General features: G+C 41.8%; 1 protein-coding gene across 2 annotated transcripts; it reads right to left on the bottom strand.

Annotated features, from left to right (window-relative positions):
* Window positions 1-38,639: 38,639 nt before the first annotated feature.
* On the bottom strand, window positions 38,640-114,417 carry LOC117655362 (sodium- and chloride-dependent betaine transporter-like). 2 transcript variants are annotated; one of them, XM_034402752.3, is made up of 15 exons: window positions 114,207-114,417; window positions 102,836-103,047; window positions 94,457-94,591; window positions 90,816-90,956; window positions 81,853-81,931; window positions 79,952-80,084; window positions 74,710-74,844; window positions 68,716-68,819; window positions 66,234-66,358; window positions 64,675-64,787; window positions 63,210-63,347; window positions 59,771-59,873; window positions 53,846-53,946; window positions 48,723-48,893; window positions 38,640-42,761 (listed from the first exon to the last, which is right to left on the bottom strand). In XM_034402752.3, the coding sequence occupies exons 2-15, from the start codon at window positions 103,041-103,043 to the stop codon at window positions 42,612-42,614; spliced, it is 1,836 nt and encodes a 611-aa protein (XP_034258643.2). In that variant the 5' UTR covers window positions 103,044-103,047; window positions 114,207-114,417; the 3' UTR covers window positions 38,640-42,611. The 2 variants fall into 2 exon arrangements, with proteins under 2 accessions (XP_034258643.2, XP_087729829.1); XM_087873703.1 differs by having other exon boundaries at window positions 94,429-94,591; window positions 114,207-114,325.
* Window positions 114,418-144,179: the final 29,762 nt, after the last annotated feature.

The raw sequence follows: 144,179 nt of genomic DNA, 5'->3' as shown, positions 1-144,179 counted from the left end.
GAGTAGTGCAACTGCATAATACATCCAATTATACGAACCAAGTCTGGGCTACAAATATCCGAACAATGATTGTCAACAAAAAAAGGGGGAAAGAAAATAAAACTACATTTGCTGGTCATCTAAAAATATGTGTTTTTCAACCTTAGCAACTTTAAAATGTGTGGATTTCAATTCCCAGAATTCCCATGATTGCTGTGGAATTCTGGGAATTGAAGTCCACACATTTAAAGTCACCAAGGTTGAGAAACTTCCATCTAGAGTACTGCAGTTCAATCTAATGCAGAACTCTAATCTTTGTTCTGAAGTACGATGATGGGCTGTTCACAGATGTCACTCTTTAGAGTGCTCTTGAATGCATGCAGTGGGACACTTCAGTGTATCAGTCAATTAACAAGCAGCGCTAAGAATAATTAATTTTAGATGTGTCTGAGAGGCTATAGAGAGCTGTCACTTTAAAAATACCTAGCAGCCACCTGGGATGGAGAGAGAAACAGAAGTAAATCATGTAAAATTAAATGTTTTAAAGATGGTATTTAGTGGCACACAGAAGAAGGATGAATGAAAAGTGCTCTTCGATTTATATCAGAATAATACTTACAAGGTCTCTGAACTATGAACAGGATTAAATTCAACCTCCGTTGCAATTCCTATGAAGGCTAACATTAATAAATGAATATTACGGTTATTGTATTATGGATATATAACATAATGTTATGACGTAACATAACACAACACAATACAACACAACATAATCAAAACAAAACATAACATAATATATTATAATATATGATATACCTGTGATGGTGAACCCTTGGCACGTGTGCCACAGCTGGGTGATGTGAGCCATCACCCAGCTCAGCTCCACCGCACATGCATGCGTCTGCCTCCCGCCAGCCAGCTGATTTTCGGGATGTGCGGGGGGCAGGGCGCATGCGGGAGATATGTGCATCTGTGCAGGGGGATTGCACGCACGCATGCATGGGGGGGCAGAAGTCACGTGTGCATGTGCAAGGGGGTGGGGGTGGAGCACATGGGGGGTGCGGTGACCCCTCCAGCCCATTTTTGGGCCCAGGAGGCTGCGGGGAGGCCTGCTAGGCCCAAAATGGGGCATGGGGGGTGCAGCCTACCCCTGCCCTCGCCCTCACTGCCTGGTTTTGGGCCCAGGAGGCTGCAGGCAGGACTGCTAGGCCAAAAACGGGAGGGGGGGTTGCATGCATGCGTGGGGCGGCCGGGGGGAGCGGGGGGGCACGTGCACATGTGTGGGGGGAACATGGGAGGTGTGCATGCATTGCATTATGGGTGCCGGCACGCACACGCCCTGTCGCATGCGGATGCACGCGCTTTTGGCACACAACAAGAAAAGGTTAGCCATCACTGTGATATACTGTATAATATAGGTATTATAATATATTATGGTGTTATGTTGTGTTATGTTATATTGTGATGTATTGTGTTGTGTTATGTTACATTATTATGGTAAAGATTGTATTTTTCATCTTAAAAGGATGGAACGAAAAATAAACTTGAAATCAAATCAATTATTTATTAAGTCAATGTGCTGACCTACAAAACAAAATCACATTGGGTAGAGGTTTTGTTCTCTGGATTCAAGCTAAAACAGACTATCTGAATTATCTGCTCTTTCCTGAAAATGAAAATTTCTAATTTTCTTACTTAAGGAGATTTTACAAGAGACACAAATACCTTATTTTCCAGCCTATTTTTGAATAAATATGGCTTCACTTTATTTTATCTGCTGCGCAGTCTTATATAATTGTACATTTCATATTGAGAACAACTTTGGTGTATTGGTTAAAGGCACCAGATCAGAAACTAGGAGACTATGAGTTCTGGTCTGCCTTAGGCATGAAGACAGCTGGGCGATGTTGGGCCAGTCCCTCTCTCTCAGCCCTAAGAAGGAGGCAATGGCAAACCACTTCTAAAAATCTTGCCAAGAAAACTGCAGTTTAAAATTAATAATATTGAGCACACGATCATTTCAGGCATCTGAAGCAGTGGTGGGATTCAAATAATTTAATTCTCTGCCCTAATGACCGGCTGGGTGGGCGTGGCCATGGTGGACGTGGCCAGCTTGAGGTCACTCATATCAGGGGCACCTGTGGTGGCCCGGGCGGGGCTGGGGGATATATTTTTGCTAGTAGTTTATTTTGGTAACACTCTGCCAGTGAAAACAGAGCTCAGGAGGCCCCTTGCACTCCCCCGGCTTCATTTTCGGCTGTGATGGCCTCCTGTAGCCCTCTGCCAGCGAAAAGGGCCACCGTACGCGGCCCTCCTGAGCTCCATTTTTGCTGGCAGAGGTACCATGGGCCGGTCCTTTGCTGTTTCCTTGGCGGCCCTGCAGGTCAGATCTAAGCACCCCATGGGCCCGATCTGGCCCATGGGCCTTGAGTTTGACACACCTGCTTTAATGAATGCTAGAAGAATCAGAAATAAAGTGGGGAGGGTGTTCTAATTCTCACAAATGAAAGAAAATATATGTGTCCCAGGATAATGTTGCAGGATCCAATCCAGAGGAAGGTTACTGCAAAATCCCCATTTCCTCCCCATCAGCTGGGACTTGGGAGGCAGAGAATAGATGGGGGTGGGGCAAGTCAGAATTTTTACTACCGGTTCTCCAAACTACTCAAAATTTCCGTTACCGGTTCTCCAGAACTGGTCAGAACCTGCTCTGGAGGCAAGTTGTCCTATTGATTAATTGTTCTAATTGTCAGGAAATTTCTCCTTAGTTCTAAGTTGCTTCTCTCCTTGATTAGTTTCCACCCATTGCTTCTTGTTCTACCCTCAGGTGCTTTGGAGAATAGCTTGATTCCCTCTTCCTTGTGGCAGCACCTGAGATATTGGAACACTGCTATCATGTCACCCCTAGTCCTTCTCTTCATCAGACTAGACATACCTAGTTCCAGCAACTGTTCTTTATATGTTTTAGCCTCCAGACCCCTAATCATCTTTGTTGCTTTCCTCTGCACTCTTTCTAGAGTCTCAACATCTTTTTTACATCCAAGGTCCCTTCCAACTCTGTGATTCTGTTAAGTAGATTAATTTCTGTACCCCAGTATTACTAAAGGTGGAAAAATGGATGGAGGAATGTTACGATACACAAATGTGAATAGAAATATAAGGGGGAGCATGTGATCTGTTGTGAAAAATAAATGTTGAAAGAAGCAAACATAGCTGTTTATAACAGCCCGTTCCTGCTTACTTGCTATATGAAAGTGAGAATTGGATGTGACTTGAGAAACATAAAAGCCAGTTGAAAGCTGTAGGAATGGGATACTTAAAAAGCATATGAAGTAAAACAAGAAGAGATAGGGTCAAGAATGAATGACTCATGAACGGATGTGAATTGAATACAAAAATAAGCAGCCTGTACAAAATAAGTACATTTGATGGTTTGGTCACAAAGAGAAAACAAATAAGGATTAAATTGAAAAAGAAAGAAGAAAGAATGGGTGGAGAGGAAGGGAAATATTTGCAGTTGATTGGAATTTTAAAAAAAAATTGAGAAGTTTAAATAACAAAAAGTGTATGAATCGGTGTACAAATCTGATGGAATCAAGTTGCAAGTTATAGAGTGTCTTGGTATAAACTTGGTGCAACTATTTTTTCTTGCTCCCCCATCTCATGCTTTGAATTTTTATTTCCTGCTACTTTCTGGAGGTTTGTCTAACAAATTAACAGCAGCTAATGTACTTATATACGTATATTTTCAATATTTTATTCTATTTGTCTGAATGGGGAAAATGACTCAATGTCCATGATATTTTAAATGATCACAGGTCCCTTATCCTAATGCAATATTCATTGACAGCGATTCAAAGTCACACATAAAGCATGAAAATAAGCAGTAACACCAAAGAAGCATGTTTTTTAAAAACAAAAGCAAAATATCCCCAAAGTTTGAGTTTAAATCTCACCTTAGCTATAAAAGCCCGCTGGGTGAGTTTTAACCAGTCATTGTCTCCCAGCCCAGCCCAACACACCTGATAGGGATGTTTATTTTTTTATTTTTTTATTTTATTTCGAATTTATATACCGCACCTTCTCTCGAGGGACTCAGGGTGGTGTACAGCCAGATAAAAACATACAGTACAAACATTAAAAAACAATTAAAAGGATATATATTAATTTGGCCCCAATTTAAGATAACAGACTAATTAAAAATTAAAAATATGTTAAAAAAATATGTTAAACCAGCTCGGCTTGCTGAAAAAAGAAGGTTTTAAGGGCACGGCGGAAGGCACCGAGGTCTTGGATTCTCCTTATCTCTGGGGGCAGCTGATTCCAGAGGATAGGTGCCCCCACAGAGAAGGCCCTCCCCCTGGGGGTTGCCAGCCTACATTGTTTGGCTGATGGCACCCCAAGGGGGCCCTCTCTGTGGGAGCACACAGGTCAGTGGGAGGCCATCGGTAGCAGCAGGCGGTCTCGAAGATAACTAGATCCTATGCCATGTTGTGGGAAAAACAGAAGGAGAAAGATGTGTTGGATATCTTCCTCACCTTGAGTTATTTTAAAAAAATAATCAAGGTGGAACACAAATAAAAATAACTATTTTTTTCAGACTTGAAATGTATTCAATCTTTTAAGTAGAGTTCATCATTATATTAACAGAGTGGTTGGGTGGAGTGGGCTTAGAGGTGAAGACACTCACCTCCCACTCGGAAGGTTGAGAGTTCAATCCTCGGCAGCGACAGATGTTTCTCAATCAGTGCTAAAAGAGAAAATATGTGCTGCGAACTCCAAGTAGGCGTCAGGAAGGGCATCCGGTCAGTAAATACTCAACTCCGTTCGGTCGCCTCAATTTCACCTGAAATTTATTTATTTTATTTATTTATTTATTTATTTTATTAGATTTCTATACCGCCCTACTCCCGAAGGACTCAGGGTGGTGCACAGCCAAACAATAAAAACACATACAATACAAAATTTAAAAATAGAATAAAATCAAATTAAATAATTTTGGCCCTGACAAATTTAAAACCCCAAACTTTTAAAACCAATTTAAAATTGAATATATAAAATACTAAAAGATATTTAAAATTTTAAAAATCTTTTATAAAAGAGGGGGAAAATTAGGCCAGGCTGGCCTGGTGAAATAGTAAGGTCTTTAAGGCGCGGCGTAAGGTGCGCAGATCCGGGATCCTCCGTATCTCTGGGGGGAGCTCGTTCCAGATAGTAGGTGCCCCCACAGAGAAGGCTCTCCCCCTGGGGGCCGCCAGTCGGCATTGTTTGGCTGACGGCACCCGGAGGAGCCCCTCTCTATGGGAGCGTACCGGCCGGTGGGAGGCTATTGGTGGTAGTAGGCGGTCCCGCAAGTACCCGGGTCCTAAGCCATGGGAAATAAAGGGAATACAGGTCATAAAAAAAATAATTACATTAACAGTTTTTATCCTATCTTTGGTTTGAATCATTCTATTGTATTTGCAATTTTTCCTCAATAATTAGGCAAAAAATGTCCATTTTGCCAAAAGGAAATCAGGTTTTCTCCACTTAATAAATTTCCCATGTTAAAAGGGCATTTCTATCCACTTCATGAAAACAAAAAGAGACAGAGAATGTTGCAGCTTCCAAGAATTGCATTTAAGTAAAGATACTGTATTTTTCCAATAAATGGATTAAACATCTGGCTATTTTCTGGGAGGAAAAGTGTCACCACACTTATGAAACGGGAAAATTTTTCATTCCGTACCATAGATAATTCTATTTAAAGAGTGGTACATACACATATATGTACACACTAATAAATATGTAAAAATATTTGGCTGGTGGAGTGTTTTTCACGAACATCTTCATGCAGCAGTTCAAAACTAACTGTAGGCTTCTATGAACACACAAAATGGGCTGTATATTTTATATGAAGCTGTTTTTTTAAACTCCACAGTAGCTTATTTGAAAGCTGAGGATAAATGTTTCTTTTGCAGTGCCTAAGCTTTCCAAAGCTTGTGGGTTACCTGTTTTCCGATCTGTGAGCATTTATAATTTACTCAATTCTTGGCTTCCCAACCTCATTCTACTGCCATGGTAGCATTTCATCTTTGCAGGTTGTAAATATAGCAAGGACTGGCTTGGAAATCCCAAAGGTGCTTTTTCAGGAGGCAATTGGACTTACTTGTTTTTTCTTTTGAAGACGTTTCGCTTCTCATCCAAGAAGCTTCTTCAGCTCTGACAGCAGTGGTGGGATTCAAATAATTTTACAACTGGTCCTCTGCCCTAGTGACTGGCTGGGTGGGCATGACCAGGGGGTATGACAGACAGCACTTGGCCTCCTGCACCCCCCTGGGAGCAAAAATGGGCCACAGCGGGGGGGGGACAGACATGCCACCCACCGTGCCCCATTTTGGGCCTAGGAGGCCTCCCTGAAGCCTCCTGGGAGCCAAAACAGGCTGGGGCAGGGGCACACCACACACTCCTGCACCCCATTTTGGGCTTAGGAGGCCTTCCTGCACTTACCTGGGAGCCAAAATGGGGCACGTGGGGACTCCTAGAAGGGGCGGGGTGGGAAGGGGTGGGGCGGGGCAGGGCCAGCCAGCAATTTAACTATCAGTTCTCCCAAACCGGCTGAATCCCACCATTGTCTGACAGGATAGTGGGAATGGAAGCATTTATATTCCTTGCAGACAGCTGGTCATTTACATCCTTTTAGAGAGTCCTTGAAACACTTGGAGGTTTATCTGTCTCCTCAGGGTCACCCGAGTAGAGCTCCTGGTTCCTGTAATCTGCAATTTTTTTTCCCTCTGGAAATCCATTCCTACTCCCACACCATTCGAAGGGTGTTCATCCCAAATTGTATAGCTAAAAGTCTGTAAAGATTCTCAGTCACCCAGGTCACGGCTATCCCAAAGGTGCTTTTTTCAGGAGGCAACTGGACTTTCTTGTTTTTTTCTTTTGAAGACATTTCGCTTCTCATCCAAGAAGCTTCCTCAGTTCAGAATATAAATCCTTCCACTCCCCACTATCCTGTAAGGGCTGAAGGAGCTTCTTGGATGAGAAGCGAAACGTCTTCAAAAGAAAAAACGAGAAAGTCCAGTTACCTCCTGAAAAAAGCACCTTTGGGATAGCCGTGACCTGGGTGACTGAGAATCTTTACAGACTGGCTTGGAACCTTCCCTAGCATAGCTTCCCATCATAGTGACAGAGGTGGGATAGGGAAGAGAGAGGAGAGGGCTAGGAAATTGTTTTATTAGCATGGAAGAGAAACCTTAACCCTAACCCTCAAAACGAGGCTATAGAGCCTTGGTGGTGCAGCGGACTAAAGTGCTGTTAAGTAGCACTTAGCTGCCAGCTGCCTGCAATTACTGGGAGTTCAAATCTCACCAGGCTCAAGGTTGACTCAGCTTTCCATCCTTTCAAGGTAGGTAAAATGAGGACCCGGATTGTGGGGGCAATAAGCTGACTTTGTATAAAAAAGAACACCACTTAGGGGCTCCCGAAAGCCCTACTAAGCAGGTATATACAAAAGTATGAAGGCTATTGCTTAACGCATTGTAAGCTGCCCTGAGTCTCCGGAGAAGGACGGCATATAAATCGAACAAATAAATAAATAAAATAAATAAATAGAGCACTGCACATCAAAACAACTAGACTCAAGAACAGTTTTTTCCCCGAATGCCATCACTCTGCTAAACAAATAATTCTCTCAATACTGTCAAACTATTCACTAAGGTTGCATTACTATTAATCTTCTCATCGTTCCCATCACCCATCTCCTTCCACTTACGACTGTATGACTGTAACCTTATTTATTTATTTATTTATTAGTCCAATTTATATGCCGCCCTTCTCCGTAGACTCAGGGCGGCTTACAATGCATTATAGCAATAGCCTGCATACTTTTTTGTATATACCTGCTTATTAGGGCTTTCGCCCCCCCCCCAACAGTGTTGTTCTATACAAAGTTGGCTTATTGCCCCCACAATCCGGGTCCTCAATTTACCTACCTCGAAAGGATGGAAGGCTGAGTCAACCTTGAGCCTGGTGAGATTCGAACTTGCACTAATTGCAGGCAGCTGGCAGCTAAGTGCTAGCACTTAACAGCACTTTAGTCCGCTGCACCACCGAGGCTCTTGTTGCTTGTATCCTTACAATTTATATTGATATTGTTCCCTAATATGTTCCCTAATATGATTTGATTGCTTATTTGTACCCTATGACTATTACTAAGTGTTGTACCTTATGATTCTTGATGAAGTGTCTTTTCTTTTTATGAACACTGAGAGCATATGCACAAAGACAAATTCCTTGTGTGTCCAATCACACTTGGCCAATAAAGAATCCTATTCTAAAAAAATAAAATAAAAATGAGAAGACCTTTGGTCAAAGCCTGATCTTTGCATTTTTTTCCCCTCTATTGGCCACTGAAAGGAACTTCTGGTGATCTCTGCCTATTTTCAGCTTATCATTATTAACTGAAATGAAGCTTCTTACAGCTCACTTTCAAAGTGCCTTGTGAAGGATTAGGGACAAGAGATGTTGACACTGGGGAAGCTATAAATAGTTGCATAAAAGATGGAAGATCACTAGATCTTGCATTTATCTGTCAATGCACCATTCTCAATCCATTTTTTTCCACTGAATGGGAAAAAGAGTGTTATTATCCCCGAGAGAGTAGCAAGCAAGAGCAAGGAATTCTAGCTGCAGTCACACGTAGTGGGTTGTTATCTTGGAAGCAGCTTTGGGAAATGCCACAGCCAACTTCTTTCACTTGCAATTAAATCAGAGATATTCTAAGGAGGAAGTAGGTTGACAGCTGTCAAATGTTTGAAAGGCAATAGAAATAATTGTTCTCTTAACTGTTATTTGCTTGATACACCAAGGACAAGATTTTTAAGGTTTAAATTACTGGCATGTAGGTGTAAGCCAAATGTTAGGAAAATTTGCCAGCTATCAAAGCAATTATGTGGTGGATTGCAATTTAAGGAAGAGCTGGAAGAATGCAAATAAGGTCATGCAAACACACACCCACACACCCACACACACCCACACACAAACCAAAGGAATGGAGCAATTTGTCTAGGACACAGGTGTCAAACTCAAGGCCCGTGGGCCATATCTGGACTGCCAGGGTGTTTAGTTCTGACCTACGGGCAGTGGTGGGATTCAGCCAGTTCAGACTGGTTTGGTCGAACCGGTAGTTAAATTGCTGGCTGGCCCTGCCCCACCCCGCCCCTTCCAGAAGTCCTCACGTGCCCCATTTTGGCTGCCAGGTAAGCGCACAGAGGCCTCCTAGGCCCAAAATGGGGCGTGGGAAGAGTGCGGCACAGTCCCCGGTGGCCCATTTTTCTCCCAGGAGGCTGCAGGGAAGCCTACTAGGCCCAAAATAGGGCATGGGGGACGGCACTTCCCCCCCCATGGCCCATTTTTGCTCCCAGGGAGGGTGCAGGAGGTGGAGTGCTGCCTGTCACACCCCCTGGCCACACCCACCATGCCCACGCCCACCCAGCTGGTCATTAGGGCAGAGAACCAGTTGTTAAATTGTTTGAATCCCACTAATGCCTGTTGGGCTGCCCTGGGAACAATGAAGGACCAGCCCGTGGTGCCTCTGCTAGCAAAAATGGAGCTCGGGAGAGCCACACACAGCCCTGCTGACCTCTGTTTTCACTGGCAGAGCATTCCGGTCACCACAGGCTCCCCCAACACCAGTGATGTCGAGCTAGCCATGACCCCTGCCCTCCCCCCCCGCCCCCCGAGGTCAAACACAACCCTGATGTGGCTCTCAATGAAACCTCCTGGTCTAGGAGAAATGAGCAGGTATATAGCAACATGAGCCCAACAGTGTAACTATTACACCACTCTAGCTCTCAATTTATCAACTCATAATTTCTATGTGTGGAAGACATACTATTCTGAAACAAACCAAAAGGGACATCCTGATTCTTGGATAAACTATAACTGGATTCCCACAACATTCTGAATGACCTACTATCCAAGTCTCCCTTCCCCCATTATGTGTATGTGTGCTCACGCACGTGTGCCATCAAGTTGTTGACTCCTGGTGACCATTTGGATAAATCCTTGGAAAGATTTTCTAAGGTGGTTGGTCGTTGCCTCCTTCCTAGAGCTGAAAGATAGTAACTGGCCCAAAGGCAGCCAGCTGGTTTCAAACCTCAGGCAGAACTAGAACTCCCAGTCTCCTGGTCTCCAGCCTGTTGTCTTAAACCACTCAACCAAACTCGTTTTCAAGCCCATTTTAGCTAGTCTAAAATACAAAGGTAATTCTACATTGAATTATACTGCTAAAATATGGAATTAGACCAATGGTGAAATGCAGCCAGTTCTATCTGGCTCAGGCGAAGCAGTAGCGCCGGGGGTGGGAGGTTCTGCCTACCTGCCCAGGGATTATCACGTCCCATTTTTGACACTCTGCACATGCACAGAAGGTCCTGTGCATGCACAGAGGTGTCGCATGCAAGCGAAGCGAGTGAGTGCGCACGCTCTCATTTGCAAACCAGTAGTGAAGGTAAGTAGATTTCACCCCTGAAATTAGACAGTTTTATGAAGGACTCTGGCTCTATTGAAAAAAATTGCTCATGTTAAATGAAAACACTCCTAATGTTAAGAGTAGATTCCAGAAATGAGTCCTGTATTGATCTTTGAGTCATCCTTATATTAAAAAAAACATGGAGCATATGGTCCCAATATCATATTAATTCCTTTTATTCTTCAGTTTTAATTCACTTTAATCAATGTTGCATATAACATTTATTTTTACTGGATTATCATTACATTATTCTTTCTTCTGTTTATTATATTTTGATGGTTATATTTTTGTTCTCTGCGTGTATTGTACGAAGATAGTAATTGTTTAACAGCTCAGCAATATCCAATGAATTCGAATGTAAGGAATTCAGGAAAAAGACAAAGAACTACTAGTTCACAAAACACACAGTTGTGCTGCAGAATGGCTGCCTAAAAATTTCATGACATCCAGTAATTTAGAAATGGCCACCTGAACTTCATCCCATTTTAAAAAGAAGTTAAACGTGGGGGAAAGGCAGGGGTGAAATGTTACCAATTCAGGGCGGTTCGCTCGAACCGGTAGTGAAAATGTTACTGGTTCGCCCAAACCGGTGATAGTTGGTTTTCCTGGTCACATGATCACCAAGCCACACCCACCAAGCCACGCCCATAGAACCGATAGAGAAAATTTTTGAATTTCCCCACTGAGGAAAGGGCTAATAATAACTGAAAGTGTGACAGCTACATTTTTTTCCAGCTTAAAAGGAAGTAAACCTCTTCCTACTGATTGTTATAAAACATGAATGTGAGGTTATTATTATTGTAGGAGTCCTTGTAGCCATCTTAAAAGAATCTAGTTGCCCAATATAAAATAGAATGATATGTAGGCCTCATTAGATTTGGTCCATTCCAACACCCCATTTCTTCTGTTCTTACTGCTTAAGAATTTTCCAAAGTGACCCCTTTCTTATGAATTGCATATAATATGGGATTCAGGGGTGTGTAATAATTTTTTTCATAGTATTAGCCAAACATGCTGTTTGATGTAGAGGAATAAAGAAATATTTTTAACTTGGGGAAAACCTCTATTTTCTATTTAACATAATTAAAGTGGGGAAGCTACCAGTGGTATAGTTGGCTTGCTGTCAGGGTTCTGATGGATGCCCAAATTAAATCATGAGCCTCGAGCCAAGCTTAAAAAGAAATCCAGTTATTTATTAGGAGCTCTATGTCGGCACATACCCAAATGAAGCCAACTCGGACCCCACGTCATTTACAGCCCTAATCATGACCCTCTTTCCCCCCTCCCCCGTCCCCTCAGGGTGTGTTATCAATCGCATTTGCCAACGGAGCAATTTCACAGGTTGTAGAGAGCACGCCCCTCCGGCTGCTGTCGGTAACCCTGGGAGACAGCCTTGAGAAAGATATGTCTGGAATGTGCTCCTATCTGTGGCTGCCGTGTTGTTTCATTGGTTTCCCATCCCCCTTGCCTATGGCAACTCAAGAGCAGGCCAGGGATGCTTTGCGAGTTGACAATAATACTATGGAAATCTGCTGTGGAAAATCTCTGTGTAAATGCCTTATTCCTTTCTTAAATAAGAATCAAAAATTAAGAACTGCCTTGTACACTTTTCCAGAGTTACAGGCCATCGTTCTCCACCATCTTTTCCTCAACTTCAGTTAGGTGAGCTGCTTAAGCCATAACAAACTTCCATTCCCTGCTTCATGGCTCTGGGTGGAAAATCCAAGTAATAGCCTTTCATCTTGTGGGAAGAAATATCCACCTGGTTCAGTTCCAAGCCAGGAGAAAGACACTGGAAACATGGAGGCTCATTGGAAAGATGGTTTAATGATGAAGCAGAACCACATGGGTTCTGGGCAGCTGACTACATGGAGTTGAGAGGGGGGGGGTCTTTTATACCTTCTCTTGGGCTTTGCACTTGAGCTTCCTGTTCCTGTGCAAGAGCATGTCCTTTAATATTCTGTTGGCTGTTGTTAGATTCCTATGGGGGTCATGTAAGGGTTATGTAGGGGTCATCGGTGGCTCTATAGGCAAAGTACAAATTTTAGGTGTTTGACTGAGCTAAGTTTGGTTGAAGATTCTGAGGGTGATGCAATGAAGGGGCGTTGGGCAATTCCTCTTGTGGCTGAGGGCTAATCCTACCTTGCTGCAGGGAATTTCAAAATATCCTGTCTTGAATGGATTTCTGCCTGCAGTATTTGCTTTGCCTATGAATAGAGCTACCTAGACACTTGGCTTCTTTCAATAAACTCTATCTCTTCAGTGCTGACATCTGCTGAGGGCTATTAAGAGAGTTGGGGGCTGCTTTCTCCTTCTAAAAAACATATTTCTCCATTTCTCATCCAGAGAAATATAATATTCTGCCTTTTTAATATTTCTCAAAAGATTTCATTCTTCTAGGAGAGGGGTGGGTGCTAACTTTCTACAATCTGAGATGTGCTTTGGCCACTCACCAACCTATCATACCTAGGATATATCTCTTCTCTGTTCTTATTGCTCTAGTTGGGAAATAGGCAACTCAAGTACCCTAAAAATCTGGGACCTTAAAAAAAGATCCTGTTGGCCCATAGGCTAATACTGTTTTGAAAAAAAAATTAATTCAGTGAATTAAAAATTAAAATTTTTTTTAAAAAAATTAAAAAGTGACAACCACCCCATCTCTGCCCCCAAACAAAATCCCACTTGATTGATGGATAAACATACACCCACTCCAAATTCCCTATGACTGGTGGCTTTTACTCAGCCTAGACGCAAAAGTGCTTCTTACCATTCTTTGGGTTGCTGTCTGTGCTCTTAAGATGCATGTGGTCAGTATTAACCGTCAGGGTCATGGGGAGTTTCAGATTCAAAGGGGAAAAATTGTTCCAGAATATCTGCTGGCAATTCCTTACATTAAATGTGACTTTTTTTTCTGTTTGTGGAGCAGCCATAACAAGCTTAGAAAAAGGCAGCTCAGTGGTGGGTTCCTGGTTCAGCCCGGTTCGCGCGAGCCGGTAGCAGTGACGCTATTACGTCACCGAACCGGTTCTCTTTCTTCGGGAGTTGGGCCCTCCTGCCCACCCCTGCGTTATTCTGATCTTGTATTTCTGCTGTTTTCGCCCAGCTGAGAGGTGCGGCAGAGTGGATTGCCGCACCTCAGCTGGGCAGATTTGCAATGTGCTTGCACAAAGCACTCATTTGGTGTGCCTGCGAGCGAACTGAGCATGTGCGTGGCAATTGCGCGCAAAGTGCGTGACCGAAGAGGCGATCGCGCGCAAAACACGCACACAAAAAGAACCGGTAGTAAAGCTGGTTAGAACCCACCCCTGAGGCAGCTGCTTTAAAAAGATGCTTGATAGGTGGCAATAGCTCATAGACTTATATACCACTTCACAGTGCTTTACAGCCCTCTCTAAGTGGTTTACTGAGTCAGCATATTGTCCCCAACAATCTGGGTCCTCATTTTACTGATCTCAGAAGGATGGAAGGCTGAGTCAATCTTGAGCTGGTGAGAATCGAACTGCCAAACTGCCGCCAGTCAGCAGAAGTATCTTGCAGTACTGCATTCTAACCACTGCGCCACCAGATGATACTTGAGCAACCCTACCTGGCCCCAAAAGTCTCTCCCCCTTCAAATCCAAAGATTCAATCTAGAGTGGAATGCAACTTGATCGAACAATTGAATTCCTTTTTCCAATAAAAATGATTTCCCAAAATCATTTGAATCACTGAATCAAATCCTATTTTTAATCCAAAAATTGATGCAACGATTTGAATAGGACTGGAGTCATTCTGCACATCGGGATGGGTTGCTATCGGTTCGCCCCAGTTTGGGCAAACCGGTAGCGGTGGCAGCGGGAGGCTCCGCCCACCCCCAGACGTCATCAAAAATGCTCTGCGCATGCGCAAAACCTTCTACACATGCGCAGAATTGCTGCGTGCTCACGAAGCAAGCCTGCATGCTTCCAATAGCAAACCGGTAGCACCATGATTTGAATTCCACTACTGCTGCACATCCTTAATTACTATTGTGATTAAGAGAAAGAAAGAAACTGCTGATCTTCGGATCAAACAATCTCACTGGGGAAACTGGCACATATGATTTAGAGCAGGAACCGTAGGTCTGGAGCCCTGAAACCATTTACCACGGCTGTAAATTTAATTTAAACCTACACCCAAGGTAATGACTCAGTAAATCTCTCAATAAGTGTCTTCTGTAGCTGTCTGAGTGGCCTAAAATAAGACTGCCTTTTTCTGGGTTAATGAAGACATTGTGATAAATGGCCAAATATACTATCACCTTCTGTACTGTAGGATCAGCAAACAATGTCCATCAAGTCTTAGAAATATCTTTTTCTCTATGGATCCAGACAAATAATGTATGTTTCTCTTATTAACACAGAGCTAGCTCACATATTCAGATTGATCTGAGCCTCAAGTCAAGCTGAACCAAGAATATGTTGAAGCCAGCAGATTCAACCCTCCTTTGCTGAATCATCAGCAAATGTCCTTGCGTTGGGCTAATAAAATGTGCTTTACATTATGAACAGGAATGTGAATTTTGCCTTATCATGCATCAACTGCAATTCCCCTCTATTCCCAAACATCCAGTTTAGTTTTTGGAGCTTCCTTCACAAGATTGATGTTGTTGGAAATGTCTATAAAAGATCAAGTTGGCTAATTCTCAACTCTGGGAACTATGATTGTAACACATCCAGGGAGCACCAAATTAGAGAAGGCAGCTCAACGCTAAAAATGTTATTGGTTCACATTTTCATTTGAGTCAAGCAAATATAGGTAGTCCTCAACTTACAGCCATAACCAAGCCCCAAATTTCTGTTGCTAAGCGAGACAGGGGTGAAATGAATTTTGCCCCATTTTATGACCTTCCTTGCCATGGTTGTTAAGTGAGTCACTGCAATTGTTAAGTTAATAACATGGATGTTAAGTGAATCTGGCTTCCGCATTGACTTTGCTTGTCAGAAGGTTGCAGACGGTGATCGCATGACCTTGGGATATTGCAATCTCGATAAATATGGATCAGTTGCCAAGAATCTCAGTTTTGATCACATGACTATAGGGATGCTGCAAGGCTTGAAAAAAATGGAATGAAAAAAGGCCATAAGTCCCTTTTTTCGTTGCAGTTGTAACTTTGAATGGTCACTAAATGAACTGTTGCTAAATCAAGGATTACCTGTACATCCTTCTTAAGAATAGCAAAATAACATAGTTGGAAGAGACCTTGGAAGTCTTCTAGTCGAACCCCTGCTCAAACAGGAGACTCTCGATTTCATTGAGTGCCACATCAGGGTTGTGTTTGACCTCAGGGGATTGGGTGAGTGTGGCCATGGTGGGCATGGACAGCTTGATATCACTTGTGTTGGGGCACCTGTGGTGGCCCAAGTGCTTTGCCAGCAAAAATGGAGCTCGAGAGGGCCACATATGGTGCTTCCGAGCTCTGTTTTCACTGGCAGAGGCACCCCAAGCCTGTCCTTCACTGTTTCCAGGGAGGCCCCGTGGGCCAGATCTAAGCACCCTGTGGGCCAGATCCGGCCTGTGGGCCTTGAGTTTGACACCCTTCCTCTAGACTATTTCAGACAAATGGTTGTCCAATCTCTTCTTAAAAACTTCCAGTGTTGGAGCACCTACAACTTCTGAAGACAAGTTGTTTGACTGATTTATTCTTCTGTCAGGAAATTTCTCCTTAGTTCTAAGCTGGTTCTCTCCTTGATTAGTTTCCATGCATTGTTTCTTGTCCTACCTTCAGGTCAGTGGTGAAATTCAAAAATTTTCCCTACCGGTTCTGTGGGCGTGGCTTGGTGGGCGTGGCTTGGTGGTCATGTGACCGGGCAGGTGTGGCTTGGTGGTCATGTGACCGGGTGGGCGTGGCTGCACAACTGACTCACACACAATGCAAAAGCAGCTGGATTTCACGCAAAATGGCCCATGCAACAAGCAGGAACCTCACAGACAATCAGGCACAGCTGATTGTCTCACATCTGATTGGTAGTAAAAAAATACTAAAAAAAAAAGTAAAAAAAAAAGTTCTGACATTGCCCAACACAGCTGATTGTTGCATAGCTGATCTTCGGAACTTTTTTTTTTTTTTTTTTTACTTTTTTACCATTTTTTTACTAAGGTTTGGGCAAATAGGTAGTAAAAAGATGCTAAGAAAAAGTAAAAAAAAGTTCCAACAATCGTGTGGCACAGCTGATTGTCGTATTTTTTAAAGCATTTTTTTACTACCGGTTTGGGGAGTGGTAGCAATTATTACTACCGGTTCGGGCGAATCGGCCCAAACCGGTAGCATTTCACCCCTGCTTCAGGTGCTTTGGAGAATAGATTGACCCCTTCTTCTTTGTGGCAGCTCCTTAGATATAGGAAAACTGCCATTATGTCACCCCTAGTCATTCTTTTCATTAAACTAGACCATTGATGGCTAACCTTTTTGCCATCGCGTGCCAAAAGCGGGGGAGCACAGGGGGGTCGCGCATGCGTGCCCATAGCCATACTTATATGCACCCTGTCCCCCACGCATGTGCGCGTGCCCTCCCTGCTCCCCCTACTTCTGGCACACGATGGCACGATGGGCCTGGTAGGCTCGTTTTTTGCTCTCCCCAGGCTCCAGAGCTTCTCTAGGAAACTGGGGAGGGCAAAAACGGCCTTCCCCACCCACCTGGAGGCCCTCCGGAGGCCAGAAACAGTCTGTTTCCCTACTTCTGGTGGGCCCAGAAAGCCCGAAAATCAGCTGGCTGGCACGCGCATGCCCGCCGGAGGTGAACTCACGTGCCCACCGATATGGCTCTGTGTGCCAACTGTGGCACGCGTGCCATAGGTTCGCCATCACAGAACTAGACATATCTAAAGCCTTCATGTTTATGATATTTTTACAGTGAAACTTTCCACACTGAAAATGCACACATGAGGAAGCACTGTTTTTTGTGAATGGGAAGCATTCCCATCCCAAGAGGTTCAACTACTGAAAACAACCGGATTAACCAGGCAACATCACTGTCAAAAGAGCCAAAGTGCAAAGTTGACTGCACACCTCTCAAATAACTGTTGTTGGGAAATCCCATGAATAAATACAAGTGGCTGCCAGTTACCCACCAAAGGTGACTGTAGAGAAGGCAAATGATGAAATGTCCATCATGACACAAATTCTGCAATTTACATACTTGCGTCAAGGTGTGTAACGGAATGATTTGCATCATGTTATCACTGTGGAACATTATCATTTTTGCATCATCAGATTTGGCTGAGGCTGCTGCTGCTGTACTCTCTTCTCATAGCAATAGCAATAGCAACAATTTGGGTCCTCATTTTACCCACCTTGGAAAGATGGAAAGCTGAGTCCACCTTGAGCCTGGTGAGATTTGAACTGCCAAATTGCAGTCAGCCGGCAGTCAGCAGAATTAGTGCAGTACTGCACTCTAACCACTGCGCCACCGTGGCTCCCCATACTTCATGAAGACTTGTTTCTTCATTCATCATTCTTCTTCATTCTTCATTATTACTGTGATTTTGTTTAAATTTTTATTTTAAAGCATTATAATAGGAAAAATGGCTCTTTCAGCCATTATTGTCTTTATGACTTCAGTGATGGTCAAAATAATAAAACTGGTATTTTTGACTTACCTTTGTTTATCTGAACAAATAAGGTAGCTAATGTTTTCTGTTTCAACAACTTGTATTGTATGGGATTATGGGATTTGGTTATACAAGTATTATACATGGTCAGGATTCAGGGTCTGAAATAAAAGATTAGTAAGCTATACAACATATGAAAATTTAGATGTATTTATATAATAGAAATACCATTATAGAGCAGTGGTGAAATGTAAAATTTGTTACTACCGGTTCTGTGGGCATGGCTTGGTGGTGGTGGGGTAATGTGACTGGGTGGGCATGGCCAACTTTTTTTTTTTAACTTTTAATAGCATTTTTTCTACAACTTCTTCGGCTGAAGAGGTTGTAAAAAAAATGCTTTTAAAAGGGTCTGACAATCAGGCAACTCAGCTGGGATCGTCAGAACTTTTTAAAAACATTTTTTCTTTTTTCGGCCGAAGAAAAAAGTAAAAAAAAAAAAGCCTCTGATGATCGCGCAGCTCAGGATGGGCAGGGATTTTTGCTACCGGTTCTCCGAACCACCCACCGTCATCGCTACCGGATTGGGAGATCCGGTCCAAACCAGCAGCATTTCACTGCTGTTATAGAGAGACCCATTTTGGTATCTTGTTAAAGGCACCGGTCTACAAAGTGAATAACTGAACTGTAATTCTGCTTGAGACATGAAGTTGGCTGGGTGACTTTGAACCAGATACTCTCTCTCCGTATCCAAAAATGGTGCCAAGAAAACTTCAGGGACATGTCCAGGAAACCGCCAGGAGTCAAAATGGACTTGAAGGCCATAAACAAACAAATATGCAGAAGCAGCACCACCATCATAAATGCAGATGCCAGGGAACTTAACTGGGAACAGAGACCAGAAGGTAGAGACAGTTTTACATTTTTTTTAAAAAAATGGAATGTCTCATGGTCAAAATATTTTAAGGGAAGAAGAAACACATGTGTATAATCAGCGGATGCATGAATGAATATTCAAGCTGAATCTGGTATCTGGTTTCCAGTGGTCTCCCATCTGGTGAGCTAATAAAAACAAATATATTTATCTTGAGCAGTGGTGACACAGTGGTTAGAGTGTAGTATTGCAGGCTACTTCTGCTGACTGCCAGCTGACTGAAGTTTGGCAGTTCAAATCTCACCAGGCTCAAGGTGGACTCAGCCTTCCATCCTTCCAAGGTAGGTAAAATAAGGACCAAAATTGTTGGGGGCAATACGCTGACTCTGTAAACTGCTTTAAAAGGGCTGTAAAGCACTGTAAAGTGGTACCCAAGTCTAAGTGCTATTGCTATTGCTATCTTCAGCAATCGATTTGTTATCTCTTTCATGGCCAGTGACCAATAATCTGCAAAGAATGATGCACCAAACCCTTTCTTTGGGACTCCCCCAAACCTTGAAAACCATATCAGCAAAATATAGTTGCAAACAGGGAGATATTAAGGCTTTGGGTAGAATCGACTCCCTGAAAATAATTTAACATGTTCCCATGAATTCTAATTCTTTTTACTAACATAATTTCATTTTCATACATCCCTTGCACCCTCTGCCCTGTGTATACTGACTTTTTGTTTCAAAGGAGGTGTAATGGGGGCGCGGTGACTCAATGGCTAAGATGCTGGGCTTGTCGATCAGAAAGGTTGGCAGTTCGAATTGCTTAGTGCCATGTAACAGAGTGAGCTCCCGTTACGTGCCCCAACTTCTGCCGAACTAGCAGTTCGAGAGCATGTAAAAATGCAAGTAGAAAAATAGGGACCACCTTTGGTGGGAAGGTAATAGTGTTCCATGCACCTTCGGCATTTAATCATGCCGGCCACATGACCACGGAATTGTCATCAGACAGACATCAAACACTTCAGCTTTGAAACGGAGATGAGCACCATCCCCTAGAGTCAGGAACGCCTAGCACATATGTGCAAGGGGAACTTCTACCTTTACCTTAATGAATGAAGTTGACTATTCTAGATGTAAACTATTCCCTATCTATTCTATAGCTATCTCTGAAACCATTCTTTCTTAATCTTGGTAACTTTAAGATGTCTGGATTTCGATTCCCAGAATTCCCCAGCCAGCATTGACATAGACTAAAATAATTTTGTGCATTTCTCAATGGTTCAGGAAGTTTGAGAGCCTAGCCAGTTAATAACATCAACGCTCTCCAGAGAGAAGAGATCTGATTGTGCTTTTTTGTAAAAAAAAAAAAAAAAAAGGCAAAACCAGCACAATTGCGTCAATGCCTTATGAAGTGGTGATATTTCTAAATAGTCACAGCCTCAAAACAAGCTGGCTCTCATTAAAACTGTGGGCAGAAGCAGATGTCAAATTGGGTGAATGACAACCCTTTCTCTCTAATTAATTTAATTGTAGTGTACCTGTTTGGATTTAAAAAATATATATATCTGGAGAACTATTGCAACTTCCAGAAAGGCAGTCTTTTTATGTGTGTATATCTACATAGAAGTGGTGTATATATAAACATATTTTCCACAGCTTTTTTGGAGCATTTCCCCCACTCTTTTTTTTTTGTTTGCTCTATTGAAAGTCATTTTCAATTTTATTTCCTGCATGATATGAAGAATTAATGGCTCTTTCCTCCACAAGCTGAAGCTTGTTTTGAATTGTCATCCTTCACAAGTTTAGGTCTTCTAATTTTCAGGTAGAAATAATACATTTAAAACACATGTACCATAACAACAGCCATTACCACCAACCACCAGAAGATATAAGGAAAGCCATTCCAAAATTAAGTCAAAACTCTTGAAAATAGAATTAATGGCAAAAAAGCTGGAGCAACTAAAACTTAAACTTTGAGGCACAGCATGGAGATTTTGGTCTAGTACGGAAGATAGAGGTTAATTACTGGGAAAGGCAGAATTAAAATTCCCTTGAAGAAATAAACTTGAAGACAATATTTTATATATAAAATTTATTGGCCATCCATCTTACCACAGGGTAATTCTGGGTAACTTACAATATTAAATATACCATATATACACACACACACATACACACACACATACAATTTGTATTTTTTTTAAACAATAAGATTAAAAACTAGCCCAAACAAGTGAACTTTTCTTCCGAAATGGCTCCTTTCAAAAAACTGAGCCTATGATTCTATGAATAACCTTGTCTGGATTGTACATCATGTTTTTTTTCATTTGGCTTACCATACCGAGTAAATCTTTTTGATATAAAGACTACAGTTATAGCTTAATATGATGTTGCAGTGTAGCTATTGTGGCACATTCAACAGAGCATATCAAACCAAACCATGTTTTGGGAATAATGTGTGAATTAGGGTGGAAATAAATTCTACTGAAGGTTAGCTGACAGAGATGCTTCGTGTTGGATGCAAAACATCCAGATTTTCTCTTCCTCTGACTAGTAAACAAAACTAGAAACTCACCTACAAATCCCTGTATTACTTCATAGAATAAGTAGAAGCAACACAGAGAGATTCTATATAAAAGGCATATATGATTGGGGCCAGTGGTGGGATTCAAGTAATTTAACAACCGATTCTCTGTCATAATGATTTCTTCCAACAACCAGTTTGCCAAACTACTCAGAAAGTTAACAACTGGTTCTCCTGAAGTGGTGCGAACTGGCTGAATCCCATCACTGATTGGGGCAAATACATTCTGATGTGTAGCTGAGATGAAGAGAGGACGTATAGGTTTCTGTGTGAAAAGAAACCCTACAACAGGGATAAAACTGATTGAAAAAGAAGTCAATGGATTGGGTTTACAAATCATTTTAGGCCAGTGACTGGTTTGTTTGCATTGTTCAATTGACTATTTTAAAATCCACCCTTAGTGTTAGGTATAGGTGTGGAAAATAAGCTTCAGTGGAGTATAAGGCTAGCAGGAGAAGGGAGTCAACTTTTTTCCCCAAAGCACCAGAAGGCAAGAAAAGAAACAATGGATGGAAACCAATCAAGAAGACATGCAACCTAGAACTAAGGAGAAATTTCCCAACAGTGAATGAGAACAATTAACCAGTGAAACAGCTTGCCTTCAGAAGTCTTGGGTGGTCCATCACTGGCGGCTTTTAAGAAGAGACTGGACAGCCACTTGTCTGGATTGGTATAGATCCAAGGGGGGTTGGACTAGAAGACCTCCAAGGTCCCTTCCAACTCTGTTATTCTGTTATTCGAAACCATGATAGCTAGATATTAATTCTAATCCTGAGCACCATATGCCTTTTGCTGAAGAACATGGGTAGCAGGTAGCACTTATTTCAATGACCTACTTATGGGCTGCCCACTCATTGTAAGAGAAGGCTGAACTTGTTTGATCTAGCAAGGTTTCCTCATGCTCTTTTAGATTTTACAAATAGACAGTTTCTGGGATACTAACAGTCTCTAGGGATCTTTTACTGTAGTGTCTATGGATTTAGGACTGCTCAATAAATGCTTTCAAGGGACGTGATGGCTTAGTGGCTAAAATGCTGAGCCTGTCGATCGAAAGGTCGGCAGTTCAGTGGTTCGAATCCCTAGTGCCATGTAACAGGGTGAGCTCCCGTTACTTGTCCCAGCTTCTGCCAACCTAGCAGTTCGAAAGCACGTAAAAAATGCAAGTAGAAAAATAGGGACCACCTTTGATGGGAAGGTAACAGCGTTCCGTGCGCCTTTGGCGTTTAGTCATGCTGGCCACATGACTATGGAGAAATCTTCAGATAGTGCTGGCTCTTTGGCTTTGAAACGGAGATGAGCACTGCCCCCTAGAGTCAGGAGCACATATGTGCGAAGGGAACTTTTATCTTTTAATGAATGCTTATGATAAATTTCCATTATGCTTCTACCCATCTATTTATGATTGCAAATAGGCTTTGAAAGCAATTGGAAAATGCATATTTTGAAATGAAGTTGGTTGGTGGGGCGAAGCTAACCAACAACAGAGGGTGGGAATCTTATTTATTCTATCACAGCCTATTTTCAACTCCACTAGAGGGCAAAATTCTGGTGTAACAAGCACAATCTATTTTCATTTGCTCAGTTTAATGCAAACCCCGGCAAGGATTTTCTTAACATGAATTTAAAAAAAATAAAAATAAAACACAACTCCTTTACTATTTCAAACTTGGTAAACGGTTAAAAAAAAGTATTTTTAATAGCATAGCATCAATAACAAAATATTTTTCTGTTATAAGTGCTGTAATATGAATGCCAAATAAAACTGTGAAATGAAATGGCTTTCATTATTCCCCTCTGTCTTCCTTATTTCTGATGTCTTCGGGCATTGCTAATTATCTTGCCATTCCCCCAAATCCAGCTCAGTTCCCAAAGGTTTTTGTTTTTCACCTTCTCTGCTATCGCTTTCTCTTAATAAGCTTTCCTTTTTTTTATTCTTGCCACTTCGCTTTTTTTTTTTTTAAAGTTATTTAAAAGCCTGGCTTTTGGTGGCAATTTTGATTCTGCTATCAAATCAAACTGGACAGACTGAATATCTGGTAATAGAAGTTAATTAAAGTGTCAGGATTTTTTAGCATCAAGAAATGGTTTGTTCTGGCATGAATCTCAAGGTCTTTTGACAAGTGCATATAAAGTATACTCTCGTGTTTAGAAAAATAAAAGGACCTCATAAAGAATAGAGGTGGAGCAGAGGTGAAATCCAGCAGGTTCTGACAGGTTCTGGAGAACCGGTAGCGGAAATTTTGAGTAGTTCGGAGAACCGGCAAATACCACTTCTGGCTGGCCCCAGAGTGGGGTGGTAATGGAGATTTTGCAATATCCTTCCCCCAGGAGTGGGGAGAGAATGGGGATTTTGCAGTATCCTTCCCCTGCCACGCACACCAAGGCACACCACGCCCACCAAGCCATGCCCACAGAACCGGTAGTAAAAAAATTTGAATTTCACCACTGGGGTGGAGAAGCATAGAGGAATAGGATTAGGAACTGGAACAAGAGTGATTTTTATTTTTTATTTTTTTGGTAATAGAGAGAAACAGAATAATTTCCCATGATGCCTTTCATGAAGGATAGTCAATGGAGTAAACTCAATTCATGGAGTTAAAAGGGCTAACATGGTCAACATGATATACACCAGAGTTTTTCAAACTTGGTTACTTTAAGATGTGTGGGTTTGAACTCTTAGAATTCCCCAGCCTGCAGACTGGGGAATTGTAGTAGTTGAAGTCCAAACATCTTAAAATTGCCAAGTTTGCACAAAAATGGAAAAACACTTTAATAACTACTGTAGGAAGTTAGCACCCACCCCTTTCCTAGAAGAATGAAATATTTTAGGAAATATTAAAAAGGCAGAATGTTATGTTTCCCTATATGAGAAATGGAGAAGCATGTTTTAAAGACAAAGCAGCTCCCACCTTCCTGCCCACCCCCCCTTTGTCAATGGACCATCATCTGCAACAGTAGGACCCATCTAGCAACAGAAACTAACACAGTAGGACCCATCTAGCAACAGAAACTAACACAATAGGACCCATCTAGCAACAGAAACTCACCACATGGCACCTGGGAAGATTACATCAGCCAGCAAGGCTAGCTAAGACCCCCACCCCCTGAGAGTCTGACAACCAATCAGGATACTCTTTCGGGGGCCCAGGAAGTTCAAAGCCAGAGAGGGCATAAAACTCGGGGACTCACTGCATCTCAGCCCCTTTTCTGTTCAGGAACTCAAACCATGTGATCCTGTCCACCATTAAACCATCTTTCCAAGCAGTCTCCATGTTTCCAGTGTCTTTTTCCCCACTTGGAGCTGAACCCAGAAGGATATTTCTTCCTACACTACCATGGAAGAATGGATGCAGAAGTTGATGGAGTTGGCTGAAATGGCAAACCTGACGACTCTGGTTTGAAGAAAAGAACATAAGTACAGCGGGAAGAATAATATATGAACAAAATTGGAACAATAATAATACACCAACGGAAGAAAATTTGATTAGAAAAGTTTTGGACAAGTTCACAAAAGAAATACAAGAAAAGGAGGAAACAGAATATTACATGGTATGGGAGAAAGGGCATGAATGGTTAGAGGAGAGGTATAAAGGGCAAGGAAAGAGTAAATGAGGAAGATATAGGAGTTGAAATGTAGTAACAAACTAGTGGAAATGGAACCGACACAGAATGTATGATTGAAATTGAGTACATTGTTATCTTTATGTATATAAATCAATATTAGAATTATATGTATAAATGGTAAATTGAAGTAAGGGAGAAAAATGGATATGTAAGAAATGTTTACTGATGCGAAAATGTTGAAAAGAAGAAAATTGTAAAAATTTCTTTTTTTGTTTTAAAAAAAACCTGTTTAATAAAAATTATTTAAAAAAGGAAAGGAAAGAACATAAGTACTTTTGTTTCCACATGGAAACCGCTTTGGAATTTCGTGGTTGATGTGGAAAAGAATGTAACTTTTGACTTTGCCACAGAGTCTGGTAGTGTATTCCAGGCATTAACTACTCTGTTACTGAAGTCATATTTTCTGCAATCGAGTCTGGAGCAGTTCAGTTTAAGTTTGTATCTATTGTGTGCTCGTGTATTGTTGTGGTTGAAGCTGAAGTAGTCACTGACATGTAGGGCATCGTAGCAGATGATTTTATGAGCTATGCTTAGGTCATACTGAAGGCAGCGTAGTTCTAAATTTTTTAAACCCAGAATTTCAAGTCTGGTGGCATAAGGTATTTTGTTACGAGCGGAGGAGTAGAGGACTCTTCTTGTGAAATATTTCTGGACGCGCTCAGTTGTATTAATGTCTGATATGCAGTGCAGGCTCTTACAGGTGCCAGATGTTTGCCCTTGAAATTTATAGGCAGCTAATTCTCCTTCCTTCTTTCAGCTCACAACTGCCACCCCATTTCCATACCTGTCAGACAGTTTTTGGGCTTTTTTTTTTTTTTAAATTAAAGGATTAGCATTATTTTAAAATAGCACCATTTCTGAAATAATGCCATTCTGGAAGAGCAGTAAACCCATTCTCAAAAGGGGTCTGATCATCAATCTCCCTATGGATGCCCCCCATAACAACACACTTGTGCAAAAGCAGAGGAGAGCTTTGGCTGCTGGCTGTACCTGTTGCTCCAGTTACCTTTCAAATCATGCCTCCATCTGCAGCTCCCATTACAGAAAGCAATTTGTAGATGCTTTTCCAATTAGCTGGTGCTGTTTGGTGAGAATGCAAATGAAGCCAGGGGAATCCACCAAATGACTTCTTTAATTTGTCTTTCGTTAAAACTTGGAAGGACAATGTTGGTCTCCTGCCTCATTCCTGCAGCAGAATATTGCTAAGCGAGGGAGGCAGTGCAAAGAATGCCAACTTTTTTTTTTTTTTTTTTTTTTTTTGCAGCCTCAAGAATGGGAGGAAAGTCATGCATAATGAATCTAGGACAGGTTTGTCAACCTCAGCAAGTTTAAAGTGTGGATTTCAACGCCCAGAATTCCCCAGCCAGCTCTCAGGAATGCTAGGAGTCAGTGGTGGAATTCAAATTATTTTTACTACCGGTTCTGTGGGTGTGGCTTGGTGGGCGAGATACCAACCAGAGGTGGTATTTGCCGGTTCTCCGAACTACTCAAAATGTCCCTACCGGTTCTCCAGAACCTGTCAGAACCTGCTGAATAGCACCCCTGCTAGGAGTTGAAGTCCACACTTTTTAAGAAGGCCAGAAAATGTGGAAACTTTAGAAAGGAATTAAAATGAAGCTTCTTGGGAACAGTTGTTGGAGGACATAACAGAGGATTATTATGCTCAGGGACTTTGGTTTGGTTTTTTGAAAACAAAAAAAAAGCTGTCATCGATCCTGTTGAGAAATTCCTTCTATTAAGATAAAGGGTTGTCCCACTGAAAAAAAAAAGTTCTCCTTCAAAGTCATCCAGCTCTTAAAAGCACCGGAGCAATGGGACTGTGGGAAACTACCCACCCCTCTCCTAGAAGAATGAAGTATTTTGAGAAATATTAAAAAGGCAGAATTTTATATTTCCCTGGATGAAAAATTGAGAAGCATGCTCTTGGAGACAGAAAGCAGCCCTCATCTTTCTTGATGGCCCTCAGCAGATGTCAGCACTTAAGAGGTAAAGAGCTTATTGAGATCTAGGCAGCTCTATTCATAAGCAAATTCCCTGCAGCAAGGTCTGAACAAAGGTAGGATTAGCCCTCAGCCACAGTAGGAATTGCCCATCAAGCCTCTTCATTGCATTAGCAGACCAAGCTTCAACCAAGCTTGGCGCAGAGAACCTACAGAATCAGCTATAATCCCTACAACAGCCAATAGAATGCATATTCTTGCACAGGAACAGGAAGCTCAAGTTCAAAGCCCAAGAGAAGGTATAAATACTGCACCCCTCTCAACTCCATGTGGTCAGCTACCCAGAATCACATGTGCTTGGTGGTTCTTTTTATCATTAAACCCGCTTTCCAATCAGCCTCCATGTTTCCAGTGTCTCCTGTGTCACTTAAAATCCAGTGTTTAATCTCCTGGCTTGGAACTGAACCAGATGGATATTTCTTCCAAAAGGACATTAAAAAATATCTTGGAGATCAAATTTGGAGAATATGTAGCAAAATGTATAGTATAGAGACACAACGGAAGTTTAACTAAACAAGAATTATTTCTATACATACATCATGCAGCATGGTACATGTAATCATGTACAGATTGATTTTTAAGAGGCCTTAAATGCTTGTAAATATTGCAAATTAGTAGATATATAAAAGCAGGGAAGTCAGGAATTCAACAGCTTCTTTTTTCCTTTTCTATTTTTATTCTGCTTTTGCCTTATTTTATATTTTTTAGTATTTCAAATTTGCTAAACTTTTTCTATTTGTTTGTTTTTCTCATTAACCTATTCAAAAACATACAGTACATCCATATTTATACAGAGAGAGAGAGAGAGAGAGAGAGAGAGAGAGAGAGAGAGAGAGAGAGAGAGAGAGAGGGATGTATGCCCTGCACCATGCAACAACACAATGGAGATTTTAATATCAAGTATTTTATTTTAAGATTAAACATTTATTATAAAAGAAATTCCTTGATGTATGTTCTTCCTTCACTTTCTCATTTCATTTCCAATGTTATATTTAATTTTGAAGAAAAGTCAAATAATTATAAAGCTTGTAATATCCGCTCCCTCCCCCTTTAGCTGCAGTCTAAATCTTAAACTCTAAGTTGCCTAAATAAAAGAATATTAAGATTCGAAGTCTGTTATATAAATATCATTGTACTGAAGTAACATATAATACCAAAACTAAGATGGAACAAGAGATGGTCTAGAAGGCTAGATTTAATAATATGTGAAAGATTTTGAGCTAGTTCTATATGAATATTTTATGGATATATTTCTAGCTTCTACAAATGTCACTGTTCAGTATATTCTTTTCTGATTTTATTAGCGCTCTTATATTTTTGATTGTACTTCATCATATCCTCTGGTTATTATTCTGGCCAGTAATATTCTAGTAGGATATGATCTTCTGGAAATCACGCCTCCTTCTGTAGCTCCCATTACAGAAAGCAATTTGTCGATGCTACAAATTACAGGTAATCCTTGATGTACAACCGCAACGGAGCCCAAAATTTATGTTGTTAAGTTGTTAAGTGAGATTTGTACTTAACACTTTTCTCACCACCATTGTTAAGTGAATTACTGCAGTTGTTAAATTATAACATGGTTGTTAAGTGAATCTGGCTTCCCCATTGACTTTGCTTGTCAGAAGGTCGCAAAAGGGGATCTCAGGACCCCGGCACAATGCAATCGTCATAAATATGAGTCGGTTGCCAAGCATCTGAATTTTGATCATGTAACCTTGGGAATGCTGCATAAGTGTGAAAAATGTTTATAAGTTCCTTTTTTCAGTGCCGTTGTAACTTTGAATGTTCACTAAATGAACTGTTGTAAGTTGAGGACCACTGTACCCAAATTATCCATTCTTACCCAAGTAAGAATGATGTTCTGGAAATTATTAAAAAATCAGCCTTTTTCTCTCAAGTCATCAGATTGTATGGTTATGGAGCCATCATTGGTTGCTTCATATGATGTTTATTGGCATGTATAGCTCCTTCTTGTTGCTTTTCGTTATGAACTTTTAAGTGTAGGCCATCCAAAGTCATTCTGCAACTGGGCAGCTTCTAAGTCAACTAATAAAAAAGGAGCAGTCCAAGGGCCACTTAATTTCAATCAAAATAGAGGTGGAAGCAGTGATGAAATCCAATTTTTTTTACTACCGATTCTGTGGGCATAGCTTGGTGGGTGTAGTGTGGCTTGGTGGGTGTGGCTTGGTGGGCGTGACGGGGAAGGATACTGCAAAATCTCCATTCCCATCCCACTCCTGGGGGAAGGATATTGCAAAATCTCCATTCCCACCCCACTCTGGGGCCAGCCAGAGGTGGTATTTGCCAGTTCTCTAAACTACTCAAAATTTCTGCTGCCGTTTCTCCAGAACCTGCTGGATTTCACCCCTGGGTGGAAGGGACCTTGGAGGACTTCTAGTCAAACCTATGCTATTTCAGACAGGTGGAAGAGTTTTTAAGAAGAGTCCAGTCTCTTCTTAAAAACCTCCAGTAATGAAGCACCCACAACTTCTGAAGGCAAACTGTTCCAATGGTTAATTGTTCTCATTGTTAGGAAGTTTCTCTTTAATTCCAGGTTGCTTCTCATCTTGATTAATTTCCATCCATTGTTTCTTATCTTGCCTTCTGGTGATTTGGAAAACAGGTTGACTCCCTCTTCCTTATGGCAGCCTCTCAAATACGGGGATACTGCTGTCATGTCACCCCTAGTCCTTCTTTTCTTTAGAAAAAGAAGCCATACCCAATTCCTTCAACCGTTCTTCATATGTTTTTGTCTCCAGACTTTTAATCATCTTAGTTGCTCTACTTTGCCCTTTTCCCAAAGTCTCAACATCTTTTTTGTCATGGGGTGACCAAAACTTAATGAAGGAGATATGGATTTTGAACACTGGAAAAAGGAAAGGAAAACCAAGAATCAATCCACAGGTTTTGCGTATTGTGGGTGGTACAATCAGTCAAAACAAATCCTTGCAAAGACATCAATTAGACACTAATTAATCTTGCACTCAGCTTTCTGGCAATGGATTTGTTTGGATACAGTCAGATTCCCCTGCGATGAGTTTCCCCAAAAATTCATGCTTACAGATTTAAAGGAGCTCCTAACAAGGTTTTGCATAAGTTCTTTCTGTGACAGCTGTAGGAAGCATCTGGAGGAGAGAACACACACTCCTGTGCTAGGGGAGAAGTGAGCCCCATGCCATCATGTGCATTCTGCTTTCTGTTCTTCCCCACACACTGTGTAATTACAGGTATCGACAAGCTGCTCATGAGGTTTGAGCTTGTTTCTGATCAAATCAAGGGACGGAACTTGGAGGATGGGTGCAGGAGAAGACATTTTTGGAGCCTCGGAGTGGATGGTAGATTATTCAAGGCAGGGGTGAAATGCTCCCGGTTCGGACCGGATCACCCGATCCGGTAACGATGGAGGCGGGTGGTTCAGAGAACCGGTAGCAAAAATCCCTGCCCACGCCTCCATGCCCAGCTCAGCCGCACAATCATCAGAGGCTTTTTTTTTTACTTTTAAAAGCATTTTTTCTATAACCTCTTTGGCCAAAAAAATGCTTTTAAAACTAAAAAAAAAAGCCTCTGATGATCGCGCGGCTCAGCTGGGATCATCAAAGGCTTTTAAAAGAAAAAAAACCCTTTTTTTCTTTTAAATGCCTCTGACGATCCCAGCTGAGCCGCACGATCATCAGAGATTTTTTAAAAAGCCTCTGATGTTGAGGCAACTCAGCTGGGATCGTCAGAGCCTTTTGAAAGCATTTTTTTTACAACCTCTTCGCCGAAGAGGTTGCAGAAAAAATGGTTTTAAAAGTTAAAAAAAATTGGCCACGCCCACCCAGTCACATGACCTCCCTCCCACCAAGCTACGCCCACAGAACCGGTAGTAACAAATTTTAGATTTCACCACTGATTCAAGGGCAAGGATAAGAAAGATGGGGGAGGCATTATTGCCAAAAGTGGAAAGTGGAACTCTTGAATAATTTAAGATTGGTGATCTGATCACACATTATATCTAAAGTAGGCTAGTCTTGCAAGTTGATGACCCTAAGTCGCTATCTGTCTATGTCTAAATTCTCAATCATCTGGGCCATGCAGTGCGGCCATGGAACCCGCACTGCATATCGGACATTAATACAATTGAACACGTCCAGAAATATTTCACAAGAAGAGTCTGCCACTCCTCTGCTTGTAACAAAATACCTTATGCCACCAGACTTGAAATTCTGGGCTTAGAAAATTTAGAACTACGCTGCCTTCGGTATGAACTAAGCGTAGCTCATAAAATCATCTGCTACAATGTCCTACCTGTCAATGACTACTTCAGCTTCAACCACAACAATACACAAGCACACAATAGATACAAACTTAAGGTAAACCGCACCAAACTCGATTGTAGAAAATATGACTTATTTATTTATTTATTTATTTATTTATTTATTTATTTATTTATTTATTTATTTATTTAAAATTTATATGCCGCCCTTCTCCCTGAGGACTCAGGGCGGTGTACAGCCAGAATTAAAAAACATAAAATACAAATATTAAAAAACAATTAAAATATATATAAATTTGGCCCAAAATTAAAAATACAAACCAATTAAAACATTTAAAATTTCTTCTTAAGCCAGCCCGGCTTGCTGGAAAAAGTGGGTTTTAAGGGCACGGCGGAAGGCACTAAGGTCTTGGATTCTCCTTATCTCTGGGGGCAACTGATTCCAGAGGGTAGGTGCCCCCACAGAGAAGGCCCTCCCCCTGGGGGTCACCAGCCTACATTGATTGGCTGATGGCACCCTGAGGAGGCCCTCTCTGTGGGAGCGCACGGGACGATGGGACTTCAGCAACAGAGTGGTCAATGCCTGGAATGCACTACCTGACTCTGTGGTTTCATCCCAAAACCCCCAAAATTTTAACCTAAGACTGTCTACTGTTGACCTCACCCCATTCCTAAGTGGTCTGTAAGGGGCGTGCATAAGAGCACCAGCGTGCCTACCGTCCCTGTTTCTTCTGTTTGTATCTATTTTATGTATCCAATCCATGCTTATACTTATTATCAAATACATGCTTGATAAAAATAAATAAATAAAAATAAAAATAAATAAATAAATGGTTGTCCCAAAGGTGCTTTTTCAAGAGGCAACTAGACTTTCTTTGTTTTTCCTTGAAGACGTTTCGCTTCTCATCCAAGAAACTCCTTCAGTTCTTCAGAACTGAACAACTGGACTGAAGAAGCTTCTTGGATGAGAAGCAAAATGACTTCAAGGAAAAAGAAAGGAAGTCCAGTTGCCTCTTGAAAAAGCTTCTTTAGGACTAAGTGGCTATCAAACAGAGCAGAGCACGATAACGGACAGCATTCTTCCCAAAACTTTCCCTGTGCTTTGACAATGTTAGCTTTCTGCATCTTCGTCACAGATATACATCATGCCACCTTCAGATACATGTGCAGCCATGCAGTTATAGCTGCTTCCTGGCCAATACAGTTCCATGCAGCCTTCATATGGCTTTCTAAGCTAGGCTAAGGATTATCTAGACCCAGTTTGCCTTCTGTTCCATGAAGTCAGTTGACCAAATTACTTTCTAATCACAATTCACAGTTCACTAACTCACATTGCTGTGAAATTCAGATGAATTGGCTCTGTAGCCTAGTCAAAAATGGCCAGCTATTCTAAAAGTTGTGGCTAATGCAGAGCAAAATCCGTAGCACCATATAGTTATGTTACATTAGGAAATAAATGAATCCTGAGAAAGGGGGGAAAAAAACGAATTCTTAAATAAAGAAGAAACAAATAACATTTACATTCTGCTTTTTGCTTTTTGCTTAAACTAGACAATGCAGTCTTTTATTCATTTATGACATGCTTCTCTATTTTGTGGTTTATGAGCAGAATCCTCTACAAAAATATGGGAAATACAGGGGCAAAACCCTCTAATTAATTAATAAATCAATTAACCACACATAGCACACATCATGAATACTCAAATCTCCTACAGAGACTTAAAGCAAATACTCAAAGTCATAGAACTTGTGACCTTAGGTAGTGTTGTAAGCAAAGAATTCAGAAGTATGAGTGGAGCAAGAAGGGACATTTTTGGACCTACACTCCATATTTCATACACAGAACCTCAGCAAGTTTCCTTGTGTGAATGTCAGATTGTGTTATCAATATCCAGGAGCCAAGTCATGTCATGTTTTAATGGTAATATAAACTTATAAAAATAGGGAGGCGTACATTTCTGTGATTTTGTTTTTTTTAATACTTACTTGATCTACTTGATCACCTTGAGAGAAAGACCAGATCAAGAAACTGACTCCATAGGAAGACTAGAACTATAAATTATTGACCTAGGCTAATAGCAGAATCCTGCAAGCCTGAAAGGTAAAATATTTTACTTTCCTCCCTTTTATAACCTTCTGAGTCAAGGACTGCCTCCTGCAGTACTCCGGAAGCCCTGTTTTGGGCCTGGACAGCCTCCTGGACCACTCCAGAGGCCCTGTTTTGGGCCTGGACGGCCTCCTGGACCACTCTGGAAGCCCCATTTTGGACCTGGATGGCCTCCTAGACCACTTTGGAGGCCAAAAGCGGTTGCGGGGGGCACGTGCCCCACCCGTGCCCCATTTTTGCTAGCAGAGGTACTGAGGGCTGGTCCTTTGCTATTTCCAGACCAACCCCATAGGTCAGATCTAAGCACCCCGCGGGCCGGATCCAGCACTTGTCAAACTCAAAGGCCTTGAGTTTAACATCCCTGCCATGGACGCTTCCACTATGTAATGCTTGCATTTTTTTAAGCATGTGTTACGTTTACATTATAGTTCCACAGGCATATGAAAAGCTTTAAGCAAACATCAGGTTGGCCTTAATTCATAGACTGCAGCAAAATGAAGGAAAGGAGAAAAAAGGGGGAAAGAACTGCTGTAGTAAAGAAGGAACAAGGGCTAGGAACTTGACACTATTGGGAAGTGTGTTAAGAAATCAGAGCAGGGTAACACATGATGGAAAACGTTTCAGCTGAAAACGGCTCATGGGCCAGCTGGCAGGAAATGAGCATTAGTTTCTAGAATCATGATTTCATCTCCCTCGGGAGTTATTGCTGCCAATGGAATTGGACACTTGGACATCACTTTGCCGTCACTTTATGAGCCATGCGTCAATCCTTTGGCAGGATGGCTGCTCAAATGACCTGTAGGTGCATCTGATACCTCTGCCTGGAGTAACAGAACCCTTGCTTCCTCCCTCCCTCCCTCCCTTCTGTTCTATTCTTATTTCTTCCAAAACGGGAGGGAGACTTTTAAACATTTTATTCCCATTGCAAAGTAATCTCTATTTATAGTGCCAGACCAGTCACACATGCTTGTAATGCCAACAGTGATATATTTCAATCAACTGAATCCTGTCCTAACATGTCCATGATAGTGGAGTAATTAAGAAAGTGAAAATGCAGGGACATCTTACTTTCTTACAATGCTTCTATCTGAGAGCATTATGCTGAAGAACAGAACAAAGAAACTGCACACACAGAGCGGTATCCTGACCTGGGTCATAAATCAATATTTTAGTGAAAATGACTGAAAATATTCCTGCATCCCTACTGCCAGAAAAGTGGATAGGAAGAATTCTGGATTTTGTAATCCTTGGTAATGTGTGAGCTTGGTTGTTTGCAGATGTTTTATTACCTGACTAGGTTACATCATCAATCCACCCATTCTGGACTTGGAAGATAATGCCATACCTTAAATTGTATACTGCTCCCTTCTCCAACCCAAAGAATACAAGATTCTAATGTGTGACCCACATCTGTTAGATAGAGAGATGAGAGATAGAGAGATAGAGATAGAGACAGAAATAAAGACAGAGACACAGAGTTAGAGATAGAGAGAGAGAGAGAGAGAGAGAGAGAGTCAGACAGACAGAGACAAAGAGAGAGAGAGATGATAGAGATAGATATATCTATCATCTATCTATCTATCTATCTATCTATCTATCTATCCATCCATCCATCCATCCATCCATCCATCCATCCATCCATCTATCATCTATCATCATCTATCGTCTATCGTCTATCGTCTATCGTCTATCGTCTATCGTCTATCGTCTATCGTCTATCGTCTATCGTCTATCGTCTATCGTCTATCATCCATCTATAGATCTTAGGCAACAAAGCAACTATGGCTCTTTTCTTGTTAAAGAAAATTATCAGTGCTTCTTAAAAAATATAGATTTTGCTAGTGAGAACATTGTTGGATGGTCCAATCTTGTAAATTGGGTTAGGCCCATGGGACTATGATTTCCCATTCTTCATTAAAAAAAAAAAAACCTGAGTCACCTTCTTCTTTCTTCTTCAATTTACCTCTAGAGACTTTGTTGTGATGAGGATATTTTGAATGAAGTCAAAGTGTTGATAAAAAAAGATAGGCATAAAAGATTAATTTCAGCAAAAATGAGGCCACCTTTTGTAAGTACTTTTCCCGGCCTCCCTTTTTTGGATTCTGTAGATAGGAAGAGAACATGGCATAGCACTTAGTAGTGGTGGGACTGAAGCTTGCTACAGCTGATTTTTAGCAAGGGCAAAAATATATGGTTTAGTTCTCCCGAGACAGTACATCCTCCTAGATTGCAAATGAGCAAAGCCCAATGTCTGCTAAGTCTAGATTCATATTTTCTCCCCTAAAGCCAAAGATGTAGTCCAAGAAACAGTTGTAAGTAACTTTAAAGTGAGATATTGCTAACCTCCTGCTGCTCCAAAGCAGGGATCTCCAACCTTGGCAAATTTAAGACTTGTGGACTTCAGCTCCTAGAATTCCTCAGCCAGAGGAAGTCCACAAGTCTTAAAGTTGCCAAGGCTGGAGACCCCTGCTCCAAAGGACTCAACATTAGATTCATTATTTAGGTGAGTGCTAGCTGGCTAGAATGACTGGCTATATACATGCAGTCAGGAGGCTATTTGTTTAACTGGCCAAATAATGAATTGCTAGTCATTTTATTAATTCTACATCTTCATTTTAGTGGACTCTCATTTATATCTCCATGGGATGAAAAAAAAAAAAGAGTTCACCTGAAAAGATCTCAAAACTTGGCAAGATGCGTAATTCTCTATCCCATTATTAACAGTTTCTCAGAACTAACCCAACCAGCTTCTTCTTTGCTGAGCTACAGAAAAGTTTCTTTTTCATCTCCACTGCAGATGGTTAGATGGGTATGTGGTATTTTTTTTAAGCAGGTAGCCCATGAGGTCCCATCCGATAGTTGTTTCTCTAGACCAGGGTGTCAAACTCAATTTCATTGAGGGCTGCGTTAGGGTTGTGTTTGACCTCGAGGAGCTGGGGTGGGTGTGGCCATCTTGACATCACTTGTGTCAGGGGTGCCTGTGGTGTTCCAAACACTCTGCCAGTGAAAACGGGCTCCCGAGCTCTGTTTCTGGCTGTGACCAACTCCTGCAACCTTCTGCCAGTGAAAACAGAGCTCGGGAGGTCTGCACGTGGCCGTCCCGAGCTCCATTTTCGCTGGCAGAGGCATTGTGGGCCAGTCCTTCAATGTTTCCAGGGCAGCCACACAGGCCAGATCGAAGCACCCCGGGGGCCAGATCCAGCCCATGGGCCTTGAGTTTGACACCCCTGCTCTAGACTGATATACTTTCTGGAAAATCTGTAACAGTAACAGAGTTGGAAGGTACCTTGGAGGTCATCTAGTCCAACCCCCTGCTCACGCAGGAAACCCATACTAGGGATTTGAACAGCTGAACTGCCAACCTTTCTGATCTACAAGCTCAGTGTCTTAGCCACTTGAGCCACCTAGTCAGGCTATTTCTTCTTGACTCTAGATCAGTGTTTCCCAAACTTGGCTATTTTAAGATGCATGGACTTCAATTCCCAGAATTCCCCAACCAGTATGCCTGGTTGAGGAATTCTGGGAGTTGAAGTCCATACATCTTCAAAGGGTCAAGTTTTGGAAACACTGCTCTAGATTAACATCCCTAGATAGCCCTGGAACATTTCATGATGAACTTTCACAAGCCAGCAGACTTCCGTAAGCCTTTGACACTGTGCCATATTTAATTTAGTGATCCCTAAGAGCTAGTTTGGAGCAGCGGTTAAGGCATCAGCTAGAAACCAGAAGACCCGTGTGAATTTTAGTCACACTTTAGACATGAAAGTCACTTGTGTGACCTTAGGTCATTTGGTCTCCCAGACCTAGAAAGCTGATAATGGCAACCACTTCCAAAAATTTTGGTAAGGATACTGATGACTTGTCTAGACAGTCATCAGGAGTCAAAAATTGACTCAAAAGTAGAGAAAAAAACACTACTCAGGTATTACTCTTCAGCTAACAAATAGGAGAACAACAATGACAGATTGACAGGAACCAGAGGTGTCAATCCAAAATGAACTGGTCTATCAAGGATGGATTTTATTTTATTATTTATTTATTTGTTCAACTTGTATGCCGCCTTTCTCCGAAGACTCAAGGCGGCTTACAATGCATTTAAAAACCATATATAAAAACATTAAAAACAATTAAAACCCATTCACACCATTCATGGCAGGATCTCGCCAGATCGCAACAACGAGACCAACGGCCCCAGGCCTGCCAGAAAAGCCAGGTCTTCACCGCTTTTCGGGAGGCCAATAGGGTGGGGATGGAGTGTGAGAACGGAATGCAAAACTCCACCAAAGAGGCACTAAACCTCAAAGCCGTTCCCAAAACATCAAAAACAAATGCTATTGGACACCGATGGACTGGTCAAGGGGGAAGGGCCAGGGAGATGGGGAAAATGCAGGTTTTGTGGGAATATTCTGATCCAGCTTTGCTTATGCTGTAACTGCTTGAACTTAGTAAAAGGTAGCCTTTCACTTCACCAATGGAGTGAATTCTGAGTTCCTAAGAATCCCAAGTTTTGTGGATTCCTGACACACTACTTTATGTGGCTTTCCACATGTGATGAGCTAGAAAAAAGCCTCTACAAGTATAAAAATAAACCCTCTCTCCTTTATGAAGACCGAGATTGACAATAGGAGACACCGATCAATGCCTATGTTCCCCAACCCAGTAAGGAGGAGTTGATGCTATTTTCCTTTAAAGTGCTTTTAAGATTCAGTTGTGTTGTGCCCTGGTTCCCCAGGCTGAGTCCCTGCTTCTTTGATAATTGCTGTGGTGAGCAATGAAGCATAAAGCAAGATAAACATTCACTGCAGATGGGGAAAAGCAATAACACACACACACACAAAAAAGAAGAAGAAGAAGAGCCCTTTCTGTGGGTCATCATAATTTGATGGATTCTGGATAAAATGCAATGTGATCTGCATTCTGATCCAATACTTTACCACCCAGAAAGGAGAATGTGAATTCTAATTTACCTCAGAGTTGACTAGCAAAATTCTCCCATTTTGCAATGCTGGGCTTCTGGGATAGAAACTAGGAATTTCCCATGCTTTCCCTGCCTCACCTTTCTGAACGTTTTTATAAAGATGATGCTAACATTAAAATATATATATATATAAATGGGAATCTGGAACATGACGAAACAGTTTTCTGTGAATTATCTTTATTTTCACAATTGCTTCTGGTCTCCACATCAGCATTCTTTGAAAATAAACACGATTGAGAGATACAGCCTAGCTTTCTGTTTGGAACAAGGCTGGACAGTGAAAAGCGTTTTCATCAGTTTCCCCCCATCCCTTCCACAAAAATACATGTTGTGTGAATTTTCATACATACAGATTTTGGCCCATATTTGTTACATGAAGTTTCAGATTTTTATGATTAGCATGACTTTCATAACAGATTTTAAACAGATCATAGGCACTAAAATATTTCTCATAACTTTCATTTATGTCTTTCATATCAGTGTGGTTATCTTGTTGACACAGTGTTATTTATCTAAGCTGTAGCACATAATAATGGCCAAGGAGCATGTACCTCTAGTTTATTTCTAGTGTAAGCAGAATGCCCTCACTTTAAAATTTATTAGCCCATTTCCGGCTCTACCAGCATCTGTGCAGAGGTTGAAGGCCAATTATAGATCTGCTCTATCAATAATTTTAGCTGCCCCCAACAAATCATAGCAAAGTGACCAATTTTGATGAGGCAACAAATCAGCTGCGGATTTCACCTAACCTTCTGTAATTGATGTATGAGCCAAAAGGTTCTCAAGTTGTAAAAATGAGACACATTCAATATGCAAGTTTATGGCTCAAAAGCTTCAGTGCCATCAGCTACTAATTAATTACCACATTTACTGCATTTCTTTCTTAGATACAGATCACAGTTTCTGACTTCCCGAAGAACCTAAACTAAAAGAAATTTCAACCATTGCCTTCATAAAGTAAGGAAATGGGACTGTATCTTATGTACAAAGAATTATCACATATACATAGATGTGCACTCATGAAATATAGCTCAAGATACTTAGAAGGGAGGAAACTAACATTGTTTCCATGTAGGGTACCTTGGAGAAATTTCTCAATCGTTATCATCTCCCATTTAAATACAGAGGCAATATTAATAGAAGAGAGGCATTCACATTGAAGTGAGCATCATAAATTATACAGAGGTTCTCTTTGGATGCAGTGAATTGACCAATTGGAATGGATTGGAAAATAATTACAGATGGAAGGTTGGTTGACTTCCAGACCTGGACCAAACTGGAATAGAAGCCATTCACATGCTAAATATCTGCAAGTCAGAATATTGTGGCAGGCCAGAAGTAGGGATAATAAAAAAACAAATTAGTAAATTGGCAACTTTACATGGATCATCTTATTTGCATGAAGATGATGAAGACAAGAATGTTTCTTATGCTTTTGCTTCATAGTGGACAATTAGGAATGTATAAGTTAGACATATAGTACATATGTGATATGTTCTTAGTTCATATTTTCATACAGACAAATCTGTTTTTTCTTTCCAGTCAATATGCCGAATGAAACTGCTACCCTTTGGCATTTACAGTTTTTTATATTCAACAATGCAATTCTTTTTTTTTTTAAAAAAAGGCATAGAAAATGCACATAGCATGATACAGTGCCTACAAAAATGCTTATCTTGGTGAAAGTGCATGGCAAATATAAAGATTTTTTTTAGAAATAAAATATGTGCTTATTAGACAAAATTTGTAAAATGCATTACATTAGAATACAAAAGATGTATCATTTTCATGGATTTTTTTTTAAAAAAAAATCAAAGGATCAGAAACACAATATAGCATTACATCAGAAAAATTAAAAATTGGAAGAAACCAAAATGTATTAATTTGGTCTGACAGGAGGAACCCTCTACATGAAAAATGTCTGCGAAGGGAATGTTGATGGGAAAGAGTTCCCATCCCAATCATAAAATTTCTATTGAATGAATGTATGAATGAATGATTGAATCAATGAATGACAGTCATAAAGTCACCATGCACCTATACTCATTAAAATCCCTTTCCTCCTTCCAAGTAAACTAAACATGTAGTTTACAAAGCACTTTGATCAAGGATTATAGATAATGGAGATTGATACAGAATACAGAATACCCAAGTTATTCTGCAGGTCTTCTAGTTCAATCACCTGCTCAAGCAGGAGACTCTCTCTCTCACTGATAAGTGATTCACTTATCAACTGGGGCAAGAAAAGATGTAAAATGGGGCAAAACTTACTTAACAAATGTTTCACTTAGCAACAGAAACTTTGCGCTCAATGGTGGTTGTAAGTCAAGGACTACCTTTACCACGGGTGTCAAACTCTCCACGTCACATTGCCACCATGTGACATTTCGTGACGTTTTCCCCCTTCGCGGAGCTGTGGTGGGCATGGTCTGTGCAGGATGCATCCAGCCCACGGGCTGCCAGTTTGACACCCCTGACCGGTACTATGTACTTACACTCAGATAATGAATATAATATTTACTTTCATGTCAAATAAACCTTAAAGGGAAATCTTAGTTCCATTTTTCTCCTACAGTCTGAAATAGCATCGTGCAACCTGGTAACAATAGAAAATTTCCTGCTTTGGACTATATTATTTAAAGGTAGGCTGGAAGCAGGACTGTCAGTGGCAATCCAAATGGGGACTACAAGCACACTAATGAAGCCCCACCCCTTTTTTTGCACGCATCACTTGTGCAACACATGTAAAATGGGGGGCAAGGCTTTAATTTTACAATTATGGTCATCGTTTTGACTTTTTTATACCTCTGCTGAAAAGTCAAATTCACCAGCACTATTACAGCAAGGGACAATGACTTCAATTGTATATACAGTTCCTTGGAAGCTGCCTTGCTTGGGACAGAGGGCATTTCTGAAAACAGATGCAAAGAAACAAAGAATTCTGTCAATTTGTAGGAGTACTAAATGCCATGGGAGAAATTCTGAGTACATTCATGCTGCATAAGAGCATATTAAATTGTCCTTTTTAAAAAAAAAATAAAATAGAGCAGTTACATAAGAAATAAAGGCAGGCAAACCAGCTCGCTCTGCACAACTCTCGTTCTTCTGGCTGATTGTAAGTTGCATTTCTTATTTTTTACTTTTGCGTTATAAATCATATGCAAGTTTTTGCATCGCTGTGCCAAGATACGTGTCCAGGAGTGGGTCATTCTCAAGTTGATTATTTCTTATGTGTTTCCCACACACACTAAGGCAATTTTGGCATTTCCATTTTTTTGTTCTAGTTTTCCAACAATTCAAGGATGCCACAAGGAGCAGTGTCAGATGAGGTATATTCAAACTGAAAGACTGTCAGCCTTTCAGTGCCAATCTTTTCTCCAAAAGATGAAGGAGAGAATGTGAAGGCAGTATCTCACAAAATTATTTTGCTTCCAATTTGCCACTTTTCTCTCCCCTGGGCTGTCACCAGTGGGAGAGACTGTTCAATCAACTTTAATTTAGAAAGTCCAAATAGATGGGTATGATGTTTGTTGAAAGAAACCCTCACCTGTAGCAGATTTATGTAAACCATTGAGAACAATAGAGAAAAAAAAGTAATCCATCAAACTTGTCCAAGACGCATTCATCCTGCTGTCACAGAGTACACATTTGGCTAATCTCAGAGGTTCCTGGATTAGGGTTTTTTTCACAGAATTGTTAACCATTTGTATCAAAGAGTGGAGGTAGCAGTGGAAGAATGATTAAAGAAACGATGAGTCAGGTTGACCAGCTTCAACAGATAATTTTCAGGTAACCTGATCATGCTGCGTACTTAATTCTTGCAAACAGAACACAACACCATTCAAGGATAGAGAGTGCATATGCAGCATTCACAAAGTGATAGCTCCTTCTCCAACAATGTCAAGGAGAAGGGTTTCATGGAGATCTTGAGCCGTGATCCTCACCATGATGGTTTTACAGCTCTTCTTGTGCAGATGGAAAAACAAGGGTTGGTTCTTTTCCATCCAGTGGTCCGTTCTTAGAAATTGCTGACATCTTAAGAGAATAAGGAAGATCTCAGAGGAAACTCAACCTGGATATAAGCAGAAGTCTTCAGAAATATGAAGAGACTCTTCCAGAATGTCAGAAAGCTCTAGAAGTTGGTTTCCTTCCCCGTCTTGCCAAGCACTTCCTTGACTGGATGCTGGGATCCCACTTCAGAACATTCCCTTCCAGAAGTGCCCATCAGATGCTTTTTTGGCTGGGGCAAGTCTTCTGCTGGAGCAGTGAGCTGGCGTAAGCGCTGTGGAAAGACAAGGAAAATGACAGGCAGTATCTCTGTTAATTAAACGATCAAGCAAATCGACATCCAAATTAACCTGCCTCAGTTGGGGTGGACAAAGGCAGTCCAAAAACCCATCCACGAAATTTTCATAAGGCAAGTTTATTGGCACATACATTTAAAAGAGCAGATGGGAAATGGTTTAATACTTTGTGTTATTTCGCTTTTAGGTTCACTGCTTGTTGACGTATGATAGCACACAATAAAAATCCCAACAATGCTTACAGTAGGGATGTTTTTAATAGATTGCATACTTACAAAAGCATGAGATTAGGAAGAAAAAAACACTCATTTGTTGTGGCAATTAGAGATGAGAATTTTGCTTCCATTAAGGCGTTCGGGTTTTTATTTTCCAATCTTAAATTTGTTTTGTCCTATTCCTATAAGAATTTGCTTCTTTGTTTTTACTTCTCATGAGAATATGTACATTGTCACTGTCATTTCTCCACTATATGCACGTTCATGCAATTATGGCTAACTAGATAGCTTTATATTCAATTTTTAATCAGAAAAATACATTATAAAGCTTGCAATATCGTTGTTTTTGGTTCATATATTGATTTGAGATGTGTAAATTAGATAAACGTGCATTTAAATGCACAGCAAACTAGCTATTCTTTCATACCCATGAGGGGAAAGGTTTCATAAGTCAGACTCCTATGTGAATAGTTCTGTCTCTAATAGCTTTGTAACACTCAACAACTTCAGCTTTTCTTTCGTAATGGTCTCATGAATAAACTAAACATAGTTTCACAACCTGGAGACCCACACAGGCCATAGATAGGACTTCAATGGCCTTCAACTTCACTTTGAAAGCCCTCTGCAAAAAATGAGCTAAGACGCCTGAAAAATGCTGTAGATTTATCCCCTGCTGGCCTCACTCTTTCAGAACTTCCACTATCTGTTTCTCTAGTTCACCCAACGCTAGTCATTTGAGAAATGAGTGTATGAAGATTCTCATACAGTGTTGATTCTCAGTTTTTTCCTGAGAACCATCTGTTCTTAAGGCTCTAATACAACTGTGGTACTACAAGAATAGAATCTCCTCAGAAGGTTCATCATGAAGATGGAAGGGGTGACACTGTTTCTATCATGGAAACTGGTATAAATAGTAAATAAAATTAATGAAACCGTTTTTTTTCAATGAGTTGCTCAACTATCAAGACACCTCCACTCAATTTAAGAGGTCCTTGTGCAACTCTGGCTTGCTCATTTAGATTGCTACCCATCCAGTTTTCTCTACGTAGAAGAACAAAATATTGTCCCCTCCTTACTAAGGTTAATGTAAGAGCTCTTAGTTTTCACAACTCCTGATGTTTTCTAAGATATTCTCCTTACATTCAGATGGAGGTTTTATCATGTGAGAAGTTGCCAAATGGATGTGATTAGGCCACCTCCGACGCAAATTGCTGTACTCCAGGAGTTGTATGTACTGAACAGTATGGCTGCTCTCTAGAGTGTTTCAATATCATTTTTGTAAAATGATTATGTTCTCTTGAATGGTTGCGCAAATGGAAATATTAGTAGTTATAGTACTTATATTATTTGTTTATAGCACCCAACAGGAGCCCTATAATCAAATCCATTGGCGGGGTGACTAGTATGTTTTTTAAGGTACTTGGATAGTACAACGCTCATAAACCAAATGTTAGTTTGAAGAGCAAAACTGGAGCTGACTGTGCTTTTCTCTGTGGAACTAATTTTAAAAGTTTCTACTTCTGGTACTATTAATTAACAGATTTTCTCACTATATTGTTCCGCATCTCTACTTTTCTATTAAATGATGTGCAAAATTTACTCTAGGTCAAATGGTTTTGTTTTTTTTTTTGTTCTAATTATTATGTAATAACTGATGTTTTTAACATTTGCTCCAGCTGTTTGTGTTAATTATATTCTGTGTTGTTTGTTTTGGCCTTTGGCAATAACAATAAGCTGAATTGCAAAAAGCAACCCCAATGTAAATTATGTTTTGCCCTCACCTTCTTCATTTAAGTCTTGTTACAGTCTATTTCATCAAGCAAAATTCAGACTAAAGCCATACTGTTCCACATTCAGATTGAAAGGATTCTACCCTAGATTTAATGCAATGTGGTTTCCCCCATTCCAATCCATAATATACATTTGCAGAGCAAAATGGGATGGAGAATGCCTCTCCCTAGCACTTAGATTTATATACCGCTTTACAGTGCTTTACAGGCCTCTCTAAGCGATCAGCATATTTCCCCCAAAAAATTGTGTCCTCATTTTACCCACCTTGGAAGGATAGAAGGCTGAGTCAACCTTGAGCCTGGTGGGATTTGAACTGCCAAATTGCAGGCAGCCAGCAGTCAGCAGAAGTAGCCTGCAGTACTGCACTCTAACCACTGCGCCACCGAGGCTCTCTCTGACAGACAACCTAAGGTAAACTCCACATGCTGGATTGATCCTATTTTTTTTTTAAAGAAGAGCACAATTTTTTTCTAGATTACACTTCCTCAATTGGAATATTGTCGATGAAGAATTTGAAATACTCAAAATTCATGACCTGATGTAACAGTTGCTGAGATTTTGAGAGATGAAGTCCACATGGCGGAAGGATTGCCCAGGTTGGCAGTTAAAAAGTAACTTAAAAATGACTCCCAATACTAAGGTGCTACCTCAGAGGAATATCTGCAATCTATCATCATCTTTTAATGACCCCATAATCCCTTGCAGGGTGGAGTCTGGACAACTGATTGGAGCTAGCAGAGTGTTTAATGGCCAGATGCCCTTCCTGTCACCAATGCGGAGTTTTGTTTAGCAGATATATTATCATTTTCATAGAGAGAGAAATATCAGCCTCTACCTAGGATCGAACTCACTGCCTCCTGATTGTGAGGCAAGAGTTCCACCTCTAGGCCACTGCACCACTCCTAGGAATATCTGCAATCTATGTAACATGTAAACAAACAAATGAAGGTGATTTCAGAGGAAATGGCTAGTAATTACATCCTGGTAACTCTAGTATTTCTTTCAAGCTTACATTCCAAATGATGGAAGTGTACAAAGGTTCATAATGTAGGAACTACAACAGGAGTAACTCTGGAATACACACACATGCACACAAATTATTTGTGTCAAATGAGTGGACAGAAGTGAGAACTAATGGACCTTAGAGCAGGGTGTCCAACCTTAGCAACTTTAAGACTTGTAGACTTTAAGTCCCAGAATTCCCCCAGCCAGCAAGACTGGCTGCAGAATTCTGGGGGTTGAAGTCCACATATCTTAAAGCTGTCAAGGCTGGAACACTTGGAGGGAAAGATTTGAGTTAAATTGGCAAGAGCTGGTTTTCCAATTATTTAACAATAAAAGCAACAACCCAGGTAGCCTTGTATAAATCAAACTGCTGAAAAGAAGATTATTTTAAATATCCATAAGTGATATGTGAGCTGTCACTTCAGAACAAATTTCTAATCTACAAACACATGAATTATATATTCTGGTTGACCTTCAGTTTCTGACAAAAAATGTCAGGTAGAACTTTCAAACTCAAAGAAATTAATTCTTGGTTTAAGATGGACTCATACACATATTCAGCATAAATCCCACTCAATTTCATGGGATTTCAGTTTGTGCAATCTTCTTGCAGCAGCTAACTAAGTGTTCCACTATTTCTTCAGCTTCTTTGCGAAGATGGCATTTGCTGTCTGCTTATCATTATTGCCTTTTTAATATTTTAATTAAAAACATAAAAAGATTAAAAAACTAGCAAGAACTAATACAAAGTAAGAAAAAAAAGAAAAAAATTAGGAAAGAAGCCAAAAGTATATTTAAAAAAAGAATGAAAATAGAAAAAGATTATTTCTGATTTCCTTTGCAGTAGTTATAACTACAAATACAAAATTACCTCTTACTTTATGCTTACAAAAAAACCTATTCTTTTCCATACACTCTGTAATCTACAGTATCTATGGTTTTTCCTCAAAACCACAAATCATAAGATCAACTGTTTCTGTTTCATGCAAAAAGTCTATACTATAAGAGGAAATCCTGTAAGAGGTTTCCAGTCAGCAGTATATGTAGATACTGTCTTTTCTCTAACCAAGGAAGTCAATTTAGCCACCTCTGCAAATTCCATCCTCTTCAGCAATTGTTAGTCTTGGCTGCTTTTGATCTTACCATATTTTGTTTCTCTTGCTCTCTGGGTCTTTGTCTCATGTTATCCACCTGAGGTGGCTATTAAATCAGGGCTGACTTATAATGTCATTTGTTATTACATCAATATCGTTAATCAGTAAATAAGGTCTTCTGGGGACATGGCATCATCTTTCTAAACTCTTGGGGATGGCATTGCTGCAAAGTTTATTTTAGGACTTGTGTGGGATTTCCCAGCCTTTTGAACTGGATTACAATTCAAATTATTCCACTAAGATAAATGTTCATGTCCATGAAAGTATTGAGTTCTATTGTTCTCCTCTATTGTCATTCCATAATCTACATGCATCAGTGAAGAATCATCTATCAATGAGAAGAAATGGCTGGGTTTACACATTGGCTTCTGCCGTGACTTATTTTAATCATGGTTTGTGGAAACACAAATCTAGGACTTTTTCAATGGTTAGATAAATCATAGTAGTTGAACATGTAAAATTAAACTGTCACGAACGCATTATTTATAATGCTAAAATCAAGCAATTCACATTATGGATCAGTGTGATTTGTGAATTCAACCAATGATTACCTGTAATTATTACAGGTATGTTGCGATAACCTGATAGTTATTGCAACATACTATTTTAACCATAATTATAACCCGAAGCAAGTTTTGAATTTTATAGGCACTTCTTAGTTTGGATCCCATTTGCTCAGTGCCTCAATTTTCTGAGGTAGAGCAACAATTATAACTATGAGTGTCAATTAGACAGCATAACAATCTATGATTGGCAGTGACTGATTCTGATTTGTTAACATTTGCACAGTGTTAAGTTTCGAAGTTAGAAGACAAAAAACGCATAGCTAGAAGAAATAAAAATTGCATTTGTCAGTTTGAAAAAGGATTGGGGTGTGAAACATTTCTTAAGGGTTTGGGGATTATTTCTCCATTCTGTCTTTCATTATTTGCACATATTTTCCACTTGATTTGATCAGTATAATAGCAGTAAGAATTCAGAACAAGAGGCAGACAAACTAGATATGTTTAAAATACACAAACAGCCTTTCTGAAGAAGACTTCGAAGCACTTAGGCAGGGGTATCAAACTTGCATCGTCACGGCGGTGTCACATGACGTATCGCAAACTTTTTTCCTCTTTGCTAAACTGGGCGTGGGCGTGGCTAGTGCATGATGCATCCGGGCCGCGGGCCACGAGTTTGACACACCTGCACTAAGGGTTTAGTCTTCTACAATTACCAGTAACCAAATTTGCTTTTGTTAGTTAGTTGTTTCATGTATCAGAAGGCTTTCTTCCATTATAAAGAGCCACCAACCCAGCTTCCATGGTGTGGATTTACTTTAGGCAGAGGTGGATTTCAGCAGGTTCTGACCAGTTCTGGAGAACCAGTAGCGGAAATGTTGAGTCGTTCAGAGACCTGGTAGTAAAAATTCTGACTGGCCCCACCCCCATCTATTCTCTGCCTCCCAAGTCCCAGCTGATTGGGAGGAAATGGGGATTTTGCAGTAACCTTCCCGTGGATTGGGGAGGGAATGGAGATTTTACAGTATCCTTCCTCTGCCACACCCACCAAGCCACGCCCACCAAGCCACACCCACAGAACCGGTAGTAAAAAATGTTGAAACCAATCACTGACTTTAGGGCTTATGTTATCATGGAAAAACAATTATCCTAGGATACAGAATATATTTTTTTTGGTAATACACATTGGAAAAACCTGTCAGTTCTATCTCTTATGAATGATCATGTAAAATAACAAAACGAAGACTTCAGAGAAGTTCTGTTCTTATTACCTCTTTGACAGATCCTTTGGTTTTCAGGAAGCTGAATATAATGTAGGACGGTATGCAGATCATAGAGGATAAGGCCAACACCCAACCCACTGCAATCCCCCATGGAGGATACTCATAAACATTGTTGTATTTGAGGGGTTGGTATCTAATGAGTGAAAACAGGAAGGTAGCCTGAGGATGACAAGAACAGACAGCATGACAGCTATGCAGTAGTAAATTAGAAGCATCTGTAAGAGATAATTAAGGAGAAGAAAAAGTGCATTTAATCAAGGTGACCTTTTTCAGCCGTGAGCAAACAGAGCCTATAGTGAACTCCGATCACATCGGCAAAAATTGAGATGTTTATTAGGATCTACTAACTGACTGCTGGCTTCAGCTCAGACTTGGGCTTTAGCTTTCCATTTTTATTTTTATTTTTGCTTTTCGTCCCCGAGTATAGGAAGTCCTTGACTTATGACCACAATTGAGCCCAACATTTCTGTTGTTAGGTGAGACATTTGCTAAGCGAGTTTTGCCTCCTTTTACAACCTTTCTTGCCAATGATTAAGTGAATCACCATAGTTGATAAATTAAGTGAATCTGGCTTCCTCATTGACTAGCACTGATGATGTTACGTGGTTTGGGTAATGAAACATCTGTAAGAAAATAAGCAAGCTGAGAAAGCACCAAGTCCCCCCCCTTCATTGACTTTGCCTGTCAGATGACCTTGGTACACAGCTACAGTCATTAGCCAGTTGCCAAGCATCTGAATTTTGATCACATGACCATGGGGATGCTACAATGGTCGTAAGAGTGAAAGATGGCCATACATAACTTTTTTCAGTGCTGTTGTAAATGGTCACTAAATGAATGGCTGTAAATCAAGGAGTCTTTATAACTGGAATGGTTATATTAATCCAGAGTGCCATGTATGATTTCTTGGGCAGCTCAGCAGAACATATTTATTTTGACTCCACAACACTTTCCATACAGGGCAGTGGTGGGTTTGTATCAGTTCACCCTGGTTCGGGCGAACCTATAGCGGCAGTGGCAGGAGGCTCAGCCCATCCGCCCGGACGTCATCACGGATGTTCTGCACATGCGCAGAAGGTTCTGTGTATGCACAGAAACGCTGCGCGCAAGCGCTCACAGTTCCAAACCAATAGCGAAGGTAAGTGAAACCCACTACTGATACAGGGATGGGTTTGATTGAGAAAGGGAAGGTTGCTGTATTTTCCCTTCAAAACCCCTGATGGCCTGACATTAAACCTGGCAAGAATGAAGGCTGTATTGTGAAGGAAAGGGAGAATTTTGTATAAATACTTAAGAACAGATAAAGGTTACAAAGGTCAGTGTTGAAGTAGTAAAAAATTCTGCTCCTGTGTTCCTTCTGTAAATCTAGATCACTTGTAAGGCTCTCTCAGACTGACCTAAGAATCCACAAGAGGTCAAGTTTGAAGCGATGGTATATGTCCGTGAGGAATCATACTTGTTGACAAGGAATAACTCCATGCAATAGGCAGCTTTTTTCCCCCAAATTAATTTTAGAAAATATATCAACTGGAAAATCCTGGTGCAGGGCTATTTTGATACACAACCTTGGTCCAGCTTCAAGCTGGTGTTTTGAAATGCAGTGAGGGACATGGCGCACCGCTCTTAAGCACCTGGATTGAATTACCTCCAATTTTTTGATATCTTTATAGGCATAATTTCCATGCCATCAAGTATTAGCTCAGCATTTTTGCTCTACAGTATAAAGTGAGATTGCAGTGGAAACATAATTATTTCCCTGGTGGCTGGCAAATTTAATTATTACATCAGAATTTTTTTTTTCTGCATGAGATGAAATATATTTTTTCATACCTTTTCTCCAGGTATTAGAAGATTGAAACACAATTCCTGAGCCATTACATGTTATGATGTTTAAAGATCTTAATTTCCTCAATCAAATTGCCAGTAGCTTTCCATTCATGGATGACCTTAATTCATTGCTTCGTGGATACAATCATTTTTAATTTACTACAATTAATTCCTAATTTTTGGTTCCCCACAATAAGCATCTGAAGCTTGTAAACTCTGATGAATATCAACTTCAAGGTCTTCAAGAAGTTGATCACATCATCTGTGTATATGAAAACACTTTTGCTAGCGCTAAGGCAGGGGTGTCAAACTCACGTCGTCACGGCAGCATCACGTGACATATTAGGACTTTTCCCCCCTTTTGCTAAACTGGGCATGGGTATGGCTGGCACGTGATGCATCCAGCCCATGGGCCAGGAGTTTGACAGCCCTGCACTAACGGGTGAAATTCAGTTTTGTTTAGGATCTGAGTTAAGGAGTGGATTAAATAAAGATTAACTAAAAAGCGGACCAGAATACAACCTTGTTTAATTAGTAATAGCACTTAGACTTATATACCACTTTACAGTGCTTTCCAGCACTCTCTAAGCGGTTTACAAGTCAGCATATTGCCTAGTGGTGGGATTCTACCGGTTTGGACCGGTTCGGGCGAACCGTTAGCTCAGACTTTCAGCCGTGAGCGAAATGGTTCTCTCTTTCTTTGAAATGGGCTCACCTGCCCGCACCTGCGTTATACTCACCTTTATTTCTGCTTCTGAAGCCCAGCTGATCGGGGAAGCAGAGTGGATTGCCGCTTCTGAGCTGTTTTCCTTGCTCTCAGCAACGCGGAAGTTCAGTTTTCAGCAAACTGGGCACGTGCGCACAGCGCGCGTCTGACACGCGCACTCAGCAAACCAGTTGTTAAACCGGTAGGATCCCACCACCGATATTGCCCCCAACAACCTGGGTCCTCATTTTACTGACCTCGGAAGGCTGGAAGGCTGAGTCAATGCCTGAGTCAATGGTGAGATTTGAACTGCCAAATTGCAGGCAGCTGGCAGTCAGCAGAAATAGCCTGCAATACTGCACTCTAACCTCTGCGCCATCACGGCTCTTCCTCTTATAATGAGAATTGGGACTGAAACAACTCCGCTTACTGTACAATCGACCTATAAATATCTTGTAGCGCATCATAATTAATCTAGTAAGACAGAAATCCATAGATGTCTTTAATAATTTCTACCACAATCCTCCCCTAGAGATCAAACTTTCAAATCTATAAAGGCAGCAACAAGGAAGCCTCAAGATGAAGAGTAATATTTTTCTGTTGGATGGTTTACAAAAATAAGTATTCAATAGTTGCTTGTTCTCTCTTGAAACGTATTTCTTAGTCAGTCGAAACTTGCTCTTTTTCTAAACAATCACTGAGTTTCTCACATGGACATTTGGCACCTGGTTTATTAAAACATTTCAGAGGTTGATCAGATGGAACTTAGCAGGATTAGATTTATTGCCTTTCTTAATGATTGTAACAATCATTATCAGCATAATCGGTATTATCGGCAATAATTATCGGCATAATCGGTATTATCGGCAATAATACCGATGTTTAGGCATCTGGAAACAGCACTCAATATGTGTGAAGAGGGAAGCCGACACAGAGGACTGCCATTCTGCATTAGCTTTTCTAAGTTCTGCAAGAATCAGATCTCCTCAACTGCTCTTCCATTTTTTTAGATGGGATATGAGGTTATAAGTTTCCAGTGTTGAAACTGGAGGCCTGCCAAGAAGGGACTTTATGCACTAAAAAAGACTGCTAAAATATTCAACCTATTTAATAACAACAGTTTAACAGAGATATTGGGTTTATGCCTGGGCAATGGTTTAGGTCAGGGGTCTCCAACCTTGGCAACTTGAAGACTTGTGGGCTTCAGCTCCCAGAATTCCTCAGCCAGCAAAGCAAAGCTGGCTGAGGAATTCTGGGAGTTGAAGTCCACAAGTCTTCAAGTTGCCAAAGTTGGAGACCCCTGGTTTAGGGTGTTGAACTGGCAATCAACAGTCAGAAGGCAGTTTTTAATTGCCTGTAAGAATTTTCTCCACTTTTCTGTTTGTTCTTTCTTTGGAGACATACAGAACCTGATCTTGGGTCCATCTATGTACCCTTGCTTCTCCTACGTGACTTACTTCCTGGAAGCTTGAAGGGTCATTTCCTCAAAGTTGAACCTGTAATTCATTCAGATAATCAAAAAGAGAGCATTCTAAACACCCTGTCATTATTAATGGTTCCCAGGTCATGATGTTGTAGAATATATATTCTACAACAAATATATGTTTTCTCAGGTTTTCGCGGGTGTTTGTATGTAGGTCTTTGGTTATTCCACGTAAAATTGGAAGTGTTTTGGCGACGTTTCGACGAAGTCTCATTTGTCATCTTCAGGCTGGTGTTCCAGGCTGGTGTTCTCGGCTTCGTGCTTCCAGGAGCAATGTGAGATCGCAGCTTTCTCTTCCTTTTAACTGCTAGTGGGGGTGTGAAACGTCGCCAAGACACTTCCAATTTTACGTGGGAGAAGACCCGAATAACCAAAGACCTACACACACACACACACACACACACACACACACACACACACACACACACACACATATATATATATATATATATATATATATATATATATATATATATATATATATATATTTGCATTGCATTGCATTGCACTTCATGTTTTCTGGAACTCCCTAACTACAGTCTTCTTATTTAATAGGACCATGTCTTGATGACATTTTATCTACCTGTAAATCACTTTCATTTTGTGTTATGCCATCTATTGATGTAAGTACCAATAGAAGAGTATAACTGTAGCTCAGGTTTAACTGTGGGCTCCTTGGTGCTGTCTGAGCTTGGTGATTTTCTTGCAGGTATTTCATTACCAAACTGATGATGTTACCTAGTTTGGTAATGAAATGCCTGAAAGAAAACCACTAAATTCAGAGAGCACCAAGGACCCCTTTGATGTATTTGCAAGGTATAGCTGGATCTCTATCTCTCTCTTTCTGTAGATTCCTACCTTTGGCATCTCATTGTAAGCCACTTGAGTAGCTCATGACGTGTAAAAGTATTTAAACTAAATTAAAAATAGCTAACAAGGACTACTACGGCAAACAATGCTAATAGAAAGAATTATACAACAATTAATAGTAACATTTCTGTATTGTCAGGCAAGGGACATTAAAGAAGGATTTTTTTCCCTACACCATCACCACCCTTGCCATATATGTGTAAAAGACACAGTCAATGTACTTACCAGACAAAGACCAGGTGTGAGGTAGAGCCAGCAGTATTTAATCAGGGGCCAGGGTTTGCGGCCAATCATATCTTCGATATTGTCATAAAAACGATCAGCTCCTTGACCATTACAAAAAGAGAACTTTATATAAACCTCATGCTGTCAAAAACCAGTCAGATAAAGAAAAAAGCCAACCCTCTGGCCTGGAATTCAATTGTATATCTTCCCTAGGAGATCAAAGCCATCTAAAACTCTCCATAGGAATCTGCTAGCTTAAACCAATTTTCTCTAACCCTCCAATCGTTCAATATTTCTCACGATTCTGGATTAGAATTCTTACCATTCTTTTAGAAAGTGTTATCTTCGTGGTAAATTGGATTATGGCTGCTCTAATCTTTAGCCATCATGGGCAATAGAAGAGACACTTGTATTATTAGACATTAGGCAAATGTGAGGTCGTCTGAATGATGGGAACTGTAGTCTAACATATTAGCAGGCTGAGAAAGGCTGGTCCAAGGGATAAAGAGGCAATTTTGTCACCTTCATGAGTGATTAGAGTTTTAAACCAGGCTTCTCAGACCTCTGTACAATATGCTATCATTATTAATATTGATCATGTATGAAGAAGCAAATAAAAGGGATTTTATCCAAATTGTTAGATATAGTCAAATGATAACAGAAAAAAGTCAGTACTGATGAATTTATAGCAAATTTGTAGAAACCTTTCATATTTATTTACCTCAACATCTGTATGAAGACTTCTAGAACTAATCCTTTCAAGATGACAGACATACTAAAATGCATATTTATAAAACTGAAATGAAAGGTGAACATTACAGTTTTTATTGAAACATTAGACTAATAACAATGGAATCAACTTAGTAGTAAATGCCTACTAAATTCAAGGAGACATATGGCCATAAAAAGCCTTTATTACTGAGTCCCAGATAAATTGGACTTTAACTCTTATAATCCTTTAGCATAAAGGCAGGCAATCCCATTGCACTAGTGGACATTTCTAATTTGTATTTGTCAAGAGGTATATATGGAAGAGCCTGATTTAGCAACAAAATGGTGGCCACTGCATCCTCTGACAAATGCTACCAATGGAGGCAATTGCATAATTCAGGGAAGAAAAGAGCTTAAGAGGTCTTCTTGTTCCATCTGAGCCTTTCTAAACAACATACCATAGGAGGACAGTCGTGTAGTTTACGATGGCAAAAAACCCTCAAAGAATCTGGTAGGATCTTCTCTGAGTTGTATTGTATTAAAAGGCAATAAATTGTCATAAACTGAAGCTCACGAGATGCCTACAGTACAGTAGTGGGTTGCAAATCCCGTCGCTACCAGTTTGCTCGTAGGTGCATGCGCACTTGTGCATGCGCTATGCTTCTGCGCATGCCCAGAAGCATCCGGGTGGGTGGGCGGAGCCTCCTGCCGCCGCTGCTACCGCTTCGCCCAATCTGGGGCAAACCGGTAGCAACCCACCACTGCTACAGTAGCTAAAGTGATGTAGGATTGAAACTGAAGTGGGAAGAGCGACTGGAAAGATAGATCAGTTACACAGAACCAGGTTACATGTGAGGCAAATTCCAAGCACCTTATCAATTAACAATGGTGATGTAGGAAATGAGGCTGAGGGAGGCTGAGCCCGAGGGAGGGGTCAAACATGTCATCAATCATGAGTTCCTTTGTGTCCACAAGAGATCTTAGTCCAGCCCTCCATGAATTCCTTATTTACTTCCAAACTGCTTTGACCACTAGTAGTTCCAGATTCATGTAGACAGTTTAAGCTTACAATAAATCTAGCTACCCATTCAAATTGCCTGGCTCTCCTAATTTCCCTGGTACTTGACAGACGATGTATTAAAAACCTCTGACGTATTACTATAATCTTAATTGTTTTTTTGGGAACCAATTCCTCTCCTGCTTATTCATCATGCTATCTGATTTGCCTTTCGGTTCTGAATTATTTCTGGCCATGTCAGAGCAGCCTTTGACGTTTCTTTATATGACACAAAGGCAGCGCTCTCTTCCCGCCATTCTGCAAAGAAGTTCACTTCGTTGAGATTTGATACTTGTGACTCTCCAGAACTGTGTGTCTCAATTTTTAATAACTTTTAAGATGTGTGGACTTCAACTCCCAGAATTCCCCAGCCAGCTGGCTGGGGAATTCTGGGAATTGAAGTCCAGGCATCATAAAGTTGCTAAGGTTGAAAAACACTACTCCAGAGGCTCCTGCACTGCAGCTTCCCACATCCATCACTATCGCCTGTGCTCTCTAAGTCTTCTACAATAATCTCAATGGATCTGATCTACCCCTGATCTTGGCAGCATAAAGAGAGAGAGAGAGAGAGAGAGGGAGGGAGGGAGGGAGGGAGGAAGAGAGAAAGAGAGATCTGTTCTTTTGCTCTTCTGTAACCTAATCAGCAAAAGAAGATAGCATGAGCCTTCACATCGCTGGTAAGTGCCAGAAGGGAATGAGTTGTGCCCAGTTGTTAAGGCAACATGAGGACGCTTGCTTAGCTTCCAAAACAATGCTACCGTTGAGAATGAATATTCCCTGGTTGCTAAGCAACTGAGTTCCAAGGCTGTAGGACCATCCTGGAAGTTATACAATCGTCCCTGCGCTAACAGTAAAATGAATGTGCAAAACTGGAGATAGCCACAGTCTAAACTATACCGACATCCCTACTACTGGTTTCCTTCTTTAATTTCCTTTCCCAATAATAAGCGATAGCAAAGAGATGCGGTTTTAGATCCTGGCTTCTAATTTATGACAATTCCCAAAAATGTGTTAGGTTTTGTAAAAAGCAGGATTCCTTCCACTTTTTTGCAGTCCTCGCAGGCTGTCCCCTTTGGCAGTTGCAACAACAGCAACAACAATAAGCTGGCTGGAAACTAGAAGTTCTTTCAAAGGAATAAATCAGAATGTAGTAAATCCTCACTTTTTAGCAACAACCATCTGCTTGACAGGCGGGGATGGGGGGGAATCCTGCCAAGCTGTGGGCGGTATTTCCGAGGCTGACAACAGACAAGCCTAGAAACATGTGTCTTTATTCGCAACATTTGCTATTACGCTTCGTGGTGTAAACAAAGAGGATCCAGCCTGCCAAATCAGACACCCTGGCCATGGGTTTTTCATACCAAAACTGGGGGAGGATGAGGGAGAAGGAGTGAAAGATAAAGAAATCAGGGAATTCTTGATCATTTCCAGATGCACTATTTTGATACGAAAATAGGGATGAATGTTTTGCCTTGCAATAATCTAAAACAGCAACAGTTATTCTGGGTAAATGAGGAGAATGTTCTTTTACCCAGTTATGCATAGGGTTGAACTAGATCTTCCCCTTCGGTTATGTTGTAGGAAAATCTAAACCCAATCAATTGACCCATGTCTCTGGCCCCCTCCTCCTCTTCCTCTAAGTAAAAGAAGGAGTGAGAAAAGCTGAAAAAATTTCCTCAGTTACAAAACTAATTTAACAACCCAGAACACAACTCTCAAACAATGATTGACTAAGACAGGCCAGTCCCTTTGCTAATGGGAAAGATTTTTTTTTTCATTTGATTATTGGTATCCTGCTTTTATTATTTTTACAAATTTTTACAATGACTTTACAAATAGTAGGGAGACATATCCAACACACTTTTTTCCTTCTATTTTCCCCAAAACAACAACCCTGTGAGGTAGGTTGGGCTGAGAGAAAGTAACTGGCCCAAGGTCATCCAGCTGGATTTCATGGCTAAGGTGGGGTTTGAATTTAGGATTTCTTGATTGCTTGCCTGGTGCCTTAACCACTAGACCAAAGGGACTAGTGATGCAATGAAAAATAGTCTCCTGAGGTACTTTCCAGAAATGAGAATGGGTAGCATGATTTTACGTTACCAGAGACACAGGTAAAAATGGATTGTATTAGTGGCTAACTGGTCTGAACAGGGTGTAGGGAGTGGATTATTCGGATCCTTTAAAATTAGGTTATAGCGGAGGGACGTTTTAGCCCAATTGCAAAAATGTCCTACATAAAGTAACTAAATAATGAACCTGTCCTGACCTTGAATAATATTGTCATCATCTCGCTAGTGGAAAAAGAAACCCTTCAAATTCAAATCTAGCATCACAACAAAATAAGTGCAGCCTATTCAGCTAGAAAAAAATAAATAAAAATAGGAAATGAGGTTTTCATCCTAGTTCTAAGTATTATGAAGCATTTAAGAGCCTGCAGATAGCATCTATTTAAGATGCTTAAAAATGTTACATAAGAAGTGCGCTGGATCAAATCAAAGCCCTGTCAGGTTCAGCATTTGATTCCCACAATAGCTACCAGATGCTAAAGGGAAACCCTCAGCTGGATTCAGTAATTCCTCTTGCTTTCTTCCTTAGCAACTGAGATTCAACATCAGTTCCCTCTAATGCTTTAGAAATGCAGAATCATCAGGACCAGAAATCTTGGCAGCTTGAGCCAGCAATAAGTGGGGAAAACGTGTGTGCTACTTGTCTTTTGTGTTTCCTGCTGTAAAAGGAGATATTTCTAAGGCTCAATACTTTCAATATTCATTTTTTGCATTGTTTTCCTTGGTATTATGTAATTATATGATAAGTCAGGTTGTGGTGGCTGTATTTAAAAGGGGGGGGGGGAAACCTGCAGTATTCAATTCAGATCAAAATATGAACCCTTGAACTGCATATATACCCAGTTTAATCTAGTGGTTAAGACACCAAGTTAGAAACTGGGAGACTGTGAATTCTAGTACCACCTTAAGCATGAAAGCTGGCTGGGTAATTTTTGGGCTAGTCACTCTCTCTCAGCCCAATCTAGCTCGCAAGTTGTTTCTTTGGAAAAAAAGGAGAAGGAAGGGGTAGTATGTATGTTCACCTTGAGCTATTTGTAAAAACAATAGAGGTGGTGGGATATAAATAAATAAAATAATAACAATAACAGTAACAGTAACAGTAACAGTAACAGTAATAGTAACAACAACAACAACAACAACAACAACAATATGTAGCCCATCAGACTCCATGCTGCGACTCTTGAGTAGACGGAGTCAAAAATCTGACTCCCCCCTCTTTTTTATTTTATTTTTTTCTTTTCTTTTCTTTTTTGGGGAAGGGAGAGTGAGTAGTTTAGGGTTTGGAACAGTTTTGTCCAAATGTCTGCCTTAACCCTTGCCATTGTTTAAAGCGTGATGAAAAACTATGCAGAAGCAGACAGGAGTTGTGTTTGTCTAATGCAGAGGTGCCAAACTCGATTTCATTGAGGGCTGCATCAGGGTTGTGTTTGATCTTGGGGGGCCAGGCTGGGCATGGCCAGCTCAACGTCATTTGTGTCGGGGGCACCTGTGGTGGCCCGAATGCTCTGCCAGCAAAAACAGGCTCCGGAGCTCCATTTCCGGCTGCGATGGCCTCCTGCAACCCTCTGCCAGTGAAAAAGGAGCTCGGGAGGGCTGCATGCGGCTGTCGTGAACTCCGTTTTCGGCTGTAACCCATGTGGCCCTCCTGAGCTCTGTTTTTGCTAGCAGAGGCACTGTGGGCCGGTCCTTCACTGTTTCCAAGACAGCCCTGAGGGCCAGATCTAAGCACCCCGTAGGCCAGATCCGCCCTGAGGGCCTTGAGTTTGACACCCCTGGCCTAATGTATGAATTGAAAAATGAGTGCACCAGCAGGTTCATCCAGTTAAAAGAATTGGAATAGGCATAGCTAAATGAGAGATAAAAGGTGAGATGCAAAAAGGCTGACCAAAAGAGAAAGAAATAGCATCTGCTTGGACCTGCTGCCTTGCAGGTATGTTGGATTACGATTCTCAGAATCCCCCAGGCATGCAATTGAGCAATGCAGCCTTGACATATCTAGAGAGCTGTTCTATTGTGTCGAACACGTCTTCATTCTTAAAGGGAGCCCTGTGCATCAAACGTTGCCTGCATGTAATTGGAGGCCTTACGTACCGTAAACCCACGCAATGCAGATGACTTCAAAGATGGCAAGAAAGAGAAGGCACGTGCCGCTGGCTGCATAATAATCAAACAGCTGGAAGATGTACATCCCACCCTGCAAGAACCACAAAGCAAAAGGGTCAGAACCCAAAGCAACAAACATTAAAACCATTTAATTTAATGACGACCACTTTAAGTTATGGCAGCACTGGGGAAAAAAAACATTTTTCACACTTAGAACCGTTGCAGTATCTCCGTGGTCAACATGATTGTTAGGAAATGGGTATTGCCTAATTGGTTGGCCAGGAAATATATAAGCCAACATTGTATGTTTGTATTATGTGAATGTATTATGTAGCTTTAAGAATTGTGCTGAGTCATTCTGCATCCTGATTGGCTGAGCTCTGTAGCCAATGTATTTAAGGAGAGCTAAATTATGGTTAGCCGGAACACTACACCATTTTTATCTGCTGCTACGCTGTAACTCTTTTTGATCTCTCTATGGTCAACTGTTTGATCATGATTACTGCTTTCTGATATTTATTGAACTGTTTTTATATTGTTCCTGATTGTTCCTTGTATTTTTCTACAAACTGGTAAGAAGATTTTATATCCCTGGATTGATCTTATATTGCACTTTATATGGCTAAGACTTGGATTGTTAAAGGACTATGATTTTGCTTTTCCCTAAAAGTAAAATACTATCAAGCCCAGTTTGTCTGTATGTTATTCACAATTACTCTCAAACTGTTTCTGTGCGTAAAATTCCAAATGTACTCTGCTTTATAAGCCACAACTTTGGGTGTAACTCAATAATATCCTTAACAATGATCAAAATCCGGACACTTAGCAATGAAGTCGCAGTGTTTCAGGGGTCATGTGATCCTCTTTTGCGACTCTCTGACAAGCAAAATCAAGTGGGAAGCCAGATTCACTTAACAACTGTGTTACTAGCTTAACAACTGCAGTGATTCACTTAACAGCTGTGGTAAGAAAAGTTGTAAAATGGGGCAAAATTCACTTAACACTTAGCTGTCTTGTTTAACAATGGAAATTTTGGCCTCAATTATGGTTGTACATTGAGGACTACCTGTACATATTGTTTCTCATGCTGTGCTATAGAAATCAAAGCATGAGCAAAAAAAAAAAATCTCTTCCTTTAGCTTTAAAACAAAAGGCTAATGCCAAAATCTGAACTTATCAACCTTGGGTGGGGGGGAATCCTACTGCCCCAGGAATGTTTTCATAAATTTGCAGTCTTGTCACTTGTCTGACATCTACTCCTCTTCTCCCAATCAGTAATAAACTTCAAGCATTTTATAAATGGCTTTTTATCCTACATCCAGTCTTGATTTCCAAAAATCACAGGTGGATATTATAGCTGCCGTACGCTATCCATTCAGAGGCCCTGAACATACTGTAGTGCGCTGTCCTGGGAAATATTGTTTCACTATGACCAATATATTAATGTTATGGATGAACAAGATTCAAATTCCTGCCTTCCCCCGCCCAAATTAACATTTAGGAAACTGTAGCCAGATTTGGAGGACACAAATGGCAAAGCTTCGTGGTTACTATTCTGATTGTCTCCATTTCTATAGCCCTGAGTTGGAATTTGAGCTGAGGGACCAGCAACAAGAAAACAAAGCATTCTGGGTAGAAATGCAATTGGCATACAGCATACAGAAGAAAACCAGCTGCCAAAAAACCCTTCCAGAGATGCTGATGGCTGAGCAAATATTTCGGAGGAAACTACGGATTAGCTGTCCAGGAAAAAAAAAAGTGGGTGTCGTAACTTTTGATTTAAGGTGACCAAATCCCAAGAGAAAGCTGTACTGGTTCAAGATTATTTTTCAAATGCAGTCTTTGAAAACCTGTCATTTCCACCCCTTTCAAGATTCTGAGGGAATCTTCGGGTCCTACTCTCAGGTCAGAGGGTTAAGTTGTAACCAGTGGCAGCAAGGAGTCAAAGGCCTTTTGGAGCTGTCCAAGGTTCAAAAGCTCTCTCAATCTTCTTGCCTTCTTCTCCATGCAACTTGGCTTTCTCCTGTGGATAAGTGGTGCCCCTTCCTTGCTCTCTCACAAATTCAGTAAGCATTCTTGGTATTTTTGAAGCTTAATTGGTTGGTGCAGTTGTGTGATAGAAAGCTGAAGGTAATTATTTAGCTTATTGAAATATTACTGATTGCTTCCTTAGGACTAATGTTAGGTTTCTGTTGATTCTTTAACATATTCTATCTGCATCCATTTATACACTTAAAACTTATGTGGCTCCTCTCCTCTCTCCTCTCCTCTCCTCTCCTCTCCCTTTTGACATCTTCTCCTGTTATCATGGCTTTATGCCATCCCCTTTAGCTCTTTCTCCTATATAACCCAGAATAAGAGTAAGAAATAAGGATAATAGATCTTATATCTTTGTAGTTGTCTCCATATCCACTATTACTCCTTCATTAAAACATTTCTTCATGTCCAGGATAATGAATCTCATTACCTGCACTAGGCTTTTCTCTATTTGGTTATGACCAATTGATCATTAAAGTTCCATTTTCAAGTTTCAATTAAAAAAATAATACCGCAATGACTATACTAATTATAGACATTCTGCACCTTAAACCCACTATGCCATCTTCAGTAAGTACCTTTGAAGGAAGCAAAGTAGCACACTTGTTACTTGAGTAGCAATCAGAAAGGAATTAACCATTCAGTCTGGTTAATTGAGGGGATTAACTGGGGAGACAAGAATGCCATAATTTTTTTAAAAAATCCTGTTCATGTGTTGAATTGTCAACTGTGCACAAATTGTCAAATTGTCACTGTGCACATGTGATGCTTCCATACACTGTATGCATATCATTAGCAAGAGTATATCCTTCCTTCCTTCCTTCCTTCCTTCCTTCCTTCCTTCCTTCCTTCCTTCCTTCCTTCCTTCCTTCCTCTTTCTTTCTCTTTCTTTCTTTCTTTCTTTTCTTTCTTTCTTTCTCAATCAAATTTTGAAACAGTTCATCTCCTTCAGAGAGGGACAGAATGGACTCAATCTATTTCCAGAAATTTCATTTTTAGAACTTGGAGGAAAGGTGACAAAAGAAAGATGGTACATTATGTGTGACATTCTAGACATTGGACTACAAGAATCAGTATTTCTAAATACTGACTATGTTGCATTGGGCTGATGACAATTACAACCCAAGAACATCTGAAGCAGCACCACTTTTAAAAGAAAGCACAACATGGGATAGTGATTTCTTGGAATAGCTGCCTGAAAATAGGGAAGAATGCTGGGGGAAGGAAAGAGAAGAGAACATATGTAAATAGAATGCATTTTGTGACCTCTTGATGATTTGGGTAACTTAATCATAGGGGCTGAAGTGTTGGAGAATAGTTGCTAATTTCACAGTAGTAGCATGTCGTTTGCAGTTGTCTTTTTTCCTCCCCACTGACCTCCACTTCTCACCTCCGTGACCAGCAGCAAGCCAATGAGATAGCAGATCACAGCAATGCCCAGGATCAGCAGCTCCCTACGTCCTTTCTTACGGAAGACTTCTGGGAACAAGTCAACGATGGCAGTCACTAAGCTCTCGACACAGACAAACTAGGGAAGAAAGTATGTCAGAAGACAAATTCCAAAGTTGCTAGCTCTCAATCTGTTTAGCTTTCTCCCTCTCGTTCCTTTCCTTTCTTTGCTAGCTATCAGCTTCCTGTAGCAATTTTAGCACATGTGCATTTCTCAACACATCCTGCATTAGGCTTGTGATATATTGCTACATGTCAAGAGATTTTCCCATCGTTCACAACACATACCCCCAGATGAGTTTTAAGAATTCTTCCTACATGCACATGAGTCCTGAATGGTTTGTATGAACTCTATGGTAGAAGAAACCATAAGTTTTGCCTATGGAGGGCTTCTAATTCTTAGGATTTTTCTGTAAAAATCTATTCAAATCCAGAGTCTGAATAAAGAACTCTGCTGGACAATCCAAGAGCTGCAAGAACAACATTTAGCTAAAAGGATCAATGGTCTGCAAAAGAAACCATCCACTGGCATTAAGCAACTGGTGGCCATGTGCATCATATGTGAATATATGAGTAAATCCTTTGCCAACTTCTTACTTCTTTCTTAAGAGCTACTTGAGGAAAAAAAAAACCAGCTCATTTCAAAGAAGAAAAGGCGAAAGAATCCATCACAAGAGACTTTACATCTGCATTTGTATTGCAAACAATCTGCATTTTAGCTGCATCAGATCAAAATTCTGCTCTCCCAATTTATATAAGTAATTAATGCTGAGCATCACTTATTCATGGGGCTCCTTTCTTTGCAAAAAAACAAAAACAAAACTGTGTTTCTTCTGCAAGATGTATTACATACAAAGATATAAAAATATTCTATATTCTTCAAATTAATGGAGTTAAGAATACATTAGAGCAGGGGTGTCAAACTCAAGGCCCAAGGCCTGGATCCGGCCCATGAGTTGCTTAGACATGGCCCACGGATCTGCCCTGGAAACAGCAAAGGACTGGCCTGCGGTGCCTCTGCCAGCGAAAATAGAGTTCAGGGAGGCCGCACATCGAGCCAGCCGGGCTCCATTTTCAGCGGCGAAGGCCTCCTGCAGCCCTCTGCCAGTGAAAATGGAGCCCAGGCGGGCCATGCATGGCCTCCCTGAGCTCCATTTTTGCTGGCAAAGGGCTGTAAGAGGCTGTCACGGCCAAAAATGGATCCTTGATGAGTGACATGAAGCTGGCCTCGCCCACCCTGACCACACGTCCAGCCACACACGCGCGCACACACACACACACACACACACACACACACACACACACCGCCCCCCCGAGTTCAAACACAACCCTGATGCAGCCCTCAATGAAATTGATGTTTGCATTAGAGGGTCTAGTTGTTTTTTTTAAAAAAAAAATCATCATACTTGACTGTCCAGCCCCAAGAAGATCAACATAAGGAAGAACAAACAGGCCCACAGCTGAGATATAGGCATCATGGTTACTGCTTTGGGGTAAGCAATAAATGCTAGGCCAGGACCTGTCAATCAAATAAAAAGAAGCAAAGCAATGTTCTATTAGCTTAAGGTGAGGCACCGGCATCCTTTCAACAGTTATCAGATCACCCTTCCTGTTAAAACTTTATCCCACTGGATATGATGATTGGAGTTGAATGGGAATTCATGCAGAGAATACCGGTTTTCAGCTTCTGCTTTATCAAACATGCTTACTGGGTTAAGATAGACAAATACACAGTTATCAGAGACTACCTATGTTTTCCAATCTAGTGCCTTCTGGGTATGGGAGACAAAACCAGATAAGCATGGAGAACATCAACAAAATCAGACATATGTGAGTTTCTCTATCCATCTTGTAGAGCAGGGATCTCCAACCTTGGCAACTTTAAGGCTGGAGGATTTCAACTCCCAGAATTCCCTAGCCAGCTGTTCCAAGTAAAGCTGCCTTTCACAATTGACTGATGGTGATGTTGTCAATGCCAATGGTGTTCAAGTGGTGCTCCAGTTGCTTTGGGATTACTTCCAAGGCATCTAGAACTATTGGTACTACCTTTGCATTCCCCTAGCCAGCTGGCTGGGGAATTCTGGGAGTTGAAGTCCTCCAGCCTTAAAGTTGACAAGGTTGGAGACCCTGACAACTTGTATGGATATTCTTTAAGGAAGGACTCCCCCAATTTAGCACAGGTTACAACTCACAGAATTCAAACCAGCATGGCCTAAACAGAAAACCAGATTGGGAAAGAGAGTCCTATGTTTATGTTATAGCTCCTATTCCTAAAATATAGACCCAGTGGGCACGCCAGCTTAGCTCTGGCGCGCATGTGCATGCCAGACAGCTGATTTTCGGGCCTTCTGGGCCCACCAGAAGTAGGGAAACAGGCTGTTTCCTGCCTCCGGAGGGCCTGGGTGGAGGGGGGAAGGCCCATTTTTCTTTCTTACCTGGTTCCAGATCCTCTCTGTGTATCTACGGAGGGTGAAAACAGCCTTTCTCACTCCCTCAGAGGCCCTCCGGAGGCCTGAAAGGGCCCATTTCCCAACTTCCGGTGGGACAGGAAGTGATGTTTTTTGCTGTCCCCAGGCTCCAGAGACTCCTAGAGAGGCTCTGAAGGCTGGGGACAGCAAAAAACGTCACTTCCTGTCTCACCGGAAGTTTGGAAATGGGCCATTTCAGGCCTCAGGAGGACCTCCGAGGGAGTGGGAAAGGCTGTTTCTGCCCTTCCCAGATGCATAGAGAGGATCTGGAGCCAGGTAAGAAAGAAAAATGGGCCTACTGTGCCATCACGTGCCAGGAGCGGGGGGGGAGGGGGTTGCGCATGCAGGGCAGAGCACATAGAATTATGGATGTGGGCACGCACGCACGTGAACCTCCCCCGCCCCCCCTCTCCTGGCACACAATGGCAAAAAGCCATCACTGATATAGACCATAATTTATATTTAGCTATCTCCTTCTGCAGCCAACAGCTCCTTACCCGATTCAGCTACTTTTGAAATGGGGACACCTTGTTCCTGCGCCATGAAGCCCAAGACAGAGAAGATGGCAAAGCCTGCCGCAAAGCTTGTGGCACTGTTCAGGAAACAGAGCATGAAGGAATCTCTGTGGAAAATTCCAGAAAGAGAGAGAGAGAGATTGTTGTCATTGGATGGTGTTAAAGATATTGTCAGAGTATGCAAGCTGTTCCAAGTAAAGCTGCCTTTCGCAATTGACTGATGGTGATGTTGTCAATGCCAATGGTGTTCAAGTGGTGCTCCACTTGTTTTGGGATTACTCCCAAGGCACTTTAGGACTATTGGTACTACCTTTGCTTTCTTTTGTCACCGTTGTTGTCAGCTTTGGAAGCCATATTAGGCCGGAAGCTTCAATGCTGCCACCTTATTTATTTTTATTTTATTTTAATCAAATTTCTATACCGCCCTACTCCCGAAGGACTCAGGGCGGTGAACAGCCAAGATAAAATACAGATAATACAAATATTAAAAATCCCTTAAAATTATTAAATATTTTGGCCGAAACACAGATTAAAACACCCAATTTATAAAATCAGGAATTAAAAAATTTAAAAATTTAAAAGAGGGGAGTTAGGCCAGGCCAGCTTGCTGAAATAGAAAAGTTTTGAGAGCACGGCGAAACGTGCGCAGGTCCGGGATCCTCCGTCTCTCTGGGGGGAGCTTGTTCCAGATGGTAGGTGCCCCCACAGAGAAGGCTCTCCCCCTGGGGGCCGCCAGTCGACACTGTTTGGCTGACGGCACCCTGAGGAGCCCCTCTCTATGGGAGCGTACTGGTCGGTGAGAGGCTATTGGTAGCAGAAGGCGGTCTCGTAGATACCCCGGTCCGATGCCATGGAGCGCTCTAAAGGTGGTAACCAAAACCTTGAAGCGCACCCGGAAGACCACCAGGAGCCAGTGCAGCTCGCGCAGGAGGGGGGTCACATGGGAGCGCCACATCGCTCCCATAACCACCCGCGTGGCCGCATTCTGGACCAGCTGGAGCCTCCAGGTGCTCCTCAAGGGGAGTCCCATGTAGAGAGCATTGCAGTAGTCCTTCTCATGTGTCGGAAAATAGGCAGGGGGATTAAGGAGAGGGGTTAGTAGACATAATAGCATTCTTCCTGTTGGTCAAGGTCAGGGCGATCCAGCACCTGGAGAAGGAGTGGTCAGGGAGCTGGATTGAGATGGAATGGACATTGATTGGAGCATGTGATTGACTGAGGGGAAAGGGGATGGTTTTGGAAGCTTTGACTTACTGAAGGAAAACCCGGGTTTTTCAGATTCGGGTTTTCCCAGATGTGCCAGTTTGCCTATTCTAGTAAAGACAACTTTGGAAAAATGTTTGCTTCCATGTCTTTACTTGGAGTTGGGGTTTTTCTGGAACGCTGACAGTTGGTTTACTTCTATTTCCATGTTTATTTGTTCGCTCTTAATTATTTTTTTTGCTTTACTCCCCTTTAACTATTGTTTTTGGAAAGTATTATCTGGGTAAGTTGTTATGCCATTATTTGGACAAAAAAGCCTACATGTCAAATAGCTTGCTGGCCTTCACTGTAAAGTATTGTAACAATAAAGACACCAATTTAGCCCACAGTATCTCCACAAAAAAAAACTTGAATCTGGGGAACTGATTCCAATTAGATTAAAGTAGATATTTTACGCAAATGGAAAAAAAATATGATTCAATATAAAGAGGTTTCGTGAGTGTGTGTTTGTATGTAAACCAGGGGTGAAATCCAGCAGGTTTTGACAGGTTCTGGAGAACCGGTAGTGGAAATTTTGAGTAGTTCAGAGAACCGGCAAATGCCACCTCTGGCTGGCCCCAAAGTGGGGAGGGAATGGGGATTTTGCAGTATCCTTCCCCTGGAGTGGGGAGGAAATGGGGATTTTGCAGTATCCTTCCCCTGCCATGCCCACCAAGCCACACCCACAGAACCGGTAGTAAAAAAAAATTGGATTTCACCACTGATGTAAGCATATGAGAGGCAGGAAAAGTCCGTAGACACACAGATACATATGTGTACTTAAAGTATATTTTCTTAGATATTTTGATCATTGAAGTAGAAGAAATCCATGCAAAGAACGCAAACATAAAATCATGTCTTGTTGTTAGAATGTCTTTACAGAACATATAAAATATATTAAAGGATATTATACACATAGACTAGAGATAAATATTGAAGTATCTCTCTCTTTGTGTGTGTCTACATGTTTGTGTGTCTATATCTATATATTTACAGAAATGAGTAAATAGTTGTTATATGAAGCAGGCAGCAGGATAGAAGATAAACTGCAATGATTTCAACCATGATGAAAGATCCTGCGTTCCAGAAGAATTGTCAGACTACAGGGAAATATATATTAAAGAATCCAGTGGATCACGAACACAGGTGGTCAATACACAATGACTGATACTACAAAACTCTAAAAGTCTGCAGAAATTAAAACTGGTGTTTTTACTTCTACCTGTAACAATTGTTGTTATATTTGTTGTAGCTGCCAAGAGCCGTCAAGCATCCTTGGCAAATGGCATATGAAAAGAAGATCTGAGTACCTGCATCCATCCATACCTGAAACAAGAAAAGGACAATAATTCTACAGTCAGGAGGTACAGTAGATCATCAAGAAGAACATGTTAACAGGTAAATGCCATCCCTAGAAAAAAGAAGAGAAGACGTTGAAGTGGTAACAGATGTCCTTGGTTGAAAAATTCACAAATATGTTAGCTGGATCCACCAAATAGAGAGGAATTTCCTACACAGGAAAAAGATCAGGGCAGATCTATTTAAATATTAAAGTATAGGTATATCACACTGAAAAAAAATGCATATTGCTGAATTCATGTGCTTTTCTAGTAGTAACATATGGCTGTGAAAGTGGAACCATAAGAAAGACTTAATGAAGGAAAATGGATGCCTTTGAATCCTGGTGCTGGAAAATCTGTTGAGAATACTTTGGACTGTCTTTGAAGAGGAACAAATAATTCAATATTAGATGAAATAAAACCAGACTGCTCACTAGAAGCATTAATAATGAAGCGAAAGCTTAAAAATTGTGCATACGCAATGCAAAGGCAAGAGTAACTACTGTAGTGAAGATTCCCAAGGCTTAGAAAAATTGAAGTCAATGGAAAAAGAAGTCAACAGAAGATAAGGGGGCTGCTACTGTCACTGATGATACAAGCAGGAACTTACAAGAACTCAAAGATGCAGTTACATTGGACCATGAAGAGTTGGAAGTGATGGAACAAGTGATCAAATCAAAGGGTGCATCACTGAAAAATTCACAAATGATACATGTATAAATTGAAAGCTAAAATCTTTTATATCAATGTGAAAATTGTTCTGACCTAGTCTCCCTTAAAAAGCAGGAAGCAGAATCTTGCTCCTGGCAAAACCCCTTTTATATACACGACTATGAATTCCTTTCATTCACAGTCAGCAAGGCCTGGCAAACAATCTTTTCAGAAGAATATTTATCAACACAAACCTTATCTCACTTGGAAAGCTGCCAGGTAACTAGTTTCCAAACGCAATGTAAGGCAAAACTTGGCACAGTCTCTGGGAGTCAGGGACAGATCTTCCCACTCTTGAAACAACCAAACAAACAAATTGTTTCCTACAAAAGCCCACTCCCCATTCACTCCTCTTTTGTTTCCTATGGGAGGGGCCAATCACCTCCAAGATGTGGCTTTACTCCTAAGTCGACCCTGCTTTCTTAGTTCTTCTTGTCTTCTGGCAGCTCTGCGCATGCGCACACTGGGAACAGGCTCCAGCTGTTCCTCTGCCTCACTGCTGTCTAGCTCCCTCGTTGCCTCCGATGCAAAGCCCTCGTCCGAGCTTTCCCCAGCCCCCAGGACTGGCTCACGTTCCTCCCCAAACTCCTCACTGCCAGACTCTTCTACCAGCTCTGCTGGCCACCGGCGGGCCACCACAAAAATAACTTACTTTGCAAATCTCCACAAAAGATTCTGAATAAATTTCTCTCACTCAGATCCTTTTGTCTAATAAAATAGTTTTTATCCTTTGTACTCCTTATAGTAGTACAAAGTCCAAAGATGGGGCACGAGACAAGACAAAAGCAACAACCTTTTCCAAACTGGTGGGCTGAAAAGCTGCAGGACTTCCATAATTGAAGTAGTCATTGTCTACGTTGTCCAGAAAATATGGGAGCTGAAGTCCAACACATGTCATGTGGAAAATATTGAGTTGCAGAAGAAATAAACAATTGTATTTTCATGAACACACACATTCTTGAAATACCCGATAGAGCCTCTAAATAGTCTGAAACTAGACTAGCCAAAAAGGCTGCCTCTCTAATGTAAACTTTCCTATATACTCAATCAATATTACATTTTCTAGGTTTAGCTATGTCATTTCAGGGTCAGAAGTCCAGCAAGCGAATGTGTGAGATGATAAAATACCCAACAATAACAAAAATAAAACCAGCAAAAATAGCACTTTTGTTATTGTTTTAATATTTACAAATATTAATTTGTATTCATATTAAAAATATTGATTCTGTAAACTGCCTTGTGATATCTCTAAGAATTAAATATAAATTTAACAAGTAATAATAATATTTGGCAGATTGATGCCATACCAAAAAGCCTTGGATGGCACTTAGAAAATCTGAGCATTGACAAAATTTCTATCTGTCGATTGCAAAAGGACACATTGCTTGGATCCGCACATATACTACACTGATACATCACAACATCCTAAGTTCTAGGGAAAAACTCGATACATATGAAGGGCAATACCAGCTAAAGAACTGACAGCAATGATTTCACACTGTTGTATATATAATAATAACAAGCAACCATTTATATATTTGAGGACTACTTCATTTGAATGTGTGTACTGGTTTTTGGCTGGTTGGTTTCATTTTTGTTTTGTTTTTTAATTTTAGTTTGATTTAGATTTATAAGTATTTTATTGTTATTTTATTTGTTTTAATATTTATTGATTTAATAAATGTATATGCTGCTCATCTCTCCAATAGGTTAACTCTAGGGAGATGGGAGCAGTGGTGGGATTCAAATAATTTAACAACCGCTTCTCTGCCCTAATGACCGGTTGGGTGGGCATGGACATGGTGGGCGTGGCCAGGGGGTGTGACTGACAGCACTTGACCTTGTGCACCCCCTGGGAGCAAAAATGGGCCATGGGGGAATGTGCCACTCACTCACTCACCCCCGTGCCCCATTTGGGGGGTAGTAAGCCACCCTGAAGCCTCCTGGGGACAAAAACAGGTCATGGGGGGCACACCATACCCTGAGCCCCTGTGCCCCATTTTGGGCCTAGGAGACCTCCCTGCACTTACCTGAGAGCCAAAATGGGGCATGTGGGGACTCCTGGAAGGGGCAGGGTGGGAAGGGGCGGGGCCAGCCAGCAATTTAACTACCAGTTCGCCTGAACTGGCCCGAACCCGCTGAATCCCACCACTGGATGGAAGGGATCTTTTGCTTGAGGTGAATTATCTTTTGGCGTGAGTCAAACTCATTATTTGACTCAAAAAGAAAGTAAAAATTTTCTCAATAATAGGGGTGTCAGCGTTCTTCAAATCCTTCAAAGGGATTTAGTAGGCAAAAGTTCAAGCTTCTCCTCTCTTTATATATGTCAGTGCTGGGACGCTGACAAAGGGATTAAAAACATGATCAGCTGAACCTTCCTCAATTCAAAATGAGCAGTGAAACACAAATTGCATCCAGTTTAAAGTAAATTGTAGTAAAGAAAATTTAAAGACACAAAATTCTATCTGAACCCTAAGAAATCTTTTTGCTGGGTTTCTCTTGCTAGGAACACCAGTCCCTTGGGGAAAATTTGGATATTAGACATGAGAAACCTGAACCAGTTCCCAGTCAATTGGAAGAGACATTATCTTTCTCTTGCCAAATCATTTTCAATTAGGACATAGCGAAACCATCTGTCAGATGTTGAAAATTTAATAGAAGAAATGGCAGTGCTGTGCCTTAACTGGTAGTGACCAGGTATATCCGTACCTGTGTGCATCCTTCAGTGAAGCTGGAGCTGCTTTTTAGGAAAAGTCCTTTGTCTTTACAATGGCATGCTTGGACCTGCCTTTCAAAGATTAGGTTTTCGCTAAGTCATGGGTGTCCAACTCACCACACCACGTTGCCGTCATGTGATGTTTCACAATGTTTTTCCCCTTCACGGAGCTGGGGTGGGCGTGGTCTGTGCATGACACATCCAGCCCATGGGCTGCCAGTTTGATGGAATGGGACTTTTCGGCTCCTACCATTGGCCGCACCTGCTTCTCCGCCAGGTCCCACCTCCACTCATTAACCTCTGGCTTTTCTCCTCAGCTGGCCCACCCTCACCATTTGCCAAGGATAGGAGCCATTTGCCAAGGATAGAAGCCATTCGCCAAGGGTAGAAGCCACACCCCCACCCATTCACGGCCAAGGGTAGAAACCAAAAAGTCCTAGATCCCCAGTTGATATCCCTGCCCTAAGTGACTAAAACAGCTTTGTCTAGGGCCGTGATGGTGAACCTATGGCACACATGCCAGAGGTGGCACACAGAGCCCTCTCTGTGGTCATCAGATTTCTGAGGTGTGCATGTGCCAGCCTGCTGGTCGTCAGATTTCTGAGGTATGATGTGCACCAGCCAGCTGGTTGTTGGATTTCTGGCACTTTGGTGCATACATGCACATGCGTGCGCCTTCCGGTTTGGGCACTCTGTCACATCACTAGTCTAGGATCTAGCAACACACAGCACAGATGAATAATGACAAGCACAGTAGTCCAACATGATATGTACATCCAGGTTGGAGAAGTCCTCTAAAATACAGCACTTGGGAACACTGTTCACGCTAGCTGGGTTTGCTAGAAATTCGAATTCAGCCCTACCTCCAGGACCGCAAGTTTTCTGCCTCTAGTATTAAGCCCTGTTCAGAGATTCCTACTTCCATCCCTCACTCCTTATTATAGCACAGTCTCTCTGAAAGATTCTCCAGGCTAGCTCTCTTCTGTTTTATATGGGCTGTTAGGTTGGGCAAATATGGTGGTGGCTTTGAAATAACTTTTCTGTGATGATGTGCCTAGTAACCTCATTTATTTGTTTGGATTTTTTCATTAGAGTTCCATGGTACGCTGTGACTGTTGGATGGTTTCAAAGATTACAAAACATATTGAAGAATTGCTAGCGCCCAGGTTGAATGTTTCCAAGTTATTCAGAGTGCTACCATGGGAGAGCTCTTAATGTATGTGTTGCAATTTTCCCCAACGTAGCAATTTCCAGATGCATCAGACCATAACGCTCATCATCCCCAGCTACCAGCACAACAGTGGCTAGGGACAACAGGTGTTTAAGCCAATGCACCTGGAGAGGACCCAAAAGGGAAAGTGATAGATGGTATTTTATGCTTTCATGTGCATTTTGTTTGACTGGATTTATTAGGTCACGCTTAAGATGTTATATTACTGATAATCCCTCAGGTAAGCAGTTAAGAGTAAGCATGTCAGATAAATCTTTCAAAGAGTTCTTTTCAAGCAAATGGTGCAATCATCCAGGAAGGAATTTGTTGCAACAGGAATGAGCATGCAATCATCCACAGGGTCTGCTAGAATTCTCTTGAAAGATTCTTCTGCTTAAACATAGGCTTTTAAAAGTGAATACTTGGAAAAATTGTATGCAAAACTAAGGAAAAGATGTATATAGGATAGGCACAAAATACACATATAGCAGGCAAAAATCAATACAAATTATCCTATGTGAAGGTTTGCATAAATTTGTAGATGATGCAAAACTTTGAGAGAAAGGAGTAACACTGAATAAATGACAATAACTTAATGTAGACTAGTTTATGCTTCTTATATTAGTTAGGAAGGAGTTCTGATCTTATGAAATTCAGCTGCCCCTATTTTATAAAACTCTAAGGACATCAAAAATCAATTTGACCTGGCCAATAGGTCATCATTTATTTATTAGTCCAATTTATATGCTGCCCTTCTCCGTAGACTCAGGGCGGCTTACAATGCATTATAGCAATAGCCTGCATACTTTTTTGTATATACCTGCTTATTAGTGGTGTTGTTCTATACAAAGTTGACTTACTGCCCCCACAATCCGGGTCCTCAATTTACCTACCTCGAAAGGATGAAAGGCTGAGTCAACCTTGAGCCTGGTGAGATTCGAACTTGCACTAATTGCAGGCAGCTGGCAGCTAAGTGCTAGCACTTAACAGCACTTTCGTCCATTTAGTCATTTCTTTAAAGCAGCCACATCTTTTTCCCTGGTCGTTGTACAAGCCTGAAAATTGCCTCTGCTTTAAAAGTCACTTAGCTTTAATGACTTGTGCTTTAGTAAAGCTGCAATGACTCTTTCAGGTTTGTGCAGGAGTATTGTGTCCATGAAAAGCTAGAAGCACATCTGCCAAATCCATTTGAAACATGTATGATCTGCCTATTGAAATGCAATAGAAGTTACAACTCACCTGAGGATCAGCCAATCTGGAAATGTCTGGGTTTAAGTAGAATATAATTCCATCTAAAGCCCCAGGGAGAGTGACTCCTCGAATTAGCAGCACGATCAACATTAGGTAAGGGAAAGTGGCAGTGAAGTAGACTACCTGGGAATAAAACAAAAATCATTAAAACTAGCCATGACAGGGGTAAAATCCAGCAGGTTCTGACAGGTTCTGGAGAACCGGTTGTGGAAATTTTGAGTAGTTCAGAGAACCGGCAAATACCACCTCTGGCTGGCCCCAGAGTGGGGTGGGAATAGAGATTTTGCATTATCCTTCCCCCAGGAGTGGGGACGGAATGGAGATTTTGCAGTATCCTTCCCCTGGAGTGGGGTGGGAATGGAGATTTTGTAGTATCCTTCCCCTGCCAGTAGTAAAAAAAAATGGATTTCACCACTGAGCCAAAACCCCTGGCCTTCAGAGCTATTAACAGACACCAGAAGAAGAACAGGGCAGACAACCTCTGGCCCCAAAAACTTTCAACCCATTGCTACAATTCAAGTGTCTTGACCACAACTTCAGAAAAATCAAAATAATCTTTAAAAAATCCCAACCAACCACTCCATCATGCACACATTTGCCAGTTGGATGCAAAAAATGTGTAGGGAACAACCTAAAATACGCATAGCATCAATTAAAAACGAAAACTCTTTCCCCTTGAAATGGGTAAAAAAATCCTAGCCCCAAGTAATAATAATAATAATAACTTTATTGTCATTGTACGTGTATACACAGTATACCCATACAACAAAATTCACTTAACACCCAAAGACCAGGTCCAACACACATAACAATCTCTAAACACACCCCCACCCTCCACAAATTCCCTGTCCCTAAACCACCCAAATATCCACACAACAGACCAAGTAATACTGTCCAACAGCTCACTGATGGTGGCCCTTTAGTTCATTGTTGAGTGCAATTATAACTCTGGGATAAAAACTATTCAGAAAACATGTGGTCTGAGTTTTAATTGTTCTGTATCTTCTGCCAGAAGGCAACAGTCCAAAAAGATTGTAAGCAGGATGGGGAAGAGTCTCTGAGAATGTTATGCAACTTCCTCAAACAGCGAGATTTGAAGATGTCGTCCAGGGCTGGTAGCTGGAGCCCGATGATATTCTGGGCAGTTTTAATGATTCTCTGTAGAGCCTTTTTGTCCGCTACAGAGCTGCTCCCGTACCATGCAAGAATGCATAATGCGTATGATTTGGCTTCAATTAACTTGCACTATCACATCATCCTCAGCAGGTTAATACTAAAAGGCAGATATTATTCACCACTTTAATATCTTCATTGTCAGTTCTGAGGCTGGTTATTCTATCTGTTGTCAATAGTTTAGTCTCCTTTGTGTGCTTAATTTTAGTCCCTTTTTTCATTGTGCTGCTTTACTTTTATTACCAGTGGGTGCAGGACATTTGCATTTTAGGCTATATAGGTTTCTCATGAGGACAATGAGATGTTCTGATTTTTTTAAAAGCACAGTCTACAGCTGAATGTGATCCATGCAATCAATTGCCTTTTTATAATCAATGAAGCACATAATGACTTTTTTTCGTATTCTTTGGCTTTCTCATTTATCCAGTTGCATTAGAAATGACATGCCACATTATTCTGTCTTTTCTAAAGCCACTTTGAACATCTGTCATCTCTTTTTCCATGCAAGGCTTGAATCTGTTTTGGATTATCCTATTATTTTCTAATATGTGAAATTAAGAATACTGTTAACACCCTGTTAAGTCTCCCTTTTTTTGATATTGGAATGTAGATTGACCTCTTTCAATCTGTTAGCCAATATGTCATCTTCCAAATTTGTTGGCATAGCTTTTTAGAACATTTACTATTCCTTCTTCTATTGCTTGCCAGGTTTCTACGGGCAGAATGGGACAACTTGCTGAGGCCAACTCATTGCGGCCAACTCGCCACAGCCAACTCGCCATGTCCAACTCACCACAGCCAGCTTGCCGCAGCCAACTCGGCACTGTCAACTTGCTGAGGGATAACTCACCATGGCCAATTCGTTGTGAGACGACTTCCCGTGGGACAATTTAACAATTCAATTTAATTATTTAAAATAAATAAATAAAAATATTTTAATTTTTGTCATCCACATTTCATTTTGTGCCTCCTTTTGCATCCTTTCTTTTAATGATACTAGCCCACCATTTCTTTGATATTAGTGTAACTCTTCTCTTGCAGCAAGTTATACTGTGGTGAGTTGGCTATGCATAGTTGTCCCGTGGCAAGTTGGCCGCAGCTTGTGTGAGCAGCGTGGTGGCCTAGAGATGAAGACCCTCGCCTCCCACTCAGAAGGTTCAGAGTTCAATCCTAGGCAGTGGTGAATGTTTCTCTATTAGGGCGCAAAGAAAAAATATCTGCTGTGAACTCTACATAGACGTCAGGAACAGCATTCGGCCAATAAACTCTCAGCTCCATTCAGTTGCCCCAACTCCACCTTTAATCCACAAAGGGATTAAAGCAGTGTTTCTCAACCTTGGCAACTTGAAGATGAGTGGACTTCAACTCCCAGAATTCCCCAGCCAGCATAGCATAGCATAGCTGGCTGGGGAATTCTGGGAGTTGAAGTCCACTCATCTTCAAGTTGCCAAGGTTGAGAAACACTGGATTAAAGGGTCGTTAAAAGAAAAAAAAATAAGACACTGTCAATGTGCTTCATCACCCTCCACCGAATTTGATTCTGGTCAGATTTGAGTAAGAAGGAAGGAAGGAATAAAAGGAATTAATAACAGTATTTCAGTGCATATGGCACAGTTCAAATAATAAATGTATGAAATGAATGAATGAAATGAATGAATGAACGTTGCCATGTGAAGGTCTCTGTCCTTCCAAAAGAAATAGCACAACCTATTTTAAATTATGGTAGTGCAGCAGCTTTCCAGCCTACAACAAGAGTATGATGGAACTGACAGAATGGTGAAATGTCCAGTGTTGTAACAGCCGTACATGATGCAAGTACATTTTGAAATCCATATAATGATCTCTGTGTTCTCTTGGAATCAATAAAAGCATGTTCTTTTCCCTGAATAGTATTCACTTGCATTTTCTTAATTCAATGTAACTTTAATGCAATGCTAATTTAATCAAACCGATGCTTTCTATTACCACTGGATCCTATAATGTAAGTAGCCAAGTGGGAATATATTTATATTCCACACTATGTGTTTTGGCTTTCAATTAAGGAATATCAGTTAAGATCTTGAATTTGCCTTGTCTGATTTATATTCCTCATTTCTATCCTGGCAAATACCAAATGTGTCTTAACAAAAAATGTTAAATGAAATTGAATATTAAAAATTTAAAAACACAGATTAATATGAATAATTCGCAGGGTGTTTTTTTTTTTTTTAATTGGGAAAGTGGAGACCCAATACAACTTCCATGAAATGTGTGTCATAATCTGGGGGGCAAATGCAAGAGAAGACAACTGTATTTCCTGCTTGCCAAAATGATGGGCCTCTAGCGATGATGGGAGTACTGTCTTTTAATAATCAGACACTTCCTAACTGCAAATGTGCTCCTAACCATTCATAGCTTTAAAAATTAACACCGTCAACTTTAATTCTGCTTAGTAGGAATTGGCAACCAATGCCACTTAGGGATTGGTTAGCAGTGTAGCTGTGCATTTTACAGCAACTGCAACTTCCTCATACTTTTCAAGAAGAGACCCAGTTGATCTATTTGCAGTAGTCAAGTTGGGATACAATCAAAGCATGAACAAATATTGCCCAAGCCAAAAAGTTCAGATCCAGTTTCCTCTTTATCTACAACACCTCTCTCTTATCCAGAGATAACGTCAGCCTGTTTTCCTCATCTAGCCCATTATTAACTTAGGCAACGTTCAAAAGTATGAAGGCTTCCCTGAAATTGAGTGGAATGTTGTAATATTCCAGGTGACCTCCTCCAGCCTAGACTATTAACCTATGATGTTCCGTAGAACATCAGAGGTTAACAATCTAAAGATTAAACAATAGTTTCCCAATGTTACCTCTAAAAAGGGCCCCAACAGGAAGGTAAGGAATTATTGTTAACAATGTTCCTTAAACCCATTATCTCACAAATGGACTAGATGTACCCTGTTTCCCCCAAAATAAGACCTCCCCTAATAATAAGCCCAATCGGGCTTTTGAGTGCATTGCAATAAGGCCAAGCGCTTATTTCAGGGTTCAAAAAAAATATAAGACAGGGTCTTATTTTTGGGGAAACACAGTATTATCAATAATAGTAAGTTTCTAATAGTGGCTACTTCAATGGTTCTGGGAAATACAGAAGCAGGAGGATTCTTCTGCCTCTGATTTCTAACAGCTAGTAAAACCTAGAATAAGTTGGTTCTACAGGAAGTTTACAGAAGTTGAACAAGACTATTGATACCTCAAATGCTGGTATACCTGCACTCCATGAACTTTCCTATGTAGTAACTATTGTCGCCTCCTACTGAAAAAATTCTCACAAGTGAATGCTATTCTTGAAATTAATGTAGGTCCAAGCTACAGTTTTTGATCAAGGAATGTGACCCAAGTATGGACTAGATCAATTTTCCCAACCTGGAGTCTTTTGCATATGTTGGATTACAGTTCCTATCACTCTGTACTACGCTATTGGCTGTCATGGGATTTGTAATCTGAAATATCTGAAGGTACAAAATTGAAGTTTGATTGTGATTTATTTATTTATTTATTTGGTTCAATTTATATGCCGCCCTTCTCCGGAGACTCAGGGCGGCTTACAATGCGTTAAGCAATAGCCTTCATACTTTTGTATATACCTGCTTAGTAGGGCTTTCGGGGGCCCCCCAAGCGGTGTTCTTTTTTATACAAAGTCAGCTTATTGCCCCCACAATCCGGGTCCTCATTTTACCTACCTCGAAAGGATGGAAGGCTGAGTCAACCTTGAGACTGGTGAGATTCGAACTTGCAGTAATTGCAGGCAGCTGGTACTACTTAACAGCACCTTAGTCTGCTGTGCCACCAAGGCAGTTATTGCTATAAGAATTACGGAAAGGGCTCTAATTTGACCTTTTTCTCAGGTCTTAATACCCACTAAAATGGATCAAATTGTTTCCAATATTCCTCCTCCACATAGACATGCATATATTCCATGCATACTTTCATCCTGCTACTCTCTGATGCAAAAAGACTGACAGGACAGAGCAAAGCAAAGCAATTTAAGCATTAACCAAGCAAAGAGTAACTCCTACTTTGCCAGTGGACTTGACTCCTTTCCAGATGCAGAAATAGCAGATGATCCAGGCCAGCAAGAGGCAGAGAGCCAACTCCCAGCGCACAGTGCCCAGATCGTGAAGACCTTCTGTTATTTTCAGTGTTCGCCTCCTGAGAGGACAGATGAAAAGATGGGGGAGGTGAGGCATCTTTCTGCCAGCTCCTATTAACCCTTCATACCTGCTTCCTTGATAGCTTTTCCTCACTAAACGTCTTGAGTTTAACTTGGCCATTGCAGGTTAGACACAACAGTATCTGTCAGCCCAGGGGTGTCAAACTCGATTTCACGGAGGGCCGCATTGGGGTCGTGTTTGACCTTGGGGGGGGGTTGTGGCCAGCTCGACATCACTTGTGTCGGGGGTACCTGTGGTGGCCTGAGTGCTCTGCCAGTGAAAACAGGCTCCCGAGCTCCATTTTTGGCTGCAATGGCTGCCTGCAATCTTCTGCCAGTGAAAACAGAACTCGGGAAGGCTGCATGCAGGCCTCCCAAGCTCCGTTTTTGCTGGCAGAGGCACCGCGGGCCAGTCCTTCGCTATTTCCAGGACAGCCCCATGGGCAAGATTTAAGCACCTTGTGGGCTAGATCCAGCCCCCGGGCCATTAGTTTGACACCCCTATGTTAGCCCTTCAAAGTCCTCAAGCCCAAAAGCACAAACCATTATTAACACTTATTGTAAGCTAACAGAATCTTGCAAGTTTGAAAGTACTTTTCCTTCTTTTACTTTTCAGAAAAGGGTCCCTTATGAGATGTCCCCATTCCAACTATCCTTGTGTGGGCTGAGATACCTTATGCATGATTATTGTCAAGGCTGTGGCTCTTCCTCTTGTCTCCCAAGGTCATTCTCATAAACCATTCCTCGATCTTACCAGAATAATGATTGTGCTGGTTATCCTTGCTATCCAGACTAAAGGCTACAAACTGTACAGTCTTTATTGGTGACAGAGTGTTGAGGGAGAGAGAAAATGTGTTGACGATACTGATAAGCTTATGGATAGACAATGGCGTGTATTTCCCACTTGCCTTCATAAAATTTAGCCACTTTCCCCAGAAATTAATCAATGACTTAATTAGGTTTGAGTTGATGACATGTACATTCCTCCTCGAAAGAGACAGTGAGGGTGGGAAAAAGCAGCATAATATTTATACAGTATAGTTTGGCACTATGATTCAACAGGAAAAACTGGTCAATTTTTGCAATATAGATACTTTTTGCAATAAAAACTGCAAGTGCAGAAAACCCTAATCCTATGAAGTATTTCATTTAGAGCCTACTGCTATTATCATGTCACCATCAGGTTGCTTTCCTGCTGATTGTTTACCTTCTCTTATTAACCTAAATATTTGGATTTCTCTCTCTGCTGTTCTCAAAATAGCCTCCTTGCCCAGCCATCATACTGCAACTGCAGTGATATCTGAGTTCGGGATGAAACATAAGATAAAAATGTGACAAATAAATATATAAGAAAGTCTACCAACAATTTACAGTACATGCCTCACATTATTTTAGAGACTATGTTTTTGAGAAGATGCTGTCTGGATGTTTAGGACGGTAAAGAAATTTGGTAGGAAGAGGGAATAAGCAACCATCAATTGCAGATGATGTGGAATGCAGTGCTGCCATCTTGATATTTTTTTTAACCATCCCCGCAGACACCCCTGGGATGGTGGATATGCTGTAGATGTATGCAATGCCTGCTTTTTCTGTAGGCCTCACTACTTCAAAAACCTGAGGATGAACCCCATGTTTTCTCCACCTGCAGCCTATGAATTTCCTTCCCTTTGGACTTCAGCAAGGCCAGATCTACATATATTCCCTCTAAATCCTAGGGAAGGGATTTAAGGAAAGGAAATAAATAACCCAAATAATTGAAATACGTACTCCCAAAACTCGATAACTGGAGAAGTGGCGTTAGTATTATTCACAGAATCGGAGATATTCAGAACGTCCACACAGTATTCTGCCAGGAGAAAAAGAGACATGTGTAAGAGTAGGAAGAGATCTTGAAGGTCAACTGCTCCAACCCCATAATCAGTACAAATTCCCCACACGCTTAGAACATCCATTCAGAATCCAAACTATCTGGTGTGGTACAGCAACCAAATAGGACAGGTACAGACACCAACGGATAGTTAAGACCAGGGGTGAAATGCAGCAGGTTCTGACAGGTTCTGGAGAATGGGTAGCGGACATTTTGAGTAGTTCAGAGAACCAGCAAATACCACTTCTGGCTGGTCCCAGAGTGGGGTGGGAATGGAGATTTTGCAATATCCTTCCCCCAGGAGTGGGGAGGGAATGGGGATTTTGCAGTATCCTTCCCCTACCACACCCACCAAGCCACGCCCACCAAGCCACACCATACCCACCAAGCCATGCCCACAGAACCTGTAGTAAAACAAAATTGAAATTCACAACTGGTTAAGATTGCAGAAAAAACAATTGCAACCAGCTTGTTTTCCATAGAAGACCTCTTATATTGTGTGGGCCAGAGGAAGGACTGAGAAGATATCTGCAGACCTCTCACATCCTGGACATAAACTGTTTCAACTCCTTCCCTCAGGATGGCACTGTAAGGGATTGCAAGCCAAAACAACTAAACACAGGCAAGAGTTTTTTCCCCTCGTGCCATCACTCTAAAAGTAAAGGTTCCCCTGCACATCTGTGCTAGTCGTTTCCAGCTCTAGGGGGCAGTGCTCATCTCCGTTTCTAAGCCAAAGAGCCAGCGTTGTCCGAAGACGCTCTCCGTGATCATGTGGCCGGCATGACTCAATGCCGAAGGTGCAGGGAGCGCTATTACCTTCCCACCAAAGTAGTCCCTATTTTTCTACTTGCATTTTTACATGCTTTCAAACTGCTAGGCTGGCAGAAGCTGGGACAAGTACCGAGAGCTCACTCTGTTACGCGACGCTAGGGATTCGAACCGCTGAACTGACGACCTTCTGATCAACAAGCTCAGTGTCTTAGCCACTGAGCCACTGCGTCCTAACTGTACTGGCCATCACTCTACTGAACACCTAATTTGCTGCTTAATGTCTATTAACCCATATACAGTAGTGACCAAAATTGTGGAAACTTTTTGGGAAAAGTGTATTATTGAGGTTTGATGGCTAATAACACCACTTTTTTTGGAGTTTCAAGATAATCATATTCCACTGCTGGAATGGGCTAGGAATAGCCCAGACCTTAACCCAGTGGTGAAATGTAAAATTTGTTACTACTGGTTCTGTGGGCATGGCTTGGTGGTGGTGGTGGGGTAATGTGACTGGGTGGGCGTGGCCAATTTTTTTTTCACTTTTAAAACCATTTTTTCTACAACCTCTTTGGCCGAAGAGGTTGTAGAAAAAATGCTTTTAAAAGCCTCTGACGATCCCAGCTGAGTTGCCTGATTGTCAGAGACTTTTTTTTCTTTTAAAAGCTCTGACGATCCGAGCTGAGCTGCGCGATCATCAGAGGCTGATTTTTTTACTTTTAAAAGCATTTTTTCAGCCGAAGAGGTTGTAGAAAAAATGCTTTAAAAAAAAAAAGCCTCTGATGATTGCGCGGCTTAGCTGGGCATGGGGGAGGTAGGGATTTTTGCTACTGGTTCTCCGAACCACCCGCTGCCATCGCTACCAGATTGGGCAATCTGGTCCGAACCGGGAGCATTTCACCCCTGCCTTAACCCAGTTGAAAATCTATGGAGCCGACTAAAGAAACTTGCTAGTCAGAAGTGACCCAGCAATAAAACCCAGTTAATAGAAGCAATCATTCTTGGTTTCACATTATAACAGCTGCAGAACTAAAAGACTTCGTTCACTCCATGGGAAGATGTTGTAAGGTTGTAATTCATGCTAAAGGTTACCCAACTAATGATTAACTGATGTGATAATTTTTGTATATCTCGTTCTTTCTACGGGTTTCACTTTTATTCTTTATACTGTAACTGCTATTCTAATAGCAAATCCTTCATAAAAGTTATTGCATTACATTCTTGATTAAATTATCTTTCCATTGATATAAAATTTTATGGTACTACTCCAAAAAAAAAAAAGGTGGTGTTATTAGCTAGTTTTAGAAAATACACTTTTCCCAAATGTTTCCACAATTTTGGCCACTACTGTACTGTGGCTGTAATATTATTACTTATACTTATTATCTTCTTTACTCCCCCTTTTATTGGCTGTATTATTATTTATTTATTTATTTATTTATTTATTTCACATTTCTATGCCGCCCACTCTCCGAGGACTGTGGGCGGCTTACACCAAAGACAGTATACTAAATAGCATATTGCGCCCAACAATCTGGGTCCTCATTTTACCCACCTCGGAAGGATGTAAGGCTGAGTCAACCTTGAGCCGGTGAGATTTGATCCTCTGATCTGCTGAACTAGCAGTCAGCTGAAGTAGCTGCAGTACTGCACTCTAACCACTGCGTCACCTTGGCTCTTTATTATTATTATTATTATCATCATCATCATCATCATCATCATCATCATCATTACTATTCTGTTGCTTTGCATATACACTAAGTGCTTTTGTACCGGAGATAAATTCCTTGTGTGTCTAATCACACTTGGCTAAATAAAGTACTCAATTCAATTCAACTTTGCTGAGAGGCTTTTAGCAATATAAATGTTTCTGCTCCAAGAAAACTGACTCTGAGAGAAACCCTGAGGCTTTATTAAAACATCCATCCTTCCTTTTATTGGATTCCTCCTGTCTGGGGCTCCTGAACGACATGGCAGTTCCTCAAACATATATGAAATCCAGATGTCTCTGGAATGCAGATTGTTATCAAGTCATGCTGACTGTCGTAATTTAGGATTGCAGACCCAAACCCCTTCCTTCCTCTTCACATTTGTCTCTCTGTGTACATTCTGTCCCCCCACACCCTTTTTCATATATGCAGCTGCCCCAGAAAAAGCTGTTTGTAAAAATCATCTAGAGACAGAGGACACCACCAAAGCATCTAGGAGTGTTAGATAAATAAGAGGATGAGAGGATATTATGGAAAAAGTGTGACTAATGTAGAGAAGAAAAAGTAGGAGAAAGGTCGCGAAGCACAGAATGGGTGGCTGTCGAATACTCTGCGTACCTTGCCTTTAAGGGGCTTGGAAGTGTAAACCGGGAGGAAGGACTGAGTAGCCAAAGGTTTAGTTTGGATGTCAATATGCTGCTGTTGCAAGAAAGTTGCTTCTAATAAACAAGCTGTAGTAATCCATTTAATCAGGCAAATGCATGTTGCCACAGAACCAAATGTTACTATTTTTATGAAAGAATAATACTGGTTTTATTTCTCTTGGAAAGAAAATGATGCACTGCAGAAGAGATGGAACTGACATCGGATAAATGTTCTATAGTACCAGAGTCTGCCTATGGTTCAAAATGTTGACAGTTTGGCACTTATTTTTTATTTTATTTTATTTGTTTATTATATTTTCATCCAACCTTTATTATTTAGTAAGTAACTCAAGGCAACAGATATACATCATACTCCTTCCTCCTGTTATTTACCTCACAACAACCACACTATGAGGTGTGCTCAGCAGTGAAATCCAGACGGATCTATCTGGCTCGCACAAACCGGTAGTGCCGGCGGTGGGAAGCTGCGCCCACCCGCCGGGACATCATTACGTCCTGTTTTTTATCCTCTGCGCATGCGCAAAAGGCTCTGTACATGGGCAGAAGAGGCGTACGCGCTCCCATTCCCAAACCAGTAGCAAAGGGAAATGGATTTCACCGCTGGGTGTGCTGGGCTGAGGGAGTGTAAAAGCTTTCACGACTAGAATTCACTTTCTAGGACTAGAATTCACAGTCTGCCTGGTTTTTAGTCTGGTGCCTTAATCACTAGATCAATCTGGCTCTTTTCAAGCCCAATGACTTGTCAAACTAAAATTCAAGTATGTTTACCTGTAAAGGTAACTTTTGGTTATGTAGTTCAGCAGCAGTTTTTACGGTCATGGGTAGGAGAGGTTTGCAGCATGAGACCTGAGGAAATTGAATGGAGGGGTTACACCATTACATCTAAGCTACTTCCAGGTCCTTCTTCAGAGAATGTAGTGATTGACATTGTAGGACCCTTTGATAGGATTCCAGTGGGTTACCATTGTGCTATAATGTTGCTTGACTATTATAAGTGGCCAGAAGTAGCTTCACTTCAGCAGGAAAGACTGAATATTGAAGAGCCGTGGTAGCGCAGTGGTTACAGTGCAGTACTGCAGGCTACTTCTGCTGACTGCTGATTGCCAGCAGTTCAGCAGTTCAAGTCCCACTGGCACAAGGTTGACTCAGCCTCCCATCCTTCCGAGGTGGGAAAAATGAGGACCCAGATTGTTGGGAGCAATATGCTGGCTCTATAAACTGCTTAGAGAGGGCTGTAAAGCACTGTAAAGCGGTATATAAGTCTAAATGCTATTGCTATTGCTATATTGTTCTGTTGCTTTTAGTAGGGAAGGAGGCAATGGGAGGCAATTTACTGATGAAAATGTTTAGCAAAGAATAAAATTACAGAGGAGGGCATCAAAGTTACAGAGGAATGCATCAATCATTATCAAGCAAATGGGAGATTAACATGTTTGAGAGATTCAACAGAATCTGAAAGATAGACTATTTACAGCAAAGTTATAAGGAAAAAGTTAGGAAAAGTTGATTATGGAACATTAGCAATTATATGCCATTGAATAACACAGAGAAGTATTGCATGGAAGCTCTGGTATTGAGAAGACAAAATGGTGGAATGGTCATGATGCAAGCCTTCCTTGTATCATAATCATCATCAACAACAACAATACACACACACACACACACACACACACACACACACACAGAGTGGATGCCAATACATGGAAGAGAGAGACCAGATGAATGTGGCTGGCTCGGAAGATCAAAGCCAGATGCTGATTTAGGAGAGCATATGAGGAAAAGAGTGGAAAAGACATGAGATAAATTTTAAAAGGCCAGGTACTAGAGGTATAGGTACTAGAGATAAAAGAGATACAGTAGTAGATTTATACCTTTTGTAAATGTTTTAAAAGAAATGGGTTTCATATGTACAAATGTTTGATGGAGAGGGGGGAGGAGCTTCCCACTTTCCTATGAGATAGGAATGTCCACAGAGAAAAACAATCATGGTTGCTATCTTGACTTTTGACACACATCTCCTTATTTATTATTTAATTAAACTTATTATTTAATTAAGTAGGAAGTACGGGAAACCTTTGACGGTGCTGTATGAGCCCCAGGTTGACCAGTCAAATCAGAAAAGCTTCACAGGAGGTAAAGTTGAACAAAACCAGTGACAAGCTGAAGCTGAAAGATGGCCAGTCCAAACAAGACATCTGCCAAATTGGACAAAACATTAGGTTATGTAAAAGCTGAATCATGCGATGTTCTGAGGGAGAGAAATATACCCTCTGTCTTTAAGGAACTTGGGAGAATAAGCCAGCAGGAAGACAGGAATAGCCAAAAAGGAGGTTTGGATGTTGAAGTAGTACACTGTGAGGAAATTGCACCTGATAAACATTGTGTGAGGTTTTATTACTGCCTAGGGGACACAACAGAAACATGGGGGAATACATAATGTTGCACACCATCCTGTAAATTTCTTTCTTTGCTAGGACTCAGCTTCATTTCTAGTGGTGCCATCAATGGAGGACTTAGAAGTTTTAGATTCCCTTTGGTAAAACTAGCTAAAGGATTCCCAAATACAGCAAGATTGGGTCGTTATTTTTCAAAGGAAGTGAAGTGTCCATTGCTACCATCTCTTGGAGGGTCTATGACAATTTGCTGAGGCCAACTCGCCACGGCTAACTTGACATGGCCAACTCACCATGGCCAACTTACTACGGCCAACTTGCTGTGGGACAACTCACCATGGCCAACTTGCCACAAGACAACTTGCTATGGGACAAGAAATACTAATATCAAAGAAATGGTGGAATAGAATCATTACAGAAAGGATGCAAAAGGAGGGACAGAATGAAATGCGAAGGGCAAAAATTAAAATAACTTTTTATTTACTTTAAATAATTAAATAGAATTGTTAAATTGCCTCACAGTGAGTTGTCCTGTGGTGAGTTGGCCGTGGTGAGTTGGCCACAGCAAATTGGCTGTGGCAAGTTGTCCCATTCTCCTCTGGGAAGGCAACCCCCTCTTTTACAACACTAAATCTGGGGTTTAAAGTTGTCTAATTGCCCTGCTGTCTCCTAGAGATGTGTAGAGAAAAGGTTGACTATAGAACAGAAGTAGACGGTGTGTCTACAGTGGGACATAAACATCTGGTTATAGGGAGATATAGAGGGTAAGGGAATGGCCTTGAGAGACAGAAGGCAAAGACAATGGTCAGAGAAAAGAGTTCTGTGTTCAGGGTAAGAATGTAATGTGAGTAAATGTCTTACATAAAGATGAGGTGATGGGAATGCATTCAATCTTCTAGGATTCCATTAGTGTAGATTAACGATAAACATATTACAGACATACATGACATTGATTTAGTCTGATCTACCTTGAAGGGCTGAATGACGGAGGATGGAGAATAACACTCATATTCTACATCCCCCCACCCCACCCCCAGAGAAAGGAGGTAAAATGAACATGCAAAGCAGAGTATATCAGAACTTTAAAAATGTTCAGAGGTCAACCTGAATCATTATTGGGTTGCCCTGCTTTTCCAGAGTTTATCCATTTCCATGAAATAAAACAAATAGAATTCTGCCTAAATAAAGACATGGGTAGCCACTGGCATGTAAGAGGTAGGCAAGGAATTATGCTGCATCTGATTACTATGGGGCAGACTCAGTTTATGCCATCATTCTTGAGGCCAGAGGTTGAGACCAACTTTTTAAAAATGGTCTGCATCCCAAAGAATCAGAGAGGTGTGCTAAGATTGTAGAGAAGAGTTTGAATTTATTGATGGGAGAATGGTTTTCAGCCATCTCCACTAAAGGAGCCTGGTGGCTCGAGTGGTTGGAATGATGAGCAGGAGGTTAGCAAGCCCATGTTCGAGACCCAACAGCTGCCATGGGGCAGGGTTGAGTTCTCGTCCTTCACTCCAACTCCTGCCAGGGACATGAAAGGAGCTCCCAACTGGGCATGCCCAAGACAACAGTGATGTCACTGGCTAATCCTTTCAACCTAGAAGCGCTTCAGTGCTTTTGACAAAAGTGCAAAAACCACCTCCACTAACCTACCGTCCAGATATGCCGAGATCAGAAGTGTTAAAATGATAGAAGTACGACCATACCATTGTGACATACGTTTCATCACTTTCATATGAGTATATCATAATGCATGTACAAAGAAGTAGAGCAAGGGTGTCAAACTTGATTTCATTGAGGGCCTCATCAGGGTTGTGTTTGACCTCAGGGCCAGGGTGGGCATGGCCAAGGTGGGCATGGCGAGCTCGACGTCACTCGTGTCGGTGGCGCCTGTGGTGGCCCAAGTGCTCTGCCAGCAAAAATGGCCTCCGAGCTCCATTTTCAACTGCAACGGCTTCCTGCAACCCTCTGCCAGAAAAAACAGAGCTCGGGGGGGGGAGAGCTGCCCGCGGCCTTTGTGAGCTCCGTTTTCAGCTGCGACAGCCTCCTGCAACCCTCTGGCAGCAAAATAGCCTCCCACCAGCCAATTCACTCCCACAGAGAGGGGCTCCTCCGGGTGCCGTCAGCCAAGCAATGTTGGCTGGCAACCCCCAGGGGGAGAGCCTTCTCTGTGGGGGCTCCTGCCCTCTGGAACGAATTTCCCCCCAAGATGCGGAGGATTCCCGACTTACACACCTTCCGTGGGGCCCTCAAGACACTTTTATTTTTTTAAAATTTTTAATTGTCAATTCTTAATTTTTTTAAAACATTTAAATCGGGTAGTTTTATTTTAATTTGATATGGGCCAAACTATTTAATATTTTTAAATTGTTTTTAAATTTTATATTTGTGTGTTTTATGCTGGCTGTACACCGCCCTGAGTCCCTTTGGGAGAAGGACAGTATATAAATTAAATAAATAAATAATGAAAATGGAATTCAGGGGGGCCATGTGCGGCCCTCCCATGCTCCATTTTCGCTAGCAGAGGCACCGCGGGCCGATCCTTCACTGTTTTCAGGGTGGCCCCATCGGCCACATCCGGTCCGCGGGCCTTGAGTTTGACACCCCTTAAGTAGAGCTTACATGATGTTGGCATGACAATCCTTTCATCATCTGCTCCCTCTTGAGCCTTAGCCTACCCAAAGCTACTTCTGCCATCATTTTTAATGGGATGGGATTTTTATTCCAATTCATTGGAGGTGTGAAAAGTTGGCTGGGTAAGTAGGAAAGAAAAGATGGAGATGAAGCCTCTCTGCTTCCTATCCAAACAACACAAACACAAATCTGGTGGTTGCAATCTACTTATAATTTTGCAACCTTCCCTTAATGAGGAGCTGCATCAGCCCCCCCCACACACACACAAATACAACCAAAACAAAAAGTTCTACAATTTTAAAAGGTCTTCTTTACATAAGGAATTTGTTTTCTAAGTGAAAGAATGCCAAGGTTTTTCAATTTCAAGAAGTTCACACCCCACATATGTAACACATTTACTGAGTCAGAGAAAGAAAACGTAACATGCCATTCACCTAAAGCAGTGCTTCCTAAACTTGACAACCTTAAGATGTGTGGACTTTAGCTCCCAGAATTTCCCAGCCAGCCTTGCTGACTGAGGAATTCTGGGAGTTGAAGTCCACACATTTTAAAGCTGCCAAAGTTGAGAATCACTGATCTAAAGGTACTGGTGCACATATCATAAGTCCATGTTGTTTTGTCACTCAAAGCCAATAGTAGATGTACTGTTATTACTGTTGTTATATGCTGCAGATAGTTGCAGGTATGTACCTACCTGAGTTCCAGTAATTGTTGCAATTGGACCAGGGTAATACAGCTGAGAAGGAGTTAAAGAGGTAAAATAGGGCCCAAGACAGAATGACAATGTAATAAATATTCAGATAAGATTCAATCACTTGTGAAGCATATCCAATTCCTGAAAGAAGAGAAAAGATAGGTAAGAGTTCAATCAGGAAATGGGAAGCGGGCAACTGCCTTTGATTCAGGGGTGCTATTCAGAAGATTCTGACAGGTTCTGGAGAACCGGTAGCGGAAATTTTGAGTAGTTCAGAGAACCGGCAAATACCACCTCTGGCTGGCCCCAGAGTGGGGTGGGAATCAGGGGTGGGTTCTACTTACCTTTATTACCGGTTCGCAGCGGGGCCGCGCATGCACACTCGCTTCACTCGTGCGTGCGCGCTCTCTTCTGCGCATGCACAGAAGCATTTTGGTGATGTAGGGGTCGGTGGGCGGGGCCTCCCACCAGTTTTACTACTGGTTCTATAGAACCGGTGCGAACCGGGGGCAACCCACCACTGGTGGGAGTGGAGATTTTGCAATATCCTTCCCCCAGGAATGGGGAGGGAATGGGGATTTTGCAGTATCCTTCCTCTGGAGTGGGGTGGGAATGGAGATTTTTCAATATCCTTCCCCTGCCATGCCCACCAAGCCACACCCACCAAGTCACGCCCACAGAACCGGTAGTAAAAAAAATTGAATTCCACCACTGCTTTGATTCAATGAGTGTTGATTAGAGAGTAAATGGAGTCTCCATCATTTTTAATGCTAGGACTGCATAGAAGGTGTGTTTACATAAAACACCAATCCATGGGTAATCAAAGTGTGGTTTGTTCAATTAACACTTTTCTGGGTTTACGTGTTCACACTGAACTAACTATTTACAGGGGTGTCAAACCCGATCACATTGTGGGCCATATCGTGACATATTACGATGTGTCTTTCCTTTGTGGAGCCGAGGTGGGTGTGGCCTGCGCGGGTCAGTTTGACAGGCCTGAACTATTAGCAATATTAGCTAGTTTTTCAATAATATGCTAGCTAAAATTGATATCCTTTGGACATCATCCAAGAGACAATAAGATTCTTCCCACTTCCCCTCCAAGGTCAGGCATAGAAGTTGAAGGAGGAGGAAGAAGAGGAAAAATCCAATATTGGTTTTGACAGCTTCTTTGTTGTGAATTTTTTGGGAGCAAAACTCAGCGCAGAGTTTTATTTTGAAAACGGTGCAGTGCCCTTGATCTACATCTCAAATGAAATTGTTAGATTGAGCATTGTTGATGAAATATGTATTTATCATCACATGCAATTTGGCCTTTAGATTGGTCATGCATCATAGCCCAAACATAGCTCTTGTTTGAAATATGTACAATGGAAAGCCTGTGGGATGATTGAACTCTTCTTTGCTGATGTTTCTGGATGCTAACAATATACATGAGACAAAATGGAAAACTCTGGGGAAAAAACAGTAGATTCAGTCTATGCAATGTAAGCTATAGGATACTGGTAAGAACTGTACTTTCACACTGTTTCATTGTACTATCAACTTAACCCACCTTAACTTTAGGTCTGCAGTTTAGGGTGCAGGGGTTAGGGATCTTGTATGCTTATTCTTTGCCCCCACCCTAATTTATAAGATGCTTTATTGGTTCTTCTTTTGACACCACTCCAAATGTTGACGCTGGCCCAGCTTGGTTTAAAAATAATCTGCAATGACGCAGCAACGTTTCCATCAGGACATTTTTCAATGACCATAGTCAGAAATACCACTTTCAGTTTGGCACTATAGATTTGGGGGGGGATAACTGTCATAATCTGTGCTTTGTTTGCACCAACATGCATTATATAAATAAAATATTTTTTTAAAAAACCCTATCAATATACATTTGAAAAAAACCCTTGCTTTTCAATTTTTTTTGTAAAGTTGTTTGTAGAGCAAAGCATCTAAACTAATGTACAATTTATAAATTTTGTTCTTATTCTGTTGGCCGACTTCCTTACAGTTGCTCTCATTAGACACATTCTAACGCGGATGGCGTCTTTTGTATTTCTGCCAACCCTTCTCATTTTGCTGCCTGAGATAGACCCAATGAGCACCCTCCCATTCTATTTCCAGCAGCCAATTGGGATTGGCCTTTGAATTGTATTCAGCACTGGTTGTAATCCATCACATCTGGAAAACTGCAGAAGACTTAAGGAATGCTGAACTCTCTGAGTAGCATAAATAGGAGAATGGAGAAGGAACAGCTAAGAAGCTCTACCTGATCCAGGAAGAATAATTTGGGGGACAGAGTGGAGGAGGAGCCCAGTACTCAGCTGTGTGTCCTAGCAGTACAAATGGCTGGCTGTATGATGTGTGGTGTACTATCAGTTACTACAACATCACCAATAGTGGGATTTAAATCCTGGCAGTACCGGTTCGCTATTGGTAGCGTGCGGTGCTTCTGCACATGCACAGAGTGTTTTTGATGATGTCTGGGTGGGTGGGCGGAGCCTCCCGCCACCACCGCTAGCGGTACGCCCACTGAACATCACCCATAATGAGTGGACACCTCTAACTATGCAATCCATCTCTCTTCCACTTCTCTGTACACAAGAATGGCCCTTGATCTTCAAACCTCTCTTTATAACATGGTTGAAAATGTCCTCCTGTATTAGATCTGAAGACAAAGAACTTGGGGCTGGGGAATTCCGGGAGATGAAGCCCACAAATTTTAAAGTTGCCAAATTTGGAGACCTCTGCTTTAGTACATCCAATGTTATTCCTATTTTCCTCAGCCTATCTCCCAAGCTGTTTCATTGTTGGAAACTGGGGTCCGCCACATCTGCAAAGCCCCATGCATGAAACTTTTGCTCATGAGAAATGATTAAAATCGACATTTCCCATCTGCAGGTTGAAATTATGTAAGTTGGTTGTTTTTGAACAACCCACTAACACAATTGATTGAGGTTGACTGAGACACTGATTTGCAAACTGACTATATACTTTGGAGTGGGGGCAACCCACTATGCTAAAATGTGTTAAGCTAGTCCATGATCTGAATGGAGCCAAGAGTCTTCTCTACTGGGCAGGACGCAGACTCTGATTTGCTGGCTGGCCAGAAGAAAAAGAACTGAGTGCATATTTAACATAAATAAAATCTAACTCTTGCAAGAGAGGATTAACCTCTACTCAAAAAGTTTTCGATATCCAGCTGCTTCTTGAAAGAGATGCCTTCACAAATCTATCCCAGTCCATAATTTGCTTTGCTGCTACTTTCATCTAAATCCCATCACATGTTTAAAAGTAACCACTGGCATGTCTTTTTGTTTTGATTCCAGATTCCATTTCCAAGTATCTGCCCTTTGCTTTCTCCAGCATCCTGGATGCGTTCCAACTCTAGGCATGCCTTGTCCCAGTCCCCCCCAATCTGGTCGTTTCTTTACCTCTCTCTTTGTTACGCAACACTAATTCTACCTCCAACAGAGAATCTCTGGATGACTCACACTTTTATCTTTGAGGATAGGATGAAACAGGTGCACTGTCAGCCTTTGGCCCTCAGCCATGCCCTGTGGCTAGGAAACTCAGAGGGAATCAAATCAAAAAGTACACCAAGTTCTTGATGGAAAGTTACCAGGATTTCTGATGTACCACCAATGTACCTTCAAAGATAGGACAGATCTTTCTCCAGGCAGTGATTCCTCCTTGACTGGTGTATTGTCCCAAAGCTGTCTCCAAGAGGAAGAGTGGAATTCCACAGATAAAGAGAAAGATGGCATATGGAATTAAGAAGGCCCCTGTTGGTAACAGAAAGGGAGGAAATGTTGGTGGAACAAATGTCATTTGTTAAATGTGCTTTCAAGAAGAAGAAGAAAAAAGAACATTTCACACTAGGGCCGTGATGGTGAACCTATGGCACCACGTGCCACAGGTGGCACGTGGAGCCATATCGGTGGGCACGTGAGCTCAGTTTGCCGACTTCTGGAAGTTGGGAAATGGGCTGTTTCTGGCCTCCGGAGGGCCTCTGGAGTAGGGTAATTATGCATATTTTCCACCGAAGTGTTGCAGCACTTGTAATTTCTTACCCAAAAGGTATTTAAGAGCAGGTGAACTACAAATGTCCCAAAGGTGCTTTTGAAAAGATAAGTTTCAAAAGGCAACTGCCCTTGGGACAACCATGACCTGGATGATTGAGAATCTCCATAGACATGTGGACCAAAAATCTAGCACTTCTTTGCAGCTTTTTTTAAGCACCCTGCTTTTTTCCAGAATGATGCAACTAAGACATGTTCTGCAAGATTCTTTCCAAATCCCTTTTTGGGAATTGCATCTGAAGCACTTCACACCCTTGTTTATTAATTAAATCTATATATTGCCCATTGTCACTGTTTGAGGCAACTCTAGGTGGCCAAAATGTGACCCAAATTCTTGTATCAAGCCAAGAGTAAGGCTTGATACAAGATATTGCTGACTTGCAATACTGTTCTTCTTTCCAAGCAGGTCATGCTTCCTAGGAATATTGGTAGTTACTGTTCATCAACTTCTCGAGTATCACTTGCTGTTTATCATTAAATCCGATCCTAATGAAAACTGCTTGAGAAAGAAGACAATGGTGAGAACATAGAAACAGTAAGGAAAGTTAAAGGCCTGGGGTTATACAGATTGTAATCCAACCAGCTAAGGAAGGCTGTGTTATAGAATCAAAAAGACACTGAATGGTTATCATGTATGACTAACATATCCGGCCTTGTAAAAGCTAATGGTTTCTCCATCTCTTTGCTACTGTTCAGTGGCATCTGGATTTCAGCAGCCCAGAAATGGTGGTCCTAATATTAAGATTTCTCCAAATAGGGAAAATTCCAAAGCTGCAAGCATTTTAGCCAAAGTGTGATTGTCCTGGGAACCAGGCCAGATGACTCTTAAGAATGTCTTTTGTAATACATGGTTTATTTAGCTATAAACCACAAGCTAAACAAAAGTAGAAATCAGCCTCATTAATATACTAGCAGATTCTTTGAGATGATTGGTGATTTATTTATTTGTTTGCTTGTTTGCTTGCTTGCTTGCTTATTTATTTTATTTTATTTTATTTTATTTTATTTTATTTTATTTTATTATTTTATTTTATTTTATTTTATTTTATTTTATTTTATTTTATTTTATTTTATTTTATTTTATTTTATTTTATTTTTCTATGACCACCCATCTCCACAAATGACTCTGGGCAGCTCACGATATTCGAAAATATATGTATTACAATTAAAATCTTAAAAACATTCCAAAAGAATAAAAAGAATAAAAACCTTTAAAATGCAAAAAAAAAAACATTAAAACATCTGAGCACAGGTAGTCCTCAACTTACGACCACAATTGAGCCCAAACTTTCTGTTGTTAAGTGAGATATTTCTTGCCACGGTTGTGAAGCGAATCACTGCAGATGCTACGTCCTTAACACGGTTGTTAAGGGCATTAGGCTTCCCCATTGACTTTGCTCGTCAGAAGGTCGCAAAAGCAAAAGACATCACATGACCCTGGGGCACTGCAACCGTCATAAACATGAGTCGCTTGCCGAATGTCCGAATTTTGATCACCTGACCATGGGGATGCTGCAAGGATTGTAAATGCGAAAACTGTCCTAAATCATATTTTCAGTGCTGCTGTAACTACAAGAACTGTTGTAGATTGAGGACTATCTGTACCATTCAAGGTATGTAAAATGCAAATGAACTCGATGGATCTTTGGACTTGAGAATGCTGAAACAACCCTTTTTGTCTTTGCCAAACTTACTCTTTTCATTTGTTATCTTATCAGCACAACCTCTGTGCAAATTGCTTCCCGAGTCTATAAAAGTTGGTTGAAAATAGAATCATAGAAGCCAAAGATAGTTCATCAGCAATGGCTTTTTAATAGAGTAGACATTCATTGATTTAAGAATTTCCCACTTTCTTCCTTAATTGAAATACAAAAGCAGCACCATTAAAGTGCTGGTTTTTTTTTTTAAAAAAAAAATGATATTTCACAACTTGATTCCGCACTTTTGGCCAAGGCGGAGATCTGTGAATCAAAACCAGCAAGTATATTTTCAGGATGTTTCATAATTCTAATCTCTCCATAGACCAGGAGTCCTCAAACTTTTTAAACAGGGGGCCAGTTCACGGTCCCTCAGACTGTTGGGGGGGGCCGGACCGGCTGGGTGGCGGTGGCTAGGTGGTCATGTGACTGGGTGGGCGTGGCCAATTTAGCAGTCCATTAAACAATACACACAAATTAAACTTTAATTTGTTTTGCTCCTGGGGGTGGAAAGCAGGTTAGTGAAGGGATGCGGCTGCCTTGGGGACAGGTGAGGGACTTCTGTTTGCGTGTGTGTGTGTGTGTGTGTGTGTGTGTGTGTGTGTCTCCCTCCCTCCCCCCGTGTGTTTCTCTCTCTCCCTCTTTCCCTCCCTCCTTCCCTCTTTGGAGGCTGGGGAGGATAACAGTACCACTCCAGTACCACTTTGCCGCCCACTTTGGCCTCCTGAGGCCTCCACGTGTCCTGTTTTTGGCCTTGGCCTCCAGAAGGCGGGTGCGGGCCAGCAGGTAGGTGGGGTGATGTGGACGGGGCAGCCTCATTGTCCCACACGGGCCAGATTAATGGCTTCGGCGGGCCGTATCCGGCCCTGGGCCATAGTTTAAGGACCCCTGCCATAGACTATGTGCAAATCCGCGTACATTAGATATAAAGATAAAAACGGGCCTTCTTTCGCACTTGAATTTGGTACTTTTCACTCTTATTAAATCACTCTGTCAACGTCTGAGACTGCGACATCAAGGCCACAAGTGAGGAGAATGGAGGGGATTGCACGGGGCGCACAGATGGGTGTGAGGGATGTAGTCGTGAGGGACTCACGGGCGGTGGGACGAAGGAGCGAGGAATAGGAGCAGCGGTGTTTGAGGCTGGCGAAGACACCCAATACCTCACACCCATCTGTGCACCCTGTGCAATCCCCTCCCCCCTCCTTGCTTGTGGCAACTCCGAAATGGCACGCAGGGGGCATGGCCTCAATGTCGCCATCTCGGACATTGACACATTCACTTGATGTAGAAAATCTGGAAAAACAACTGATTTAAGCCCTGATTATGTATCAGAGCCTACAGGACTATCAGAACTGAATTAGCAAGGAAGGCAGTAATAAGAAACTAAAGTCCAGTTTTTGTTCTGAACATAAGATTAAACTCTTAAGAATTTGTGGGCATGGTAAATGAATAAAAGAGATGGAGGGAATAGGCAACACCACAATAGCGCTTAATTTACTAAATAATCTGAGACTGGGGCCTTTAAGTGAATAGGAACTTTGAAACCTCAGACTTTTCCAAGAGTTTTCGGGTATTTGTGGAGCTTGGAGTTGTGGAATGCAAGAATTTTCTCCCTTGGACTTTTTAAATTTATTTATTTATTTTCAAAAAAGTTTTTATTTTTATTTCTCATAAACACATTTACATTTACAGTCATTTATCCATCATTTTTCATTCATCTTATCTTTTAACTTTCATTTTTAATTTTTACTTTTTGGGGGCTGCTCTTTTACCATTTACCTTTATCACAACCTTTCTTCTTCTCCTCCCCTTCTCTTCCTTCCTCTTTCTCCTCCTACTTTCATTGTTCCTCCTCTCCTTCTCTTTCCTACTTCCCTTTCCCTTCCCCCACTGCTATCGAGCAGGGGTGAAATGTAAAATGTGTTACTACCAGTTCTGTGGGTGTGGCTTGGTGTGGGGGGGTTAATGTGACTGGGTGGGCGTAGCCAACTTTTTTTTTTTTTAACTTTTCAAAGCATTTTTTCTAATGCTTTGAAAAGCCTCTGGCGATCAGGCAACTCAGCTGGGATCATCAGAGACTTTTCAAAGCATTTTTTTTACCACCTCTTCGGCCAAGAGGTTGAAGAAAAAAATGCTTTGAAAAGCTTCTGAGGATCCCAGCTGAGCCGCGCGATCATCATAGGCTTTTTTTTTTACTTTTAAAAACATTTTTTCGTCGGAAGAGGTTGTAGAAAAAATGCTTTTAAAAATTAAAAAAAAAGCCTCTGATGATTGTGTGGCTCAGCTGGGCATTGGGGGGTGGGGGGAGCAGGGATTTTTGCTACCAGTTCTCCGAACCATCCGCCGCCATCACTACCGGATCGGGCGATCCGGTCCGAACCGGGAGCATTTCACCCCTGCTATCGAGGTCTAAAATGTCAAGGCTGGTGATATTGGGAATTTTATTTCGAGCAGAGGATTTGAGGACTATTCTAATAAAATATCTCTGGACCCTCTAATGTATTGATGTCTGAAATACAGTGAGGGTTCCAGGCAGGTGAGCAGTATTCAAGTATAGGTCTGGGAAAAGTTTTGTATGCCCTAGTTTGAAGTATAGACTTTGTGTCTTGCAAGCTATCCTTCCTAATTTGCTCAAATGAATTGTCTCGGTGGCCAACCCATAAAGTATAAGCTCCATCACTTTGGGGGGGAAAAGGAAAAAAAAGGAAAAGGAAACACATGCTTTGTGACCCATGTTTTCTGGACTGTTGCAATAGTCCATCTGTTTGCAATACTCACATTCTGTTTCCTAGAAAAAAAAACCCTGATTTTGTTTTCTACGGTTGTTTGTCTAGTCCCGGCAACAATAACTCTGAGTGAGATGCATTCCCATGATGGACAATTAACTACAAGGCCTCAGCAAGGAGCATTTCCCTCTGGCCTGAATGCTGGTCATAGTTAAAAACATTAGACCTCTGACATCCTCAACTATTTTCTCAGTACCAATTTAAATCCGGATAACTGGAACTTGAGGCCGAAAATAACGATAACAGAGTTGGAAGGGGCCTTGGAGGTCATCTAGTCCAACCCCCTGCTCACACAGGAGACCTATACTAGGGATTCGAACCGCCGACCTTTCTGATTGACAAGCTCAGCGTCTTAGCCACTGAGCCACCTAGCCAGGTATGTTAAAGGCATGTTAATTTGCATCCATACTGAACCCAATGAGATACATGGAATAATGCATCGTCAGCTGTATTTTACACAAATGTGGGTCATTCCCACATGTACAGTTTCTTTTTTTTTTTTTATTGAAAAGTTTTATGAAAAATGCAAACATTTTCACCCCCCCACCCTTCCCCCCTCAACCCCCCCTCCCCTTCCCTCCCTCCCTTCCCCTCCCTCCCCCCACCCCCCTCCCTAGACTTCCCAGAACGAGCACAGGGTATAGCATTCACAAACCAAGAACTAAAATGTGCTAACAAATTATTACATTTCATATTCTCCCTAGGTCCTTAACTCCTTGTAACTCAGAAAAAAACAAACATAAACTACTTAATATTATTTCATTCATAAGCTATATGAATCTTCTTATTCGGATACTTCTTCTGTATGTAATCAATCCATTTTCTCCATTCCGATATATCTCTCTCATTTGAATGGTCTTTAAGGTATGATGAAATTTTTGCCATTTCCGCCAGATGCACAACTTTTAATGTCCATTCCTTAATAGTAGGTGGATCTTCCTTCTTCCAGTACTGTGCCACCAGTAATCTGGCAGCTGTTATTAAGTTCAAAACCAGCTTAGTCTCTATTACAGTACAATCCGTAACTATTCCCAACAGAAAAAACTGTGTACACATGTACAGTTTCAAGTACATCCAATGTGCAATATTTAGTTAGCCTTTGGTTACCAGAACTTCGTCAAGCTCTTCTGCTGAAGGATAGCATCTTCCCAGTTTCTCAAGCACAATACGTTGTCTCTGGGGAAATGTGATTTCCTGTCCCATTATTTAGTCAACAATCTACACTGAGACCGCAGGTGGAATGTAGCTATAGAAATGTGAGGAATCCCTATTAAACAAGATCTGTCGTGCTATTAAAGATCCTGATGACTCTACCACTCTCTGTAGGTTCTCCCCAGGAATATCTGTATTTTAAATTAATTCTCTGGGGGCAGTGTGCTCATTTATCATATTCATTCACTTTGGTATTTGCAATGGAACTTAGGGGATCAAAAGATGAAGCAACACAATATTGTAATGCAAGTCCCACCTCTTTTCTATATGCACTATGAAGTAGTGGCGAAATGTAAAATTTGTTACTACCGGTTCTGTGGGCGTGGCTTGGTGGTGGTTATGGGTAATGTGACCGGGTGGGCGTGGACAACTTTTTTTTTTTTAACTTTTAAAACCATTTTTTCTACAACCTCTTCGGCCGAAGAGGTTGTAGAAAAAATGCTTTTAAAAGCCTCTGACGATCCCAACTGAGCCGTACGATCATCAGAGGCTTTTTTTTTCTTTTAAAAGCATTTTTTCAGCCAAAGAGGTTGTAGAAAAAATGCTTTTAAAAATAAAAACAAAAAGCCTCTGATGATTGTGCGGCTCAGCTGGGCAATGGGGGGGGGCAGGGATTTTTGCTACTGGTTCTCTGAACCACTCGCCATCTTTGCTACCGGATTGGGTGATCCGGTCCGAACCAGAAGCATTTCACCCCTGCTATGAAGTATAATACACATATACAGGTAGTCCTCGACTTACAACAGTTCATTTAGTGACCATTCAAAGTTACAATGGCGTTGAAAAAAAGTGACTGATTTTCACAATTGCAACCTTTGCAGCATCCCCATGATCAAAATTCAGATGCTCGGCAACTGATTCAGATTTATGACCATTGATGTGTCCCAAGGTCACGTAATCCCCTTTTGTGACCTTCTGACGAGCAAAGTCAATGGGGAAGCCGGATTCACTGAACAACCAGATTACTAACTTCTCATCCACAGTGATTCACTTAACAACTGAAGGAAGAAAGGTCATAAAATGGGGCAAAATTCACTTAACAAATGTCTCCCTTAACAACAGAAATGTTGGGCTCAATTGTGGTCGTAAATCAAGGACAACCTGTATAAAGGGAAGTCCCTGTATTGTGACAATGTGCCATAACAACCACAAAGGCTATTTAGGTTTGTTAGACTTATACGTCCTATTGTTCTCCAGAAGATCAAGAACCATACCTAGCACTTCCTCTTCCAAATTCTTCCACAAGTTAGATTGGAATGGAAGAGACGGGCTAGGACAGGGGTCTGCAACCTTAAACACTCAAAGAGCCATTTGGATCTGTTTCCCACAGAAAAGAAAACACTGGGAGCCACAAAACCCTTCCCGTACCTGACTATTTCTTGAGCGGCCACAAAACTTGCATATGTAGTTGAATTAAACATTCTGTTTTCTTCTGAAACTTTTCTTGGATTTATCTATGGTTGGCCTACCAGGGTTTGAAAAGCTCAATAAATTGGGTGCCGGCAGGTGTCGCACATTGGCAGTTGTGACACATATTTTGAGTGACAGGGAGCCGCAGCAGAGGGGTGAAAGAGCCACATGTGGCTCCAGAGCCGCAGATTGCTGATTCCTGGGGTAGGGGTAAGTTCACCCTTATTCATTGACATTTCATGGCTTGCATTCTCCCTATATCTGTTCATTTCTTTAAATACGACACCAGTGCTACACCAGTCATATAGACTCTTGCCAAGTATAGTAGATATGTAAAACTCCAGACAACAGCTGCTACTATCAAATAGTCATAAATATAAATAGGAATATTTATGATCATTTGACATGGTCATTATCCATTCTCATTCCTTGTCCGTTCTACTTCTTCCCTAGATCAAGGATTTTGGCACAATTTTAAAACAGAAAGTCTAACATATGGAAGGCTGTGCAGATTTGTGATTTTCCTACTGATAAGGACAAATATGCGGCTCGTAATATTTTGCATTGCCAGCACAAACAATGTGCAAACAATCTGTCACGCCAGATACGATGATGAGATGTTATCTGATGATTCACAGGTTGGTCCATCACCCGATGGCTTTATTGTGAGTTGTTCATTTTACATTGTAAATGTTTATAGCCAGTTTTATGCTTTAATCTCTCTATTGCACATGGTTTGCTAATTTGCAACTTCACATTTGTTTCAAAGCTCTTGCATAATAAGCAACGATCCCAAGCAATTACATGACACTGACAAGTTATGAATATTGGATACTTACCACCTCCGTTCTTGTAGCAGAGATAAGGAAATCGCCAAACGTTTCCCAGACCGATGATCTCTCCAGCCACAGAAAGCACATACTCTACTTTGTTAGTCCACTGGCCTCTTTCTTCTAGCTCATCCTTCCCCTTTTGTGGGTTTGCCTTTGTCTCCGGCACAATCACAGTCCCATTGAGTTCCACATCCCAACTCTTTTTGTTCCCCATGGCCCTGAAAGTTTAGGAAAGAATGGGAGAAAGGAAGATCACATCTCCATACAAGATGCTGGCATCATAGGATGCTTGTTCAGCATCCCGAGCAGGTTTCCTGGAGTGCTTGAAAATGACCAAAAAGAAAAGCCATGAATTTGTTACTTGGAAATGAACAGAAATGGTACAAAGCACTTCGCTTCATGGAATGGGATGGGATGGGATGGGATGGGATGGGATGGGATGGGATGGGATGGAATGGAATGGAATGGAATGGAATAGAATAGAATAGAATAGAATAGAATAGAATAGAATAGAATAGAATAGAATAGAATAGAATAGAATAGAATAGAATAGAATAACAGAGTTGGAAGGGACCTTGGAGGTCTTCTAGTCCAACCCCCTGCTTAGGCAGGAAACCCTACACCACTTCAGACAAATGGTTATCCAACATCTTCTTAAAAATTTCCAGTGTTGGGGCATTCACAACTTCTGGAGGCAAGTTGTTCCACTGATTAATTGTTCTAACTGTCAGGAAATTTCTCCTTAGTTCTAAGTTGCTTCTCTCCTTGATTAGTTTCCACCCATTGCTTCTTGTCCTACCCTCAGGTGCTTTGGAGACTGTGGAAACTGTTTTTCGGATGGCTGAGATACTTCTTATCTACCGCCAACTCTTTTCCATTTATTTTTCCGTCAACCATTTTGCACTTGCTGTGCAAATCAGCCTTGTTGTGCCTCAGTCACCTCACCCTGCATCTTTTGTCATCTTTTCTTACAGACATTGTATCTGGCTAACCAGCTAAGCTGAAAGTTCACTCAAAGCAGATTCCTCCTCCAACTTATTACTTCAGTGCTCAACAGATTGATAACAGTGTTTTCTAAAAGAACCTTAGTTGAGCTGTCATTCCAAATTGTTACTACAAATGCAAATCATTCAGCACAATGGAGTTTTCCCACCCCCGCATTGAAATTATTGAGATTAGCATCAATTCATTGGCACATTAAGGATGAAACAAAGTAAATCTACATTACTATTTTAATTACTGTGACACTATTACTGTTTTAATTACCGGTATTATTTATTTTAAGAGGATGATAACATGATCTTTCTCATTGAATGCTCAAGTAGCAGACTCACCCGTCAATAGATTGCTGTCCCTAACTTTATGATCTCCAGGTTTATCTCCAAATCACCCTAGATTATCCACTTGGGAAGTTAGATGTGCTATAAAGTGACAGAGCTCAAGTCTGCCTTCCCTTCACCATGCTGGCATAAATTTCTTGACCCTCTTGCAGAATCTGAAATCCGAGATGCAGAGCCACAAATGCAGAGGCAGATTCTACTGGAAGAAATTCCTAACAGTGCTAATAATTTAAATATTTTGCAGAGAAGTGAAAGAATTTTTTTCCACTGGATGTGCTGAGATAGAGTCCGATCTGCATCTTCTAGGAATACATTAGTTAGACTTGTAGTGAGAAGAGTATTTTGACTTATGAATTGGTCCCAACTTTCCACGGTGAAATGCCAGACAAACCGTATTTTGACAAAATGATTAAACTAGTGAACCAGAGAAATCCCGAATCCATAGTATACTTGGACTTGAGTAAGGCATTTGATAAAGTAGACCACAACCTACTTCTTGGTAAGATAGAAAAAATATGGAATAGGCAGCATCACCACCAGATGGATTCATTACTCACTGAGATAATCCTCAATGGAACTACATATACATGGGGGGGAAGCATAAGGAGGTTCTGTCTTAGGCCCAGTACTTGTCAACATCTTCATAAATGATGTTAAATAAATGAGGGGACAGAAAGGGAAATCATCAAGGCAAAAAAAGCCAATTACATCCTAAGCTGCATCAACAGAGGGATAGTATCAACGTCACATTAGTATCTCTTTATCCTGCTTTGGTAAAATCACATTTGGAATACTGCATCTAGTTTTGGTCAATAGAAAAAAGATGGTTAAATTTTAGAAAGAGTGCAGAGAAGAGCAACAAAGATTATTAGGGAGCTGGAAACTAAAGCATTTTATGAACAGCTGCAGGAACTGGGTATGTCTAACAAAGAGAAGGACTGGGGTGACATGATAACAATCTTCCAATATTTGAGGGGCTGTCACAGAGAAGAGGTATCTCCAAGGCACCTGAGGGCATGACAAGAAGTAATGAATGGAAGCCTATCGAAGTGAAATCCAACCTAGAACTAAGGACAAATTTCCTGACAATGAGAACAATTAATCAGTGGAACGGCTGGCCTCCAGAAGCTGCAGATGCTCCATCACTGGAGGTTTTAGAGAAGATATTGGACATCCATTTGCCTAAAATGGTATAGGGCAGTGATAGATAACCTTTTCCAGACCGAGTGCCCAAAGCGCATGCACATACCCGCACCCCCAAAATGCAATGCGCATGCAGCCCCTGCATGTGCCCTGCCCCCCTGTGCATGTGTGTGCCCCCGCATGCGCCCCACCCACCCACGCATGTGCATGTGGCCCCCACATGCGCCCTGTCCCCCCATGCATGCATGCACGCCCTCGCATGCACTCTGCCCCCCACGCATGTGGGAGCGCCCCACACACACCGCCCCCCCGTGCATGCACGGCAGAGACCCGAAGAACAGCTGGCCAGCGGGAGGTCCGCACACATGCACGGCGGAGCTGAACTGGGGCGAAGTTCATGTGCCCACAGAGAGGGAGCTGTGTGTCACCTCTGGCACACATGCCATAAGTTTGCCATCATGGGTATAGGGCAGTGATGGCTAACCTTTTTGCCGTTGCATGCCAAAAGCAGGGGGAGCACAGAGGGGTCACGCACATGCGTGCCCACACCCATAATTCAATGCACCCCACCCCCACACACATGACCCCCTCCACGGTCCCCCCACTTTTGGCATGTAATGGCCCAGTGGGCTCAGTAGGCCCATTTTTTGCCCTCCCCAGGCTCCAGAGGCTTTCTTGGAGCCTGGGGAGGATGAAAACAGCCTTCCCCACGCCCCCCCGGAGGCCGCAAACAGCCTATTTCCCAACTTCCAGTGGGCCCAGAAGGCCTGAAAATCAGCTGGCTGGCACGTGCATGCATGCTGGAGCTGAGCTAGGGCAACACTCGCGCGTCCACCGATATGGCTCCACGTGTCACCTGTGGCACACATGCCATAGGTTCGCCATCACGGGTATAGGGTCTCCTGCTTGAGCAGGGGGTTGGATTAGAAGACCTCCAAGGTCCCTTCCAACTCTGTTATTCTGTATTCTAAATGAAGATAATGGAAGAGTGATTTCAAAAGCATAAGAATTAATACCAAGCAGTCAGGGAGTACAAAGTTCCTAATCAATGTTGCATGGCTTATATTTCCCCAAAACAGGAAAACAGGCCATCCAGAAGCTCCAGTCCTGCAAAATAAAGGGCCTTCTTTCAAATCATTTGGCCCAGAACCAGAAAAGGCTGACTAAGCTCTCAGAAGGAGCCAAAATCCAATATCTAAGATATGTCCAAAGCTGATTTTTAACTGGGGCAAAGTCTTCACGTGGAAGCGTAAAACAGTAGAGAAGAACTGGGCACACATACCCGAGGCAAAATGAAATCCATTTGGTAAAGCTTAGTATGAGTCAGATTCTTCAATGTCCACAATATTGGCATCAGAAAAAAGATAAAGTTTGGTAGATCTGCATTCAGCTATTTTCCCTAACTGTGAAAGTGTTATAAAGGCAGATTTAAGCCTGTATAACATAGAATGTGACTTGCAGAACCCAAGTCATATGTCCATATAATTATAGTATGAACAGTAGGGATGTGCATGCATGCGTGCAGGCGTGTGTGGTATGAAAGAGAAAAAGGGAAAAACTGGGGGGGGGGATTTAATAGCATCTCTGAAGTCTATATTGCCAACATGACAAACAAGAGAGCATCAATAGACAAGATAATATTTTCTTTATTGTATATCCAACTCTTTGCCATATCACCTGACTTTAGTCATATCATCTGGTCTAATTAAAGCAAATTAAAATCAACATAAATCCACATCTTCCAAAATCCAGCCTTATCAATTTGCTGGGAAAATGATAAAGGCTACAACAGTGTTCGGAAATGAACCCATCCTAAGTAGAAAATATTGAGCAGGGTTAGAAGAAAGTGTCTTGTGAACTGTGATAGCAAGAAAGGGTGGTAGACAGGGGTGAAATGTAAAATTTGTTACTACCGGTTCTGTGGGTATGGCTTGGTGGGGGGGCTAATGAGACTGGGTGGGCGTGGCCAACTTTTTTTTTTTACTTTTAAAAGCATTTTTTCTACAACCAGTTCTGTGGGCGTGGCTTGGTGGGCGTGGTGTGGCTTGGTGGGTATGGCAGGGGAAGGATACTACAAAATCTCCATTCCCTCCCCACTCCAGGGGAAGGATACTGCAAAATCCCCATTCCCACCCCACTCTGGGGCCAGCCAGAGGTGGTATTTGCCGGTTCTCTGAACTACTCAAAATTTCCGCTACCGGTTCTCCGAACTGCTCAAAATTTCTGCTACCGGTTCTTCAAAACCTGCTGGATTTCACCCCTGATACACACAAAACACAATTTGCAAATAAAACATTGAGACAGAATCTGACAAATAGCAGCTTCTGAAGCTATAAGGGCTTCACATATACATATTCATGCACACAATTCTATTTTATTCCACTAGGTTTATATTAATAAGGCAACATATTTTTCAGTTGGAATACCTTTTAAAATGTACCCTCCACTTTAATTACTGGAGGAAGCAGGGACTATACATCAAACAAATAAATAAAAATGCTTTTGTGCAAAACTTTCTTTAAGGTACAACGTTTTAAATAAATGTCTTTGGAATCCTTTTTAAAAGAGAATTCCCTATTTAATATTTATATGATATATTATTAAAATGTATTTTAAAATATACTTTATGCAGGCCTTTAAAATGTACTCTAAATGCTCTTTAAAAAAAAAACAAACCACTATTTTTGGTATACATTTTTCATAAGAGCCTTGGTACTACAGGGGTTTAAGGCACCCTGTTATTAAGCTTATTAAGACCAGCTGCCTGCAATTACTGCAGGGTTCGAATCTCGCCAAGGCTCAAGGTTGACTCAGCCTTCCATCCTTTCTAAGGTAGGTTAAATGAGGACCCAGTTTGTGGGGGCAATAAGCTGACTTTGTATAAATATACAAAAGGATGAAGGCTATTGCTGAGCACATTGTAAGCCGCCCTGAGTCTTCGGAGAAGGGCGGCATATAAATCAAATTAAAATAAATAAATAAATAAATAAACAAATGTGCATAGTGTGTATGATTTGAATTAATTACTTGGAAAAGTCTTCATTCACTTTCATCCTCAGTTCCTTAGCAATGAAAGTCTGTTTTGAAGTTCTTCAACTCCATTCCCATAGAAGTCGCTGGAAGTCTTCTTTTGCAATCCATTCCATTGACATTTTCTGTCTACCGCAGGGGTGTCAAACTCAATTTCACTGAGGGTCCCATCAGGGCTATCTTTGACCTCAGGGAGCTGGGGTGGGTGTGGCCAGGATGAGTATGGCCATCTCGACGTCACTCATGTTGGGGGCGCCTGTGTGGGTCCAAGCTCCATTTCCAGCTGCAAAGGCCTCCTGCAACCTTCTGCCAGTAAAAACGGAGCTCGTAAAGGCCGCCCACGGCCCTTGCAAGCTCCGTTTTTGCTGGCATAGACACCACGGGCCAATCCTTCGCTGTTTCCAGGGTTGCACTGCGGGCCAGATCTAAGCATCCTGTGGCCTGGATCCAGCCCACGGGCCTTGAGTTTGACACTCCTGGTCTACAGTGTAGACATATACCATGTTTCTCCCAAAATAAGACCCTGTCTTATATTTTTTTGAACCCTTAAATAAGTGCTTGGCCTTATTGCCATGCACTCAAAAGCCTGATTGAGCTTATTATCAGGGGATGTCTTATTTTGGGGAAAACAGGGTAGACAAGATGGGGGTGTTTGGGTGTGTGTCTTTGATCCTTTGATTTTTGCTTAAAAATAAGCTGGTGGAGATTCTCGAAGTGTTGATTTCAGCAGCAAGAAAAGTGAGGTCAAATGTTGACAATGCGCTCAATACTGAGTGTTAAATGACTGCCCAGAATTTCCAAGGATGGTCCATTCAAGAAAAATTAAATAGTTGTCCTTAGTTAATGATACATGGACTGATATGAAAGTCAACATGATAAGGCATCAATCCTTTTGTAGTTTATCACAAACGACACCCAGCCGAGCTAATGTCTACTTGGATTTCTCTGGAAGCCAGTGAGCCGATGTTTAGATCAGGACTGCCAGTCCTGGCTCTGGCAGAACTCCAGTAGTAAAGTCCAAGTCTGAGGAACATACAGCAGAAAGCTAGGGGATTGCAGCAACTTTGCTTTTCATTTACAAAGTGTCTGTAAGAACTTACATAGATTTTCCATTTAATTATTTATAATTTTTATGCCGCCCATCTCCCCTACAAGGTGACTCTACATCAGGGGTCTCCAACCTTGGCAACTTTAAGACTTGTGGACTTCAACTCCCAGCAAGCGGGCTGAGGAATTCTGGGAGTTGAAGTCCACAAGTCTTAAAGTTGCCAAGGTTGGAGACCAGAGGTGGGTTTCAGCAGGTTCTGACCAGTTCTGGAGAACCAGTAGCGGAAATTTTGAGTAGTTCAGAGAACCGGTAGTAAAAATTCTGACTGGCCCCACCTCCATCTATTCTCCACCTCCCAAGTCCCAGATGATCAGGAGGAAATGGAGATTTTGCAGTATCCTTCCCCTGCCATGCTCATCAAGCCACACCTACCGAACCGGTAGTAAAAAATTTTGAAACCCTGTTGGAGACCCCTGCTCTAGGTGGCTTACAGGTTATAAAACAAATAAAAATAATAAATTAAAAGATTAAAACAACATAAAGTTAAAATATTATTAAGAACTACAAACCGAGCTAAGAGACCTAAGAGCCAGACGGGATGGGGATGAAGTCTTCTTACCCTGTCAATCACCTCCAGCAATGAGCACCCTCCTTGGGGCTCCAGGTCAGCTGGCAAAGCCGGGTTTTGATACCCTTCCGAAAGGCCAAAAGGGAGGGGGCAGTTCTCCCCTCCAGTGATAGAATGTTCCACAGCGATGGGGCCACAGCAGAAAAGGCTCTTCTCCTTGACCCCACCGGCTTCACCTTAGCAGACGGGATCTGTAGCAGGCCTCTTCCACTGGCACAAGTAGGGTAGGCGGTCCCATTGCGGAGAGACAGCTCCTCGGATACCCTGGTCCGGGGTGGTATTCACTTACTTTCGCCACCAGTTCACAAATGTGAGCATGCGCCCCCTCTGCGCATGTGCAGAACCTTCCGCGCATGCACAGAACCTTCCGCGCATGTGCAGAGTGTCACAAATGGGATGTGATGATGTCCGGGCAGGTGTGGGGAGCCTCCCACAGCCGCCACTACCAGTTTTCCCGAACCGGATAGAACCGACTGAATACCACCACTGCCCTGGTACTATGCCATGTAGGGCATGGGTTATTGTATAAAGTATTGACAAAATTATTTAAAGTATATCTTGCAAATTTACTGGCACATCTTATCCATAGTCATTCATGCTTTTGTCACCTTCTGTTTGCATTTGTACAATGCACTCTGGACGGTTTGTCCTTGGACATCCAGATGTTGCAACTGTTCCAGAACTCAGCAGCACTTGCAGTTTTGAGTGGTCTTGAAGTTCATCCAAGTAACACCACTGCTGTATGAGATGCATTAGCTCCCAGTTGCTTTCTGGATGCAATTTGAAGATCTGGTTATCACCTTTACATCCCTACTTGGCACAGAGCCAGATTACGTGGGGGATTTGCCTTTCCTTGAGGGTATCAGCCCATCCTTCTAGTTTAGGATGGCTGTGCTCCAGGTCCCCACCCTTAAATGTTGCTGATGGGATCTCAGAAGGTTGCCTTCTCAGTGGCTGCCCCACTGCTCAGACTTTGGAGCATCTTCCTATATGAAATCCAGGAATCCCTATCCTTTTAGCCTTCTGGAGGCTAAAGCATTGGGCTAGGATGGGGGTTGAGCTGCAATGATGTTTGGTCTGGCAGGAAGGGGAATTTTGTTTTTAGCCATGTTTTTATGGATTGTTGTGAGCTATCTACAATCCTAGGACATAGGCAGCCATATGTCCAATAAATAATATACATTTACAAACCTAACGCCATAATCCTCTAATGGGTTGGTTTGGTATTTCTCAACCCCAGCAACTGTATATAGACTTCAACTCCCAGAATTCCCTAGCCAGGATGGGGAAGATCTTAAAGTGGCTGAGGTTGCGAAACACTGGACTAAGTTATTCTTTCTTTCTTTCTTTCTTTCTTTATTATATTTCTATACCGCCTTTCTCCCGTAGGACTCAAGGCGGTGTACAGTCAAGAAAAATATAGATACACAAACATCATAAAATTGCTAATTAAAATTACTAAAATTATTATTATTAACATAATAATAATTCTGAAAAGCGTATACAATATTCAGCGTTGAAATTATTCCAGCAACAACAAAGATCCTGCCTAATGCACCATTTTTTAAAGATAAGTCAAAGGCTGGAATTTGTAATAGTGTAATTAGCTGGTGCTGAAAAATTTATAACACATTTCTCTGTATTCTCACTACCAGTTCCCACTGAATCTAACAAATAAGCAGATTTTGGTTTCTAAATGACAAATCCTGGTGGATCCAAAGCATAGAAGCTAACTTGTTGGAGGATAAAATTGCTCCAGCAGCTTGCAAAGAGTTCAGTTCCAAAGGTATATATTTAGTTATTCTTAGCCCTGGATCATACAGTCCAGAATTTGAGATGTCAACTTGCATTCCCTTGAAAGCAGAACCAATGGGAAGGGACAATTCCCCAACATTTCCAAGGCTGTTAAATCCCCCATGTACTCCAGCCATATGTTATTCATAAACAGTCATCTGTATGAACTGAAAACTCATTTGATCCATGCCTTCTCAATAAACCTCCTCTGTCCCCAGAGTCTTCCAGATGCTGGTTGTGTTTGCTGGGAAATGTGGCAATTATAATCTAATACATCTGGAAGACACTATGTAGATTCAGGATACTTATGCACAGATTTAAAAATAATTACTCTTCAGAGTTGGGATTTTGCTAATTTTTGCAATGCATCAGGTTCTGCATCACCTCCCTCTCCCAGGAAAGTAACAAAAAATGTTTTTCAAAGTATGTTTTTCAATAAAGTTTATTTACACATGCCACCATCTCAATAGATTATTTTTTTTAAATACTAGTTTTGGGGAGAAAGAAATGCACACCTAAATACGCACACAAACATATGGAATGATCATTCATCTCTGCTTTTTAAAAGAATCCTACAGTCAAGAAAAAAAATCAGAAGTAATCCACTAGACTAGAAGTACTGTAGAGTAATCTACCTTCACTTGTCCTCTCGCAGATATAATAATTTCTTCTTGTATCCTTGAAACACTAACAGATAATAATAACAGATAGTATTTCCCATCACATGAAAACAATACAGCTGTTAAAAGTCATAGACACTGGTATCAAACATCTGATTCCATACTAAACAGTCCCCTTTCGGACATGGGGCCAGTCAGAGCCAACTAGAGGTAGCCCAACCATTAGCCAAAAAAAGCAACTGCCTCAGGAACAGCATTAACAGCTTCCTGGCTATAACTCCTTGGTGGCCCAGCTAGTCCTTCTCTTGAGGGACACTGTGCAGCTTCTCCTAAGGCTATGCCGGATGGAAGATCATCTCCCTTGGCCAACGCTAGAAAGCCAAGTGGGCATCCCACAGACTCTGATACATGGAGTATTTATTTATTTATTTATTTAATTTATATACCGCCCTACTCCTGAAGGACTCAGGGCGGTGAACAGCCAAACGGTAAAAATACATAGATACAAAATTTAAAAACAAAGTAAAATTGAATTAAACAAATTTGGCCCGAACGTATTAAAACCCCAATCATTTAAAAAACCAATTAAAATTTGCATAATTAAAAGAGGGAAAAGATTAGGCCAGGCCCGCCTGGTGGAATAAAAAGGTCTTAAGAGCGCGGCGGAAGGTGCGCAGATCCGGGATCTCCGTATCTCCGGAGGGAGCTCGTTCCAGATAGTAGGTGCCCCCACAGAGAAGGCTCTCCCCCTAGGGGCCGCCAGTCGACATTGTTTGGCCGACGGCACCCGGAGGAGCCCCCCTCTATGAGAGCGTACCAGCCAGTGGGAGGCTATTGGTGGTAGTAGGCGGTCCCGTAAATAACCAGATCTTAAGCCATGGAGCGCTCTAAAGGTGGTAACCAAAACCTTGAAGAAGCATTCCTTGCTTCCCCTAGCTCTGTTAAATTTGGAAAGTAGTCATCAGGTTTAGAACCTGCTTTCATGAGGTCACCTTTGTCAAACACATCTGTCAAGTGTGGCAGGACATAGAGAGAGCCAACATGTTTTCTCAATTTAAGACAACCCGGTTCCCAGCCCAGATCTCCAATCCCATTTATCCATGTTGCCTTTGCTGCATTATTTGCTGCCCTTGACCAGTGGTGGGATTCAAGTAATTTAACAACCGGTTCTCTGCCCTAATGATTTCTTCCAACAACCAATTCACCAAACTGCTCAGAAAGTTAACAACCGGTTCTCCCGAAGTGGTGCGAACCGGCTGAATCCCACCACTGCCCTTGATTTTCTTGAACATTGCTTGCCGGCATCCCAGCCTCTCTCTCCTTTCCAGGAGCAAACTTCTTCCTGCCTCTTTCTCCTGAATCCTCGCCACTGCTGGCAGCTCAGCATCTCCTGCAATGCTGTTCTGTACAGAGCTGCAAAATACACATTAGTCTCCAATTCCCCAATTCCCATGTCTCCAGGGTCTTGCCTCATCTCTTTGGCTCCATTCACTTTCTGGTTTTGGTGGAAAGATATCATGAGAAAAACAAGATTCCTGAAAGCTACCCTCAAACCAGCTCATTTTCTTCAGCTGGAGCCCCTAACAAAACAAAACCCGAGATTAAATCCTCTTGGAGGGCCTGGTTTTTCCCACTGAGTAAACTAATGTTTGGGGGGGGATGAAAGATTGCTTTACACTACTGTTCACACACAGTAATTTTCCCTCCGACGCCCAGATGTATAAGTTCTATTAGGTTACCAAACATGGAACGGGCAAAAGGAAAAGTCACTCACCTCTCCTCTCAACTTGTTCCCCTAGAAATCAGCTGTGCAATAGAATGAAAAATGAAGAGGGGAAGAAGTTCAGGGCCATGTGGAGGAAAAATCCCGTTGTTTGAGCAAGCCGTGAATCTGCTCCTCCCTCTCCCCTCCTCCTTTCCCTCCCCTACACTACAAGTGATTTCAAATAAATGATCACCAGAGGTCTGGGGGGTGGGTGGAGGTCTGGAAGGAAGCATGTGTGCGCTTGCTTGGATGTTTGGTTGCAAAGGGAGGGAGGGAGGGAGGAGGAAGGGGAGACACCCACAGCTGCTCCAGCCTCATAATATTTCTCCCCTTTATGAAGTTATGCAAGAGGGAGGGTGGATGGGGACGGGACCTGCCAACAGGCAGGTTGGCTGGCAGACAAAACACAAAGAATTAACTTCTTAGGGTATTGAAGGGGGAAGGAGACGGACGTTTTGCACATACTTGCAAGGAGCCTCTTTTTTTTTAATAGGGCTGGGGTTCAAGACCACAAATGCAGCCCTGTGATATAAATGTGTCTGCTTATGTGTGTGTGTGTGTGCCTGCCTGCCCCCCCCCCCCGCATCTGGGACATTGCGTTATGGATTTCATTTGTATTCCCTGCCTTGTTTCCTTCAAGAATTTCAGGCGTGGATATTAGCCCTACAATAGCCCTTTGAACGAAACACAGCCGAGGGCGATTGGCAGACTTTCCTCATTGACAGGGGAGCTGAAGAGAGTTCCTTGCATTGAACAGTCTAGCTGTCTTCTGTTGTTGTTTTTTTCTCCTGCCCGGCCAATGTTCAGAGAATGCTAGGCAAGAGGCACCAGGGGGTTTCTAATGCCCTTGTCACCTCCCGCCTGAACTACTGTAATGCTCCCTACATGCCCTCGTCACCTCCCGCCTGGACTACTGTCACTCATGCCCTTGTCACCTCCCGCCTGAACTACTGTAATGCTCTCTACATGCCCTCGTCACCTCCCGCCTGGACTACTGTCACTCATGCCCTTGTCACCTCCCGCCTGAACTACTGTAATGCTCTCTACATGCCCTCGTCACCTCCCGCCTGGACTACTGTCACTCATGCCCTTGTCACCTCCCGCCTGAACTACTGTAATGCTCTCTACATGCCCTCGTCACCTCCCGCCTGGACTACTGTCACTCATGCCCTTGTCACCTCCCGCCTGAACTACTGTAATGCTCCCTACATGCCCTCGTCACCTCCCGCCTGGACTACTGTCACTCATGCCCTTGTCACCTCCCGCCTGAACTACTGTAATGCTCTCTACATGCCCTCGTCACCTCCCGCCTGGACTACTGTCACTCATGCCCTTGTCACCTCCCGCCTGAACTACTGTAATGCTCCCTACATGCCCTCGTCACCTCCCGCCTGGACTACTGTCACTCATGCCCTTGTCACCTCCCGCCTGAACTACTGTAATGCTCTCTACATGCCCTCGTCACCTCCCGCCTGGACTACTGTAATGCTCTCTACATGCCCTCGTCACCTCCCGCCTGGACTACTGTAATGCTCTCTACATGCCCTCGTCACCTCCTGCCTGGACTACTGTAATGCTCTCTACATGCCCTCGTCACCTCCCACCTGGACTACTGTAATGCTCTCTACATGGGGCTCCCCTTGAGGAGCACCCAGAGGCTCCAACTGGTCCAGAATGCAGCCGCGCGGGTGGTTATGGGAGCGACATGGCGTTCCCATGTAACACCTCTCCTGCGCGAGCTGCACTGGCTCCCGGTGGTCTTCCAGGTGCACTTCAAGGTCTCAGTTACCACCTTTAGAGCGCTCCATGGCTTAGGAACTGGGTACCTACAAGACCGCCTTCTGCCACCAGTAGCCTCTCACCAGCCAGTACGCTCACACAGAGAGGGACTCCTCAGGGTGCCATCGGTCAAACAGTGTTGACTGGCGGCCCCCAGGGGGAGAGCCTTCTCTGTGGGGGCACCTGCCATTTGGGACGAGCTCCCCCCAGAGATACGGAGGATCCCAGATTTACGCACTTTCTGCCGTGCCCTCAAGACCTTTTTATTCCAGCAGGCTGGGCTGGCCTAACTCCTTTTAATTGTTTAATTTTAATTAGTTTTTTTAAAAAAAACAGGGGTGTTTTAATCAGTTTGGGCCAAATTTATTTAATGTATTTTAAATTGTTTTTTAAATTTTATACTATATGTGTTTTATCTTTGGCTGTTCACCGCCCTGAGTCCTTCGGGAGTAGGGCGGTATATAAATCCAAAATAAACTAAACTAAACTAAACTAAACTAATATTTAACAGAATAACAGAGTTGGAAGGGACCTTCTAATCCAGCCCTCTGCTCAAGCAGGAAACCTATACCATTTCAGACAAATCATTGTCCAATCTCTTCTTAAAAACCTCCAGTGATGAAGCACCCACAATTTCTGGAAGCAAGTTGTTCCACTGATTAATTGTTCTAACTGTCAGGAAATTTCTTCTTATTTCTAGCTCGGGCCTCTCCTTGTTTACTTTCCATCCATTGCTTCTTGTTCTGCCCTCAGGCGCTTTGGAAATAGGTTGATCCAGTGGTGAAATCCAATTTTTTTTTTACTACCGGTTCTGTGGGCGTGGCTTGGTGGGCATGGTGTGGCTTGGTGGGTGTGGCAGAGGAAGGATACTGCAAAATCTCCATTCCCACCTCACTCCAGGGGAAGGATACTGCAAAATCTCCATTCCCACCCCACTCTGGGACCAGCCAGAGGTGCTATTTGGCCAGTTCTCCAAACTACTCAAAATTTCCGCTACCGGTTCTCCAGAATCTTTCAGAACCTACTGGATTTCACCCCTGGGTTGATCCCCTCTTCTCTGGGGCAGCCCTTTAGCTTTGGAAGATGGCTATCATGTCACTCCTAGTCTTTCTTTTCATTAAACAATCCCTGCAACCATTGTTCATGTGTTTTATATAATGCAGAAAGGCTAAATCCCACAAGGTCACAGATAAGGAGCCTCTTTACACAATGCTTTATAATGTAGCCCACCTCAATCCTGTCTTCTCAAAACCAGTTCTCTCTACAATGGTTGCTCTTTTGCTCATGCACAGAAGATCACACAGCTAGCTGGTGTTGGTGGAAGAGACATGTCCGATCACCAAGTCCAAGAGGTGTGGAAGATACTAATGACATCGAGTTCTCATGAAATATACCAGGAAATATCTTACCTTCCATGAAGTACGCAAGGAGAAAAGTTGACACTTCATCCAATAAAGGTCCTTCACCCCTATGTCAAACATATCACTAAAGTGAATAATTTTCTAGCGGATACCTACGTATTGTGAACTGAAAATCAAGCAGGAAATCCTAAAAAAAATAATTCAAATTATGTTTAAGAATGTCTTTAACGCCATTTCTTCTTCCCTTTTTTTTTTTAAATTAACATAGGCGGTAGAGAACGTGACAATCCCAGATATCTAAATTAACGCTTGTTCCCATGCCAGCCTACTTTTGCATGGACAACATCTGTGATAAGATATGGCCGGAAAGGGAGAAACTTCTTAGTGTAGCTCTCCATCTACACAATTCTTTCTCTGAAGACCACTGAGGCTTTTAATTTTCCCAGTTTTTAAAATATAGTCTATTTTGTCCTGCAAGTTTTTGAACTGTGGAAGGATGTCTCATGGGATCCAGACAGGTGTGAGTGTGTGTTGAATGCTCCCCCACAAAGCCAGAGTGAAAAGGTTTTTGGATCACCTATCCACTCACTGGTAAAATCACACTATAATACATTGAGGTATGTTATCAATCTGTGTTTAACTCCTTTGTTACATGCCTGAAAAGTTTATCTGAGAGGTGGCATATAATTTTTTTAAAAATTAAGTTAAAAGTTATTTAAAGAAGTATCAAGACTTCTGAAGGTTCAATAGTTAGGACAAAGATGATTGTTCATTAGATGGGGCTTTTCTAACGTTGTTGCATTATTTAAAATGTTTAAAATAAAAGCTGGGGATGAATGACCTTCTGAAATTCTCCCTTGAATGTGTGGGCCTCAAGGACTGCAAAGATGCCTGTTGCAGATGAGGTTCCATTTCTGAAGAAAAATCAGGTTCATGATTTGAAAGTGCTCTTCAATCTTCAACAATTCAAGTAGCAAGAAGCATCTGTACCCAACGACATCTATTACATATCAACTTCATATGATGTGTATCAAGATTTTATATGTCTTGACTTTCTGCAAAGTGCTTTAAAGGAGGCTGCTTTTCAAAGCTGTCCAGGAAAAAAAAATGGGGTAAAGTCAGTGGTGGGATTCAAGTAATTTAAGAACCGGTTCTCTGCTAAATCTAATGATTTCTTCCAACAACCAGTTTGCCAAACTGCTCAGAAAGTTAACAACCAGTTCTCCCAAAGTGGTGCGAACTGGCTGAATCCTACCACTGGGTAAAGTTAAATTGTAGGGTTATTTCTGAAATCCTAAAGTTATTTAGATGATGAGGTAAGACCCTTTTGAAGATACCTCAATTGCTAAACCTAATTTTTATAGTTAGAATAACAGAGTTGGAAGGGATCTTGGAGGTCTTCTAGTCCAACCCCCTGCTTAGGCAGGAAACCCTGCACCATTTCAGAGAAACAGTTATCCAACATCTTCTTAAAAACTTCCAGTGTTGGAGCAGTCACAACTGCTGGAGGAAAGTTGTTCCACTGATTAATTGTTCTGTCAGGAATTTTCTCCTTAGTTCTAAGTTGCTTCTCTCCTTGATTAGTTTCCACCCATTGCTTCTTCTCCTGCCCTCAGGTGCTTTGGAGAATAGCTTGACTCCCTCTTCTTTGTGGCAGCCCCTGAGATATTGGAACACTGCTATCATGTCTCCTCTAGTCCTTCTTTTCATTGAATTAGACATACCCAGTTCCTGCAGCTGTTCTTCATATATTTATTTAGTTACTTAGAGCAAGCTGGCTTGGGTGTTCATACAAATGCAAAAGCAGAGTATGAATTCAAAAATCAAACAAACTAAAATAAATGGATCGTTTCATTAAATTTCTCCAGGGGAGGGGAAAATTCTTCAACAGAGTCTCAAGAGAAGGACCCTCCCTTAGGGGCTTATACAATCCCATCTACTGTATTCTTTTTTTCCCCCCAAGGATGCCTGGGAGATGACAGAAAACTGAAGAAATCATATCACCTTTGTTCTGAGTCAAGAGCATCAGAGCAAGATAGATAATGACAGCTGAGAAATTGCACAAGTTATTTAAAAGATCTTTGTATCAAAAGGTCAAACTCCCCAAAGGTTGTATTTCTTTATCATGGGTTATATTAAAGGATTGATAGAGCAATCTTAGTTGGGAAGTGGGCATAAATTGACCTAGCAAACAATCCATTCCATCCAAGCCCTGCCTACTAATGTTGGTCAGGGGTTATAGGAAGGGAGGGTTTTCTGAAAGGAAGCCAAGGAATTTTGTGCTATTTTGCCTTTTATCCTTATACCACTGTAACCAGCGAGGACTACATCAAATAGGTCAGCTACGGAATGCTATGGGGTTGAACCAGGGGTGAAATGCTCCCGGTTCGGACTGGATCACCCGATCTGGTAGCAATGGAGGCGGGTGGTTCGGAGAACCGGTAGCAAAAATCCCTCTTCCACCCCCCCCCCATGCCCAGCTGAGCCACACAATCATCAGAGGCCTTTTTTTAATTTTTAAAAACATTTTTTCTACAACCTGCTTTTAAAAGTAAAACAAAAAAGCCTCTGATGATTGCACGGCTCAGCTTGGATCGTCAAAGGCTTTTAAAAGAAAAAAAACCCTTTTTTTCTTTTAAATGCCTGTGACGATCCAAGCTGAGTTGCCTGATCGACAGAGACTTTTTTTTCTTTTAAATGCCTCTGACGATCAGGCAACTCAGCTTGGATCGTCAGAGGCTTTTAAAAGAAAAAAAGCCTCTGCCGATCAGGTAACTCAGCATTTTTTTACAACCTCTTCACTGAAAGTAAAAAAAAAAAAAAAATTGGCCATGCCCACTCAGTCACATTACCCCCACCACCACCAAGCCATGCCCTTAGAACCCATAGTAACAATTTTTTTTAATTTTATAAATTTTTATTTATTTAAAAATACAGACAAAACAAATAATAAAACATACAAAACATGTAAACATGTAAACAAGAATTCAAATATACATCTTATCCAATTTGTTGCAACTGTACTGTCTGTTCTTATTTGTGCTTTTGACTCCTCCTTGTTGGTCTTTCTCTTATATCTATCTTTATAATTCACTGTTAACCTGCATTAGTAGTGTATGTTCCTATTTTTATATTAGGTCACTCCACTTACTTCCTAATTTTTTTTCCTTTTTCTATCTTCCAACCATGTGTACCACTTTTCCCATACTAGATAGTAGTCATGTTCCTCTCTGTTTTGTAATTCCTTTGTGAGTCTGTCCATTTTTGCACATTCCACGATTTTACTAATTACTCTATCTTCTGTTGGTATGTCACTACTCTTCCAATTTTGTGCAAAAATTATTCGTGCTGCTGTTGTTATATGAATGATTAAATATTTTATTTCCTTTTCATATTGTGTATTTATTATGCCCAGTAGAAAGGTTTCTGGCCTCATTTCTATTCTTTGTTGTGCAATTTCTTCTATTTGTGTTCTGATCGTTTGCCAGTATTGTTTTGCCTTTGGGCAGGTCCACCACATGTGATAATAGGTTCCTTTGTGAAGTTTACATTTCCAGCATGTTGGAGGAGTATTGGGGAACATTCTTGCCAGTCTGGCTGGTGGGAGGTGCCACCTATAAAACATTTTGTACAGATTTTCTTTATAGGGTACAGACGGTAGTAACAAATTTTAGATTTCACCATTGGTTTTAACCAAGGCCACTTGGAGCTGTAAAAGCATTTTCAACTCTATAGATAATACCTGAATCAGTTTTCACCCTAGTGATAGAACCACATCAACTGTTATATACTCCAAACACACTTTCCAGTAGGTTCAGCTATACCCATGATGGCGAACCTATGGCACGGGTGCCAGAGGTGGCATGCAGAGCCCTCTCTGCTGGCATGTGCATCGTCGCCCCAGGTCAAATCTCTGTGGTGTTTCTTTTGTGAGCTTCTGTTTCCCTGCAAACAACAAAACAGAAACTCATGAAAGGAAAAGATCTTACCTCTCGCCCTGCTGCCGGTGTTGGGATGCCCCGCCTCCTGCAGGCCAGCTGGTCTTCAAGTCTCTGCTGCACATGTGCACATGCGTGCACATATCTCTGCATGTGTGTGCATGCCTGTGCATGCGTATGTTCGTATATGTCCATGCATGTGCACATTTGCGCTCGCATCTTTCAGTTTGGGCATGCGCATGCACGCAGTTTGGCACTCGGTGTCTAAAAGGTTCGCCATCACTGAGCTATACTTTTATTTCCAAGCAAGCACATATGAGACTATATCACAAACGTGGGATCCTTGGCGCTCTCTGAGTTTGCTTGTTTTCTTGCAGATATTTCATGACCAAACTAGGTAACATCATCAGTACTAGTAGGGAATGGGGTGGGTCTCATTTTATTGACTAGTGGCTTCTCTTCTATCTATACCACAAATGCTATATAAAACTAGATTTTGACAAGCATTATGGTGCAAGCCATGATATTCCCTATTGAAGCCTAAGGTGGAGTTTGAAGAAGCAAGATAGGAAGATTATTGAGTGAGAGTGCCATGGAGAACCAAGAAAATAAATAAGTGGTTTAATCAAATAAATCAAACCAAAAGTTCTCACTTGACACACAAATGACCACACTCAAATTATACTACAAATTATCCTAGCCCTGGATTATGCAAAGACCCAGCTCTCTGGAGAAGGCTGTAATATTGGGAAAGGTGGAAGGAAAGACAAATGTCAGGGTTCCAAGAAACACCCCCAACCAAAGAAGTCTCCAAGGCAGTTCCTCAAAGTTCCATTTTATTAGAGATGTCATATTGGCACATCTGGGAAAACCCGAATCTGAAAGCTCCCAGGTTTTCCCCACCCAAAGGAGAGTCGAAAGTCCATTCCCCTGCACCCACGTGTCCAATCAATTCACCGTCCCGACTGGGAGGAGATGCTTCCCAGTCACACCACTCCAGGTGCAGGCTGAACGTCCTTGACTCTCAGAGAAAAGAATGTTGTTATGGCTAAATACCTCTACCAATGCCATGCAAACCTCCCTCCTCAGTTTCCCACAGCACTAAGTGTGGCAGCCCTAAAGATCTAAAAGAAAAGATGGCCTCCAGGGCTGACAACAAGAAGAGAACAACCAGCAGAAGTAGGGGTGAAATGCTCCCAGTTCGGACCAGATCGCCGATCCGGTAGCGATGGAGGCGGGTGGTTCGGAGAACCGGTAGCAAAAATCCCTGCCCCCCCCCTCCCATGCCCAGCTGAGCCACACAATCATCAGAGGCTTTTTTTTTTCTTTTAAAAACATCTTTTCTACAACCTCTTCGGCCGAAAAAATGCTTTTAAAAGTAAAAAAAAAAAGCCTCTGGTGATCGTGCGGCTCAGCTGGGATCATCAAAGCTTTTAAAAGAAAAAAATGCCTCTGATGGTCCAAGCTGAGTTGCCTGATCGTTAGAGGCATTTAAAAGAAAAAAAGTCTCTGCCGATCAGGCAACTCAGCTTGGATCGTCAGAGGCATTTTTTTTCTTTTAAATGCCTCTGATGATCCAAGTTGAGTTGCCTGATTGTCAGAGGCATTTAAAAGAAAAAAAACCTTTTTCTTTTAAATGCCTCTGACGATCCAAGCTGAGAGGCATTTAAAAGAAAAAAAGTCTCTGCCAATCAGGCAACTCAGGTGGGATTGTAGAGCCTTTTGAAAGTATTTTTTACAGCCTCTTCGCTGAAGAGGTTGTAGAAAAAATGGTTTTAAAAGTAAAAAAAAAAAAATAATTGGCCATGCCCACCCAGTCACATTACCCTCCCAAGCCACACCCACAGAACTGGTAGTAACAAATTTTAGATTTCACCCCTGAGCAGAAGGTTATAGTGGTTTCAATTACAGTGGTGATGGTGGGGGCGGGGAGGGAGTATTGGAATTGCTGAAGAACTAGGTTAGGGACAGATCATCAGAGAAAATCTATCGCTGTGGTCATAAGAGTCAACAAAGGCTTGAGGGCATACGGTCAATCAATCAATCAATCAAGGTAATCGTGTTAATCTCATGCTCTCCCGTTAGGCTGGGATTATAACTCTGAGCATTTGGAACTGGGACTTCTTAGAATTGCTATCTTATATCCCTGCATGGTGCACAGTGTGAGAAAACTGCTTTAAATTCTTTTAAAATACAAGAATACAACTACTAAAGACGTAATTATAGAATTTTCCTGAGAAGAAAAATGTATCAACTCAAATCAATATTACGGGCAATTAAGCATCGGTTCATATTAATTTGTTGCATCTTCTCAACTGTTTCAATTTGTCAATTTATGATGAAGTTGTTATGTGGTTGCATATTTATGAAACATCATTCTGCAGTATCTACTATTGTTTAATATCTATCTATGGCCTGAGGTTTAATCAATCAATGCATTATTTTCATGCATTTATAGTTAGATTATAACTAGAGTTATAATCTATAAGAAGAAAACCTTTAAATGAATCTGGCATTGGGGCAAACCTTCAATATGTATTGACTAATTCAAGCAGTTTATTTAAATGATTTCTGAGACAGTACAAATATATGCATTATATCAAATTATGTACACATCTTAGATAATTTTTATTCTAAATTGCACAAATTTAACATGTGTTTAATCAATATGTTAACAGATTATTGGACAAATATTCTTAATTAAAAAACAGACCTCAGAAAGCAATAAATATAATTGATTTGCTGGCCAAGACTGTTTTTAATAATATACCATAGACAATGAAAAGATGTTCTCGTTTATAATGAAAAAAAGCACATACTCAGTCAAACCTTCTAAATCCCATTAATCTCAATGGAAAAATAAATATCTCATAAGGTAAAGGTAAAGGTAAAGGTTCTAAATTATATGTGCTAGTCATTCCCGACTCTAGGGGGCAGTGCTCATCTCCGTTTCAAAGCCGAAGAGCCAGCGCTGTCCGAAGATGTGTCCATGGTCATGTGGTCGGCATGACTAAACACCAAAGGCGCACGGAACGCTGTTACCTTCCCACCAAAGGTGGTCCCTATTTTGCTACTTGCATTTTTTATGTCCTTTCAAACTGCTAGGTTGGCAGAAGCTGGGACAAGTAATGGGAGCTCACCCCGTTACGTGGCACTAGGGATTCGAACCGCTGAACTGCCGACCTTTCAATTGACAAGCTCAGCATCTTAGCCACTGAGCCACCACATCCCTCTAAATATCTCATCGTGACCCTTTATTTATTTAATTAATCTTAATTTAAAAGCTCACTTTTGCTCTTATAGTTACAAGTCTACTAAGATAGATTGTAATAAAGACATTAAAAATGGACCTCTATATATACATTATAAGGTTTCTTCAAGGAAATCAGGACACTGTACATATATTTGCAATGCGTATATTTGAAATTGTCTCAGTGACCCCAAGATAACAGTCTAGCCGCCATGCCGTAACAAAATTAGGATGATAATTTAAATGTCCCAGCCCATCACTTAAAGGCAACGATCCAAAGTTGTTTAAGCTCGGTAAACAGATTTTCTTTTTTAAACAATCTAAAATTCTAAAAAAAATCCGGCAATCTAAAGGTACTCTCATACCTTTCTTATTCAATCAGCATGCACAATAATCCTATTATTTATTGTGTACAGTTTACACCCAACCCATATGGTTTGCCAAGCAATTTCTTGCAGTGTCTTAGCTCCCAGCATTGGGAAACTTTTGCAATGTCACTAGAAAGGTAAAGTTTTTTAAAAAAAAAATAAAAACAAGGATAAAGGAGATTATCCATGTGACCAGAAAGACAAAAAGAGAGTAACAAAAACCAGCTGCTGTATTACGAATACCGCCATTTTCATTTCCATTGGCTAAGACCAGAAAAGCCATATAACATGTTCTCGGTGCTCAGAGAAATTCCTAGAACAGTGTCTACAGTATTATATTCTGCGAGAAACCGCTTTGAAATCTGCCATTCAAGATAGGTAAGCACCTTGGGGTTCGTAAGCACCGAGATGCTGGAGGGCAATTCCAGTGGCATCTGTCAGTTTCTTACCTGCTCTGACTCTAATTAAAAATAAACATTTGAATGTAATAAAAAATTAAAAAAGTTAAACGGGAAGCAAGCCTGCCCCAAAGCAAAGCACCAATCTCTAGCACTCTGTGGTTTTATAATAATGTCTCTTGGTCCAATGTAAAATAACACAGACCTTCTAAGAAAATAACATTGGCGAATAGATGTAACCCAGTGCTTTCCGTAGAAATGGGCCCTACTCTCTACCCATAATGAGAGGGTGGAATGACAGACAATACCATAGAATGGGGGTGTCAAACTCAAGGCCCAGGGGCTGGATCCGGCCCATGGGGTGCTTAGATCTGGCCCACAGGGCCACCCTGAAAACAGCAAAGGACCAATCCACGGGCCCTCTGCCAGCAAAAATGGAGCTCGGGAGGGCTGCCCTCCTGAGCTCAGTTTTCACTGGCAGAGGGTTGTAGGGGGCTGGCACAGCCAAAAACCGAGCTCGGGAGCCCGTTTTCGCTGGAAGAGTCCTCAGGCCATCATAGGGCCCCCCAACACAAGTCACATCGGGCTGGCCACACCCACCCTGGCCACGCCCACCCCGGCCCCTCAAGGTCAAACACAACCGTGATGTGGCCCTCAATGAAATCGAGTTCGACACCCCTGTCATAGTAGGATGAGGAGAAGGAGGGGAATAGCCTCTCACCGAATTTACCTTCTCAAATATAGATATATTTGGTGACTGTATATTACACAAGGGCATAATAAAATGTACCAACAACCAAAAGCCATCAGAGACTGAACCAGTGAACTATAGTCCTTTCCTCAGAAATATATCCTAGAGATGTTTTTTCCCCATCCTGTTTTTAAATATTAAACTTTTATTGAAGCGTTTTGAAGCCCTGTGTGTCAATACTATTGCACGAATTGCTCACTAGAAAGGTTATTCACTTTTTAAATTGGTTTTTTTTGCGTAATCAGCTTTGAAGAAGCACGTGATACCAGCCGTGTGAAGAAAAGTGATGTGCTATATCATTTGTAGATAGCAATCCAAGGTGTCCATAATCTGACTTTCAGCCAGGGGTGAAATCCAGCAGATTCTGACAGGTTCTGGAAAACCAGTAGCGGAAATTTTGAGTAGTTTGAAGAACCGGCAAATACCACCTCTGGTTGGCCCCAGAGTGAGGAGGGAATGGAGATCTTGCAATATCCTTCCCCTGGAGTGGGAAGGGAATGGGGATTTTGCAGTATCCTTCCCCCAGGAGTCCCAATATCCTTCCCCCAGGAGTGAGGAGGGAATGGGGATTTTGCAGTATCCTTCCCCTGGAGTGGGGTGGGAATGGAGATTTTGCAGTATCCTTCCCCTGCCATGCCCACCAAGCCACACCATGCCCACAGAACCAGTAGTAAAAAATTTTGGATTTCATCACTGCTTCCAGCCCATTTTTTCTGGCTTGTCAATGGAAGTTAGCCCTTCAAAATCAAACCCTAATGAAAATATAATGAGGACAAAGATGGCTGTTCCATGGAAAGTTAGAAATCCATTTCGGGACATCCCCTTAACCAGCCACAGCAAGGTTTTGCTGCAAATGTCTCTGGATCTTTTAACTCCTGCCCAGAGACAGTAGGCAGTCTGGAATCCAAACGGTTATTTTATTTATCATGAAGATTCAACACTTTATTTTCTCCCTCCAGTAAGCCTACTACAAAGCACAGGAGATGAATTCCTGAGTCCTATCTAAATGTCCCTATCTGAACAGATTGACATGTATGGTGTCTCATCAGTCCTTAAGCGGAGAGGAGATAACTCTCCATAATGAATTAATGGTCTGGCCGGTAATTTGATTTTCTTTTAACTGTTCTTCTGTGTCTTCCAACTATCGCTAATCCTTAAATTATATAACTTTAGTCCAGTAATAATTGCTCTATTATAGCTAATAAAACAGACTGACAGTGTGGCAAAATAGAATTTCAGAGCTCCGTAAGACATCCCCATCAGTGGTGGGTTTCAAATTTTTTTACTACCAGTTCTGTACCAGTTCTTGATAGGCGTGGCATGGCTTGGTGGGCGTGGCAGAGGGAGGATACTGTAAAATCTCCATTCCCTCCCCAATCCAGGGGAAGGTTACTGCAAAATCCCCATTTCCTCCTGATCAGTTGGGACTTGGGAGGCAGAGAATAGATGGGGGCAGGGCTAGTCAGAATTTTTACTACCGGTTCTCCAAACTACTCAAAATTTCTGCTACTGGTTCTCCAGAACTGGTGAGAACCTGCTGAAACCCACCTCTGATCCCCATCTTCAGGAATTTTCTTTCCTTGCCAAAAAGTAACAGGATTAATCCCGGTTCGGACCGGATTGCCCAATCCAGTAGCGATGGAGGCGGGTGGTTCGGAGAAGCGGTAGCAAAAATCCCTGCCCCCTCCCATGCCCAGCTGAGCCGCAAAATCATCAGAGGCTTTTTTTTTTACTTTTAAAAGCATTTTTTCTACAACCTCTTTGGGCAAAAAATGCTTTTAAAAGTTAAAAAAAGGCTCTGATGATTGCGTGGCTCAGCTGGGATCATCAAAGGCTTTTAAAAGAAAAAAACCCTTTTTTTCTTTTAAATGCTTCTGACGATCCCAGCTGAGTTGCCCGATCGGCAGAGGCAGAGGTTTTAAAAGGAAAAAAAAATGGCCACACCCACCCAGTCACATTACCCCACCACCACCAAGCCACGCCCACAGAACTAGTAGTAACAAATTTTAGATTTCACCACTGGATTAAGTCCTATGTCCTCTTTTAAACAAAATACACAATTTCTGCCCAACAGTCAGCTAATAATATGAGTGGTGCGGTGGCCTAGAGGAGGAACTCTCACCTCACAATCAGGAGGCTATAAGTTCGATCCTAGGTAGAGGCAGACATTTCTCTCTGGGCACGATGAGAATATATCTACTGAATATAATTCCACATTGGCAACAGGAAGGGCATCCGGCCAGTAAACATTCGGCTCCATTCAATTGCCCAAACTCCATCCTGCAAGAGATTATGGGGTCATTAAAAGGAGATGATGATGATGATGATGATGATGATGATATCAGCTAATAATAGGCAATCCCATTGAATATTTCAGAGACCTGCAGCAGCATTAGCTGTTCTCTTTCTCTTTCCTGCCCACCTATTTTTTGTTGAAAAATTCTCTCCTGTTGAAATTGCTCACCTGGATAAATCTATATGAATTCCAGGACTGATATAAATCACACTCCAGTTTGGATCCATACTGGGGAGATGGTGCTTGTAAGCAAGGTGATGCACAGCTCCTTACTTGCATGATTTCCAGCAAATTTCACCATATCTTTTCTTCTCTGGAGGAAACTTTCTGGTTTTAGAAAGAAGCAAATTCAGAGAGATGAAGAAGATGCTTCTAATGTCATATTTCTCCTCTGGACTCACGAAACCCGCACATGCAGTTGGGCAGTCACAAAATTGAGTTTAAATAGTAATAATAAACTTAATCAGCAATCACCATCAGACTCACAACTCACTGCCTCAGTTTAACTATAGCAGTGAGGGTTGCTTGGCACTGCTGCAGCACAGACTAAGTGGGAACTCCTACCGGGGTGCTGCTGTTAGTATGTGTGTGGATTTCATGAGCTGTGTGCATGCATCTCTTAGAGCAGGCGTATCAAACTCGATTTCATTGAGGGCCGCATCACGGTTGTGTTTGACCTCCTGGGGCCGGGGTGGGCACAGCCAGGGTGGGTGTCGGGGGCACCTGTGGTGGCCTGCGGTGCTTCTGCCAGCGAAAACAGGCTCCCGAGCTCCGTTTTCCCCGGCAGAGGGTTGTAGCAGGCTGTGGCAACCGAAAACAGAGGTCGGGAGCAGTAGTGGGCTGCAAATCCCGTCGCTACCAGTTCGCTCGGGGGCACTTGTGTGCTTGCGCATGTGTGCAATACTTCTGCGCATGCGCAGAAGTGTCTGGGTGGGTGGGTGGAGCCTCCTGCCTCCGCCGCTACCAGTTCGCCCGATCTGTGGCGAACCAGTAGCAACCCACCACTGCTCGGGAGCCTGTTTTCACTGGCAGAAACACCGTGGGCCGGTCCTTCACTGTTTCCAGGGTGGCCCTGAGGGCCAGATCTAAGTACCCCACAGGCCAGATCTGGCCCCCGGGCCTTGAGTTTAACACCTCTGTCTTAGAGGTCACCATAGCCTCAGAACAGAAATATGGCATTGGTCCCTGCTTAATCCTGACTATGGTAGTACCAGGCAGTCTTGTTGCTGCAGTTCATACAAGCTGCAAGCTTCTGCCTTTTTCTTCAGACAGCAGGCAAGCAGGTTTACTCTGGACCACACAGCCTCCGGCCCATAAAGAGTATCTCTGTCTAAAACAGGTTTAATTCAGTTCCCTCCTCCTCCCACAAAAGTTTTAATTAATATCTGTCAAGTTTCAGACTGTACAAGGTCCATGATGGCTGTTAGCTTCATTAAAAGTTCAAATTTAAATTAATAATAACTATACTTCACAATATATCCAGAGAAGAAGAAAAGAAAGGTGGGATGAAAGAAAGGGGACGCGTTTTGTGTATTTTATTTCAAATTTTTCCTTCATTACAATATCAAATTCCAAATAAAGAAAAGACATGCTAGAAAAATTTAATGCTTACAATATATTGGTTGCAACTATCAGTTATCAATGAATTTATATTATAATGAGCTTATATTACAGATAGTTCTCATTTAGCAGCCACAGATGGAACAACTTGGTCATTAAGTGATGTGCTCCCTAAGTCAAAAATCTTATAACTGCAACTATGCTTACTTTAGTTGTCCTTTTCCCCACTCCCCAATCTTTTAGAATGCCCTTTTTGGTGCCTGGATAATAGCAAAAAAGGAGTTGGTGTTTGTATTTACATTCCTTGAAGAGGAAAGGATTACAAGAGAGTAAGCTGGTACGCAATAGGTTATGCACATCTAAGAGAATGTGCTGTTTGCCTTGAGTGGCTCTCAGTGGCTCAGACAGAGTTCTCCAACCCCTGGGCCTCGGCCCACTACTAGGCCTATTTGCAACTGGGCCGTGTAATTGGTGGACTGGCACACACATGTGTGTGCAGCTCAACTTGTGTGAGGTGTGGGCTGGTGCATGGGCACAACTTGCGCAAGTCGAGCTGTGTGCGCATGCATGTGCGTGCCAGCATGGCACTTGCACAAATTGAACTATGTGCATGCTGGCCCCCCACTCGTGTGGCCCAGTTTTTCTCTCCCCTTCCCCCTGCCAGGCTGCCGTGCCACAAAGGTTGGGGACTGCTGACTTAGGAGGCAAAGAAAAAAAAAGGTTGTTTAAGTGATTAAAGTCTTGTCAGTTACAGGCAGCATCTGCCAGCAGCTGATTAAGGTCACAGATCTGAGTTTATTAACTTGAGGTTAGCACTTTTTGGAGAAGCAGTTGCACTTTAGAAAAAAAGCTCAGAAAGAGATTACTCGTTTAGGCAATTTCTTTGCTCTGTGAAAGTAAAGAGAGAAAATTGGACAGGCACAGAACAATGTGTACTAACTGTCTGTAAAGGTAAAATGGTAACAGAGAGAGAGAGAGATTGTAATTTTGTAAATTTGTAATGTAATGAGAAAATTGTATACATCCGTATTAAATACTTCTCAAAATATCAATTTAAACTTGTCCTTGCCTCTGTAATAGCAATCGCACTTAGACTTATATACCACTTCACACTGCTTTATAGCCCTCTCTAAGTGTTTACACAGTCAGCATATTGCCCCCAACAATCTGGTTCCTCATTATGTAATGATCATTATGTCCATAAAGCTATAAACCAGCCTTTTCCGATGTGGTGCCCTGAATATGTGCACCTTTCAGAAGTCCGAAATGATAAGGCTAACTATGAATTCCTTCAGTCATGTTTCACATTTTGGCAGGAAGTCCATTTGAAAAAAGTTTCCACAATGAGCATGGCAAATGTAACAGACAAGCCCAGGTTCTATTCTTACTGCATAGCTGCAAATGATTCCAGATCTTGCCAATCATAATGGCAGTTCCCTTCTCTGTCTCTCCAGCAGCCCACTTTGAATGGGGTTTGAATATTTTTTATTTGTATTTATTTTATTAGTCATATTTCTATGCCACCTACTCTCCGAGGACTCTGGGCGGCTTACACCAAAGACAGTATATTAAATAGCATATTGCCCCCTAACAATCTGGGTCCTCATTTTACCCACCTCGGAAGGACGGAAGGCTGAGTCAACCTTGAGCCGGTGAGATTTGATCCGCTGATCTGAACTAGCTGAACTAGCAGTCAGCTGAAGTAGCTGCAGTACTGCACTCTAACCACTGCGCCACCTCGGCTCTATCAGTAATATCAGTATTAACCACACAAAGAAGACATCTAATCCCATCTGTGGATTTGCCACTCTTTGCTGCCTTAACTACCCTTGGTGTTCTACACATTGATGTTTTGATGATCTTCCCACTGATTCAAAAGTGAATGACTGAAATCTACAAAGGTGGGACAGTTATAATAATAAGGTCTAGATGTAAAATGTTAAGTTTTAGCTTCCAATTTTCCTAAGGATTTAATGCTTCTCCAATAATCCTAAACTGTTCAGGCTCACAAAAATCTAAACTTTATGTATTTTCTATTTTGCCTATGTCCTCCCCGAAGTATCTGTTACCAGGTAGTGTGATGTAGGCTGTGCCATGACATCATCACACAAATGATTACAATTACATAATCATGACAAGTATAATGACACTGGCCCCCTTGCTATGGCCCCTCTATTAAAAAGGGGGCATAACAATGCCAGTTCTTGTTCTGCCTTGCTACATTGTAAGGTTGTGATATTACTGGAGAGAAATTCTAACACAATCTTCAAAGTACCGTATTTTTTGGAGTATAAGATGCACCTTAGTTTTTGGGGAGGAAAATAAGAAAAAAGCTGATTGGCGGGTGGATCGGCCTCCCAGAATACCCCCAATCAGCTGTTCCCAGAGGTGAATTTTAGCAACAGGTTCCTTGGTTGTGAGCTCTGTGTCTTGCTTTTTTTTTGCTTTTTTTCCTGCCTCTGAAAGCCTCCGAAACAGAGCTTCAGAAAAAAAGCTTCTGAAGCTCTGTTTGGGGGCTTCTTTTTTGAAGCTCTGTTTGGAGGCTTTTTTTTCTGAAGCTTCGTTTCTGATGCTTTTTTCAGCTTCTGAAACCTCTGTTTGAGAAGCTGGGCAGGGCTACGTTCAGAGTATACGATGCACTCAGATTTTCACCCTCTTTTTGGGGGGAAAAAGATGCGTCTTATACTCCGAAAAATACGATATATCCTTTTACAATAAAAATGTTAAACCAGGGTATGAGAAATAAGCACAGCATATTCAACAGACATAGCTCTAATGTGAAATACAAATGCAAATTGATTGTGTTGGTGATATTCTAAGGAAAGCTGTTCACCAGAAAATAAAGAAAAATTAGCTACAGTTTGTCAGAGTTTGTTGCAGCACACACAAGCAGACTATTAAGCAGGATTCAAAAACATCTTTATATACATAACAACACATAAGGCATACAATACCCTTGTAGGTTTTTCTACATTGTAGAGAAGAGAATTGGTAAGTACAAACACAGCACAAAATGGAAGCACAAAATGGAGGAGGCAAAATGCAGGAGGGAGAAGCTGGTGCCCTCAAGCTTATATACAGAACAGTTAAGCCACACCCAGACTCCAAACTGTGTCTTATGGTCCCATAAAACAAATACTATGTTTCAGTTACCAAACAGCCCTCATTGGCTGACCTGTTGCTATGCCCTATTCCAGTTCATGAATATACTCTGACACAGTTTCTCATCCAGTCAACATTATATAATTTCTGTTTCTATCCTTAATATTGCATGTGCAGATTTTTTAAAAAGAAAGTTACCGAATAGTAGTATCAAGGAAGTTCATGCATGTTTCAGCAATGTCCAAACTTCAGAAGTTCCTTTGGGAACTGAGGACCCATCATGCATGAAAGCTGAGTTATATACTCTTATATACTGTTATATATTGTACAGTATTTAATAACAGCAAATGCAAACATATACCTCAGTACTCATCGTTAATTGGTTCCAGTAGGCACGATGAGTACCAAAAACAATGAGTACCAAACAATTTTTTCCCATAAGGAATCATGTAGTGAGCCACAAGGCAGCCAACACCGACAAGTTCTAGCTTGTGTGTTGAGTACCAAACAAACAATGAGTACCGGGACAAAATTTTCACATCAAAATGCTGTTAAGTACCAAATTCAATGAGTTTCAAGGCACTTGAGTAACAAGGTACTACTGTACTAATCTTAAAAAGATCAAAGTGGAGAAAATGGAATTTATGGCAAAGAGTAAGGTGTATGGTGTTGTATTTCATTTTTCATTTTCATTTTATTAAATTTGTATACCGCCCTACTCCCAAAGGACTCAGGGCGGTGAACAGGCACGAAATAAAACACATAAATACAAAAGTTAAGACATGATTAAAACCCAATTAAATAATTTTTGCCTGAGACAATTTAAAACTCCCAATAATTTAAAACGAATTAAAATTTGAGTTTAAAAATTTAAAAGAAGGGGGAAAAATTAGGCCAGGCCGGCCTGCTGGAATAGGAGTGTCTTCAAAGCACGGCGGAAAGTGCGCAGATCCGGGATCCTCCGTATCTCTGGGGGGAGCTCGTTCCAGATAGTAGGTGCCCCCACAGAGAAGGCCCTCCCCCTAGGAGCCACCAGTCGACATTGTTTGGTGACGGCACCTGGAGGAGCCCCTCTCTATGGGAGCGTACCGGCCGGTGGGAGGCTTTTTGTGGTAGTAGGCAGTCCCGTAAGTAGCCATGTCCTATCATGTGCATTTTTGTTTTATGAATCAAGCAGAAACGTGAAGATGATGATCAGTTTATACTTTGATGTCACCCAGATTGTAGGGCCAATGCTAAAGGATTGTGGGGGTTGTATTCTGAAAGCATCAGATCGCTAAATCTCTTCACCATACATCTTGACTTGCATACCACACAGTGGTGAAATCCAAATTTTTTTACTACCAGTTCTGTGGGCATGACTTGGTGGGCGTGGCTTGGTGGGCATAGCAAGGGAAGGATACTGCAAAATCCCCATTCCTACCCCACTCCAGGGGAAGGATACTGCAAAATCTCCATTCCCACCCCACTCCTAGGGGAAGGATACTGCAAAATCCTCATTTCCAACCCACTCTGGGGCCAGCCAGAGGTGTTATTTGCCAGTTCTCTGAACTACTCAAAATTTCCGCTACCAGTTCTCCAGAACCTGCTGGATTTCACCCCTGATACCACAGCATCTAAGGATATACCTTACTCTCAGTCATCCTGGTTTGCCAATCAATATTTACAGTATGTGAAGAAAAGGCAATTTAGAATCTTCAAATGTTCTGGAATGCAGTTCTCATCATTTCTTGCCATACTGTCTGAGGCTGATGGAAACTGAATTCTAAAACATTAGATGAACATCAGCTTTAGGATTCACATTGTGTGTGGAGCAAAATGGTAATACTTCATCCATACAACCACGGCGAAAACATGTCATGTGCAAACCAAGTTACAAAGAAATCCACCCATCCTAGATGGAAACTTCTATCCAATCAAATAATTCAAATACATTTATGCATATTCAACTTTAAGTTTGCATCACATTTTGGACATCTAATATCAACCAAAGGCTTTGGGGAAAAGATTGAACTCTTCCTAATTACCGAACTTGAGAGTCTAGTTATGGAACTTAAAAGTCCAAGCACAGATCTAGAAGCTCAAAGGAACTAACATCATAGGCAGCTAATTTGACAAGTACTAGCCTCATGATGGAGAACCTATGGCATTCGTGCCAGAGGTGGCACACAGAGCCCTCTCTGTGGGCACGTGCGCTGTCGCCAGCTGGTCTTCTGGTTTTCCGTGCACATGTGCGCGCCGGCCAGCTGGTCTTCGCGGGCACCAGAGCGCTGAAAAATGGCCTGAAAACTGCCTGGAAAACTGCCAAAAAAACAGGCCATTTTCAGACTGTTTTCCGGCTGTTTTGGGGGGCATTTTCAGGCCGTCGTTTGGGCCATTTTCAGGCTGTTTTTGGGGACTTTTTTGGCCCAAAAAAGGCCTGAAAATGGCCAAAAAAATGGCCAGAAATGGCCTGAAAATGGCCTGAAAAACGGCCAAAAAATAGGCATGCATGCACTAGCCAGCTAGTCTTCGGGTTTATGGTGCTCTGGCATGCGCACATGCATACACATGCATGCACATTCCGGTTTGGGCACTCGGTGCCGAAAAGCCTATAACCTTGACTAGGATTAACATATTGGTGTTGAAAAGCTCTGCACAACCAGTAGATGGCATCAAGGAGATGCAGAAAATAATGAGTCTTTATTGCCCTCTAATGGTTGTCTGTAGGTTTGTATGGTTGCCATTGCTTTGATGTAGTGGTTCTCAAATTGGCAGCTATAAAATATGTGGATTTGAACTCCCAGCATTGCCTAACCAGCATGGGAAAACAAGAAACAACTTCCACCTGTACAAAAACGAGATAGAAAATACAAAAGCTATTTACATGGAGCAAGGCAAGATTTTGGGGAATATGAATATGAATCCCTATCCAAACGAGGCAGGAAGGGCCAGAACTGTACGAATACCATACCAAGGATCCTGGGCAGGAATTATAAAAAGGATGTGAAAAAGAGATGTGGGAATATAACTAAGGGATTTTGGACATTGGGAAAATATTGCAGAAGGGCATAAAAATATGCAATCAACTTATTCATTTCTAGACAGGACGAATATAACTAATTTTTCTTTATAAAGCAATGATATCCTAAAAGAAGGGTTTTAATAGTTTCCTATGTTTCATAAACCAAACATAGAGAACTGCTTCACAAACTACTTCAAAGTCAATAATTTCATAAGGCAAAAATATGTACCGTATTTTTCGGAGTATAAGACACACCGGAGTATAAGACGCAGCTTAGTTTTTTTTGGAGAAAAATAGGGGGGGCGAGGAAATCTGCCTACCAGGTATTCATCTGGATAGCATCCTTAGTCTGGTCAGCTTTAGCACATTAGTTTGCTGTTTTTGAGTGCACGCGCGCATGCTTTTTAGCCCCTGCTTGGGGATAAAAAAAAAACAGCTTCTAAAGCACAACTGATCTTTGGCGAGAGAAGCAATGAGAAAAGCAGGCAAAGCATGGAGATCGCTTCACTCACTAGCGCCTCGTTAGGGCTGAAAAAAAGCTTCACAGCTGAGAGTCGGAGGGAGCAGGCAGAGCACGGAAGATCACTTCACTGAAAAAAAGCTTCTAAAGCACAGCTGAGAGTCGGAGGGAAAAGCACGAGATTGCTTCATTTTCTAGCGCCTCGTTAGGGCTGAAAAAAAGCTTTGAAAAAGCTACATTCAGAGTATAAGACGCACCCAAATTTTCAGCATCTTTTAGGAGGGGAAAAAAGAGCCTAATGCTGGGAAAAACTGAGGGCAAAAGAAGAAGGGGATGAGAGAGAACAAGGTGGCTGGATGGAATCACTGAATTAGAATTAGAATTAGAATTTTTTATTGGCCAAGTGTGATTGGACACACAAGGAATTTGTCTTGGTGCATTGCTCTCAATGTACATAAAAGAAAAGATACGTTCATCAAGAATCATAAGGTACAACACTTAATGATAGTCATAGGGTAAATAATAAGCAATCCAGAAACAATATCAGTATAAATCGTAAGGATACAAGCAACAAAATTATAGTCATAATGTCATAAGTGGAAGGAGATGGGTGGTGGGAAGGCAAAGCAGTAAGCATGAGCTTAAATGGACTCCAGAGGATGGTAGAGGACAGGAAGGCCTGGAGGAACATTGTCCATGGGGTCGTGATGGGTCGGACACAACTTCACAACTAACAACAACAATATTCTGAAAAATACGGTATATGGCCATTTACACAGAACATAAATACCAAACATAGCTTACTCTGATACAACAAAAGCCACATATAGCACATTACTTGGTATCAATAATTTATATATTGATTAAAATTTAATTGAGAGGCAGCTTGTATGAGAGGTGAGAGTTCATGCCATCTAAACAATGAAAAAAAAATCTACTTAAAGGGATAAAAGCAGTACCGGTTGAAGGATTATGGCTTAATATGTAGAGTGTGCCTTGTTGAAGAAGACTGCAATGTATGTATAAACCTCAACGAAGATTTAAGTGGCCCACTGAGACAAGTGTTTTGCAGCTCTAGACCATTACAAATGTGATTTTTACATCCTTCATTTACAAGAGACTGACTACAATGGCTATTTTGCACACCATTATCTGAATAACAAAGGGATCCCAAGGGCTATATCCTGTACCAAATCCTGTTTTAATTTGAAATCATCCTATTATTCTAGCAAAAAAAAAAAACCCAAGATTTCCTGCAGTCAACTAGAGATCCTTTCTATTGCTCCCAGACACAGCCAAGCTGTCCTTTACTCGGTGCACAAATTCAATGTTTCATTAGCTATCATTAAAAAAATGGCCAATAAAACACTGTGTGTCCTTTCAGAGGTTGAATAATGGATCCCAGCAGCAAAATTACTGGCTAAGAATACCAAGTATTACACTTCAATGGTACCTCAGAATGTGACTCTACCTTTTGTGACCTGTGATAAAGATCACATATAAATAATGCATCTCTTCCTCATGTACCCATCTAGCATTTGATATAATAAGGTACCTCTCACCAATCCACCAATCCTTCTTTGAAGCTTTGCAAACACAGCATATTTACGGCCTTCTCAGAAACGACGAGATTTCTGTGGTACTTTGGCTTGGTTTTCTCCTGACTGTCCTTAGGCCATAATTCAGGTTTGCAAAGCCTAACTCCTGTTATTAATTTCTGTATTTGAACTCTAGTAAAACCATGTGACATTCTCCCTATCGAGGGGGGCACAGGTGTGAGATTACATTTTGGCAATCAAAAACAATGTAACGTTGCTTCTGGAAATTTCCGTGGGATAGAGCAGGCAATCCAAGACATGTGAGATCTGCTTTAGATTTAGATTCTTGATCTTTTAAGTGTACCAGAGTCACCTAATGTAACCTCTCTCTATAAGTTTCGGCATGTATCAAAAATACACAGGATTTCATATGTTCATCCTGCCACTAGCAAGCTTTCTTGGAAATCAGAGCTCCCAAAGAAATACCTCTGCAATATAAATTTAAGCTGTCAGTTCTTCTCTAATGATCACTGGTGGCAATAGAGCAAGGCTAGATAACTTCTGCCTCTTCAAGATTCAGGGGAGAACAGGATGTTACAGTCCCCGAGGGAAAGAACGAATTAAATCCCCTATTTCCATTCCAGATATAGACATGACCCAACTGCTAATTGACTCCTGCAGGCTGGCACTCTCTACTATATGTGTGGACAGCACATCGGTTTAAAGGATAAAGCAAACCATCAGGACATTCAGTTCTGTCCGTCAAAGGAAGAGGTCAGTAGGAACAGCCAGAACAATACGGGCGCTGCCTTTTAGCACCTGCTGTTGAGCAGCTGCCTCACTATGTCTAAAGGTAGGACAGATATTACTTGGATGCCAACCTCAATCTATTCCAGCCACTATACATTAGGAAATAGTGCTAGCAATAACAATAGTGGACGTGAAGGTTGGCTCTCCAAGCTTGTGGGTTGGTTTCCGAATGTTTCGTTACCAGGTTAGATGTTACCTAGTTTAGGGCATAAACTCTCCTAAACTGTGCTGAAGATGTTACGTAGCCTGGTAATGAAATGTTCGGAAACAGGGGTGGGATTGAAAAATTTCATCAACCAGTTCACTGCCCGGTTGCTGAGTGGGCGTGGCCATGGGAGTATGGCCTACTCGGCTTCCTGCACTATGGTGGGAGGGGTGTTTTTGCCCTCCCCAGGCTCTGGAGGCTTTCCTCGAGCCTCCCGGAGAGAAAAAAAATGGCCTCCCCTGGCTCTGGAGGCCCTCTGGAGGCCGGAAACGGGTCCATTTTCAGACTTCTGGTACTTCTGGTAGGCCTGTTTTTCACCCTCCCCAGGCTCCAGAAGCTTTCCTTGAGTCTCCAGGAGGGCGGAAATGGCCTCCTCCGGGCTTTGGAGGCTCTCTGGAGGCTGGAAATTGGCCCATTTCCAGACTTCCAGTACTTCCAGTAGGCCCGTTTTTCATCCTCCCAGAGCCTCCGCACTTACCTGGCATCCAAAATGGGCTGCATGGAGACTCCTGGGAGGGGCGGGGTGGGGTAGGCGGGGTCAGCCAATCCTTGGAACAACCGATTTGGCGAACCAGATTAAAATTAAGATATGGTTCCCCCATACCGGTCCAAACCAACTGAATCCCACCACTGTTCAGAAACCAACCCACAAACTTGGAGAACAAGCCTTCATCCTCATCCTATCCCAAAGCTACAGATGTTCACCACTAATGCAATAGCAATAGAGCTTAGCAATAGCAATAACAGATAGACTTATATACCACTTCATAGTGTTTTACAGGCCTCTCTAAACAGTTTACAGAGTTAGCATATTGCCCCCAACAATCTGAGTCCTCATTTTACCGACCTTGGAAGGATGGAAAGTTGAGTCAACCTTGAGCCGGTCAGGGTCGAACTGCATTCTAACCACTGCACCACCACAGCTCAGATGTTGGGAGTTGGGCTCTAACAAACATTTGGAAAGCCACCATTTCTACACCTCTCCTATAACCTCAGGTTATTCAACTGAATTTATCATTCACGGCAAATATAAAGTCTTCTTTTCCCCAGGAAATCTATCCATAAACCACACCATTTCTTAATTAAAGTAGTTATTTCAAATGTTACATTAAAATAACCTCCTGAGCATCAGGATGGAGAAGTTTAATGATGTACCAAAGAAGCACCCACTGTTCAGAACTTGCAAAAATGTTTTTCTGATTATAAGTAAATACAGGGGCAATTGGGTGCAACAGCCCTGTAAAATGAAATATATTGTTGTTCCTCAATAGCCGAGAGTTAATTGAATGGTAGCAATAAATGCAATCATTGCTTTTTTAATTTGGAAATTTTACAGTGTGACCGTGGTGCAAAGGTGGATACACTATGGTTATACATGGCTCCTGAGCTGCTGCTTCTTCTTCTTCTTCTTCTTCTTCTTCTTCTTCTTCTTCTTCTTCTTCTTCTTCTTCTTTTTTTTTTTTGTAATCTCAGAGTTTCAGATCACTTTCAGAATCCACCAGCAAAACATTAAGCAATGTTATTTTTCAGAGTATTTCTTAAAAAGAAAAGCAACAAAGAACGTGCATTTGGATTCCACTGGATTTAACCTACTTCTTTTCATTGTTATGCTTTGAAAAAAGATGAAAAAAGATTTGGCTATCAAAAGTTCTCCTTTTCTATAAGGAGGATACCGGAGCGGTTCATGCAAAGCAAGGTGAACAGAATTACAATCCTCCAAAAACCGGTTTCAGTGACTGTAAATCTGGGCCACCATGGGACAATCAGAGCTATTGCAACATTTGAGATGCAAAACTCTGTAAGAGGGTTATACAACTTGGAATGTTATTGGAAACGGGACTCTTCCCTATCTTCAGTTCGGGGTTTAGATGAGGATACTGGATGAAGAGAGAAGGAAAAGCAGGATGCAGCTGGAAAGATGGTCTTGCATATTATTCAAAAACTCGGAAGACGACTAGGAATACCATAGCTGCTCAAGCAGTTATCTTGTTCTCAGACAGATATCTGCTTCAGCAACCATGGTATTCCTAGTCTTCTTCTGAGTTTTTGAATACACGAAGCACTGAAGCAGCAAGTTTTGGATTTGACCAATATTTCTATGCAGTTACATAATCCACCGCACTGCTGATCAGATAACTCAAAAGAACAATGAGAGAGTTGAATGGATACAAGACCTTCATTCAGGGGTGGGATTCAAAAATTTTAGCAAAAATTTTAGCAGAGCCTTGGTAGTACAGTGGTCTAAGGCATCCTGTTATTAAGACCAGATGCCTGCAATTACTGCAGGTTCGAATCTCGCCAGGCTCAAGGTTGACTCAGCCTTCCATCCTTTCTAAGGTAGGTAAATTGAGGACCCAGTTTGTGGGGGCAATAAGCTGACTTTGTATAAATATACAAAAGTATGAAGGCTATTGCTTAACGCATTGTAAGCCGCCCTGAGTCTCCGGAGAAGGGTGGCATATAAATCAAATAAAAGAAAAAATTGGTTCTCTGCCCAGTTGCTGAGTGGGTGTGGCCATGGTGGGCGTGACCTACTCAGCCTCCTGCACCACAATTGGGGGGGGCATTTTCGCCTCCCCAAGCTCTGGAGGCTTTCTTCGAGCCTCCAGGAGGGTGAAAACGTCTTTCCCCCGGGCTCCGGAGGCCTTCTGGAGGCCAGAAACAGGGCTGTTTCCAGACTTCTAGAACTTCCCGGAGGCCCGTTTTTCATTCTCCCAGAGTCTCTGCACGGGTGCTGCACTTACCTGGCATCCAAAACGGGCCGCGTGGAGACTCTTGGGAGGGGAGGAGTGGGTGGGCGGAGCCAGCCAGTCCTTGCAACTATCAGTTCGGTGAACCAGATGTAAAATTAGCATCCAGTTCACCTGAACCGGTCTGAACTGGCTGCATCCCACCCCTGCCTTCATTGAGAGGTTGCCTTTGCTGACCTAGCTAGCTGGCAAAGGGCTCAGAAAGACTCAACTTCAATTTCAAGATGCTTGCCTTAATACTTCGGTTATTTTCTCTCTAGCAACTTACAGCATCATCTAGAGCTATCCAATGATTATCATGCCAAAATAAAAATAATGAGGACAGGCTTTGCATCACCTCAACAATGGCTGGGTGATGCCAGGAAGACCATGTGAGTCTTAGTGGGAAACGGCTATTGCTATGCCCATCAGGCATCCGTTCCCTTCCCTAAAGCTTGAGTAAATTTTGCAGTCATATGATAGAAAAGAAGCTCACGTTTGGATCAATATCAAGTTAATAGAAAGCGGAGAATAGGAATAAATGCTCAGCTCTCACAGCAGATGGATGCAAAAAGAAGAGGCCCCTTGGGAAATCTGGATTGGTGCTTTTATTAGGGATGAACAATAACCGTTTGTAATCAGGAGTGAGCAATATCAAGTTATCCCAAAGCCCTCCCCGCTTTGTATCTGTAAACTGCATGCATTGGTATTCAGTGCCAACTACAATCTAAGAAAGTATGAAGTCTAAGACGCTTAAGTGGGGAGGTGTCTAACTTTTTGTTGTGGTCTGTATGCGGCCTGTGCAGCTAGTAGCTCATTCAGACAGCGAGGAGGCTGGTGTGGTGTTGCGTCAGCAGCCTGTGCAGCTGGCACTTGAGTCAGACAATGAGGAGGCTGGAGAAGATGTGGTGCCAGAGGCGGGGATTCAGCCAGGGCCTTCAGAACCTCCAGGAGCTCCCTTAAGTGAAGAGGACGAAGAGGAGGAGCCTCTTCTCGATGCATGGGCGTGCAGAGCTGCCAAAAGGCAGGAGTGGCTCCTCAGGAGGAGGTCTCCTCGAGAGTAAGGCTTGGGGCTAATTGGCCACTCCCTTAGCCTATTTAAGGAGGAACGCGACGGAAACAATTTGCAGGGAACAACTTAGTTCACATACCTTTGTGTCTTGTCTTGCTTATCTTATCAGCTTCCTGCAAATTGCTTCTGGGCATTCTGCCAACCATAGTAAGCTTTCAGTTATTATTCTTTGAATTCTTGGCGGCTGTTAATGCAATTAATTAACAGCCGTTGTTGTAAAAGACTGGTTTATTTAGTAAACTAAGGTTTGAACGGCCCCCACCCCTTGGCCTCTGCCTCCCAGCAATTTACCTCCTTGCAGCAAACAGCAAACAAGCCTGTTTTAGCTTCAGCACAGCCTGATTAGCACAAGCAGCTGATTGTCGATTGGATCGGCCTCCCGACCATCCTGGGCTTGAACACTTGCCTAGATTCAGGCAACGGCAAATATATTTTTGTGGGAGGAAACAATTCTCTCTAGCTTTTAAAGATGCAGTGGACCATCCCCTCTTCAAGAAACCTTCTTGGATCCAATGATACTAGATAATTTTTGTCCAATCTATAACAGTCTTTTTAAGGAAGATTGTTGAGGGTTCTAAAAATAAATGGATTATCTAGACCTCTTTCAGGTGGCGACTGGTTTAATATATTGAAATTGTATTGATCATCCTTATAGGCAGAGGTAATAATACAACATTCATCCAAGACTTCCTTAATAGCAAAAGCACTTAGACTTATATATCGCCCCACAGTTTTTATAGCACTTTATGGGTAGTTTACAATGTTAGCCTATTGCCCCCAATTTGGCTCCTCATTTTACTGACCTCAGAAGGATGGAAGGCTGAGTCAACTTCGAGCCCATCAGGTTCAAAGTCCAGGCTGTGGGCAGAGTTAGTCTGCAGTACTGCATTCTAACCACTGCATCACCAGGGCTTCCTTAAACTCTCAGTGGCTTCTGATAATATTGATTATGATATCCATCTGGACTGGTTTGAATGATTACAAGTGGGAGGCATTGTGCTGCAATGGATCCCCTTTTTCCTCCAGGGCCATTTCCACCTGATATTGGAAGAGCTCTAGGACAAAACCAGATTTTCAGAGTCCATCAGAACTCTATTGAGTTCGTGGTGGCGCAGTGGTTAGAGTGCAGTACTGCAGCTACTTCTGCTGACTGCCGGCTGCCTGCAGTTTGGCAGTTCGAATCTCACCAGGCTCAAGGTTTACTCAGCCTTCCATCCTTCCAAGGTGGGTAAAATGAGGACCCAGATTGTTCTTGTGGTCTTCCGGGTGCGCTTCAAGGTTTTGGTTACCACCTTTAAAGCGCTCCATGGCTCAGGACCTGGGTACTTGCAGGACCGCCTACTACCACCAATAGCCTCCCA

The sequence above is a fragment of the Pantherophis guttatus genome, chromosome 7 (assembly GCF_059756535.1).
Source record: "Pantherophis guttatus breed Tessera chromosome 7, ASM5975653v1, whole genome shotgun sequence".
Lineage (NCBI taxonomy): Eukaryota > Metazoa > Chordata > Lepidosauria > Squamata > Colubridae > Pantherophis > Pantherophis guttatus.
Note: the sequence above shows the minus strand (reverse complement) of the source record. Positions and strands in the feature narration are given on the sequence as shown.

Excerpts from the sequence above, each read along its gene's own strand:
- LOC117655362 (XM_034402752.3), bottom strand. The coding sequence starts at position 103,043 with ATGGGGAACAAAAAGAGTTGGGATGTGGAACTCAATGGGACTGTGATT. Across the intron at positions 90,957-94,456 it reads GATCTGTCCTATCTTTGAAG|GAATTGGATATGCTTCACAA; the intron begins GTACATTGGTGG and ends CTCTTCTTTCAG. Across the intron at positions 66,359-68,715 it reads TATAACAACAATTGTTACAG|AGATTCCTTCATGCTCTGTT; the intron begins GTAGAAGTAAAA and ends AATTTTCCACAG.